Consider the following 144,179-nt stretch of genomic DNA (forward strand, 5'->3'; position numbering starts at 1 on the left):
CTTGCTCACTAAGCCACCTCGAACTCTCAGTCACAAACACTCTCCCCATTTGAACCGTCACGTCATTCATCGTCTTGTCGTCCCACATCACCTGCGTCCACCCGTGCCGATCGTAAGCATGCGCCGGCCCAAGCGTCAGACCTCTCTGCTCGGTTCGTGAGCGTCCTCCCCAGCTGCAAGGCAACTCAGTAGACCAAAAATATGATCGCTTACCGCAAACAAGGAAAGACGGAAGGGACAAGGGGAGCGCCAAATTTAGACTCTTTATTCCATGTTCTTTAACATCGAATATATACACGCAAGCGAATGCGCAACATACAGAACAGCTTCAATCGCGCAACACCCTAATCACAGCCGCTCTTAAAGAACCTTCTTACTGCATGTAAAAGTAAAACACATGTGTCGGCAATACAAGATGAACCTCGCCTTTTAATGTGCAATGCCTCTAACAATTTATGAGCCCCGGTGTCCCTGCTTTTTTTTACGAATCCGTATGTTGCGCAGTCGTGGCTTCCATGGCTGTGAATTGCAAGTGTTTAGGCAAATGTGCTCCTTCTTTACCTTTCAGAGACAGCTCATGTTCCCACGCACTCGCACTTACGCGTCGCCTAGTCTGGCCGACATATGTCTAGCCGGAAGACAGCGGACACTCATACACGACTCCGCAAACACATTTTGTGCATGGCTTGGCATGTATTTTACAAACACCACACTTCTCGCTCCCATCAAGTGGGATCGAATCCCGGCCATGCGGCCGCCTTTCGATGCGGGCGAAATGCGACAACACCCGTGTACTTAGATTTAGGTCCACGTTAATGAAACCCAGGTAGCCCAAATTTCCGGAGTCCCCCACTGCCTAATAATCAGAAAGTTGTTTTGGCACGTAATACCCCATAATTTTCTCCTCCAATCAGAAAGAATACGTGGACACAGCTGGGTGAGCTTGCGTGGCGCAGAAGATACGACTGGTACCTCATGTCTGTCTGCAACCTTCTTTAGGTTCTGGGTTACGCGGTGCACATAAGGCGAGACCTCCGGCCTCACCATTCTCTGCGCCTGCTAAGCCCTTCTGCTGGGTTCGCCGCCCTTGACTTTCCGGAGGAGCGACTCGGCAACGGCAGTAAAGGCGACGACTCTTCCCAGGGAATTCACTTGGCCAAACGTAGGCGCTTTCGGCTATTCTGCGACCCGCCGCTCTGCTTCCTTGGACGTGCCCTTAAGTTGTCCGCTTTCCGATCACGGGCACCTCACTCATCACCGATTATGGGGCCCTTCCACCGGCTCCACTAGACGCAAATTCCCCTCTCGCAGGCACGACGACGCCACAATCACAGCCTTCGTCGCGCCTTCATCTACCACCGCAACCCTGATGCTATGCGCATTCGAGATTTCACCACCGCCACCAGCAGGGGAGATGCTGCTGGTGGTGCGGATGCATGGATGCATGGATGCATTTCTCTGGATGCATGACCTAACGCAGTTTTAAAGCAGCAGCTCTGCCATCTGGTTTCTTCAGCTTGAAAATCACTTCTGTGTCTACATCGTGAGCAAGCAACACTGGCGCTATTTCCACGCAAATCCCTAACTGCCAGTTGCTCTACTCTTGGAGTTCCGACTTCTACAGCCCCGAGCATCTGCGAGAACCTGCAGAAGATCGCGATTTCCCACTACGGTGTCACTGTGGCTGCGCCTCGCTCACAATCTACGCTGCCGGTGCTGCGTGGTACATCTCTCTCACATTGCGTGAATCCGGCACTACCACCGAATATATCATCTGCACACCTAACCTGGACCTTACCATTGGACTTTATTTTAGTCACGCTTCGCACTAGGAAGGGTCCCCTGTAGCTGCGCGACTAGCGCCTCCAAAGCATGCGAATGGGTTCACGTGCAGGTAGCGCGCTCGACCTGCGTGGCCACGGCGTCGGCCATGCTAGAGATCTCGCTGCACCATACACTGGCTGGCCCGCCTAAATAAACTGTGACAACGGCGGCTATACAACTTCACGCTGCTTCTCGCAACATGATCTCAAGCAAAATGCTATATTTATGCTAGCATAACAACCTCACGTATGCAAAACCGGCTTCGCCGACCACCAATCCACATACTTCTTTGCTTTTGCAGTTCCAATGTGCCCATAGCTGACAAACAAAATATAATAACCTTGGCTTGTTCCTTTGGGTACCTCAATTCGTTCATAGCATCTCAAAGCATAAGAAGACAGCACTGCGCAAAAGCAAAATAATAGCTATCCAGACAGCATCTTGCTTTGTTGTTGGCAGTTTGCATATCTCTTCTTGCTTCTCAGAAGTCTCTTGCAATAACAATAATTTGAGCTGAAATGGGAGAGCCACTTCATTTGCCCTGCATTCTCCCAGGCGTGCCTGAAGCAAAAACACTGCAGCCAGATCTTGTGTGGTGCTTCTCACTACATTCGAGCATCATAACTGTTTTCTTTTGTTGTGTGTAACTTCGGAGCGTGGATGTGAAGTGCCCTAAATTTTAGTTTTGCAGAACGCTGTCTTGCTCACAGTACAATTCTTATAACGTTCTTTGCAGCAACCCCTTTTTTTCAATGTGACAGCTTTCCTTAGGCACTTCTCCCAGCTTATCAGTAGCATGGTTGGCGGGTAAGAAAAAATAGGACAATCATCAGCAACGAGAGTAGAGAACGTAGCACTACAGCCTCTGAAATAGCACATGTGTTAAGAGAGAGAGGTTAAGGTGCCTCAGTTGGCACACGCGCTGACGCTACACACAAAGGAGGTGGGCAGTGATGTGAGGGTAGACGCCAGCTGTGGGCACCTTGCCGGCAGAGCATCAGCACACGACAAAGAGAGCACAAGATATGTGCTCTTGCCATATCCTCTTACCAGATATGCACTCATCGGTGCCTCATGTATGCCTATTGCATTGCACTGGAAGTAGCATCCGAGCGCATCTTCACAGCAGAGGAGAAAACGATGGCATACTGGAGTGGAATATCTTCTCCAGGCTGCCTCACATATAGCAGCATGGGACAGTGTCTTGTTAAAAATTAAATTGTGGAGTTTAACACCCGAAAACTCCTTTGAGTTTCATTCATTTCTAACCAAAATACACTTAGGAAAGAAGCAAATGGAAGTATGCTTTGGCTATCTGCAGTTATTTAGTGTGCGCCCAAATCATGATAAGCGAACACTTTTGCATTTAGTCCCCCTGGCAATGCAGCTGCTGCGGCTGGGATTCGAGGCCCCGACCTTGTGTTCACAAGCTCAGGCCAATAGCCACTGAGCCAGAGTAGCAGGTATACAGAGTCTTGTAAAGCATGATCAAATCTCACTTTTATCATTTGTCTTTGATCGGGACGGCTAGTGCTTCGGCTCTCTTGAAACGTTCGTCGACATTTGGAAACATATATGCATAAAAACGCTTCTATAATTATTCTTCATTCGTAAACATCCACAAGACAATCGCAGGAGGAGAGGTGATATGTTGGACGGAACTTGGGGATGTATTCGCGGGCAGTCACTTTCGCGTGACGTAGTATACGTTGCATTTGTTCAACCAGCAAATCGGTGCGCTCCGAAAGTGATATCTACAAAAGCGACCATCCGGGAACACGTCCTCTTGGTATTGAGAAGAGAAACTAACCCAGTACGCAGCAGATTGAAATGGCTTATCATTAATTATTACCTGTAATAAACTCGGTTCACGCCAGTTGTCAATTGGAATTTATTCAAATACTCATTAGCGCTTGTGCAGCTGTAATTCAATTCACTTCAATGTACTTTATTTACCAGGAACTTCTTGCTGGCTATCTCAGCTACAACTTATACAATATTGACGGAGGGCCAGGCAGCCGCAACAGAACAAAGCAGACTACTTACACTGTAAAAGAAACTGGAGCATAAGAGCAATAGCCGTAGTAAAACAAGGTACCACAATTTTAGCGTAAATTTGGAACCAAACAGTGCCTCGCATAGCTTGACTCCCATAAGGAATGAGATTTGCATGTTGGGCACAATAGCTGTATCACAAGCTTAGACAGTCCTCTGTTTTTCCACAATTTTCCTTAGTTTGTGTTTTAATGTTGCTGCAGCTTACAGATGAACCATGAGGACGAGTCTCCAAGCTCACTTTATTCATCTAGTCATTCAGTCTGTTTCGCAATTTGCCAGCATCAATATGCTGTGCAGATTGTTTCTTCAGTGCTTTATTTTTTTTGTGTGTGTTTGTGTATTCGGCTTTCTCTCCTTTAGATGATTTGATTATGCTTCTCCTTATACCATGTGCGATACAAAATTCAGTCGCGAGTCAGTGCTCTGTACGAGTGCCTTTATTTTGTGTTGTCTTTCTGTGAGTTGTTTTTATAACGGACCACCTCCTCCCCCACGATTTCATTGCACATGTCGTTTCACCATAACTGGGTACCATTTAGATGATTTGATTATGCTTCTCCTTATACCATGTGCGATACAAAATTCAGTCGCGAGTCAGTGCTCTGTACGAGTGCCTTTATTTTGTGTTGTCTTTCTGTGAGTTGTTTTTATAACGGACCACCTCCTCCCCCACGATTTCATTGCACATGTCGTTTCACCATAACTGGGTACCATTCGCTGCAAAATTAAGAGCACAGTAAGAGAATTGCGAGGCGTTTCTAACTGTTCTGCATGTGTAGGAAGATTAGTTACTATTCCTCTACATAAACAAAGGTTCTGTGCTCAACTTTAGTACCTAATGGACAATGGACCTAATGGACAATTACACAGCCGTGCCCTGGTTTCACTAAGCTAGAAACAGCTGGAAGTGGAAGAAAAAGTTTGCATAAGAGGCATATGAACGTAGGCTTAATAAAACATTTACGAAAATCGGCCCCTACAGATTCCTAAAGTGCATAGCTGTGCCCTCAACAGTAACGAAGGCGAAAAAAGCGAATGCTTTTCTCGTGAAGCCCACATTATAGTTAATTTACTGTTTTTTCTCTTCTTTTTATTACTTCAATACACAGTGTTTTAATGCGATTAGCATTCCTTGGGACTAGGCGCAAGCTATTTGTTACAATATCTTCACGGCGAAACCGCGCTCGAGACATTCAAACGAGAAAAGAACACGAGGACAAGTGCTGCCCTTGTGTTGTTCTCCACTCTGTGTATCTTTAACACTGTTTCACCATTTTTGAAAACTATACGCATCTTACATTAGGTATGTGTTATTGTCTAACCATTTTACCGCCAGCTTCGGCCACTTGGTACTCCATTGTCTCTAGAACTCAATGACTCCCAACAACACGCCAATAAAGGCACACTCGTCACATTCCATGAAATTTGCGCACAATACAGACACCAACGCCTAATGTACCCACCTGTCTTTGTGCCTAGAACGTGCCAGAGAAAAATGCTGCGGCGCTAACTACAAACTCGCACTTTTCTTACCCAACGCACTTTGCACTTATTCTTTCCCGTCACATACCCGACAGCCAAGTGTCGCTTTTGCCCGGTTCCTATAGCAGACCTCTCCCATATATGGCAATGCCCCATCAATCACCCCCCCGCACGCTCAAACCATTAATTAGTAGCGAGGAGCTGTGGAAGACTGCCCTGCGCCGCTCCGATCCCACCCTATAGGACCGAATCCTGAGGTGGGCGGAAGAGGCAGCGGAAGCCTACCGTGGCTGATAGACGGACGTCTAGCCACATAATGTGGGGACGGCCGCCTGCTGAGACTGGAGTACTGAGACCTCCCTCTCTCCCCCCGCCCGACCCCTCCCCTCTCTTAAAAGGGGAATAAAGTTCATTCATTCATTCATTGTCAAACGGGTAGGGTAGCTGCGGTAAGAAAACCCGGTTAGAAACGACCCGCCGGACCAACTTGGGTCACTGGGTGTGCGCCGCTGGGTATCAAAATTGCATTAACACGGACATTCATCATGCAATGAATGTCGACGGAGATCTGCCGGAATAAAAAAAGTAACTGGAGCTGTTTTACGTGATTATTATTTCAAGCATGTTTCTAACTTCTTAAGTGTTCCACTAAATGTACTTCTCTTATTACTCTCCTGCAGAAGAATTGCTGTATATGTGCATTTGTGAGGCCTCTGACTGAATTTTCATGTAGGAATACCAACTTATTTAGTAACTGCATACTTGTTGCTACATACGAAGGGGCTTTCTGTATTGCAACAAGCTTGAATGTACAGCCACATTTTCACGACAGATTTGCTGAAGCTGTAATAGTGTCCCTGTGCATGAAGTACATAGGGCTAGTACAGTACATTCGACTGAAGATTCATCATACACATACACTGAAAAAAAGTAAAATCTCCTTAGCTGCAATTTCATGCAGCAAAGCAGCGGCTGAGTGGGACACACGCTTCCAGCTCTTGAGGTGCCTTTTCAAGGTTGACTTCACCATTGCAACGATGTCAATCGCCTTTTAGCAAGATGGTTCGTAGTGTCTGACTTCAGTGAAAGATACTTCTCGCGTTAAAATTGAGTGGCTGAAACTTACTTTTACCCAGGCACTTCTAGAACCTAGGGCTCAAAATCTGAAGCCATGATGGCTGTTCTGTGAACCCGCTAGCAAAACTGCTAAAATAGTAGTACTACTTGCTCGCTTGATCTCGCTTCGTCTAGCTCCACGATGACTATGGCAATTTAAACAGGCCTGTCGTTGGTGGCTGCAGACTCGCGAGATTGTATAACTTAGCGACCGTCTTAAAAGAAAATGCCTATAGATTGTATCCCGAAGGCTGTGTCCACGGCATAGTACCGATGCAGAGTTTGCTACATTTAATGTTCAAATGTCACCCCCGAACTACACTTTTCGAGGAATTGAAGGATTTGTTCTTAGTCTCTTAAGGGCCTCTGAATCTCTTTTTCCAAATTCAAGGGTTCGGGTTCTCAGGAAGGCGCCGAATACTGGTACTTGTGCTTGCAAATGCTGACTTGTACCGGCCCCTTCTTTTCTTTATGCCGAAACTGTATAAAGAGATGCAGTCTAGGTGCAGTGGCTTGCTTCGTGTTTCTTTCTCCTTGCAATAGAATGCCACCAGCTGTTTACATGCAGGCTTCTCATGACTATATTTTTATAAGGCTGACAAACAAGGTGCAGCCTCCTTTTGAAATTATGACGTACTACTTGAGCTGCTTCTGGAAACTAATAAACACAAAAAACGAACGTGTAGACAAAGTAACATCCAACTGCTTTGTAATGAACTATTGCCACGGCTCTGCGCAGGAAACTAAAAAAAACAATGTAAAACTACGAAGTATGGCCACAAAAGAAAAGTTGATGCTTTAAGCGCCACTGCAGTGAATATTACGCAGTTGAATAAGATTCGAAGTTCTCTTATAGAAAGTGGTAATTAGTGGGCTGACAGATGGCACTACGAAAAGCATGATGTCTGCTCCATGTTTCACGAACAGAAGCTAGTGTATGTCCTAGTAACGTTTGCGGCCGCACTGACATTCTCGGAAACATGCATTACATTTTTGAATTTTGCAACGCACCACATACTTACCGACTTGCGGGTCATCTCTAATGTTGCCGCTGCATTATCCAGCCGTCTTCTTTTTCGTTGTGGCCGTGTTGTCTTTCCCCGCGTCGTTCAAAACGAAGCAATGCTGCAGAGCGTAACGTTGATAAAGGCGTGCGCACAGCGTTCCTTCAAGCATTTCAAGTTTCTTCGCGTGCCCCGCATTCATCGCAGGGCCAGCGACACGCATTTCTATCACCAAATAGTCCCAGCGTTCGCTGCTTCACCGTGTTTGCAAAGCGCCGGAGCGTAAACAAACGCGCACCTGATAAGAACCCGACTAAAAGTGGCGGTAGGGGCGTTTCCAGGGCAGACATTGGGCTCTGTTATGAAATGAGCTAGATAAAAAATTCCGGAGAATGCACAGGAACGCAACCTTGTAGTAGTAGTGGGCGGCCTACATGACGTGATATTCAGGAAAGGGGGAGGACTAGCCCAGCGTTTGGCGAATCGTGCAGACGTCTTGCGCGAGGTGTTCCCCTCGGGTAAAAATTGTGTGCACGGTGCCGGAGATACGTTTACGTGACACTAACGTACAAAGAGTGGTTGCGGCGCCTAGTGAGGTTATAAGGAGAGTGAGGCGAGATAAAGGTTTTGAGGTTGTGGAAGTACATAGTGAGGTCAGAACGTATGGTGGTTTTCAACGAGATGGAAGCCAATTCAATCGCAGGCTTGTACGAGAACTGGGCTGGCGACTTTCTGGTCCCGAAATTGCTTTTTGGGGGGGCCGAGAGGTTCTTAGGAAGCACGGTAAGTAGTAATGAACAAGAAGCTCTCCTAGAGGAACCTCAGACTAGCATCACTGTCAATATTATAGAAAGGAGGAAGAGAAGAAAGAAGGGAGCTCACCGTGCAGGCTATATAAACATCCAGCACGGTAGAGAAAGGAAAAGTGGTTAGATATTGAGTAGCAGTTAAAAAAACAAATAGGTGTATATGCGGTTACAGGAACGCTCTATAGAGACTTAGAAGAGACACCAGTTATAGATAATGCTGTTCTGCAGTGGGGCAACAGAACTAAATTGATAAAAGAGGTAGGGGGAGTCGGAATGACCACACATAAGACAATCAAATGGGAAATATTAAATTCAAAGTGTGAAGAGAATGTTTAGTTATTAGGCATAATGAGTGGAAATGAAACTTGAGTGGTCGTAACGTATATTTAAGGATGGTAACAAATTGCAAAGAGAAGAATTACGAGTCAGCGGAGTGCCTAAGTGCTGATATTAAGAGCGTAGCGAATGATGATGCAGGAATTATCCTATTAGGTGGCATGAATGCCCACATGCATGATCTGGACGGTTATACCAACCACAACGGGAAGATATCCATGAACAACGTAGCGTCATTACAGAGAACACGGGACCTAAATGTGATGGCGAAATTGCACGGAAAATTGGAAAGAGACAATCGCCTGATGAAAGAAAAGAATCTGAAGTTAACAAAAATGGTCATTGATTCAGAAGATGGGAGTGACAATAAACGTATAATTTTGCAAATGGGATATGTAGTCGGGAAAGAGAGCATTGAACGAAGAGTGGCCAGTTCAAATTCGAACGCTGAACTAACAGCGAGTATAGTCACAAGAGTCGAGAAAGATCTTAGCAAACGGCCAAGGAAAGAGTGGAAATATAGTGAGCTTTTAAGTGTAATGACGACAGAAATTAGGAGAAACAACATGTGTATCGGAAAGGCAAGAAGAAACCGAAACATTGGTGGAAAAGGGAGATGCAGGAAGCGATCGATGAACGACAGAAAACAGGACGTGAGCATAGGCAGGCCAAAAAAGCGCAGTTGCCGCAGGATGAAGCAGACAAGAAAAATAGAAAATATACCAGCAAACTCGAAGTCGGGTTCAAATATTACTTCAAGCAATGATTAAAGGCGAAAGTGAGCGTAGGTTGTGAAATACGCTAGAAAAGTAACGCCGCAACTAGAATATTTTGGAACCATATAAAGTTATTAGGCAAGAAGTCTGGAACAATGCAACGTATACTAGACGTAGATGGAAACAAACTGAATGATGACGCGGCATTAAACTACATCCGAAAAATAACATTCGAATATTTCCAAAGCTGTGACGAGTTTGTGCTTGAGGCAGAAAGAAGCATGAAACAGAACCAGATGAAAAAGGGGCTCGTGGTGAAAAATTTCAACTGTAACAAAGTCGAAGAGAAATTTCCTCAGCACACGGCCACAGGGTTTTATGAGGCTCCTGTTGCGTTGATTAATGAAGTAGGACCAAGAAGTAGGGAAGCTCTGTTGAAAGCACTAAAAAAAGCTTTCACGATAGGCGAATACCCGACAGTTGGCGGCAATGTAGAATAAATTTAATTTATAAACTTTAGGGGAAAAGACAGAATTCACTCTTATTGACCGTTGAGGCTTACATCGGGTAAAATACAGGTTAGCAATGCAGGCGAGTGAGTTAAAACTTCAAGCATGGGCAGAACATAATGGCATATTGGGAGAGCACACTGACTTTAGAATCTGCAGGCGTGCAGCTGATAACTTCTTTGTTGTTGCTGTGTATTGAAATACCCAGACAAGAAAGGAGACCGAAGCATGTGGATTTTTTTAAACATTACCGGAGCGTATGACAACGTATACCACATAATTTTGTTGGATATTCTTAAAGCGAAAGGTTTAGGCAAATACTATATACAGCTTCTGAGGTAGATTTACCCAGAACATACCATTCGCGTCGAATGGGAGGGATGAGGAACTAGTTGATAATGTCACATAGTAGTGACGGTGACCAAAGCAGCAAAACTGCGAATGAGAAAATAGCGTTTTATTCGGCCACCCTGTGCCCTCAAACACAGGCTACGCTCAAAGAACAACGATAACGCCCAACACATATGGCGTTCGTCAAAAATCTGATCTGCCAGTCGAGCGCGTCCGCTTTTACACATGATTCATCGAAGTTTCCAGAATAATGGCTGGTACCGCATGTTCTGCAGAAAGTACTACACAATTCACGCCGCGCATGCAATCTGCTTTCATAAGATTCGGTGATGAGAGACAACGTATAGAAGCATCGATAAGATTCCAGTAAGTTCGAATTATGCAGGCGCGTCTTGTGCTGAAGGATGACTTTAGGCTGTTCAATGGGTGAAATGCAGTCCCCAAGAAAAGGATAAGTACGCGTGTCAATATCGACAACGTGCCCTTTATCCCCGCTGCGATTTATGATGTACATCGTAAAAATGTGAAGGGCGCTAGAACGATTCAATACCGGGTTTAATCTCATACAAACAGGCGGGCCCGATAGTATAGCAGCAGCTTCCAGATTTATACGATGCCGGCAACATTGTGTTGCTTGCTAACAAGCAGAGGGATGTGCGATATCTTGCTAATATTTGTGTGCAGGAATGTTAAAAGTTTGCATTGAAATTTCGCGGTAAAAGACCTCGTTTTCTGGTATTCAATGAAAACAGTGAGCAAACAGTGTCAATATCGTGCAAAGTAATACCTTGGGTAGAAGAATATAAATACCTTGGTATATGGATAAACGAAGGCAATACATATATGGAAACATAGGAAAAACAATAACAGTGAAGGGCAAGAGAAACGCAGCCATAATGAAGCACAGAGGGCTGTGGGGATACAATAGGTACGAGGTGCTCCGAGGTATGTTAAAAGGTACAATCATTCCAGGACTGACATTTCGAAATCCGGTGGTTTCCTCAATGTCAGGGGTACAATCAGGACTCGAGGTCAACCAAAGGTCAGGGGTACACCTCGCACTGGGCACTCACGTGAAGACTACAAATGAACCTGTGCAGGGTGATATGGGCTGCACAATTTGTCAAGTGAGGGAAGTTGAAAGTAAAATTTATTTAGAAGAATGACTCAGAAAAATGAACGAAAGTAAATGGATATCGTGAGTGTTCATTTATTTGTACAAGAAATACATTGGACTCACAGTGGAGGCGAAGAACTACGAAGCTTACCAGCAAGTATGAGACCCGTTTAGTAGCCAACGTGGCAACAAAGAACGTCAGACACAAAGTAAGAGACGCTGAGACAATCTCATGGGTGGCGGCTATGGAAGAGAAACCTAGTATGAGTAACTACCTAAGAGTAAAAAACGAAATCAGGAAAGACATTATATGATGCCTCAAAGTGTTGCTACTTAGTTTACGAAGTGAGATCCGGATGTATTGTAACACAATTATAAAGCGAGGTACGCCAAAGACGAACAAGCATGTGAATGCTGCGGTAAAGCTACCAAAAAGATAAAACATGTTTGATGAGTATATGAACATGTCTACCCAGCTGTCGGTTTAGGCTCCGCTGGTCTCCTTGAAGCCCTTGCGTTAAGGGACAGCATGGAGAAGGAAGACGTGTTCGCCAAGAGGCGATGGGAGGCTTGGTGGCAGAAAAGTAAGGAGACCACAAACAACGGAGGCTTACAAAACGAAGCTCCCTAAGTGGTTCAGAATGTTTGATGCTGGGAATTCTTTGTGGGTTTCTTCTTTTAAAGATAGGTAAGACATTAGGCAAAATAAGAAGAGCTTCATAGTGCAACCCACCGCCCCGTTTCAAAGGGGACGGTCATTAAATCCATCATTCCAATAGCAGGGCGACTTACACTCGCACAAGGAGGCTATAAAACATATCGCCTATGACCCATCAAGGGCTCAAGAGAGCGAAGTTACTGTTGAAGAGGTATAGCATATTTTAAAAGCCTCCAGTATGTGCAGAATAATCTGTGAAGCCATTCACTTGCTCGATGACGTAACTGAATGTGCACAAATAGTTCTATTACATGCTACTTTGTAGGATGAAAGTGCAGCATTGTCGTAAATTGTGGCTCATACTGCTGGTTGCAGGTCCTACTTTTCCATGCGTGTACAGTCCTCAGGATAGTATAAGCGCATAAAAATAACAGCCGTTTGCTGGCACCCACTCATTGCAATCACGTAAAAGAGAGACGAGGTGCGTTCCCATTTTGTTGGCGTTCTCTGTTCAACTATAGCACTTACAGTAGAGTATGCATTGGTGTGCGTATTATTGCATCAGAGTGTTGAGACCCATAACGGAATGTCATCTTTCAAAACATTCTGAAGTTATCAAAGATGCAAGTAACATTAAATCATTGTGCAGGTCATCATGGAGATGATAAACGGCAGCGAAAATGCTGTCGTTGACAATGAGAACAGGCTGCAATGGGAGGATAGTGCGCCCTTCAGACCTCTGGACAGCCCAGGACTGAACTCCCCGTCCACGTGCAGCCCGGCCTGCAGCAGCCCGGCCTCCAGCAGCCCGGCCTCCAGCAGCCCGGCCTCTCCCAGCCCGGCCTCCTGCAGCCCTGCCATCAGCAGTGCCACCCCTGCTAGTGTGGCTACTACAAGCCGGGGTCCAAAGAAGAGGAAGACGGGTGATGACTTCAAGCAGGAGATACTGGCTGAACACATACTGCTGAGGGAGCAGCTGGTGGCGAGCCGTCAGAGAGAGTACGAGCAAAGAGAGAGACACATGCAAATGCAAGAAAAGCTTTTTAATTCAATATCAAAATATTTAGAAAGAAGTTCCAAATAAAGTTGCTGTAAATAGGAAATAGAAAATGCAGCATCTACCCAATCGCAACAGATTGTTACAAAGAAAACCTGTTTGGTCAGGAGTGTACGGGTTTTCATTGTAGGAATTTGCTGCAATTGTATGAATGCCTCATTTTCCATTTCTTACTTCACCCATCATGTGGGTTTTGCACAGAATACTTTCTTCAATGTGTGCTAAATCGCACTTTTGAGTGCAGAAGAATACTTGTGCGCTTAGCCGAAATTAACTTCTGCTAGGTGCACAAGTATTTGATGATGACAGTGGACTCACTGACCTACCAAAGCAAGAACGTCTACAAAGCTTCAGCATAAAATTCTCAGCTCTGCTGGAAGTGCCTGACAAGAGCTGCTCTCATATCACCGCCTGTGCCTTCCTCGGCATCTGTGCTGTGGTCAGGCTGATGGAGGCCGCCATCATTGTTTTGAGCCTCGACCAACCAGTGTTGGAGTACAGTGTCACCAAAATGCTCGCACACATTGGTCAGAGCACAGCAGGCACGAATGATAAGGCGGGCATTGTCGATGTTGCACTCCATCCTTTTCAAGATAAAGCGAAATCTTGCCTTGAGCCTACCAAAGGCATTTTCTACAATCCGTCGGGCTTTGGAAAGGTTGTAGTTAAATAACCTTTGTTCTTCACTTAACTGTGCCCTGTGGCTGAATGGCTTGATGAGGTTTACAGTGAGCGGAAATGCTTGGTCGGCTAGTATTAAGGGTGGCACAGCTGTACTACTGATTGTTACTAGTGGTCGGCGGAACAGGGGGCCCTTGACTGCGTCTGCTAGTCTTGACCGGTGGTACACATATGCATCGTGGCAGCGGCCAGGAGAACCCACATTGATGTACCAGAACCTATATTTGTGGTCGACCAGTGCGAGGAGGATGATGCTGTACCTGCATAAAAAAAGACCTCATTAATTCGGATTGGTAGTATTTACCCATTCTCCGTACTCTAAAAATATGACGTAGCTTGGAAGCTGTAGGTGATGTAATGAAAGTGCACACCCTGCCAGAGGTACGACTCACCATCTTTTATAGTTCCTATAGTCGGTGGCGCTCTCCCTGGGCGGTGAAACGGGGAAATGGCACCCGTCTAGCGATCCCATGGCTTGCGGGAATTCCAACGTGGCCGTGAACTCGCGAATGTGCTCGGCCATGCTTGAGGCTGTGGGCATCTTGATCCACTCCGCCTCCATAGTGTGGGTAACAGCCTCGCACAACTCTCTGTAGGCCACGTTGACGGTTGAGCGTCCCACAGCAAATAATTCGGCGACACTACGGTCTTCGGCTGAAGAGCACAACCGGTACAAGCCAATCGCGACACGTTTATCGAGCGTGATGGCTTCACGCATGTTCGTGTCCTGACACTCGAGCAGCGGTCTCACGGCGTCCACGATGTAGCGAAATGTCGCCGGCGTTGCGCGGAATGCGCGTTTGAAAAATTTCTCACCAAGCAATGGCACAGTCTCCTCAAACCACCTCGTCCGGCGAGAGAACGACCATCTATCTCTGTTGACGCTTCGTTCGGTCACCGAGTCTATCGTCATCATCAAATTGTTGACGATCAGCAGCTCTTCCTCGATGGCGTCGGCTTCCGCTTTTGCCGCCTCAATCTCGGCATCAAGCTGCATGATCGCACCCATATAGGTTATCATAGCAGTCTTGTCATCTTGAGCCTCTGTCTCTCTGTCACCCATAGCGGTAAAGCAAGAATGCAGTCGAAGCGCAAGGCGCACAATTTCTTTCTCTATGAGCGCACTTTGGAGAGAAACATGTGCACACACACCAGAATGGCAGCCGCGTCTAGCCGAACGAACGTTGCCGCAGTTTCGTTACTCAACAACTTAAAAACTAAACATATATGTATAGCAATGTATAAACATTTTTTAAATGTATAAACAAAAATAAGAGAAATTATAGTGCTTTTAAGCGCTTTTAATGTTGTTTAACTTTTTGTGACATGAAAACGAAAATAAAGGTCCGCAGCGCCACAGAATTTTACGAGAAACGCCTGAACCACTCAACAGCCTTTCAAAAGTTCCGCGTAGCAGCGCGACAACTTCTTTGAGTCGATAGAGTTGTGGCGTTTCGAAGGGCGTCGACTGGAAGGCCTTCCAAATGTGCCCGTGTGACACATTTATTAGTTTAGTGTCATTAAAATACAGGAACAACGTTCATTAAGTACTCCTTTCTTCCGCGTGCAGTATTTGAAAGGAACAAATTTAACTAAAAAGTGGTAGAGCAAGAGAAATTGGGTATATTCCAGAATCTTCTTTTAGGTTTAATTCCTTTGAAAAACCATTTAACTTTATTTAGCCTTCATTGTTACACAAGTGTATAGCAACATGCTATTCATACTGTTCTGTTTTCATATATTCTGTAAAATATATTGTCATATAATCCGAACATAGACGAAAAGAAACATTGTTTGCGTTGCTATCGTCCTGTTTTCATATTCTCTGTTCTTCTCTTGTGATACATAGTACCACTGTGCTGTGACCCCTAGCGTAGGGGTGAGCAGTATTCCAAATAAACAATAGAAAACTTGCGCCAGTGCACATGTGCAACTTGAAATGTACCACACGGTATGCAAAGAATAGGCAACTTGGTTGTCTATTGGATATGGGAATATGGGCGTGTGCCACTGGGTACGTCACCGAATAGACGACTCTGACCAATGGATCTGCGTAACTTGGCATGCGCCACTGCGTACGGCAAAAATAGGCAAACTTGTACACTGGATATGTTCACCTGGGCAGGGGACTCAACAAGCAATATTGGACAATATATTTTTGCAGCCGGGCATGTGCCACTGCATATGAGACAGAAAGACAACTTGGGGTTCTCAATACGGGCGGCTGGCAATGTAGCATTGGGTTTCTAAAGAATAAACAACTTCGGTCACAGGATGTGTGCATATGGGTGGTGCCGCTGAATATGTGACCATAAGACGTATGTGAAAGTCATCTGACTTTCACCAATAGATTTGCGCAACTTGGCATGTGCCACTGGGTACGTGAATAATAGGCAAACTGTGCCACTGGATTTGCACAAGTGGGCATGTGACTCTACCGGCTGCTTTGGCCACTAGATATGTGCAACTCGGGCCACTGGATATGTGCAAATGGGTATGTGACTGAACAGACAACTTTGGCAACTAGACATGTTCGCTACGCATCTGCCACTGCGCTTGAGAAGAACCAGAAGAAAAGTTGCTAACCGAGGGGCCCGATTTTTATTAATCATATCCTAGGAAGCCAACAAGCAGCACACGCGTAATGAGAAGACGTGGGATCGCTCCCCACATGCGGCATCTTGTTTGTTCATCCCCCTTAACTGCTATTATTTCTAATTTATTTAATTCAATTAAGTACAAATAGTTTGTCTTAATAATGTCTTTGTTCGCTTCTTACGATATGCGTATGAGACAGAAAGCCAACTTGGGTCACTGATTACGTGCAGCTTGGCCTGTGCTACTGCGCACGTAAGAGAACAGACAACTTGGGTCAACGCACACAATTAGTAAGTACAAATAATTTTCCTTACGTTTTCCTTGGGGGATTCGCTTGTTGGCTTCTTACGATATGCGTATGAGAAAGAAAGACAGCTTGGATCCCTAATACGTGCAACTTGGCATGTGCTACTGCGCATGTACCTGAACAGACAACTTGGGCCAGTGCACTTGTGCACTGGGAATTTACCACTGGGTGTGTTAAATAGAAACTTGTCTCACAGCATGTGTGCATTAAGACATGTGCCACTAGGTATGTGACCGAATAGACGAGTTTCACCAATAGATATGGGCAGCTAGGCATGTGCCACTGGATACGTGTATATTAGCAAACTGGGTTCTCGGATATGCGAAATTGTGCATGTGACTCAACAGACAACTTTGGCCAGTAGATGTGTGCAGCTGGGTGTGTGACACTGTGTATGAGACAGAAAGACACCTTGGGTCACTGATTACGTGCAGCTTGGCATGTGCTACTGCGCATGTAACAGAACAGACAACTTGGGTCAACGCACACAATGAGTAAGTACAAATAATTTTCCTTATGTGGTCCTTGGTGTCTTCGTTTGTTGGCGTCTTACAATATGCGTATGAGACAGAAAGACAACTTGGGTCACTGAATACGTGCAACTTGGCATGTGCTACTGCGCATGTACCAGAACAGACAACTTGGCCCAGTTCACATGTGCACTGGGAATTTACCACTGGGTATGTTAAATAGAAACTTGTGTCACAGCATGTGCGCCTTAGGGCATGTGTCACTAGGTATGTGACCGAATGGACGACTTTGACCAATAGATATGGGCAGCTAGGCATGTGCCACTGGATACGTGTATATTAGCAAACTGGGCTCCTGGATATGCGAAATTGTGCATGTGACTCAACAGACAACTTTGGCCAGTAGAAATGTGCAGCTGGGTGTGTGCCACTGCACATGTAACAGAACAGACAACGTGGGCAACTGAACACGTGCACTGGGAATCTACCAATGGGTATGTGAAAATCGTGCGTAGCTTGCACTAGTGGTGTAAGGCTGGAGTCAACAGCGGAGGTTGTCATCACCCAGCTTTTACGTGGCTTGCCTAAGCTGTTTCTAGGTTTTGCGAGGTTATGCTAAGTTTTCCTAAGTTGCTGGTAGGCTTGGCTAAATCATTTATATGTTTTGCGAGGTAAGTTGTTTTGCGAGGTATGTTGTGCGAGGCTTGGGGGGCGAATTTGTTTGTACGTTTTGCGAGGTTATGGTAGGTTTTGCTAAGTTATGTCGGTGGGCTTGACGCTGGAAGTTTTCGAGCAATTGCAGGCAGGGATCGCTTTCTCGGTGACTTCGAGCGTTCAGGCGCCGACGCTAGCGTTCCCTGGACTGAAACTCAGAATCCTGAGACTCGGCGTCTCCTCTTCTCAGCCACAGCGTCGGCGCAGTATTCAGGATCAACGCGGTGGCGACGCATTGCTACTCCCTTGGCAGTAAGGCGCTCTTCATGGTAAACCGCTTTTTCTTCGGTCGTCCGGACTTTCTTCGGTGTTCCCATGACAGCAGAAAGTACGAACGGAGTAGAGGAGGCGAGAGGTGTGTAGCCGCGCCGGCTGTTCGGAGCTTTTACTCGGCTGTGGTGTCATGAATCCGCCCTACGTGCGTGTGGTGCGAGGAGTTTACGTTGCTTGATGCTCTCGCAGGTGGTTGCTAGGCAACGCGAGGGGCGCACAGCTAGGCTGAGCTTTCTGGTAACGCTTCACGGCGGATATATAAGCTTAAACAGTGCCCCTGTTAAAATAGACAATGTGTGTCGCACGATGAGTGCATCTGGATGTGTGCCATTGGGTGCGTGAACAAATAAACGAATTTGACCAATTTATATGTGCAACTTGGCATGTACCACTAAGGACGTGAATAATAGGCAAACTGTGCCACTGTATATGTGCAACTGTGGATGTGGCTCCACAGACACCTTTAGACATAAGATGTGTGCAAATGGATATGTGACTGAACAGACAACTTTGGTCACTAGATATGTGCAGCTGGGCGTCTGCCACTGTGTATGAGACATAAAGACAACTTGGGCCACTCAATATGTGAAGCTGGGCATGTTGTGCCACCACGTATGTAACAGAACAGACAATTTGGGCCCCTGCACATATGCTACTGTGAATGCAGGACTGGGTATGTAAAGAATAAGCAACTTGAGTCACAGGATAAGTACTTTGCGCGTGTGCCACTAGGTATGTGACCGAATAGCGACTTTGACCAATAGATATGTGCAACTTGGCATGCGCCATGGTTACGTGAATAATAACAATCTGGACGATTGCATATGACCAATTGGGCATGTGACTCAACAGACAACTTTGGCCAATAGATATGTGCAACTTTGGCAACGGGATATGTGACTGAACAGACAACTTTGGTCACTAGATATGTGCAGCTGGGCATCCGCCAATGCGTATGAGACATAACGACAACTTGAGCCACTCAATATGTGAAGCTGGGCATGTTGTGCCACTACGTATGTAACATAACAGGCAAGTTGGGCCGCTGCCCATCTGCTACTGGGAATGCACTACTGGGTAGGTAAAGAACAGACAACTTGGGTCACTGGATATGTGCATCTGGGCGTGCGCCAGTGGGTATATGAACGAATAGACTACTTTGACCATTCGATACGTACAACTTGGCATGTTCTACTGCTGACGGGAATATTAGGCAAACCAGACCACTAAATATGCGCAACTGGGCATATTCCGCTAGTATGTGAGGAGGAGGAGGAGGAGGAGGAAGTAAACTTTATAACTTTATTGCCCTAGAAAGAGTAATTCAGCGGTCGGGCCGGATGTCTTCACCTTCTATTGGTTGATGCCGATCTCCGGCCTGCATGGTTGGCGCCCCTATTCCAGGGCGCCACTGAGCGTGGCTGCTCGTCGGGCATGATCCACCAGCCTCCGTTGGAGGCTAGGGTCGCCGCTGAAGAGCACGCTCTCCCACTGCTCCGCACTCGGATTTTCTATTTTGTGGAATGCCTTATTCGTATTGCACTCCCATGTGATGTGATAAAGTGTGGGTATTGCGCCACACCACGGGCATGTGTCCCTGTATTGACCTGAGAACATTTTGTATAGTTTATGTAAATTTGGGAAAGTTCCTGTCTGCAGCTTTCGCCGGTAAACTGCCTGTTCTTGAGTGAGTGTATTGTGAGGCGGGGGATATCTGATCCTCGTCCCTCTATGGTAATTTAGTATGTCAGAGTACGTTGGGATCAGAGAGACAGATCAGGAACAGACAGCTTGGATCACTCGATAATATGTGGAAAAAACAGATGGCGCTGGGTACGGGGAAAATTTTTGCTCAATTCCCCAGAATGGGTACGTGCAACTAGTTAGTTGCCCGAAGAGACAAGCAGAACAAGACACAATAAGGGAAGTAATCGGTAACAGAAAACTGAAGCAAGCTAAAACAGCAGCCGACCGGGGGGGAACTATAGAGTGCGCAGAATGCGATATGAGTCATTAAAAGAGGGCAAGCAAGCCAATGGGATGCTGGCATGCGTTCAGCGATGAAGCCTGAGCTGCATATAAGTGAAGAAGCGAAGCAATTTTAGAAAACTTCGAAGAATATTTATACCTGATTCCCACATATGCACGGGATTCGCTGATAATAATCCAGTAGTGTATAGGCAGGGTTCACCCAGTTTATAGGTGGTACTTTCTGGACGAAATATGTAGTCCGCTCCGAAAGGCGTTGCAGCCTGAAACAGCGCCCCAAACCACTTTCACATGGAAAGCTTGCGAGAAACTTGCCATTGACGCACATGCCAGACGTTTCAAAGGTCGACTTTGTTGCGAGAGAAGCATGCGTGCAATCGTGGCTGGCTGGTTAGAGCAAAGCTCTGCTCTGTTGTGCTGTACCATCGGTCACGCATATCTCTACAGCAGTATAGGCATACTTCACCTTCTCTGGATGTAGCTACAATAAACCTTGCGCTTTGTTGAGCGAGCGCGAAATTCCAGGTTTGTACTACGTACGATGTGTAGGAACGTCACTTCAATTAATGAACACACAATTTATTAACCGGAGGCTTATCAGCTTATGCGGAGAAGAAGATGGCTGGACTAATAAGCAAGAAATTAGATTTTTTTTCTTTTAACTGCCTCATTCGTTCTATTTTTTTATGTAGACTCTTTATACTCACTTCGATAAATGTGTTTGTGTTAGCTCACCCGTGAAGCACGCGCGCACAATTGTCGAGGCCTCACGATATTTCAGACGTAAGCAGCGAATTATATTTACATAATTACTTCTAATCAATTACAATTAGGTAATTTCGTATTTTAAAGATTGCGTTATTTACTTGGTAACGCTCGCTGTTACTGAAATACTTCTTTCAGCAACCAATTGCAAGTAACCGGTTACTTCAATGACGGTACAAGCTGTAACAAATGACACAGCTTCGAAAACCAAATTTTGACGCGAACTACAGCAGCACGCCCGAAATCGTACCAGGCAGTCGCCTCGCAAATGACCACGTTGAGACAGGGAATCACAGGGGCTCCGTATGTGCTTCTTGACCTTAACGCTCCACTAGACGGTTGCCGAAGAATTTAACAGGTGTCTCGACAGGCAGTACCACCTAAAGCATTACAGACAACCAATCACATACGGACGATTAGCTCACCTTTTCATTTGCTCAAGCGAAAGACTCGTCTCCAAATCCAAGTAACAATGCCGCACTGCGTTTAATATAGCACCCGGATTCGGAGCAAGCACAATCTTTTACGGAAGATTTATATAAGTTGCGACACCGCCCTACCTCCTAGTGCCTACATCGAGCGAAAAGGCTAAGCTCCCTGTGGTTATTTCTTTGTTTTTAGGTTTCGAGGGCGTTTTCAGTGTCGTTGCTGATGCCTTCACACCGAAAAAAAGGGACGAAGACCGACCAATCTTTTTAGGAGTAACTGTTAGTACATATGAGCAATGTGTAAAAGGCTGTAGAGGACGAACTCAAAGTGTCAGGCCACCTTATTATATTTACTGCATCTGTGCAATGTTAACAAAGATTCGGAGGAAAGTTACGTAGATGTAATCAATTGCTGTCGTGTAATTCCTTAAACATTCTTGTGGACCAGTAATTAGTAACTGTACTCAATTGCACTTTAGAATTAAATCATTGTAATCAGTTAAACTTTTTTCTGTAGCGTTTACCAATCTGTAATAATCACATTATAAGCATGCCATTCCAGACAGAGAGTTACCGGTACTAAGTTCAGGCCTAGCGTTCTTAGCTAATCACTTCACTGCACCTATTGCAACTTACAAAATGTAGTCGATCAGTTTCCAAGGCATTTGCACTTGGAAGGAATTGTGAGGTTTGCAATGACGGCTTCATATCTTGGCAGTGTTGTCGATACACATTCTTTCTCCCTAAAAATTTGCTCTTGAACAGCCCGTAGGATAACCCGCATTCTACAATTCACCGTGTCAGCTGTTGTTGCTATGGGTGCCTGCTGTTGGTTTTTCCTTCTCAAGTACCTGCAAATACTCGACTCGCAAGCGATCAAACTAGAACTTCAGAAGGGTCGCTAGCAAGCTGGTGGGTACGAATACCTACTTCAGTAAACAATGCAAAAAATACGGGACATCGAAAACGGGCACAAGACACAGGCACCAGAATGGCACCTCAGGCATTACCCCGTCTGCCTTTGCGCCTGGCTCCGGTCCTCACTCTCACCGAAAAGGCAACTTTTTTCTTTATTTCTTTATGTTCCAATCTACGGACAACTTTACGTGGGTTCCGCTTACCCAAGTATCAAGATTCCTTAATTTCGTAAATCTTAGCTATGAACTTGGATATATTGTGCACCGCATATATACGGAAAGCCGCTTACCGTTATTTAGTGAAACAATAGTGCACAAGTAGCCATCGAAATCTGGGGGACATGGTGGGACAAGCACAAATGACGTGCTTTCGTTGTTCCTTCCAAAGATTACGAACTCGATAAGCCTCCGCCGATTTGACCAGAGGTGATTGCACGCGATTAAGAAGAGGTCCAATGCCATCGGACTACACACATCGAACGGAAAACAAATTATTACTTGGGGCACTTACTCAATCTGAATGCGCTATTTGGTTGGCGATATTTCGCAGCGGCCACAAACTTGTCTCGTCGTATTGGTGGATTCTTCGAGCACTGGCGTTACCATCCCCCTTTTCACAGGAGATAAACAGCTGAGAATAGCAGCGAACTGGGCGAGTTGGCACCGGTTCAACTGAGGAGAGTCACGTAAGACGAAGGAGAAGGCGAAGAAAGCGACAAGCATAAGTGTCCCTCCATCCTTTCTGGGATTGCCTTGCCCTGCAGTGTGCCTTTTCTAAAATAAAAAGCAATCAGGTAAGAGGGGTGCATCTAGCTCAAAAGTAACACATGGCAGACTGGTCAAGCTTTGTTCATTATTTATTTTTTTCTTTATAATCTCTTTTAGGATAAACGTTCGAACAGTTGCAACACTATACTATAAATAAAACGGCCTGCTATTCTTCCACAAACAGCCAGGAACACGAAGGCCGGTCTGGGTAACTCCCTCCGAATGATATTTCACCGGATGTTTGGTGCACTGTACACATACTATTTACAAAGCCGCCAGCAGCTTCAACCACGCCGCGTAAATCTTACAACATTTACCGCACACAAGACTGCGATCAAACAAAAATTGTTGTCCCTTAACACTGAGTTCACTCACAGCACACAAATGGAAAGTGAAGAATAGTTCATGAACAAGGGCAGCCTAGACAGCTAATGAACGTATCAACAAGGCACTTTTCTTCGTATTCGCGACTTCCAGTTGAAGGCTCCCCTTTTCCGCCTTCTGTTCTTTACATCATGTCACCATCTCCCGTGAATTCGTCTTTCATACGCGTAAGCTAGAATAAAAAAAAAGAGTTGAAATTTTCCCTCTAACCAGTATCCCTGACTAAGTCCCGCAGCGTGCAGTTTTTATCGAGAACATATAGGTGGCTGCGCCTCTCCTACCACCGCCTCAAAGATTTTCCAATTTGTTTCTATTCACTTTATACCATTAGCCCTACCCAATCAGTCCAAAATATTCGAATCATGCCCACATTGCTTGTCTGTCACGAGACGTCACAGAACCGCTAGAACTTGCCCCCTCATAATGGCATGTGCGCACTAAAGATTCATTATCATGCCAGACAAAACTGGAAGCTTTGCAGAATAACCGCAGGCTGCCCGGTTACGAAAAGAATAAAAGATGGCTGCCCGCGGATCGCTCTGGCACTGACTGCTTAGCGGATAATTTGCCTGGCAGTGTAGCACTGTCGAGCCCCTATCGTTCGCGCTTATGACATCGCTCTGCCAAATCTTCTTCGCTGAGGGCCCGTTTTACCAGCATATTTACCTTCCCGTTGCACGCGACCGCGAATTTCGATCGGCCACTGTGAGCTAAGCAAGGGCAAGTGCAACGAACGTGGATGCCGAAATCGTCTCCACTTTTTTGCACGCTCCTCGCCTCTTGTCAACCAAACCGAAAAAAAAAATATGGGAAGGTAGACACTGTTACTGACTCTCAAAGGAAAGTGACCTCCCTTAAACGAGAACAGCGTTTGGTTGAGCGGTTCAGGCAACGCTGCGGGTCACCGCCTGGCGCTTGCATCTGCGGTTACGTAAGCGTGACGTCAGGTTTGTGGAATAAAATCAGAATGGGATAGTTTTACGTCACACGACATTAGTAGGTGCTTCGAGATCTTAATGCTGTAATGCCTTATTTTTGTCTCGGCGAAGGATGAAGGTGAGTGCATAGCAGGGAATTTACACGACTTCCATTGCTCGAACAAATATTGCTCGGGCCAATGGAACGACAGACGTGTACGAGCTCTTCAAGACAAGGTCGTTATACCTTTCACCCCATTCACAGTTCACCACCAGTGGTGGCACCCTTCGCTCCTATGTCCTTCTTTTTACCACCTGCTAATTCAGAGGATGTGCACCAGTGCATGTATGTTTGGTAGGAGATGACAAATTCAAAGATATGATGTTTTGTTTGTTTGTTTGTTTTTTGAGGGGGAGGGGGAATCAAGATAACATCGAACGTCAACTATGCGCGACCACATTAATAGCGAATTATATCTTTGTCCAATGTACAGTGTCAATACAATAAAACAAGATAGTGAAATGTACAGTGCTCAATGCTAGTCATAAATTGAAAAGGAACACGAGTCACGGTAAACAGCCTAGAAACAAACTGACATGCAAAGAGTGCCTCTCGTCGAGACATCCTCTGCGATGTTGTAGACAGTGACTGTGAAATAAATATTCAGTTCTTCAACAGTTCGTTACCCTGTTTGCAAAAAAATATTATGTGCGTTGAAACTACGACTACAGTAGCTCCGCTTGTGACGTTCATCTCTGGGATGGTTTTCCAGCGGAGTCAGCACTCAGGATCTCCCGAATGTCGGCTGTAAGAAAAAAAACATTTTTTGTTAAGCCCAAATGTAGCAAGTTTATCACAAAACATTTACACTTGAGTACGCGCTCGGCTACAAAGAATTATCTCACCGGAAATGTTGCAACACAATAGCCATAATTGACATTAAACAAACCGCACAATCAAACAAATTCGCACTGGGTATATTTAGGTGGAACAGGGACAGCAAAATGACCGTCATGCTGGTACGGTTCAGTGCTGAGCAATGCAGTACTGTACAATGCAGTGCTGTACGGCGCAGCGCTGTGCAGAAATGTGATCGCAGTGCTTTACGAGTTGACGAATAGCCTGTGGCATATAGTTCGAAAACACATTTCGTTCATTCGACGCCAAACAGACCAGCCAAAACCTTCAACTTCTCCATTTCTTTCGTTTATTAGTATTGTGGGCGTTTCATAATTTCACCACCAAATCGCCTCCCAAAAAATATTTGCTTCAGAAAACTTGAATTCTACCCTTCAAAGCAAAACGTGAGAATCACGAAAAGAAATTGCAAAATGAGTGTTCTCCAACGAAAGCACACATCTCGTTTAATTGCTTAGAAACATTGTGCTTTACTATGAACTCTCCTTTATAGCCCTCAACTTTATTTTTGATAGACTCATAATGCAGAATAAACACTAAAATGATGCATTTCTGCAATTTTTGAAGAAATTTAATGTTATTACAGCTGTGTTGCTGACTTAAATATTGATACATACATATTGCATGTTTCTTGTGGCCGATGCACGTGAGCGTCCCGATGCAGACGACGAATGCTCTCGGGCTCTCGATGTTGGCTGAACCTACCAGCGCTGCATTTAGGCTTTGTAAATGTACTTTGTAAATAGTCTCCAGTCTTAATCGTGCGTGCGCACAACATTTTGGTGGAGGGTGCGTGGAATGGCATTCCACATCCTCGCCACTGAGCTCCGCAGCGGCCGCACCCTCCTGCTTTTCGCCATGGCTCCCGGTGCCGACACCTCGTCTCCTTATACTCCTGCGACCCCGACAACAACGGACGTTACGGTTACGAATCCCCGCGATCTTGGCATATTCTCCGGCCAAGATGATGTCGAAGTTGAGGACTGGCTCAGCCTGTATGAGCGTGTTAGCTGAAACAACCACTGGGACGCTACCATTATGCTAGCGAATGTCCTATTTTATTCGGGCGGAACTCCTCGTGTCTGGTTCCGCACACACGACGACGAGATCTCTAGCTGGGATGCTTTCAAGGAAAAGCTCTGCGACCTATTTTGAGATCCCACCGGTTGGCAGATGGCTGCTAAAAAACAGCTTGCTATCTGCATTCAGTCTTCTACTGAATCGTATGTCTCGTACATAAAGACGCGCTCACTCTTTGCGGGAAAGTCGACGAGAAAATCGCCGAGGTTGACAAAGTCGGCCGCTTAGTGAAAGGGGTCGCGGACGACGCGTTCGACTCGTTGGTCTTTAACAATGTGCTCGCCATCGACGTTACTGTCAAGTAATGCCGCTGCTTTGAGCTTGTGAAAAGCCGCCGCGTCATTACACAGTTCTCTCGGCTCCCTAACACGGCTGCGACGTCGTCTTACGTTGATCTTACCGCTTCACCACCCTTAAATGAGCACGTCACACGTATTCTTCGCCGCGCACTCGAGGCTAGAAATCCTGCGCCATTGCATCCACGCCCGCTTGACCCAACCATTGACCAACCAGCCCCAGCGATCTCTCTCATTCAGGCAGTTCCACGACAAGAATTTGCAAACCAAAGTTTTTCTGCTGCCTGCTCCGTCTCCCGACCTGACGCCCGACCTGTGCCGACTGCTTCGCCTCACGGTGATCTCTATTCCCCTTCCAGATACCGCAACCCTACCGAGTGGAGAACTCCGGGCGACAAGCCCATTTGCTTCCGTTGCCTCCGCATTGGCCGCGTCTCTTACCACTACCGCAGCTCCTGGACGTCGCCGTATTCGAGCTCCTTTTGCCCGTCTCCTCGCCCATATGCCGACCGGCACCTTTACTCGCCTCGCCGCATGCCTCCTACCTCCCACGTATCCGTCGAGGTCAGTCGTCCTGCTCGCTGAGTTGTAACCTCTGTCGTCGACTGAGGAAGGTTCTCATGCCTCCTACTACTTGAGCCGTAGGCATGGCCGATGGCAGCACTGTTGACGTCACTGAAATGTCTATTTCCCGTATTAGCATCGCCGACCGCCGCGTTCCTGTTCTTTTTACAGTGCTGACCAACTTTTCCCATGGCCTAATCCTCGGACTCGACTTTCTTACGGCGCATTCAGGTTTGATCGACTGTTCTGCCGGTACCCTTCGCCTTGAACTTCCTCTACTTGCCAATATTCGGGCCGAACGGCCGAACAACTTGAGTACGACCACTTTCGTCCGCCTGCAGCATAAAGCCTTGACTTTCGTCCATTTGCTGTCACCTTTTTCTGTACCCTATGGTGATTACGTCGCCATACATCTTCCTGATGTCGTTTTGATGTGCAATATCACTGTACCCCACTCCGTCGTCACCGTCGCCGATAGCCGCACATACCTCCCCGTCGTCAATTTTTTTCCTGACAAAGGAAGTTCTACTTCAAGGCATATCGGTTGCAATGCTGCCTGCTACAAGAGGTGACCACATCACGACGTTTTCAGTAGACTTCTGCTCAGATTCTTCACCATGTCCCCAGGATGCTATTTGCCCTCACGCAACGTTTCATCCCATGATTGCTGCGGACCCATTACCTGAACAAGCAGCAGATCTGTGTCGCATTTTCGTATTCTACCACGACATCTTCAACGTCAGCATTCGCCCATTGGGCCAGACTTCAATTATTAAGCATCACATAAATACTGGTGATGCCATTTCTATTCATCGCCAGCCATATCGAGTTTCTGCTTCAGAGTGTAAGGTTATTCAAGATGAAGCGAACAAGATGCTTCCTAAAGGCATTATTGAACCTTCGTAGAGCCCTTGGGCGTCGCCCGTAGTGCTTGTTAAAAAGAAAGATGGCACGTGGCGTTTCTGCGTAGATTATCGTCATCTAAACCGCATTACTAAGAAAGACGTCTACCCCTTGCCTGGCATTGACGACGCCCTCGATTGTCTCCACGGCACCAACTACTTTTCATCAATAGACCTGCAGTATGGTTATTAGCAGATTTGTGGATGAAAAAGACAAGACGTGATCGCGTTCGTCAGTCCTGATGGTCTTTATCAATTTAAAGTTACGCTTTTCGGTCTATGCAACGCCCCAGCATCGTTCGAACGTATGATCGAATCTTTGCTTCAAGGGTTCAAATGGTCAGCATCCCTCTGCTACCTAGATGACGTTCTCGTATTTTCGACTACATCTGAGACACAACTTCATCGCTAATAGCCTATTAATTCCCTTATTTTGGCATGCAACAGCCGCAATATGTTGATACAAAAATGATGACAAAGCTGTATAAATATATTTTTTTGACATTTTTAGCTGTAAGTTCCAATAGAGGTGGTCTACTTAAAATGTGAATGGTTGCACATTTTATAGAATGACTTCTATAAATTTCTTGCGTATATCTTAATTTGAGTCATTTTTTTCTCTTAGACGAGAAAAATATTTGGTCCGAACTCCATATAGCTCCTATGACTAGCAGATAATATTCACTGCAATACATGCCTTGCCGTGACGGAAGCATTATGTACTGCAATTTTTTTTTTCGGAAGAGCGCTGCAGAAGAGCTTTAGGCTGCTGTGTCCCCGTTTATTTAGCTACTTCAACCTCTTATATCGATTAACAGAAAGTCAGTCGTACGTTGAAAGTTGATAATTTTACTACCAAACAAGCAAAATAACCTCGCGTGTCAGAAGTTATCGTTATGAAAGGCGAGGCCATTGTCGTTTTCGATATTGAAGAAAATTATCACTTCATTGATCAGTATGCTCCCCATTTTGTTGATTAATATAAATGAAACAGCCACCGTTCATACAAGAGTCACTCACTTCTGATGAGATGAAAGAAGCGGTGACATCCGTAATAAATCATCTGTCCTCATTACAGACTACCTAGAACATGTCACATAATGCGTCTCAGGGTTCCAAGCTAAAAGTCTCAATATTTGCAAGCAGAATTTTCCCGGAATTAGAAAACTATGCCACTTTCTTGATGGAACTTGGTTCCCATACAAAAATACGAGACATTTTCGATAGCTCTGTTACGAAGAAGCCGACTAAAGTATCTCTGTAAAATACTATTTTTTGCCACTTTGCACAGTGCACTTGCTGTAGTATTGGCGGCACTCTCAAGGCCTTTCTTGACTAAGGCAAGATTCTCACTACATATTCCAACCAGCATTCTAGGTGAAATAGTAAAATTCGGTGGATCACGACCTAGTGCGCCATGAAACAACGTTGCAGAAAAAGATCGAACAAGTGCCACTATTCCAAGGATCTTTATCAGACACGGGCACATAACTCCACCCCGTTCCTCCACCGTCACTATCCGTGGTAAGTGCAGGTCATGGAAGGATTTGAAAACGCCCGTAGTTTTCAGACCCTATCTGCAACACAAAATTGAAAAAAGGACACGGCCTTCAGAAATTGTTCAGACTCCGCACTGATGCACTGTGATCGCACTATTATCCCACAACCAAGACAACGATGTTGTTCTTGCTAGCCTGCTTTTTCTTCAAATAATTGCGCTAACCAACTAGCGGAGAGTATCGGTTTTAAAACTGATGGTTTAGGACGCCGGGGGAAGGGGGGGGGGGGGGAGGCTGGAGACGTCAGCAGTTTTCCGCTCGCTTGGTGCGCTTGCATTGTATAGCAATGGATATTTTCGAATTGGAAATAAACAAAACCAGCTTATCTCTCTCAGACAACCGATGTCTCAGTAGACTGAACTTGTTAAATTTACAGCTTCATGGAACTTGGTGATCACAGCTATTTGGCCGAAGGCTTATGCTAACCTTGCTGCCACGGCTGTTTGGTGTTCGAAATATGGTTTGACTTGTCCGTCAGTCCCATCACACTGACGACACACAACCACAATTATTGTCGTTGTTAGGTCACCTCGTCGTCCCCAGCTTCGTCATTTCCACAGCGTGAAGACAGAAAACTATCCTCATTTTTTTTTATTTTAACTCATCCCAGTGAATCAATGTTCACTTAGAATCCGAGTGCGCGAACAATTAGTCTTTCGGAATTTTGTTGCACTCCTTGCAGTTTTTTTTTTTTTTCAAACTAGCAGTTCTGAGTAGCTAGTGCAAGGCGTTGGTTTCCACCAAACTGCGAGAGTGGTGGTGTCTGTGCAAGTATTTCGGAGACCTGAACGATCGATACTTTAACAAAACACGACTACATTATGTGGGCACCGCTGACACATGACGATCGACCCTATTTGCGGAGCAGTTTGCTCTTGTGAAACGAGACGGCGCTTTCGGCGTCGCGCCGCACGCTGCCTCAGCGAAAACGCACGAATACTGAGCCATTACCGCTTCTGCCCTGGTATTGTGCAATAAGCTTTCGGAAAAGCGACTGGGTGTTCGCCGGCACACTGCGCTCCATTCATGCTGCAAAATATGGAACGGTAGATGTAAGACGTGTCCAGCAGTTGCCTGCAAAAAGAATGGAATGAATCTGTGTGACTAATCCCACTGACCACTACTACACAAGAACTGCGTGTGTTCTCCGAGGCTTTCCCCGAGCATTAAAAATGACCTCATCCCCCAGCCTTCTATCGCTAACCTCCAAAATAAAGGACTCCGACCCCGTAATGTTGGCAAGAGCGAGCAGTACTCCTTAAATGGTGACAAAGCGAGTAGCGTCACGTCCTGTCATGGATGTGTACAGATAAAGTCCTCGCACGTTATCTGCACACATCCACCCCAACGCACACGCCAAAGACATGCCCCTTAAAATAAGTAGGCGTATCAAGTATCACTGTGCCGAAGAATAGGTGACGGTGACTTTGCTTATAACACACGAATGTTCCAAGCTGAACGCTTCGTGAAGGTCAACAGAGTAAGCGAGTGTCTAGCGATAATTAGCGTTTACTACAAGCAATCACAAAGCACAGTACGTCTACGTCCCAAGCCTTGTGCGCAGCAAGAGCAGCTCTACCTGAACTGAGACCGCCCGCGAGCAATTAAGCTGAAAATAAACTATCAAATAGAGACCGTACCAAGGAACGTTGCCGAGTGGGAAACATGACAACGCGCTGCTTCAAAGTGTTTGCCAAATAAACAACGAAAAGCAAGACACACTGATCGTGATTTAATTCACACGCGCAAAGATGGGACAGTTCGTAATAGATTTGTAACCGCGTATAGTACAGTCACTGTATACGCACCTCGCGCCGTTCGGACATGCCGTAACGAGCTCTGAGAACGCTTCCATGTCTTCTGAAGCTGGGGCCAAAGCATCGTGTCGTTCACCCAATCACCGTCTAAGATATCCGCTGAAATAGAAGCACGCTGAGGCACGCCGGCCGTCATGACATCCATTGTAATTACGGAAGCAGCTGATGCAAGCAATGGACGGGCCAGCACGTGATAATTTATGGCGGCGCTCACGGGATGGCTCTGAAAAGGGTCTATAATACTTGATTGCCTTCACTCACTACGGGGAACTGGACAGTAATCCGTGCACGGTGACCGGGACTGAGACGCAATAACTTAAAGCTATTCCAAACATTTCTATTCAAATTATGCAATCAGCCCTCATCGATTGGTCAAAAACTTCTGGGGGGCACCCCCAATTCATCTGTCTGTCACGCGAAGTCCCTAAAACCGCGATAGCTCCCCATATAATATGACGCGAACACACTGATTATGAATGATTTGACCTAACAAAAAAAATGTTATTTCTGATTCGACGCCTTTTCGCCATTAGCCCTCGGCTATTGGTCTTCTCCTGCCAGTCACTCGACGTCACAAAACCGCAAAAGCTCACCGCCTTAAAGTGACGTGTACGCCTTAAAGATGCATTATTATGCCGATCTAAATTGAATTTCTATCTCAAAAGCCGCAGGCTGCCCCGTTCCGAAAGGGAAAAAAAAGATATCTGCCGCCGATCGCTCAGCCACTGGCTACTCGCTTCTGCCAGAGAGCATGAGTTTATTTGCGTATAATAAAGCTTTTTGCATGGCCATGTGACGTTTTCGAGCACATTCGGCACGTTTGCGACCTCGTTCTGCGAACTCTTTGGGATGACCCGTTTTAGCGGCATTCTTAAGCTTCCGTTGCATGCCGCCGCGATTTTCGTCCAACCACCGCAAGCTAAGTAAAGCGGACCAATCGCAGACGCCAGCACCCCCTTCTTCATCCGGTTATCGGTTTTCAGGGCAGTGGCCCGGCCCCATCGAATCCCTCTCCACTTGAGCGTGCTCCTCGCCTCTTGTCAGAGAATTAGATAAGACAAGCCGCTCAGTGTAGGCAATGTTATTCGTTTTTCAAGCAAACAAAAGTGATCTCCTATAAACGAGGAAAGCGTTTGATTCGTCTGTCCAGACAACCCTGCAGGTGACCACCCAATGCTTGCGTCGGTAGCTACGCAAATTTGACGTCCGGAGACTGGAATAAGAACATATTCGAATAGTTTTACTTTATGGGGCCCTGCGGCCCTATAACGTTAACGATTTATAGGAGGTCACTTTGGTTTGCTGGATAACCGAATAAAATTTCCCACACTAAGCGGCTTGTCTTATTTAATTGGCTGAAATATATACGAAGAGCACGCGCAAGTACAGAGGGAATCGATAGGGCCGAGCCAGTGCACTGAAAATCGATAAACGGATGAAGAGGGTGATGCTAGCGTCTGCGATTGGTCTACTTTCCTTGACTTAGCTTGCGGTGGCTGTTCGAAAATCGCGGCGACATGCAGCGGAAACTTAAGAATGATGGTAAAACGGATCCTCAGCAAAGAAGAGTAGGAAGAACGAGATTGTAAACGTGCCGAAGGTGCTCTAAACCGTTACACTGCCGCGCAGAAAGTTTCGTAATACGCAAATAAACCCATGCTTGCCGGCTGGTGCGAGTAGCCAGTGCCTGAGCGATCGGCGGCAGCCATCTTGCATTTCTTTCGGAACGGGGCAGCCTGGGGCTATTCAGAAGAAAATTCAGTTTTCTTCGGCATATTAATGCATCTTGAACGCGTACACGTCACTTTGACGCGGTGAGTTTCTGCAGTTTTGTGACGTCGCGTGACAGGCAGGTGAAGTGGGTGCAGCCCGAAAACTCATGACCAATAGCCGAGGGCTAATGGCGAACAGACGTCGAATCAGAAATAACTATTTCTCTTTTGTTCGGTCAAATCATGCACAATCACTGTGTACAAATCATATCAGATGGGGTGCTTTGGCGGTTTTGGTGACGTCGCCTGACAGGCAGGTGAATTGGGGGTGGTCGAACAAAGTTTTTGACCAATAGCTTAAGGCTGATTGCAAAATTGGAATCGAAAATTTCGGAATAGTTTTACGTTATAGCGCCCCTGGTTACAGGGTGATTTCTTGGGGGAGGAGGGGTGCCGTCGTGTAAAGAATGTACCAACAAAATGTTAGAATTAAAAAAAGCCCATAGTGGACAATAATTACAGCATACTCATCGCATTGACATGGAACTTAACAATGCAGCAGCGTCTTTTCCTGTAGTTCTTCGCTGTCATGCTCGTGAAAACTACGGCGGCGGCGGCACAAAGGAGGCGTACATGAGAATGATGACAATAAACCTCGAATATGGCACGTACCCAAAACAGAGGCTACGCCGAGAATAAAACCCGCTCGCGAAAAACAACGACGAAAGCGTCGACAACGTCGCGTAATTTACACAGCAGCCAACAGTATTTATGGCCCGCCAGGTGCCCTGTATAGCAGCACTGCAAATGTACTACATAGGAAATGCTTCTACGAGCGCAAAATGCTACGGGGAAAGAATTCGTGGAAATCAGCGATCCGTCGGGGAACTGAAGCCCGAGGCAACTGGTGCGCTGTCGCTTCTGTAAGGAATTTGTAGAATGGTGACGGGACGCCCGCTGAAGACGGACATAACGTTCGCAATATATTTCGCGCGTTCCTGCGTCTGCGGCCGAATGGAAACATATCATTCCGTTTTACCAAGCGGGTTAGTGGTATGCAAAGTAGCGCATGCTCAAATAGTACGCGTGTTTCTGTGGTCATATGGGCAGAGAATCGGAATGTAGTACTCGACGAACCTATGGTTCAGACACACCTATCAATAATCAGAAACGCCTAAAGGATCGGTAATCAGACTCGCTTAAAGGGTCAATAAATGCGTTTCGTACTCGGGCTTAGGTTTATACCTTGCCTCGAACCATAAGCCCGATTCTTACCGTTGTTAGATGTCCCATGGGCACTTAGAGAGGCTAAAACAAAAAACGGGCTTCAAGAGCCATCGTGACGCTTCCCTCCTTGTTCCTCCATAAATTCGTGCGGCCCGCTTCCACCTGCTTTTGTGCGATTCGGACACAATTTTCTCGGGACTATTTTACCAATGCATGAGAATGACATTGCAGTTGAAAGAAATCTAAGAGTTGGAGTGCACCGGCGTTGTGACAACATCAACTTAAAATCAGTTAGTGACGTCATAGTACCATGTCGATGCTGATCTTTGGGCATGAAATGAAAGACAGGAATCCTTTTCATTCTTTCTCAGAGCTAATATACCAACCCTTTAATGCCAAATAAATAAATCTGAGATCTTCCCAACACAAAAATAAGCACTTATTTTTGCCTGCCAACGTTTAATTACACAAGTTAAAAAACGCTGTACACATTAAATGCGATGTCAGTCATCGTGCTCAGCATCGCAAAAACCAAAGATACAACGAGACACCATTCTGTACTACAGGCTTCTGGGTAATTAAATCAGCTTGGCACTGAATACTATCATCGATGACTGAAAATGCGTCGTTGATCTCCGCTGCGTTCATTCCGCAGTCGGGAAATGCTTATATTTTTTTAATTGTATCCTGTGTCACTATACGCGAGTGTGGTAGCATCACGATGTTTTCTTTCGGTGTATGTTGGTTAGAAACTCGTCAGTACCAGACTAGGAAATGTCGGGAGGTTCCATAAGCCGTTGTTTACCGCTATGATTTGATTTTTGTACAACCGTTCGGTTGGTTATTTCGAACCACAAACGATGCTTCACAGAAAACGTCTTTAAATGAAACAGTGAACTAACCTGAAAAGTTTCTTCAACGGCTTCAGCGTCTGCGGAAATTTCATGACGTTTACATTGCACATATCACCCGGAGATTTTTTTTAAATTCTGCTTGCTTGTCGGACAGATCACCATTCTGAAAAAAATGGAAAAAAAATTATCTGTCAGGGTTTCTCTACACTGAACCTATTTAGCGAAGTTATAGTTTCACCACGCTCTCATCGCTGCTAAGTACCTCGTGCCTCAACCAAACCATTCTTAGTCTTGCAGGCGAGGGTGACGCGGAGGCAGCACGCTGCAAATGCGGTCTTTAGACCACACTGGAAAACCGGATTGTTTATATATACGTAATCAAACTTGAGGCATGCCACAAGGTTAACAGAGCAAGTATTTAATTTCAAGAGTTTCTACCGGTGGACCGGTGTTCATCAGCGTTTACAAAAATTGGCACTTCGGCACTGATAGTGTAGAGCGGACAGTGTGCTTGGCCGTTCTTGAACGGGGGGAGAAATGCAAAAATGTCCGTGTACCGTGCATTGAATGCACGTTAAAGATCCCAGGGCTGGTCGCCGAAATGAACCTGGAGTCCCACGCTACGACGTGCCTCATATTTAAATTGTGGTTTTGGCACGTAAAACCCAAAAATTTATTTGGTTTCAAGTTGCTTTGACAGGAGGCAGAGAAGGAGAAAATGATCGCCGAGCAGCACCAGTGCGCGTGTCACCGCTGTAGTGGGAGAGAAGGCAAGTTGAGTAGGGCAGTGTCGGGCAGAATAAAGAAGGCATCCGGAAGGGACACGAAAAGGCAGCAACTTGTGGAAAGGATCACAGTGTCACAATACACATATAAGAGACACGGCACATTCCGGCGATCATTGTGGTCAAGCTGAGGTGGGTTCCAAAGTTAATACATCCCTGGCCTTACAGCGTTAGTGAGCCTAGTTCGGAAGCCTCCATGTAAGCGCTCTGTTCGAACGTTTACCGTACAACTGACACCACGTCAGCTCACGCGTACTCCTAGCAGAAGCAATGAGCCCTTTAGAACAACTGAGCCATACTTATTAGTTTCCCAGTGGCCCCCTGAGGCACACGTGGAGGCAACTGCAAGCGGTAGCCAGCGCCTCAATTTTTGAAGAGAGAGCAAGTATCCACGCTCGCCACTCTCACTGGATATCCCGGAGGCACGTCCGCCGCCCCGGACTCTCATCGATTTAGCACGCGTTCAAACTTACGGATGAAAAAAAAATTCTCTCTGCTCGCGTACACGGGTGTGTTGGAGACCAGATCGCAAGAGAACGACGCTCATGCGTTCAAAGGAGTAACCGGGCAGTCGAATGTGCCTGGAGATGGGTAAATTCTGGAGTCATTTCACACGCGCCGTGGTTGTTAAACCGCAGGCTAAAAGGAATCTCTGGTTGTCCGGTTTATTCCTGCTTACACACCTCGCATCGACTTCTGTATATGCCTTTACTGGGATAACAGTCAAGATTTTCGTTAATTTTATATACAAAGGCCGAATGCGAAGCCTTAGCTATGGCTGTTCTTATAAGAGGACAAAACTTGCGGTGATGGTTGCCAGACGGTTGACAACCCTTGGGCACGTTGGGCTTCTGTGCCCTCGCTCTGACTAACCAATCTCTCAAATATCTGTTTATTAAGGCGGATATCTCCAAGTTCCATTTCATATCGTGAAGGTCGTGAGTGGAACCCACAGCCTTTGGTGTTTATTAAGGAGAAGTTAATTAGGCACTCGAACCCACGACCCAACATGGAGATATTGGTTAACTGGCCTCCAACCTTAATCCAACTGGAATTGGAATCCAATTCCAGTTGGATTCCAATTGTCATTGTGGAGTTCGGGAGTCCAACCCACTACCTTCGGTGTTCATTAAGGCAAAGTGAATTAAGGCAACCTTAACTGAGATAGAGTTAAGGCACTCGAACCCATGGCGTTTAACGGAAGTCGCGCCCTCTACCTCTGGTCGGAGTCGGCCCCATTTAGAGATATGGGCGAACCGGTCCCATCTACAAGTTGTATTCCAATTGACATCGTGAAGGTCGATAGCCGAACCCGCGACTTTTGGTGGGAGTCGAAGCCAATATATTTGGTGTTAATTAAAGCGAAGTTAACTAGGGCGCTCGAACGCATGATCCAACAATGTCATATGGGGGAACTGGCCATACCTCCAAGCTAGATTCCGAATCGGGAATGTTGATAGACGAACCCACTACCTTTCGATAATTAAGGCAAGTTTAATTAAGCCTACGTTAATTAAGCTACAATTAATAAGGGGACTCGAACCCATGGCCTTGGTGGGAGTTGAACCCGCGACCTTTTGTGTTAATTAGGACGATGCTAATTAAGACATAGTTAAGTTAGACATAATTAAGGCGCACGAGCTCACGACTTTCAGTGAGAGAAAACAAGTGGTGAAAACGAGTACTTGTGGGCAATATTTCTGACGTTCAGGACTGGATTTTAGTTCCTCCGTGTGTCGCTCAAATTGTGCAGATTCGGAGCAGATTCTTCTGCAGCGGATCAGTGACGCGCCGTGGGAACTGAATGAGGCGTTCAGCCATGTCAAGGTCAAGGTTACCTTTTATCCCCATCTTCTGCTACTTCATATCTTGGTGCCAATGAATATTTGAATTACGTAGTGGAATACAATCAAACATAACGGAAATCAGGAAAAAATGAGACAGAAACGGACAAAGGAATAGGAAGAGTGCGTTGCTGGAAGGTGAATAGGAAAGCCAATCGCCACGATACTTCACTCATCCGCCTAGCCTAAAAGCTCACACTGACCTATGTTGATGCGGTAAAACAGGTTATAAAGCACAGGCGCAATCACACGTCTTGCCAGGTGTGTGGAGGCCAGTCAACCACCCTGCCCATGTCTCGCGCTAAATGCTCACCGTATTTTCTCAATCTCTCCCCTCGGCCGTCATACCTTGCCTACACATCGGTGAGCTCGACTAATTCCCTTAAGCACCTGCACCTCACGCTTGCGAGACAGTTTCAGCACGTTCAACACATCGAGAGAATTTCAAAACCTCAAACTGACACATAACTGCTATCGCCAACGACGGCTTGGATAATGACCCGTCCGCAAAAATAAAGCTATTCTATCTCTCTCTCTCAAACATACAAACCCGGTGAAACATTTTTACAGCTGCGCGCGCTTTCACGTACCGCGGTTATAATCCAGTCTCCCTTCGCAGACAAGCGTGACTTGAAATCTGACGCTTCGCTTGAGTCTACCGGTTTCTGGCCGGTGCAAGCGCCGCTGGCGGGCGGGGTTCGAGCGGCGTCGCAGCGACCACTGCGGGCGCGATTTCCGCGTCTTCCAGCCTCAGCGTCCAGACGAGCCGCGGGGGCCTCGGCTCGCTGCCGGCGACGGGGTCGCTCAGCACTTGCCACACCAGGCGGGCCACGCGCTGTGGCGAGGATGGTTGGCAATCCTCGGGTCGCACTCGGAGCTTGAGAGGCCGCCCGTCCAACAGTCGCGTCCGCAGGCCGCAGTACGAGACCCTGCGGGTAATCAACGTCTTTGATAGCGAAATTTTGTTGTAGCATACGTACATGCTGTCGGAAATCTGTTTTGCCCGACTTAATTTTATTACCCCACCCCCCGTGCACTTCTACTTTGAATACGTACATTTTTAACCCCGCGCACCCTCCACCTTCAAATACGCACATTTTTATTGCCCCTTAACGCAGCATTCCCTTCCTTGTCTTGTATTGCTTCCTAATGGCCTTTGCGTGAGCTACTTCAAACGAAGTGCAAGCCGGCTACTCCTGTGCATTATTAAACTGAGCCCTCTATGGCCGTAATCTACCTATCAGTGATACCTCCCTCCCAAGCCCGCAGTCCCCCTTAAAGGGGCCAGAAACGGTCGTGCGACCATTTTCCCTTTATTTTTATGAGAGCAGAGGACCTACCATGGTTATACATGAAAAGAAACTATGCTCTCGGCGCACATTTTAACTCTGAATTTCAATTTCAAAAGGTCCTCCTACCGGCAGGAAATGTCATTCTAGTATGGCCAGGACACACGGGGTCCCCACTACGTCGTTACTTCGAAACAGTTCGAGACCAAATCAGACGCTTCACTCCGCGCGCTCTAGCAGCCAATGGCGAAGCAGGGACATCGCCGTTGAACTATGCCCGCACTTCCTTCAATTGTGGAATAAAAAAAGCCCCGTTTTTATTGCTTCTTTGCTCGTTCACGCCTTTCTCGTGCAGGTTTTTGTTTAGATGGTGTAAAAAAGCAGCAGCATACCAACGAGGCGAATATGCGAAAACGAAACAACGCATAGCGGCCACGACGTATTTCACGCTCTTGCAGTCGCTTCCAGTGCTTGCAGCAAGCATAATAATGGCTTTTGGAGTGTGGTACCGTTTCTACAGGAGAGCCGTTTCTTGGAATTCGAGCTCACGGGAGTTCATGCGAGTTCAGTGTCGCCAGACGGTTCTACGGTTCCAAAGGCTGTACGTTTCAAATGAAACATAAAAACATTCAAATGCGAATTTTCTAACGCGCAAAATTCTCTCAAATTTTGCCAGCTAGCTGTCGCGCATGTACGGCTGAATCTGTAAAGCAGAATTTAAGCTGAGAACCTTGAAATGCCATGGCTGCTTAGTTTTCGTTTCTTTAATCTCCAGCTTCGCAGAGTTAAGAAGTATTTCGCTGCAAAGACGGTATTCGTCATTGTTCGAACAATATACAAGAAACTAACAATACAGCCTATGCCTCATTGTGCGTTATAGCAGTTCATAATAATAGAATTCGTAATTCATGGACGCGGATGCACCACAACAAACGAATGTCCACACTTAAGCTGTAGGCACAAATCACAAAATAAGCAAAAGAGCGTGGAATTTCTCACAAAAGCTGTGTTCGCTCAAGAAGTGCGGCGAAGCGCAGTAAATTTCTGAACGCTTGAAGGAATGAAAACAATAAGCCGCACTCACGTGTAGCCGAAGCTGTCGAGGATGGCGACTTTGTCGATGAACCATGAGTCCTTCCCTCCGTAAATCCATCCGCGGTATTTGGTGTATTTGATGACTATCCTCGTGATGTTGACGACAGCAGGGTGAGCGGCGACAAGCACCTTCTCACCTTGGCCACCTCGCAGCTCCTGCGAATCACTGGAACACAGAAGTTTGCCCCTTCAAGCGCCGCCAAAAGACAGGGACAATACGAGTGAACGCAAACAAGCCCTGACGTCAACGAGTGTCTCCATCTGAGATGGGGCGGCAAGCCATCAGGTGTTTTAGAAAAGACTAAGTGACAGAGAAAACCCAAAAAGCAAGAAATTGGGCTCGTTGCTGCTCGTTCATCTTGTAATTCGCTGAGTGCAACTGAGTATAAGTAATAGCCAGGGTAGGGCACACCACATACGGCGCTCTGTCGTCCTTGTCTTGTGCGTCCTATCGACTTCGAGTTCGACTGAATATAACTAATACAAACAATAGGACACACGAGGCAAGAATGACAGAGCGTCTTGTCTGTTGTGCCCTAACGTGGGTTTTAGTTATGGTTAGTCGAATTCAGCTTATAGTAACATGAAAAATAGCACTAAGGGTGAAGGCACAAGGTTTCAGGCAACACACTATGCTGTGGCTTATGCAGGGACTTGCGTCATAGTTGCTAATAAATGGAATAATGAAGTGTAATTCCCTAATAATCTATAAACAATAATTTTGGTGGCATGCTATACTTGCTAAATCTTAGCCAGTAAGAAAGCACAGCTTCCAAATTTACTAGACATCCTCTGGCTTTCACTAGATACAAGAAATCTCCCCTGAAAATGTACGGTGAAAAAAATAAATGTTCTCCCAGTCATTCTTTCCCAACAGCATTTTTACACGGCATGCCAAACGTCAACTGGAAGTCGACGCTGGAACATCAATGCTGAAGAAAGGCTTCTAGGAACTACTTACTGCTTGCCACCGAATTTCTATCAAGTGGACTTGCTTGCTCTACTCTCTGACTGGAATATCTTATTCACAACAAAATCTCCCCCACACACGGTAATTAGGAAGCTACTTATTGTATTTACACAATGATTCCATCTCGTAAGTACTGTATGTTAAATCGTGACGTTTGCTGCCACAAACGTTTTGCTACCACAAAAATTGGGTATTCATGCCTTTTACTCTGCGTGTCCAAATAATATTTACTTGAATCTGATCCTAAGCACATAGCACACAAAACAGGCGACACTCCTGAAGAACCAAGATGCTGTGCGCACTCTGAAACTTATACAGGAATAACAGTTTTTTTCTGTATACATAGAGGAACCCAGGACCCGATCTATCTATTACGGAAGTTCAGTTATGTTACATACCTTCACTGAAATGTACATGAGCGTTCGGGAAATCTTTTCGTTCAGGAAAGGCGGGTACAATGCATATGACTGCTTTTTTTCAGTGTGTAGCCTAAACAGAGACGTGTACCTTTAAAACTTTAGCATTACGACAGCTTCAATAATCACTTTTTGTGACTATTTTCGTGTCCCGACGCATGAACTATTTCATTTTATTCATTACTGTTTCAGAGCTGGGAGGTTGCTACATTTCATTACAAATTACATTACCCTTCCGAAATAGAGACTGGCATCCACACATGTAATGCAGAGACAACAAAACTATTATGGAATTTCTCGATATTGCTAAAGTGTTTCCTGTGTGGAATTTACGCAATGAATCATACGGCCTACATCATAGAGACGCGGCTTGCCAGTTTTTGTTACTGCGACATTTCCCAGCACGATGCGCCTACATGTGCACGTCCGGATAAACAGCATAAAGTTAAACTGTTATCTCGAATAACACCATACTTGTAGGCACTCCGGCGAAAGAAGGTAGCATGAGGAACCGAAAAAATATAGAACACCGAAAATATGGCATGATGCTGTCATACCTTGTCATGGAAAAAACAATCAGTGGACTTAAAGTGCAGATAGTCACTAAAATATGGAAAGTTAACACATAATAAGAATACGCTCAAGAGTCAATCTGTACGCTTAGCTTTTTAAGAAACCATACAAAGAAGCAGTGACCATGGTGCTGACAAAGACGAGGCCCTTTGTCGAAACGTTGGCTTCCGCGACATTTCTTGTTCAACCACTGCTCAGCGCTTCAAGTTTCTGTCTTTCTGTTAAACTCTCCCTTCTTTTAAACAAACACATAAGCCACGCTGACACATTTCTCCAGCACCTACACTGCATCATGTAGAAGTGTTGAAAAAAATTCACTTATTTATTCAAAGTTAAAACCTCGTACAGTCCATCGAACTCTGTCATTATGAAGACAGGTTGTCAGGTATAAGTTCACACATGAGTTTACACTAATACGCTTCGTATTTAGGATCTTATCCAACGCGAATGACAGAGCGAATTCGGAGGAGAGGAGCGAAGGTGAACTACTTTGTACATGATGCTTTCTTGTCCCGTTTCGTGCGATGTTTTCGTTCTTAGCCCCTACTTGTTCTCCAAGCCTTTCGTTGACTTATGCTGCTGTCATTTTTACATGTGCCACCTGCAGTAATCAATAAATTGAAAGAGACGCTGTAAATGCTGTAATGCTGTAAATGTACCCTACTGCAAATGTATCCAGGCAAATGCGCTTACGACCAGGTAGACAGTTTTGTGCTTCGACAAAGAAAACTAGTGCTAGAAACAGCAGTGCCCTCCCTAACACGTGTGTGGTTGGGGAACTCATATGGCGAGTGGCATGCTTACATTTAGGAGGCTAATTTCAAGGGAGTGAAATATCACATAACTTCTGGAAAAAAAGTTTGCAGCACCTGAAAGTTAGGTTATTTTTAGAAAACCCACGTTAACGCTTGATGTCACGCGCAATTTACACCAACTGTTAAAACCAGAATAAAGGGTGTTAACGAATTATAGCCACAATTTCAACGATTCTATAACTTACAGTCTAAGTTGCGTATTAAATAACAGTTTCTTAAAAACGATGCAGAAATTCTAAGGTTTTTGATCACAAGTGAATCACTAGTGAATGACTATGCAGTCGCCATGTTAGGAAAACCTACGCGTTCCTTGGTTACAGTAGCTCCTCAGGATGAAATAAAGTTCGTTGTCGATCCGTCTGTCTGTCAGCCTTGGTTACTATAAAGTAGGTCGTTAATCAGCTATACCTCTCGACTGAAGTAGTCACTGCGCTTGCGTGACGCTCGGTGGACATACCGGAGAAAATTTTTACAGACAGCTCTTCGTCGCCTGTGCACAAATGTACTGAAGGTGCGCTTCTCAAGGAATACCTAGTGGAAGGCTTAGTCTATGAGTGTATCTACAACTTCCGCCAATAGGCGACTTTGTGCTCCACTCGGTTGGCATGCAGCAAACGCTAGTTTCAAAGGAGGTGTTCATATCATCGTCATCATCATCAGCATCACGGAGTCGAGTTTCAGCGGTGAATGTGGGAGTGTTTCACAAGAATCGCAGTTGGGGAGTTCTTGTTTCGTGATTTACACCAATAGAGTAACGTTTATCAGGCACACGTATAGAGTTATAGAGTGAAACTTTCCCAGTGCTTATACCAGTGAAAGCATTTCGCATTCCGTATTGCATTCACGCAAACTGGTATTATTATACCACACAACTACTGATTACTCTTACACCGTACCATGCCGAAAAAATAAACACCAGCTGGACATGCTCTGTGTAGCCAATGGTACTATCATTCATCAGGAATGATCTAGACCAATGGCTAAAACATAATATAAACGCAAAATGGGAATCACTGGACTGCAAAAAGAAGCGAACTGGACAAGTATTCTATCGACCACAACCTTTGTCATAATTCTTCATGTTGTTCCAGGAAGAAGAGCAAAGGAATTGCTAAATATCGCGATACCTTCACTTCTAAGTTGTTGCTGAAGTAGGCCGGTATAAGCGAAGTAGATTTTTTTGCAAAAAAGGAGCTGCACATTAACCTTACAAATACCCCTCATCTCTTTGTACACCTTTTACTGCAAAGAACAAAAAAGTAATGACTAGGTAGTGCCTCAACAATTTAGGGACCTGTTTCTTGGAGACGTAGCGCTCGTATCGTGTAGCTACCATACCTGGACGATCATAGAGTGTTTAGGCAAAGAAATAAGTTATATTCTGGCAGGGCTGATGGCAGAAAAGATTTGCAATGTTGGCGGACAGGCCGCAGTTGACATCGCGAACCTGTGGTGCAAAACTAGCTGTCCTACTTTCGATGCTTTTTGCCAATAAATAATCCTCAAGAATAAAGCTTTTTTTGATACTTTATGAAGAAGTAAGTCCCTAAAAAAGAGTGTAAGCTCTCTGTCTCAAAAACGATCATTCTCAAAGGACCCGGAACTTTCATCGCGCCTGCACTTTCAGCGTGCCTGATTTATTGTCGTTGTGTTTGTACGTTTGTGCGATTCACAGAGACAATGGAAGCAGATAGTTGGTTGGTTGCATTTTGCTGCTTGCCCTATCTAGGACACTGCTACCAGGAACACGGGAACAGAAACATACAGACAAATGGATGATGCGCAAACTTACAACGCTGTTACAGGCCAGTTATATAAAAATAAAGGGTGCTGAACGAAATGTTCAGTACGAGAATTGGTTCAAAGAAAAACAAAAAGAACACATTGAAAGTCGATGGTGCTCCCAAAGGCCAGTCATAAAGATGACAAGCAACCACAACGCATTCTGCGTGATTGAACTTTCTGTCTGTGTTCACTGTACGGAATGCGTGCTGACTCACTATTATCTGCACATAATATTAAAGAACGCTTCTTTCAAGAGAACAAAATACAGTAAAGAAGGGCATTCTATTTCCCCTTGGCTGATATTCTCAACCAGCTTCTATTCCGGCGGCCGTGAAGGTATACATCGAAAGCAGTACTTACGTTGTCACGCTGAACGTCTCGTTGGCGCCTGATTCGGCGAAGAGTTCCAGTTCGATTTTGCCCCACGAAGGCTCTTGGCCATCAGAGCTGTTAACAACCAGTTTGTATTGACTTGCTGAAAAGAAGGAGAAACAACAAAACGTCGCAATACTACCTATTACGCTTTCGACTAGTATTGCTATCTCGCTGAGGAGTTACACTGTCGATCAGGCATTTCTTATGAATTGAGGCAGTTGTACGAATTTATAAGACGTTCGCTGACTTTCTACTTATGAAACAAAATTTGTTGTATTTCAGGCAATTATTGGCATTGGTGATCGGATCTTATCTAAACACGGAACTACTTGAGCGGCGTAACTTCCACTGAGAACGTGTTGAAAAGCAGTAGGAAACATCAAAACATTATTGTGCAATCAGTACAGCTGGGCATTCGTATGATTTATCAACTGTATCTCTTTCCTAAATGAACTGTAGCCTTTCCCTAAAAGTATGCGCTATGATTTCGAAATTCTGCTAAATTTTAAGTCTTTCGAATTCTTTCTCCATTGAACTTTTGTTGATAAATAAATTACTCAAAATATTACGATGTAGCCCACGTGAGATTACAGAAGCACTGTTATCGTGAAGGAAGATTCAATGTTGATTATGGTGTTGCAGAAACTTTCATTCTGTATTGTAGTTTCTGTATAGGCAGCCGTACATACATTTTGTTACAACTGTATTGTGTAAAACAGTTTCATGTATACTATGATTTGCTGTAAATTTTTTAAGTATTGCTGTTTAGCATTCAAATCTTGCGAAATTACTTTAATCTTCATGATGCTCGGCGAGCTTGCTCTCTATGTGCTTGTTGTTATTTTATGTATCATGGGGGCTCTAATTCTTCTTAAGTGACAGAGGTCACATTTGCAGCGAAGCTTACACTCTCATCCGCGAGATGAAAACAAATAAACTTCCATAAAAAAATAAGAACAGAAACATCATCTGACAGTGGCCAAAAACGGCATATAGTCCTGAGCTGCACAGCGGTACTTATTGCTGTTTCGAATTTACCTTAGCCTTGATTAACTTTTCGAACTGAGGAATTAGATCCGTATAAGCGTCTTTTTTCTCGAAAACTAACAGTCTCGAATTATAGGCACGCTTCTTTTTTTGCTCCAAATGATTCTTCTATGTGTGTTACGGTCTTCAATTTTGGAGAATGCCCCACCTTGTGCATTGTTGCGTCGACTGCGCACACGCTAAAATTACATTATTTTCTCAAATGAGTGACGTGCTTAGCGAAAACTGCCAGAATATCAATCAGGCTTTTCTTAATTAGATGAAGAAAGCAGTAAGTGGGCTGAGACATTGGAATGACTTTCAATGTACACGATCAGCAAGTTATGTCTCTGGCACTCCTTATGTATTTGCTTTGCCGACAAAAAACCCTTCTCACTCACCTAGAAAGCTTAAAAATAGTTTCTCCTTCTCATCTGAATTTCTCTTCCACCCGTAGTCGCCAATCGTGTGCTCAGACGTTTAAACGCAAACATAATACATAATCGGAGGTATTTTTTTCATTTGTTGCACCTGCTGACTTTCCTGTTTCCTTTTGTGAGCACTGTATGTACTGCACTTATTACCGTACATAACGGAATGCCAGACACTTAACGCAACATTTTCTGGTTGGGACAACAGACCCCTGTCGGAGCAGGAGTTCCTGGTGCCATGAAATAGCAGCCAAAGCACACTTCGAGCAAAAAATGTGCTCGTGACATCGTTAACGGAAAGCGGCCTGACTGCCATGCTCTAGAACTACATGAAAGACACCCGCGCGTTGTGACGCAGATGACTTCATACTGAATACTGAGGGGGGCAGCGCACAAAGACAGAACACAAACAACCATAAAGAGACAACACAACGCTGCTTCTCCTACTTCGTGTTCTGATTTTGTGTGCTCATTATTCAGTATGGACGCACACCAACACTTGCTCAACTACCTGCTTTAGCGACGCGTATGATGCGTGTGCGCAGAACACGTGCGCACATCGCAGGTGTACGTAGTTCACTGTGCACTGTCATCGTCAAGCGCACTCCCTTTCCCTCTCTAACTTCCCTCCCCTTATTTTCTCGCGTCTCCTTTCCGAGCACTGACCACAGAAGGGCGGCTCCTGGCGGGTCATCAGGAACATGCGCCCGCGGGCTCGAGACCGGTCCGCGAAGTACCCCATGTAGCTGCAGTCCGTCGGCCGCTCGCAGGGAAAGCACTCGCCGCGCTGGAAGTGCTCGTAGCTGGCGCACGTGAACGCCGGAAACGGACACTGCGGGTTCGCCGACTCGGTGAACAGCTGAAGCGCGCGACGGTGATGGCACAGGCTCTGCCAGTGGCCCCCTGCAGGTGGTAACGAGGAGGCAGTGGGAGGGTGGGGATTTCTTGGAACCCCACTTGATATCTTCACGACTACGTCGCTTAACATGGTGCCATCACTCTCAAGTAGGGGAAACACAGACATCGCTAATACCTGGAGACACCGTGCTTGCAAAAGACAATATTGATGGGATAAATGCTTACCACGCGAATTTTTTAAAACTCCATAATATATGGAGCGAAGTAGGTAATCACGCATCGCGCATGCGCTCTGTCTTCCCCAGAAGGTTGCATTCTCATGCATGAGTAAGCTACAGCTACTACTGACTTCAGCGCAAACTAGCAGCATTTAAGCGGCCAAGACTGTGTTCACAAAGTCGTGTTCTTCAGTTCCTTTGTAATGTTCAGCAAACATTCATATTAACCAGGGAGCTCCACAAGGACACGTTTCTGTCAGTATTGTCCCGAGTGACACTGCAAAACTCAAAACGACAGCTACCTTATTTCGAGAAAGTGCGAGGTCCATGTAAATTGTGGCTATATTTCAGCTAAGACAAAAGGAATACATGATAACTTTTGCGCCGATTCGTCAAAGCGAAAATAATGTCCTAAATACTCTCACATAAATAACCGGTCAGGATTTGCGTCGTAATACTTCTGCTGATGCCTGGCGGGCTAGACTATTTTAAAAGGAATCGTCTGTATAGAAAGAGCACAAATGAGATGTAAATAACGTCTCATAAAATCTTAATTGGACGTATATATGGATAAATTCGTTTACGTGTATAGCACACGTTGTCGCCCCTTAGCACCAGTCATTTTGTCCAAATCACATTAAAGAAATCTGCAGTGCAAGCTCTAGTCTCAGTTAATTAGGCACGCATTGCATCATAATTACATAGTTAGCCTTCTTTAAAATTTGTAACAGACGTCCGACGCACTCTATCTTGACGCGTTCCTACGGAAACTCCGACATTAGCGTTTTCGCGCACAGCCTCTCGATTCGTTTTCGAGGCACCTTAAGAATGGGCAAGAGGTCTGCTTTGTTCTTATTTGTTTTGTTAATATTTCTTATTGGATCCGTCACAGTACTTTCTTTCTGGACCCTACACTAGCAATAAACTAGCGGTCTAAACCGTTTCTGCACATCAGTAATATGACCTATCAATTCACATATATTCAAACTTCAACATTCAAATTGTCACTATTGTTATTGTTCTGCCTAAATTATACTTGCCAGTTCCGACAGCCCTTCCACAGACTCACATACTTCAAACTTCGCATGCTTCATAAGCTTATAACTTCGTATACCAAATGGAAGAGATATCCAGTCACAAAAGAAAAACAAAACATACCACTGATCAGTCTTGTGCCGGTCAAGGGCGTAAAATCTTTTCTGTGAGATTTCTCTGCCCGCAGTCCCACAGAAAACATAATTGTTTCAAGTCACGTTTATTTTTCGTGCAAACAAGGCTTCACCAAGTTGACGCTAGGCTGTAATTACCATTAAAGTGAATTATCAGCAGGGAGCCTCAGCTGTTTCGATTACCTCTTACATTACGGGTCAGCAAGCTTCACTGCAAAGTATGTTCCTTGAATTGACCTAAACTTTGAGCTCATCTTTTTGTACAGGAGGAACCGCAGTGGCTTCGAAGCATTTCATTGTTGTGATATTTTTTACGGAAATGCGAGGTTTTATCATTTATATTTATTTGAAAGCTGTCTTGCGATAGTATTGGGCCTAGGCAGATTTTGCGCTAAGCGCATGAGCTGATAGCGTGACAGGTTTACAGGCATTTAAGATCCCCAGCGCCCGAGGGTACTTACAGAAGATATCACTCAGGGCGCCCACAAACACGCTGTTGCAGCCCAGTTGTGCCTTGCCCCCATTAGGATAATAGTCAACGTGTCCCAGAGGTTCAAATGCACCCAGGCCTCCTCGCAGAAAGCTGTCGCCATTGGAGTGGATCACGTCTACCAATTTCGCGTCCGTAGGGTCCAGCCTGGAAGTGTGATCGTAGCCTTCGAACAATGGCGCCGCCGGGTCCAGCCCTGTAACAGGAGAAGAAAACACTCATTGGAAACTCCGGTATAAGCTGCATTTTATGTCTGGTTACAGCGATTAAGTGATCGATACTTCCAAATATGGCGCAGTTATTGTTATTATTGCTTGAAGTCATATAGCATTTCAGAGATGTCGAATACCCAATTCATTCATTCATTCATTCATTCATATATTTTATTTTACATGATGTTTGAGGAACAGTCTTTTTAAAAGCTAATGGGAGGTTTGTTCAGTACTCTACCTCCCATAGAAAGAGGAGTGATTGCTACAGGCTCAGTACAATAGGCCCGAAGGTACAATGACTTTTCGTTATTTTTTTGGTAATGATAACAGTCAAATGTGCTAACATTTACATGAAACTTACACTACTGATATTGCAACACTATATTAATATTACAGTAATACATTACGACGTCTATAAGTCGGCGATCACTGAAAGGTTGTTTATTAATGTACGACACACTCACTCACTTACTCACTAATTCACTAACTGTTTACGGTGAAAGTGATCAGAAAAATTACATACAAAGGAAAAGGAAACCTTAGATGCCTGGCGATTTGTAGAAGGACAATTTCGATACAGAACCACCGTCAGCAATGAAGTACAAACAAAACATACAGAAATTCTACGTACGAGCATTCTGGTCGTAATACTATACAATTGTTTGATCATTTAGAATAGCTAAAGCCTTTTACATTGGGTATTCAAATTGTTTCAAATTTGTACGCTAAGCGACAGGTCATTGAGCACGTAAAACAGTGAAATTCAACAACTTTCTTACCCCCTACCATAATCACATATGGGCAAATTGCGACATATTACATTGTCACATACAGAGCGCAATGCACGATTGCACCTAAAACACGTCAACATTTATTTCCATCCATTGGTGACTACTGCTACCTTCTGGTGTTTATTTCCTGCAGCGGCGATCGCAGTCTGATAGGATCGTTATTTAAAAAAGCGCTCTCGAATGCCGAGTACCGAGCTTGCGTCAAGCCTCTCATAGGCCCGAGTGCTGCCTTGGGACGTGCCAATCTGTGAACCACCAGTACCCACCGGTGATGCGCGAAAGGTTCCTCAGCTCGGCGCCCGCGAAGCCAGCCACGTGAGCACCAAGAGAGAATCCCACCAGGTGGAAGTCGCGCGGCTGCGCGCCCAGCCGGAGGAGGCGCCGCACCGCCTGCGCCACCTGGCGCCCAACGAGGCGTGCGTTGGCGGCAGCCTGGACGTAGTTGGGCAGTGTGGCGCCTTTCTCCCAGTCCACCACCAGGACGTTCACGTCGCCCTGCGCATGATTCGCGCTGCAGCGAGAAAGAATGGGTCCCGAAGGACAAAGCGGTCCTGGATACCCTAGCCAGCCACAAACACGACCAAACGATGCCAGGGAAAAACGCGACGGTGGAGAGGCGACGACGGCAACCTGAAGATGACGGTGACACAGCTAATAAGTGGAACATGGCGATAGCGGCATGATGACAACGATAAAACGGCTGTGACTACTGCGGCACGACGACTACGACGATGTGAACGAGAAGAAGACTCTCCGTTATACCGAAAATCGCCTAATACTGTTGCCGTATGTCTATGCCTGTCAGAGAGAATCAGGGCGATTTAACATACATTTAGCTACTGCTTTCAAAAGCGGTTGAAAAAGAGAAGCATAAGCCTGGAAACTACATTTCGTCAAGGGCTTTTGGTTTCCGTCAGGGCGAAGACGGAGACAAGTACCTTTGTCGGAGGTTTCACAAAAAAAGGAGTTTTCTTTCACCTGATTTAAGATCCAAACTTTCACTTTCCAAATCCTGTAAGAGTCATGCTGTGATACGAATATGACCCGTGAGGGAAACACTCTTAAACCATGATCGAATACTTGAGCTCGCTAAGACCAGATAAGATGCTGATTTGTCGAAGAGCTGTGGTTTTCTTTTTATTTCATGTAACAGCGCTTGTACGTCGTTCACCTTCGACGGTCACGTAAGCCCACAGTTCAGGTAGATCAAAGGGTATTGTAACATAGTTGGAGTTCTCTTAATTTGCCTTACCTGTAAATGTGAAATAATCGATCGTGTTGAAGTGTACTTACAGCGGCGAGCAACGCGTCCACCATGCGGTGCACCCAGGAGCGCTTGCCGCTGCTGCCAAAGCCGTGAATGATGAGCTTGACCGGCTTGGAGGCGTTGAAGGCCGAGTCACCCAGAAGCCGCGGCTCGCGGCTGCGACGCGAGCTCAGGTAGAAGCGAGTCCCGATGCTGCCGGGTTCCTCGGGCAAGGCGTTCGGCTGTCCCGAGGCGCTGTCCTCCCTGCACGCAAAGAGAGAGAAACAGAGAGATATGGAAAAAGGTGCGGTGGGAAACGACGTGCCCTTTCTTATCCGCATGCACAAAAGACAGAGAGAGCAGTGAATCTTGCAAGACGTGAAAGTGTAGAAATGCACAGTCGCATGGCAGCAATACGAGCTTACATGAAGTGCTAGGAAACAAGAAATAGGTGAATGTAGATATTTGAGAGTGCAATGTACCGCAGTTGGTAACAGCTGAAAGTGATAAGTGCCATCTACATCCATTCGCGGCACAGGAAGCTAGCCTAATACAAGGAAATTTAATTGCCTAATAATCCACCTTAGACACTACTCGTTAGAATATGCTTCATATGGAGGTCGCGATTTATTATTTCACTTGGCTTAGGTCGGCTACGCTTGGGGCACTATAACGTAAACCTATTCCAATCTGTTTCTGCTTCATTTCCTTCGTTAGCCATCCGTGATCGGTCAAACACTCTTGGGGCAAGGCCAACTTCGCCAGCCAGTCACGACACGTTACGGAAAAGCGCGAAGCTTTCCTATCTCAAGACGACGTCGACACACTGGTTATGCCTGATTATATTGAACTATATTAAAACGCTTCTTTCCGATCCTACTCGTTCCTCATCATTAGCGATCTGCGATTGGTGACAATGCTTTTCGGGCCACGTCTGGTTCCCTAGTCCGTCATGCGACGTCATAAAACTGCAGAAAGTCACCACGTCAAAGGGACGAGCACCCAGTGTAGATGTATTAATATGTCGAACACAATGACTTTCTTTTTGGAATAGCCGGAGACTGCCCCGTTCCCAAAGAAATAGGAAATTGCTGTCCACTGATCGCTCCGGTATTGTGTACTCTGATTTGCGGCAATTATTTTTTTTTTTTGCATATGACCAAGAGGTTCCGTGGCAGCGTAACGTTGTCGAGGCTTTTCGGCACGCCTATAACAATGCTATGCCTGATTTTGTCCCTCAGCATCCGTTTTGGCGACATGTCTTACGAACCATCGTACGCCACCCAGTACTAATCGGCGAGCTACCGCAAGCTGAGCAAGGCCAAGTGGGCCAGTCGGAGACGCCGGCAAACCTCTCTACGCCAGGTTATATACTTCACTGTGCGACATCAGCCCCACCGAGGCCCTCGTCTCTTCCAGGCTCTCCCCGCCTCTCCTCAGCCAAATAGATAAGAAAACTTGTAAAGGAAGGAAGTGCTATTTGCTTTCAAAGGAAACAAATGGGACCTCCTATAATTGAGGAGAGCGTTTGTTTAGGCTGTTGAAACAACTTTGCGGGTCACTGCCTGCGCTTGCGTCGGCGGTTACGTAAATTGGACCTCAGGCGAATGTTACTAAGTCCAAATGAAATAACTCTGCGTTATAATACTCTTGAAGTTCATAAACATGACGAGAAGACTAATAACTATAAAGTACGAAATTCTACTTTCAGTGAACAAGAATAGCTGCATTAGGTTTTTGCGTGCACATTACCGCGCTATTGACATAACCAATTAAACACAGCGCTTACATTAATTTAAAAAAATAAATCGTATGTAATGGCTGAAATTTCAGACTGAATGCTCAAACATAATTGTTGATTTCCTCGATGAAAATGCACCACGACTAATATCGCATCTTCAAAGCCTTATACTAACTAGAATTAACGAATCAGATGTTATTTATTCGCTTTATGTGCTTCAAATGTAAAACATCCGAAAATGAGTGTTTGCACGTAAACCAAGCTCTCGGCAATACTGCAATCACTAAGGCGTAGTGGCGCACGCATGGCTGCTAAAGCACCGCAATTCACGCGAAACGACAAAAATTACGTCAGAACTCCTCTCACGATACATGTGCGCGGTAAGGCCAATAGCAATCGAGCAATGTAGCGACAGACCGTATTCCTCAAGTCACGTTTATTTAACACGTGCAGTCGTAATTCTGAGACTCGGTGCTTCAGCTATATGCACATAATTCAATATCATCCAACTTTGCCACGGCACTCGCATGCCAAGGCGCCTATGAGCATGAAAGCAGGACGACGACTGTATGAAGCCGACGCAGCGATGATCAAATGAAGATAAAAGAATGATATCGATCGAACGTCAGTGGCATATAACCATGAAGGCATGACCACAAGCAGAAGTTCATTCCGAAATTATGACGATGGTATGACGACGATAAAGTGACGAAAACGAAATGAGGACGTTGGCATTACGGAACGACAATGGATGCATGAAGGTGTTTGTGTGAAGACGAAGCAATGACGACGATGACATGAAAACAGCTACATAATTACGATTGAGTGACCACAGCCTGATCACAATAGAAGGACAAACAAGGAATGACGTCGATTCATCGACGAAGGTGGTGTCGCGACGACTGCACGACCACAATGGAATGACGATACTGAAGCGATGAGGATAGTCAAGCGATAGCGTGACGACGATGGTGAGCAACGCTTTGACGACGACGCCATGACGAGAGCCGGATGTCGAAGTCACAATGATGACGATGGAACGATCACGACGACACCTCGACGACGGTATGACAATGAATGCATGATGGCGACTGCGTCACGATGATGCAGTAACGCTGCCATGACGGAGAGGCAATGATGTCGAGGAAAGAACCAAGGTGCATCATAGTGACGGCATGACGACAATGAGATGTTGATTCCTAAATTATCACGATGGTATAATGACGACACGGGACGACGAGGTCATGAGGACAATGAGATGGCGATGTCGCGACGACAAAGGTATGAAGAAAACCGGATGACAACGCGAGACTGACGAAAACACGACCAAGACGGCATGACGACGACGGAATGACATGAATGAAGCGCCTGTATGATGACGACGCAATGACAACGGTGGCACAATGAATATTGAATGACGATAACATGATTACGATAGAATGACGAAGAAGGACTGACTTCATTGAATCGACGAAGGTGGTATGACGGCACCGGCATAACGGCAATGCGATGACGATACTGAAGTGATAACGGTGGTGAAACAACAGCATGGTGACGACAGAATGCCGAAGGCAGTACGAATATAACGGTATGACAAGTCTGATATCTAAGTTACAACGATGACGATGAAACGTCTGCAATGGCATCCCGCTCGGGAATGCATAAGACGATGATGCAGTGATGACGATAGCATGACGACAGTGGGATAACGATCAGTGTATGGTGACAATACCATGACGATGACTGCATCACGTAACCTGCATGACGACGATGGCGTGACGACTGCGGAATGATGAAAATCAGATGACGAAGTTGTGACGATGATTGGTCGACCATAATGGCATTATTATGACGGTCTGAGAACGGAGGCATGACAGCGACTGTCTGATGTTGACGATATGACAATGGCAGTTTAATCACGCTTGCATGGCGACGGTATGTTTACAATACGGGGAAAACATCCAACGTCGAAGGAGCTACGACGAAGATGGCGTGGTTACAACGAGTAAAGCGGCAATGAAGTGATGACATTTATTAAAGGAGGGCATGACGGCGACTGTCTGACAACAATGGCATGTTACCGTGGCATGAGGAGAGTTGCATGACAAATCTGGAGTGACTACGATGCAGTATACCCGCCGCGGTGGTTTAGTGGCTATGGTGTTGCGCTGCTACTCACGAGGCCACGGAATCAAATCCTGGCCGCGGCGGCCGCATTTCGATGAAAGCTCAGTGCAAAAACGTTCGTCACCAGAGGATCGGGGTGATCACCTGGGGGTCAAAATTATTCCGGAGTCCCTCACTACGGCGTGTCTCATAATCAAGTCGTGGTTTTGGCACGTAAAATCTCAGAATTCAACGATGCAATGACCACGATTGCATCACGACTCCGAACACATACCTACTGGACCAAGCTGTTAAATAACCTGGACCACGGTGTCGCAGAAGAAGGCGTGGCGATGACAGGATTGAGTCAAATAATGATGTTTTAATGATGACAATGGAACTACCACGACGCCATCACGACCAGGAGCACATACCCAGTGGCCCAAGCAGGTACACAAGTTTATAACCCAGCATCTGCCTCGGACGTTCATGCCGCCCACAGCCGGCTATTTACAAAGTGGCAGCTCCCGTTGTATGGTGTGCTGCTATTTCTAACCGAAGTTCTTTTATTCCTGGGCGAAAAACACGTCAAACAAACGAGGTAGTGCAATGTACCTACAGAATGAGCACTTAGCAATTAAGTAAACAGCAGAACTTACTCAGAAATTCAGAAACATAATGGTACCCACACTGTTACGATGGTCGCGTATGTATCTTAACTACTCACCTCTGCTAAATGGCAGCATAGAATTATATACAGAATGTTGCAGTAAGGTCCCATCTGTGAAACGAATTTCTCTAAATCACAACTGGTCTTCGAGGCTCATTGTAGGCTCAAAAAAGCGTTCACCTATCACCCTGGCTGTTCTGTCTACCTCAATGCCCGCAGAAATTGCGGTCAAGCTGACCTAAGTCTCTTCAATACGTCTCACAGAACCATTTCCTACGTAGACGGGGGCGAAAACAACCACAAGAAACTGGTGCCAAGCGTACACCGGACGTACAACACAGAACACTCGCCCAAGCCAGCATACCGATTGCTCATACATCACACCACTGCCTACGCAGTGTGGCGGCGCATGAAAATCAAGAAGTTCTGAATTTGTGAGTTCACATAGACAAGTTATATCACTGGGTATGTACTAACTGCTGTCTGGCCCAGTAAACAACTTTTTTTTTCAGTTGTTCGGCACTTGGCGCGTATCTGAACTGAAAATTCTGCCACTAGGTGCTACGGGGTATATATCCATCATTGGCCAGACAAACCTACAATGGGTAGGACAATTTGGTGTAAGGGCTGCGAAGCCGTAAATATATTCATATACGTGCGCACACTTCCCCTCAACATTCTTCCCTCGATGAGCATCGTACGTCACCCTCGTCGTGGCGACGCAAACGGGTAGCAGCTACAGGCGACGACGCTGTGCTGGAGTCATCCGTTACTGCTGCTACCTCGCTAATACCCCCGTCACACTGGACATTCTCATGTCGTTAGATTCGAATGACATTAAAACGTCCAGTGTGACAGGGGTATAACTCAAACAACCTTCATGTCATTAGGATTCCGACAATGCGTTCGATACGCATGATCTTCCAGGAGGAATTTTGAGTGAACTCACGTTTCTCACGGATACTGTACGCATTGCTATACTAGCCGGACAAGTACCTGAAGCAGCCGAGTGATCCGTAGCACACGCCCCTGTCCGCTGTGGCCACGTCGGCGCTTCTGCGGTGGCGTCCACTGTGCGCGCGCTGCCATTGCGCGATGGAGGTCGCCACCGCGGACCAGATCTCTTGCGTACTCGGCTCATCGTCGAACAGCAACTGAGGTGGCTTGGAAGCTGCGTCGCTGCTGCCTGCGCAAACCAATACGCCCAGTTTCAGTAGGCACGAGGATAAGGAAAGTAGCGAAAAAGAAAGAGAATCTGACGTAGATATTGTGGCACAAGAAAACCTCTACTATTTCATAAGCTTGCTTTTCAATTGTTCTGAAGATTCAGTTGTCTCTCGCGTATACACTCGAAATGTCTCACTGAAGTCATCCCAGCGTTGCCGGATATCGCAACGAACATGCACACCACCCAATTGAAGATATAGTTCCCAATAGGTGCTACACGAAATCAAATACAAGGCGCATAATATCTACCCCAGTGTCGCAGCTGAAAGAATCACCGAAAGAAGTGCCACTTTACGGGTGACACATTATGTATACGTTAAGTCGCACTGTAAATTGCATGAAGTGAAGGGAACAGCTGCACAAAAAAAGAACGTTTTCCTGCCTCCCAAGAAATTCAGAGGCCGCGTTTTCCTTGGGCGTTAGGACGGTGCATAATGTTCCAGAGCTACTGCATCAATCTTTGCTTTCCCTTATTACATGCAAACACCACCGCCAAAGGTGAGCAAAATTTTGCACGTTACGAGCGGTCCCAAAAGAATGTACCCATGAAGCATCATTCTTGCACATCAGAACTCCTGCAAGCAAGCACAGAGTCAATGTTACAGCGGACAAAAGCCTTATATCTACGTTGTTGATGTCAAACTTCATCCGGAAAGAATAACATTGACAAGTACCGTAACTATCGATCATACGACGTCGGTCCGTTATAGATACTGGAGTCCCAGCAAACCGAATACATTAATCAAGGTGCAGATCATCGATGCAGTTTAACTTCCCAAAGTAAGACACTGGCTATGATGCTGACCATGGTAGGAGGTTTGGGATTAAGTTTAAACAGAGATTTCTGAATATGCTCATAAAACGCGGTACATAAAAGTTTTGCATTCCACTCTTGTTACCTCAAATGCCTCAACCCGGAGGATTAGGGTTCAGTTGCTGCTTAATGCGAAACAGTCTTTGCCTCTTTCTTTGCACATTGCAGTTGGTAGGTAGGTTATTGTCTAGCCTCGCTTTAATAAAAAGATAATAGGTGACTCAAGCGGAATAAAGCACCTGCCATAGGGCACATCATCGCGGTGTTCTGACCACTAGACCATGATGACTCCATACCTGACACCAGGCAACCAGGTCTTTGAAACACGCGGCGCTTGCGCCACGTGCTACTTTCTCGTCGTCTCTCCTTGTGAGGAGGAGGAGGAGAAACTTTATTATTGCAGAAACCGTTGCGCGGTTTATTCCTGGGTGGTTCCCTCTGACAGGGCTTCACTGGCGATCGCGGCTCGCCGGGCCTGGTCGAGGGTCGCCAGTTGGCTTCCCAGGTCCAGTTCGGAGAGTCTCGCCTCCCAAGACCACGTAGTGAGTGTGTGTTGTGACCCGTGGCGAAATTGCGTCGCCCGGACGGTCAGTGCATTCATGTGTTATGTGCGCGAGTGTCGCTGTGTGGTTGCTACACCAGGGACATGTTCGGGACGTATAACTGTCTGGGTAGATTGCGTGTAGACGAGACAAGTGTGGGTATGTGTTAGTTTGCAGGCGGCGCCAGTCCCTTGCCTGGAGTTTATTGAGAGCTTTGTGTGGGGGAGCGTATTGCGTTCTTCCGAGCCGTTGGTCCTGTAGTATTTGTTGACCTGTCGTTAATAACTCGTGGATCGCTCGTCGGTCTGTCGGGGGCTGAAGAACGGTGTGGTCTGGCGCTCGGCTAGTGAGACCTCGAGCTGCGCAGTCCGCCTCTTCGTTGCCCCGCAGGCCTTCGTGCCCGGGGCACCAGACGATACAATGGGTCCATTGTAGTGTGCGACCAAGGATTCGAATGGCTTGTATAGGGAGTGTTCCATTCAGGTATAAACGACAAGCCACTTGTGAGTCAGTAAGGACACGGGCGGACCTTCCCTTGCTCTCAGCGTCGCGAAGTGCGAGAGCGATTGCTGCTGCTTCTGCTGCTGCGCTGCATGTGGCGCGGATGGAGGCTGAGGCTACCAGGTTCCCCTGATTGACAACCGCGATTGTGTATTTGAGCCCGCAACGTGGCGACGAGGGATACGGGCTAGCATCCGTGTAATACGTATCCGGGTCTCTGAAACAACGTTTGTGCAACATGCGGGCACGCGCTGCTCTTCTTTCCTGATTGTGGGTGGGGTGCATGTTCTTGGGGATAGGGTCTACTACAATGTTCTCTCTAATGTGGTTAGGCAAGAGTTGTGTTTCTTCTTTGCAGTACTGAGGTGTCAGCGGGTACCCTAGCCGTTGAAGAAGGTGTCTTCCCTGTTGAGTCTTGTTGAGGCGCTCCCTCTGCGCTATGAGCGTGGCACTTGCTAGCTCCTCAAAGGTGTTGTATACGCCTAGCGCTAGTAATTTCTTTGTGCTTGTGCTTGACGGTAGCTGTAAGGCCGTTTTGTACGCGGTTCTTATAAGAGTGTCCATGCGTTCTGTCTCGCTTTTGCGCTTGACTTGATATGGTAGCGCGTACGTGACACGGCTGATGACGAGGGCTTGTACCAGTCGTAAGGTTTCGTCCTCTGTGAAACCATCTTTGCTGCGCGCTACTCTGGCGATGAGTGATGAGGTGCTTCTTATAACGTGATTTAATTTCTCTGAGGCTAGCTTTATGCCGTTGTTCTCCTGGATGTTCATACCTAGTATGCGTGCGGTCGGGACGCGCTTTATAGGTTGCCCGGCAATCTCGAGATGTATTGGCGGGGCTCGATGTTCCTTAGTTTGCTTAGGCCGGACTTGAAGGTACTCCGACTTGTGTGGGGCACACCTCATTCCTGCTGTGGTTAGGTATGACTCGATGTATCCGATAGCTGTGAGTAACGTGTTTTCTCTGTCGCCGTATGAACCCTTGGTTGCCCATAGAGTGATATCGTCGGCATAGAAGGCACATCCGAGTTTTGGGATGTTTTCCAGTTGTAAAGCAAGTTTTCTAAGTCCGATGTTGAAGAGGAAAGGAGATAATAGTGACCCTTGCGGAGTACCCTTCTGCGGTAGGTCATATATGTCCGATTGTACGCCTGCTATGCCGATGCGAGCTTTGCGGTGGCTGAGAAAAGCCACGACATAATGGTATACTCGATCTACGCATCCTATGGCGGCGAGGCCATCTAGGATGGTTTCGTGTGCTATATTATCAAATGCTTTTTCTACGTCGAGGGCTAGGAGTATGTTGTTGTTGCTGCCCGGTTTTGGGTTGAGGACCTCTTCCTTGAGGAGGAAGAAGACATCCTGTGATGACATGCCTTTCCGAAATCCGTACATGCAATTGGGGTGTAGTCCATGTTCTTCCATGTGTTGTTCCATTCGAGTGAGTACAATTCGTTCAAGAAGCTTGCCTAGGCAAGACGTAAGCGAGATCGGTGGTAATTGATCGAGCCTGCGCGGTTTTCCTGGTTTGGGTATAAGGACTATGTGAGCTGTAGTCCATTCCTCGGGTAATGTTCCGCCCGGTGCCCATATTTCTTCGTTCAGCTGCTTTGTAAAGGCTCGCAGGGTTTCATCGCTTAGGTTTCTCAAGATGGCGTTGGTGATCCCGTCGGGACCCGGTGCCGTGTTTTTCTTGAAGCTCTGTGCTGCCGCGTATACCTCCGCATACGTGATGGGTGCATCAAGTATCTCGTTCGGAGCTCCCGGATATTGAGGGTATGGTTTCGGATGCCCGGTCCGGATTCCCGTGTACGTTTGCTGGAGTTCCTGTATGAGTTCATCCTCGGTTCCCGGATATTCGCCAACGAGTTTTTGTAGGGTTGCGTTTGTTTCTGTTTTGGTGTTTGAATGATCGATGATGCTGCGGAGTATGTTCCATGTCTTTTTGCTGCTTAGCGTGCCTTTAAGCGAATCGCAGAACGTGCACCAATTGTCCCTGTGAACCTTCAGGGCATAATCGTTGGCCTGTTTAGTGACGTTTGAAATCCTAAGTCTAAGTTTGCGATTTAGCTTCTGTTTACGCCATCTTCTTGTGAGGTCTCTGCATGCTTCCCATTAGATGGTTGTCGATTGCCGGCGTGTCGGTATCGGTTTGGTACACTTTAGTGTTGGCGTCATATAGTTCTTTGATGCGTTTGGCCCACTCCTTGATCGTGGTTAAGCGGCCTTGATGTTCCGGGAAGGGCAGACTTGTATCTAAATCGAGCTGTTGCCTCTCCCTAAACTTAGGCCAATTTGTAATTTTGGCCTTCCCTAGGGGTCGGCGTAGTTTAGCCGAGGCGCTGGTGATTTCGATAATGTAGTGATCACTACCCAGTGAGTCGTCTAGGACCCTCCAGCTTGTTCCCACGGTATCGTTGGTGATGGTGAGATCAGGAGTCGTGTCCCTGCTGGCACTGTTTCCTATTCGAGTAGGCGTACCTGGTACTGTAATTAGTGTGTATTCGTGGCGCTCTATGGCTTCTAAGAGCTTGGCGCCCTTGGTGTCTGCTGTCGAGTAGCCCCACGTGTTGTGCTTTGCATTGAAATCTCCGGTTATAATTAGGCGATCGCGGTGCTCCAGCATTCCCTGTAGGTGCCGGAACAATGACGCGAAGTCAGCCTTTCTGTCGCGGGGGGGACTGTATACGTTGCATACGACTTGTTTAGGTCTTCCCTTCTTGACAGGCCATATCGTGGTGATGAGATGTGGGATTTCCTCACCGGGGAGCACTGTGAGGGTTGTTGCCAAATCTTTGCGGACGAGCGTGGCCACCCTACGGTAGCTGGGGTCGTACTGTATTTTGTACCCCATAATTGGCTTCGGTTGCTCTCCCGCCTCTTGCAAGCAGATAATATCCGGGGGTACTAGCGCCGCCTGTACGTATAGCGAGAGGGATGCGTGCTTGCTTTTAATGTACCTACAGTTCCAAGACCAGATCGTGATGCTTTCGGTTTCCATTTGAGGTTTACGGGCCATGATGAGACTTAGAGGGTATTGTGCTGTCTGTGTCGGAAGTTAGCATGCTACCGTCATCTGTCTGAGAGGGTATTTTGCTACTTTTTCGTTTACGCTTGGGTTCCTTGGTTAGGGATTCGTTAACGTATTTCTTTAATTCTTGGAATTCCTTAAAGAACTGTTGAAATTGTTGCTGTATTTGTTGTAATATTTGTTGTTGTGATTGTTGCAGTGCTTGTTGCATTTGGTCCTGGGTTACCAGGTTGCTCTCAGACGGTGAGTGCGCCTGAGGCTGCTTTGGCTGTGTTGTTTGGGGGGAGGGGAGCAGTTGTGTTTGTAGTGGAGGATGTCCGGTGAGAGTGCTTAGCTGTGGTAATTGAGATTGTGGCGATCGCTCACAGGTCGCAGCGTGTGCCGATTCAAGCATGGCTACTCTTTTCATTAAAGTTTCGATTTTGTGCTCGTAGTCGATTAGACGCTGTTTTTGCTGTCTATTTTCCTCAATGACTCTCTGGTATTCTGGATTTTGTGCGATCGGTGTGGATGTGTTTCGTGGCTTGGGAGAGACGACTTCCGCCCAGCTTACCTCGTGTGAAGGCTTCTGCTTCCTTGCCAGAGGCGACGGGTTCCTTTTGGGTGTCGGTGGTGCCCGATGCTCGCGGCTCGCTGACCGGGAACGGGAGCGTTCCTCGGTATTGACCGGCCGGCCGCGAGTGTCCGCCCTGTAGGTCTCTTCTTCGTCTTCCGAGGCGAACCATCGTGGGGCTTTCGACTTCATCGGGGCTGATGATGGTGTGGGTCGGGGTCGAACCGGTTTGAGTCGCTGCTTGCACGAATGGTCACCGGTTGGGTGGGCCTCCCCGCACGAGGCACAGTTTATCTCGCATTTGTGTCCGTCGGTTGGGTTAAGCAATCCGCACAATCTACAGATGGGTCTGTCTGGGTTTGGGCACATGTCGGTACGGTGGCCCTTTTCCCTGCAGATCTTGCAGACTTGGAGCGTCGGTCTAAATGGGTAGCAACGGAGTTCACCTCCGTAGTAGTACACAAATCGTGGTAGATGGGGACCAATAAAGGTAAGCGCTGCACTTTGAGTGGCACCGATCATCCTGGCTGTAAGGATTTCCACGCCTTGTGTTCTCACTCTGAGGTGGGCCATGAGGGTTTCAGTGGTTGTGTGTAACGGTATTCCATGTACCACTCCTCTGAGGGCGCCTTCTCCTTGAGCGGTGTATGCGCGCACTGCGTGATTTCTGCCACTAAGCGTTAAGGTGTGGATGTGTCTTGCTTTTTCGGCGACCTCTTCGTACTGGGTCGATAGGATGGCTATGTTGGATCCCGGGTTGATTCTCAGTATGAATTTGTCATCCGTGAACTCGTTGTGGCACGCGTCAATGATCGCTCGTGCAAGTGTATGAGTGAGCACGTTTCTTAATGGCAGACCTTGGTTTGGACGAATGATTATTTTGTAGTCATTTTTCGGAAGCGGCGGAGGTCTAGCGACTCTCCGCGTTGTTGATGTCTTAGTGGTAGTTTCGGGGTCTTGGGGCTTCACACTACCGCGTCGCCTCTCCAAGGCTTCTTGCTTGCGTTGCTTTTGTGTTCGTACGGATTGCCAATTGAGATCTTCTCTCACAGTGCTATGGTACAGAGTTTCTTGGCTCACCGGTTCGGTAGTCTGGTCCTTGCGTTCTTCTTCGTGTCCTCCGGAAGTTGTATGGAGGGGGTCAACGATCGTAGTCGCTTCGTTCACCATGGTTAGGCCAAGTGCCGTCGCGTGAATCCCCGTCGGCGAAGCGAGCGGCTGCCGCCGCCGGCTAGGGTTAGCGGCTCACCCGTGGTGACGAAACTTTCAAGAATCCTCCTGGGGCCCTCGGTGGTCGGATTTCCACGGGGGTGGCGTCGATGCGGTCCTTATAACGTTAGGAAGCTGGTGAAAGCGTTTCGTGTCGTTTTCTGTTGAAAAGACCATAAAAAACTCACGAAACTACGGAGCCCGACGCGAGCCGGTGTTGACACTGTGGTCTTCTTCTTCTTCTCCCTCTCTCCTTGTGAGAACTCGCGTTTGAGGCGAAGTATTAGACAACGCAATCTTCGAAACCGGCCCGCTTTCCCTAGAACTTTCCTCGTAACAGTTTATGCAAAGTAGAGACTGTGCGACATGAGCTGCTTGTTCAGTTTATGTAGACGACAAGCTCATATCGATCCCGCTGTCTAGGGGACATGCTGCAAGAAGGTTGCGCCTACTTGCACGCCGATGCACTACATCAAAATGGAATGAACCACATTCTATGCAGGCCTCATTATACACTCTGGATCCAACCTTAGTACTCCGACTTCCGCCAAAACTTCCCCGAAGAGACGCGACCCTTTTACCAATGCCTACACGTTGCGCAGGGATGGCATGTGGCGATTGCGGCGACGGGGAAACGATTCGTCGTGTTCTTTGCCAGTGCCCGCAGTACAGTGTGCAGAGACAATCGCTTTCAGTCATGCTGAACCAGTTGGACGACCAGGCTTTGCCCGAAAAAAGAATTTTGAAACATCGATGCGACTTAGCATCACGTCAGAAAGCCGTGCAAGCGCTACTGCGCTTCTTGAGATCAACCGGCCTGTGTGAACGCTTGTGAATGGAGCGCTTTTCTGTTACCTGTCTTTGTTTTTACAGCCAAGCTGCACACGGCTAGATTTCCAGTTTTTTCTGCGTGCGTAGAAGAGTTCCGCGTAGACCGATAAATTGATATAGCTAAGCCTAGCACTCCGACGAGCCCGGCGTCGAGCGACGCTCGTCTGAGCGCCGACAACGTCGGACTATAAATGGTAAAGGCGTGTTTAGAGCCCAACGTTATGTGTCCGCCTCTTTACTGTGACGTCAACATCACCTAGCGACGTTATCGGTAGTTGCGTTCTGGTCGTACTATGGGTAGGACGTGTATTGTACGAACCGAGAAAAAAATTCCATGCCCTATAATAGCGACGGCGCGAGCGGGAATGGGCGCGAAGGCACGCCGAGCGCGCGTCGGTCGACGGGCCCGAACCGTCGCCTAGCCGCCTTCCGTCCGACGAAGAACGGCAGCGTGCCCCTGAAGATCGCTTTCGCGAACAGAAATGGGACTGGGCACGGCAGCGGCGTGCTGCCGCTGCCGTGCTTAAGTAATGCTTAACAGTCTCGGAAGAGAACAGCAATTTCCAATAGGCAGCGAGGCACTGGAAGTCGTAAGGGAATACATCTACTTAGGGCAGGTAGTGACGGCGGATCCGGATCATGAGACGGAAATAATCAGAAGAGTAAGAATGGGCTGGGGTGCGTTTGGCAGGCATTCTCAGATCATGAACAGTAGGTTGCCATTATCCCTCAAGAGAAAAGTATATAATAGCTGTGTCTTACCAGTACTCACCTACGGCGCAGAAACCTGGAGGCTTACGAAAACGGTTCTAGTCAAATAGAGGACGACGCAACGAGCTATGGAAAGAAGAATGATAGGTGTAACGTTAAGGGATAAGAAAAGAGCAGATTGGGTGAGGGAACAAACGCGAGTTAATGACATCTTAGTTGAAATCAAGAAAAAGAAATGGGCATGGGCAGGACATGTAATGAGGAGGGAAGATAACCGATGGTCATTAAGGGTTACGGACTGGATCCCAAGGGAAGGGAAGCGTAACAGGGGGCGGCAGAAAGTTAGGTGGGCGAATGAGATTAAGAAGTTTGCAGGCACGGCATGGCCACAATTAGTACATGACCGGAGTTGTTGGATAAGTATGGGAGAGGCCTTTGCCCTGCAGTGGGCGTAACCAGGATGATGATGATGATGATGATGATGATGATGATGATGATGACGACGACGACGACGACGACGACGACGGCAGCGGCGGAAGGACGATGAGCGGGTCGCCAACGCCAAGCGTATGTGCGATGCCTGTCGGGACCCCGAGTACCGCGAGGAGGATAGGTTCGGTATTCAATGCTATATACTAGTCAATGTACCAATACGCGTCATCGGTCATGTGTAGACTTGACATTTGCTAAAAATCTTTCCAGCATCGTGGTTCAGCCCATGGCCTCTACCACAGTAACCATAAAGCGAAGATCACCATGGTAACGAAATAAAATAAAAGAGAGTAGCATGAAAAAGTCGCGCGTATGTGTCTTTATTCATTCAATACAGTAATCACCGTATAATAAATCAATGTAGTCATCACTATACAAGGCTTAGCTAGTCATGCACCTTAGAAACAAATTGGATTATGGTATTTAACGTGCCAAAACCATTTTCTGATTATAAGGCACGCCGTATTGGAGTACTCCAGAAATTTCGACCACCTGGGGTTTTTAACGCCCGCCTAAAACTAAGTACACGTGGGTTTTCACCCCCATCAAAATGCGGCTGCCGCGGCCAGGATTCGATCCCCCGACATCCTGCTCAGCAACCCAACACCATAGCCTCTGAGCAACCACGGCGGCTGGTCATCCACCTACAGAGAGTGGAATAGCACTGAATCTTTTTTTCTTCTTTCGTTCTTATTTTTGTCTTCTCACTATCTGTCGTCTTTAAAACCTCTATAGCCCTCACCCCAGTGCAGTGTAGCAAACCGGCAACTCACCTTTGGTTAACCTCCCTGCCTTTCCTCTCTCTCTCTCTCTCACTCTGTACGACGTTCTGCAAACTTCACGATCAACCAAGTTAATCATCTTTCAACATTTCTTCATCGGAGTGCAAATGTCATCAACGTTATCATGTACATCACGTGACATAGCCATATATGCCTACGATTGTATAACACGCAGTTGGTGATAACGACACAATCCATATTTCTCTCTCTTCTTCTCGAAACTACTCATGTAGAACCCAACATTCGTCATATAGTAGGCTCGCGTGAGACGGCCGCCATCGATATGCCTCGGCTTCCGAGGAGACTTCTCGGCAATGTCACTAGATGGCATAGCAAGTCCAGAAAGAAGCGTGAGAGGATCACGGTTGTCGCATGACGCATTTCTCAGGGTTCGCACGCACCAGCTCGCCATGCATTGCGGAGGACACGCGCGGGCTTCGCGCCGGCGGCACTAGATGGCCCCGAATGTTCTTAGGGAATAGTGTTCCTGTATATGCTCCCGCGGGGAGCAGAGTTGCGCATACCTTTTCCGGCGCCGCTCGCTCTGCTATTGGCCGAGCGCGAAAAATGACGTCAAATGATCCGCGCTGCTGCGAAGCCAACTTTACGGGCGCATCGCCAACTCATGCGAATTTGTCGTTTCCGTCAGTGCCATCGCCATTGCAATCAGCGGACCGTCGATCGTGCGTTGAGAGGAGCAGCTGCGGGTTTCAGGTACGGTATTCGACGATGTGAAGTCAAGGACCTTGGTGAAGTGATACGAAACACATCGTACTGGCACTTGTATTCCAGTATGACGGGGTGCGGTGCACCACACTGCACAAACCGCACGGAAGTCAGCCATAGGAGTAAATGCTTCAGCCAAGCAAACTAGCTGGAGACACACTGATACTATAGTGAAAGTGTTGTTGCTAACAAGTCTGGGCTTCTTGAGTTTGAATGCACCCTTCAGAGTTTAAAATTGAAATGAATAATATGTACCTCTCTCGTCAACCTAAATTTCTGAAGAGCTAGGACATCGTTGCAGAAAGCACACAAGGGAACAAGGATAAAACGGGTGCTAAGTTGGCATATGCATATTTAGCTCTCGAGCTGTGATAATTGTAATATATTCCTTCTCCGTGTGAAGTTTTGAGAACAGTAAAATTGATTCTAGTCAATTTATTGTCTTGAAGTGCATAGGCTTATTTATTTTGTTAACTAATTGCTGCCATAGAAGCTAAGCCACAGCTGTATGTGTGCTAGCTTGTGAGCATCATGTATCGGCCAGTGGAACAAAAACTTGTCGTTCATTTAAACACGCTAGAAATCTACGTTGTGCTTTGGTGAATGCTGTTTCCTGTGGGCGGGAGTGGAGTGAATGCACTGTTCAATGACGTAAAATTTCCTTGCCTCTGATGCGATAGGTCACAAAGCTTTGTAACCTGGCTTTTTGGCCAAAAGCTGCTTCAGTGATTTCATTGATTTGATACAGTGTCTTCAACTACTGGCTTTTTTCCGAGTGGTAAGAGATCAAGAAAAATGTGTTGTCAGATTACAGTCTGCACTATGTGAATAATTACTCTGCAAGTTTGCCATCTTGATGTGATTAGTGCAATAAAAATAACCTACTCTTAATAGCTTGTTGCCTTTCCAGTCTCTTTGAATTCTGCCCCCAAGGTTCCAAGAACCAGTACACTTGGCCTGCTGCCAGCAGCCGTTCATGCATTCCCTTGTATGAAATAAATTTGATCTAGAAGCTCTTGCATCTTGAATATTTTTCTACTTGCAGATTTGCTGCTACTATATAGCTGATTAGTCTGCGGTATGAATGAATCGTAAAAGCAAGCTTTGCTTAAAATGTGCGCATGTGAACATTTGAAATGCGCTTAAATCTGTGTCTGCACCGCATGTATCGAAAACGTGCAGCTGTTGTGAACGATGGTTAGTGATAAATGACACTCTGTTAACGGTCACTGACATAACTGCAGGCACGATAGCTCTCTTGGCGACGGTCATTAATCGGCTGGTTTCGGCAGCCAAAATGCGCTAAGTGTCCACCTTACGTGTGTGAAGTTTTAAACACTCTTTAAAACATTTCTTGCTTTCTGACAGTGATAAGACAACTTCATATGCATGCTGAAAATCATTGCACCGCGTTTTGTGGCAACGTACTGCGCGTTTGCGAGCGAACTCTGGAGCTGTTCGAGCCACGGGAGTATCTTATTTTGGGGAATGGAAGGCGGTCCTACCCCCTATTTGTACGTTCATGTGTGTGTTTGTATATGCGTGTTTACATAGGTACATACAAAGTTTCGGTTGGTTGGAAGCCCACCCCCTACGACTGCGCGAATGACTCGTTCGAGCGTAGCCTGTATTAAGAAGTGCCCTTTGCTAAGCGCCTGCGAACAATCGGCGCTTGTAGCTCGCGACCACTAGAGAAAAAGGCGAACACCGCGCGGCATTTGGCTCCTGCGCGCACGAGGAGTGGCTTCGCTGCAGAGCTGGATCACGACGGCGGACCTATGCGCAACTCTGCTCCCTGCGGGAGCATATACAGGAACACTATTATGGAAGCGAGGAAGAGCAGTCCCGCTGTAGTACACGGCTCATACGTAACTCGTTTGGACGGTGCCAATACAATGTGTGGCTATACTTATTCAATGCTAAACGTCTCCGTCGACAGTCATCGGAGATTGGTTCTGCCGCAGTTCTTCACAAACAATGGCGCATTGTGACAGGCATCAAAGATGTTTCTTTAAACAATCGACCCTCCTCTGCATCCGTGCCGATTGTCGTGTTACCGTCGATGAAGCCCCGCAACTTAGGTGCAGTGATCGGCTCATTCTGCTAGATGTTGGTTGTGCCCAGCTAGAAAAGCTGTGAGCCGTTAAATTTTAGCATGGTTCTGTACGGAGTGTGGCCGGATATATGTTCCTAGTTGAAAATAAAAGCTGAACAACTTTACTGATATCCATGGGCTTCATTTCTTGACAGCGGCATACATGTTCATATGGGTCGGCGCACTAATTAGATCATTAAATGTAGGAATTAGACCATCTTTTTGCCGAAAGAGCGGAAAACACTCGTTCCTAAGGCTGGACTGGAAGCCCGTTGTCTGAAGAGTTATGACCCCTTCCCGTCCTAAAAAAATGTGCCTCTTCTGTCCACAGTAATTAATTGCGGCTAATACCAAGCGCAAAAGTAAAGCTGAAAAGTCGCACAATACAACTGTAATTCCTGTATGAGACACTTATTGTCGACATCACTGTTTCTGCATAATCGTCGGGTGATCATTACTGAAAGTATTTTACGCTTGCCTAACAGTGACGCGGAAGTACTCGGATGACTTCGTGGGAGTATTTTGTCAAACATTTCTCAAAGCACGAACAAATACTAGGTGTATCTCCCACCGCCCAACGACAGCTAAAAAAATAAACTTCAGCTTGCTTGGATGCTTGGTTGCTCATTTGCTTCTCCGCATACTTACTCCGTATATCAATCAGTTGCTTGCTCGCAAAATAAAATATAAATAAACAGTCCCATTCTGTCGCTTATGCTCACGATGAAATAAAATGAAAATAATTGATAAAGACTAACCAAAGCGCTCAATTTTCATGCTTTTTAAATTTCATTTGCTGACAATGTTTTAGCCACCCGTTCATGCCATATTTTTGACATAACATTTGTTGCAGCTAAATATCTCTATTGTTAACCTGCGTGCGTAGAATGTAAATACCGCAGCGCATAGCACAAATATAAAAAAGGCACAAGAAGATTTTCGTAGTCTCTGTCTCTTCAGCTCCATGAACTCAGTCGCCACACGAATTGGTCAAGTCTCCTCCACTCCCACAATGCATAATACGCCTTCCAAACAGCGTACTCCACACTATGATGTGTGCAATTTGTCTCCTGCGAAAGCAAACTTCAAAGTTTATTCGAGTAACCTCTGCGTCGCAGGCGAACAAAAGGAGACGCCTTGCCTCGACAACCGGGTAAGCACAGCGGCAGTCCACGCGGTGGCCAACTCGCATTGAGAGCGCGGGCAAGGACGCGTGAAGACCGCTCGCTGTGGTGCTGCTTAGTAGGCATAAAAAGCGGCGTCGTAGCAGCATCTCTCAACCGAGGAAACGCTGCAGAATGAGGCAAAGCTCAAACTGTAGCCTTCTGCGGTGCTCTTTCTTTTTTTAGAAAATCATATAGATTGACGTAAGAATTACAACGTGCAGCCAGAGCGGGGTACGTTTTTTTTTTTTTTTTTTTTGCAGGCGTGCTCGGCAGCTTAGAGGTTCAGTTTTGTTACCTTCCGATTCAGTAGGGGGATGAAAAGCTCAGCTTGTCTGTTTTGTGTACTAGTGCGAAATGTTTTCTTTCGAGCAGCAGAATTGCCCACAAGTTGCAGACTTACTTTTCTTGGGCACGGGTCCAGCTCGTAATTTTTGTGACGTTATAGTTTCTTTTTTTTACACCATTTTTTTTCGCTACCCAACGCTGTCTGCTGTCTTCTTTCCTCGCCTCTTTGACCTCCTGTCCTGGATTTATACGAGAGCGTATTGCCGCGCATGTCAGCCAAGGCTTGCAACGTGCCAAAACAAGGACGGCTGCGCTTAAAGGGTGTAAAAATAGACTCTGGGAGCATCCGCAACAAGACAGTGGTCAGCAACGATACCGGATAGAGCTGTTTCAGGATGCGGCTTAGGTTTCGAGATGGGCGTAGATGAAGTTCGATAAACCAGCCCTCCGTGGAACTTGTGGTCAGCTCTCGAACGCGTTTCGATTGCCCTGTTTACCCTGTTTTTGCTGCGAATGCAATAGTACGCTGTCGATGCTGAGACATAGCCGTGCCAATCCTTGTTGCGGTTCTTAGTTTTCGCATTGCACTCAGAAGCAGAAAAGTGCCGCAACCCTTTAGTGCTCGCCATGGCTTACATGGGACATCAGATACTTTTTCTTAAGCCACCCTTTTCTCTCGTATTGTTGATAGAGTTGTTTCAAATAGGTGATCTCGTTTCGGTGTAAAGAGTCATCGCTTTAATATATCTCCTCAGAAGAAAAAAAGAAACCGAGCATTGAAAACTTTGATCCGGCTTCGCCATGCCATTTTCTTTCCCTACTGTCTGAAACCAGCATGAAGAATTTTTTGTTTTGTCTTAGGCGTGATTTGATGCGGACATTAGGAAATAAACATTGCATACACTCCTCAGCTAACGCGAACACATAAATATTTAAAGTTCTTAGCGTTTATATACGTATGCAACAGAACAGCGTTCCCTCGATATCATTCTACATGCATAATACAAGAAGCCGCCTTCAAAATTGTTCGCTCCGTTAAGAGGAAAGTTCAAAAACCTTGTGCTCCGCTGTGAACCGCAATTCTGAGGAAATACGAGTGATCCCCAATGTCTTCAGTAAAAACTTTACAGTGTGATATGAGGCTGCTGTTTTTTGGCTACATAGGATTGAAACACACCATAAAACTTAATCGAAAGACCTAGAACAAGCCATGAAAATATTTTTTTTTTCGGTGGCGGAGGGAATGAGGATAGAGACGGAATGAGACAGAAATCAGTTAACGAGGCGAGATCTTTCATGTGAAGTTATCGACTATGGTGCTCAGAAGTAAAATTGTGGGAATCCTAGAATGATGGGTTTCTTTGAAACGTTTGTAGTGCTTATTCAAGATGTAAAAATTCACACCGCGCAGATTGCGACAAATTGTTAAGTGTTCTGTAAGATACTGCAGGGGATATTAGAAAAGATTAACGAAGCAAATTATACCATGATGGAAAGAAACGTAGGTCACGCGACACATCTTCTGTAAACCCGATAAAAGGGCCAGTTGTACTGCTCCAATTGTATCATTTCACTTTTTTAGATAGCTTCCCCTCATTTTCAAAGCTATGCTTAAAGATTTTTCTCAGGTTGTTCGTGTTCTTTGCATGGATTAAGCTGGTTTTCTTCATAGCAGTTGAGGGCATATATCCTCTTGGGCGATTAGAGTAAAAGTTCAGCCAAAATTGCCTAAACAAGAAATTATGAAAATTTCTTCGTTTGAATGCCCGGAAATTAGGACAAACTTTCCTTTAATAAATATCAGCTTCATCCTAAGTCAAGGCGATGCCAACCCTACGGATATTTACAGTTTGTGTAAAGAGTATCGAAGACACTCATGAGTGAGGCCTGTACACTGCCTGTTTCCATAGTGTCCCAGGTCCATGTGCAGCGAAAAGCATTTCTCTCCAACCAATGCTGCATTCAAGGAAGGGAAATACTGCGGGTGCATCCGTACTTGACCCAACTAGAGATCTGGCCGAGCACGAGGGTATCGTCGTATTGTCGCAAAAACCGCACGTATCTTCTCTAATTGTAAGCGTAGGTGGATAGCCTGGCAACACCCCATTCCCAGGTACTTCCCTGCCTTAGCGTCAGCATAACGACTGAGGTACAATGAGGCCTGTCCACTCATACTCATAAGTACACCGCTATAATAGTACCTACTCACTTTGCCGTTTCCTTAACCGATCACTTCTGTTGGGTAGCGATCTGTTTAGGATGCACAATAAAATAGAAGTTTACCTAAACAACGAATACACAGTTTTCAAGGGGACTGACGAAAGGCGAACTAGTGCCCTTCAATTGGTCAAAAACCCTTCCCACCATGGCAAAAATTTGAATGACCTTGAATAGCTATATGTGACTTATCCAAAATATTCAGTGCGTGCCAAGTGGCTTTGGTTGAGCTACCAGTGTCTGTCCCTGGAGTATCAAACACTTCCGATGTATTACGAATGCCTTTTGAAAAACCACTAACAACGACGTGAATAAGCATTTTATCTTAGAACTGAGTTTGTCTCAGCCTATTGCATCCTGTTCTGTTTAAGCATGTCAGCAAATTAAATCACTGCCAGAAACTGCCTCGCGAAACGCTTCCGCCACGGATGAACGGCAGGGCTCAAAACAGTGAGTGCGTATAATCCACGTGGCCTCAAAGGATGGCGGAACGTCTCATTATCTATATTTTTCGGTCGTAGAAAAAAAGAGAGGTAGTACAGAGCAAGCGCTGCGGGAATGAAGCGAAGAAAAGCTTCCTTTCGCTAGCTGGGGGAAAACACTAGAAATGCAGCTCTGAGAACTCGTTCTGCACGCAAAGAGTCCTGGGGAAAGCGGCTCCGTATCCATAGGATTCAGGGGGCGAGCAAACGTTGACCTTGAGACAAAACTGCAAGGCAGCGTGAACATTCGCCACGGAACAGTCGGCACGGTCCGCTACGAAGCACGCACAATTCGAATCGGGCACTTTCCACGCGGGCACCGGTTTAGCCTAGACCGCCGACAAGAACGAGAGCGAGAAAACCGAGCTTACGATTCGTTTGTGCATGCCCGAATCGAAAGTATTTCGAAGGCTTTGTTACTAGCGTAATTTGTTAAAACAGCTCATTATCGCGAGCTGCTACAAAAGCCTATAATATTCGGTGCAATTCAAAGCCTGACTCGCTGATTGCCAGCATGGGAACAGTGCATAGCAGAGCAGAGCAATTGTACAGTAAGTCATGCGGTGTTATTCAATTACTTCTAGTCTAAATAAAGTGCTTTATAAAACACTGATTAGTTCTAAGCTCACACTGGAAGAAGCGTTTTCTTTAGAAAACAGGCACAATACACTATGCTCGGTTTCTGAACTTCACTTCAGTGCTACACACCAAATTTTACAGCCAACAAGTCAGTGTCATAACTGCACGCAGGCTCATCTGCCACCTGCCCTAACAAAACCTGGGTGCCCAGTTCTCCCGGAACACGTGCTCTCGCACAGGCAATACCTGCTTATTCCACGTTCTCAGCCTCTAGGTGCTAGAAACAAGAAGATCGTACTGTAAGTTGCCCAAATATTTTATTACAGAACATGATCGCTCCCTCTCTCTCTTATACCGAGAAAAGCAAATATGGTAGGAACGAAAGCAAATGGCAAGTTTAGTTACAAGAATAGGAAGCCAATGTTTATTTGGAAGCAAACGTCTTTCGTTCGATGGAATGCGAAAAGGGGAACCGACGAGATCAATTTTGGTTGGTCACAATCATATGAAGCCAACAGCCATGGCATTTGTTTTTACTGTTTGTTGGCTTCATGTTGTTTAAATGTTCAATTGTCGCAACTTCATTGACAATATCATATTTGTAAAATAAACGTGAACGTTCACAGGTAAGGCTACGTGTACTCTGTAACGTCTCTACCTGCCAGGCGCATTCCTCGCTCCGCTTGGCAAGGAAACATGCTTGGACATCCGACCGGTGCACGCAATCACTTGTCTCCGGTCTTATCATACGCGTTCACTCCGAACAGCTCTCACGGCAACCGCACATCAGGACGTCGGTGTTTCCAGTTAATCGGCGGCTGTGAGTGTATATTTAGTCTCACTGTTAGCTGCCAGAATTTTTCGAGCTTCATATGAAAGCCGGTCATGTGCATTAAAATCTTGTCGTGAACGTTATCTTCTAAGCACTTTAAATGGACGCTCTCGATTTGCGTCCGTTGGCACGATTATATACTATACATACGTCGCAGAAATCAACTACTAAATTTCAGTGATTGCGCAGCCAATGGAACCAAAGCTTAACTAAAACCAATCGTGGTCTGAAAGGAAAATTACAGTATGTTCAACGGAAAGCATTGTGAAGCGCAAGATGGAGAGTATACACGCAGTTAATGAGTGGCCCTCAGTAACGAACTTAAACATCTAGTTCTAGCACTGCCAAGTATTTGTAGTACTAGCACGAGTCGCATGGTTGAGTTTCGTCCAAACGTTTGTGCAAGTTTGATAATTTCTAGTTTTAAGGGAAGTTTCATTTCTACATTACCATGAACTTTAACATCAGTTCTCGTGTTAAACCAAAACTAAAGCTTTAAGATACGGATACGTCTCCTGAGGGAAAGAATTTAAAACAATATTAGGCGAGCTTCTATAAGTAGACTCCGAGGTGGGCAAAACTTCAATAAAATGTACATTGTTTGCAAAGCTTGTTTTGGCTCTCATTATATACTTAAGCTCTTTGCACAACGGCGTCTGCTCTAAGATCAGTGAGCATTATATTCTTGTTCTCTTTCGCATGTTAAAGTTCTCAAAGAAGAAAAAAGCACTGATTTGGGGCTGAAATACCTGACAATTAAAATTATTGTCCAGAATCTTTCTGCACTGTTCGACATGGCTTGATTCTATTATCATTCTGCTAAAACTACACACAAAGTTTAGTAGATTGTAACGGGTCCTTCGACAACAATTTATGGTCTACTTCTTCTTCGGGCCAGGACTGAGACACCAATCGGCTACGAGAATGGCGAAATCATCTATAGGCAAAAAATTATTGTCAGAGTTGGATTTAACGCAATCATCACTTGTGATGCTGTTGTTGATCCTATGTTAGATGAGTTGTACCTTATTCTTATAGTCACAAATCAAATCAGCAGTGCCAAATTTAGAAGCTCATTGAACAGTACTGTCAGAAATGCAGGCCACATAGAAATGCAGACCACGTGCCGACCACTTCAGCAGAACCCTCACCCAACATATGGTAGTTGCTAAGTTGAGTGCTTGGTAATGAAATGCACATGTGCCAGACGTTCTTTTTGGCGATTACTGCGCAACTAAGAGGTTAATATTGAGAAAGCAGTGCTCGTGGCTTTCGCCAACACAGGTTTAATGCATTATTCTGTGTCTGCAGTAGCTTCACTTTCGCACGGAATTTGACCGATTTGATAATTGACGGGTGAAACCACAGCGACATCCACAAGAAACACCAAATATCGAAACACTGGCCTCCTCGGCTGAGTAAAGAACGCATTCCAGCACTCACAAAGGCGTTCCAGCAAAGTGCTCGACAAGCTTCATGGTACAGGAGGCTTACGCATCTTCAGATCTCAACAACTAAGTTTACGGATGACCGCGTGGCCAGGACGTCTTCAGTTCAGTGAGCACGGGACTTTCCTACAGGCGATGTAGCGTGCATTCACCTTTCACACATCCGAAAAGCCCTTGCTTAGCCGCCACAATGGCTGAGTGGCTACGGCCTTCTGTCCGCTTATTCCGATGCCACGGCTGCAAATCAAGGCCTCAGCGACCATTTTTGGATAATGATGCAATTCAAAATACCCACGTTTAGCTGAATGGCAAAACACAACGTGTTACCCAAATCATTCTGCAGCATATAACTACGCCGTTCCTAATCGCCCATAGCACAGCTTTTGGAAGTAAACCCCATGAAGTTTTCTGAGCACTCACTGTCATTCTAGAGCTGCGTTCTTACTTGTAAGCTACGAAGCAACTTGCACCACTCCTCCTATAATCATCATCATCTATTCCACTACTTTCACTGCTCTTCCCTCTTCCCCAGTGCGCAACACAACACAACCCACACCAGCTCAGGTCGACCTCTCTGTCTTTGCTGTCAATAAAGTATTTCTATCTTGCTCAAGTCAAAATCTATTGTTTTTCTTTTAAGAGGGAACTTTAGCTCGGGTCGAACTCCAATGCCACCTATTCAAATACATGTAAAACACAGAAACGCTTTCACTGAATGATCACTAGGCCGATATTAATGAAATTTGTTGCATTTGAGAGATAAAGTTTAACTCTAGTGAGTGTTGAAAGCATAATTTCGATTTAGAGCTTGAATTTTTTAAGGAATTTATAAAAATGGGTAAGCTTGAAAATAATAGAAGCACAATATTTACAAATTCGTAGCTTTCCACAAAAAACAGGTGTCGCAGGTTTGTAAAGTACGTCCCTTAGAGCATCCAAAGCGAATAAATTTGATATGTCACTTTATATCTTAGGTGAATCTGTTATATGGTCTGTAAGGTATTTGCAAAAAGTCTACTAGCATATTAGTAGTTTAATTGAGAGCCATGTATCATATATCAATTTTGTCCACTTTAGAAGTATTTATTAGGTGAAATTTACAGAATTGCGATATTGTTTTTCATTGCCGAGTTCCAGGGTTGTAAACCTAATAGTGTTGTTTCCTAAAAAAGTTTATTTTTGTTAATTTTTATTTAAGAAATGGCATAGATCAAAAATTTGCTGCCAACAATCATTAGATTTTAACATTTGCTTTTAAATGCAACAAACTTCAACAAATTTGGTGCACTAGTTGCCGAGAAACACGATTTCTCCTTTTTTAATGTATTTGGATAGGAGTCCCCGAGCTAGAGCTTCCTTTTAAGAAGTTCCGAATGTTTGCGTGGCTTCATGACTGTCGTGCATCTGCTCAGACTTATGCCGAATATCTAAGCTCTCGGGCAGAAAACACACTCCTTAAAGGCCTCAGTTAACCTCTTATAGGCGACTCTGCTTCTAGTACAGCATAAAACAACGGCAGCGATGCGTGGTGATATTGCACCATTGTGGCGGTTCGAGAAGTGAAAGCAAATTAGGACAATTTTTGAAATGGGGAGAAAGCATTCGATGCCGGGCAACCGCATGCGGAGGCAATTCTGAGAAGGTTATTAGCTGCTGTAAGGATAAACAAAAATCGCTAAAACGACGAAAGCGCACCGCTCTCCATCCGCGGTTGCCATGAAGATACCGCAGTGGAGGCAGATATCACCTGTTAGACGCACGCAGCATCCGGGAAACCGGAACACATGCGTGAGGCAAACTCAAAGTTAAGAAAGCATATCAAAGACATACTTAGTTGATTCATCTTGAATAAGAAATATGCTGCGAAATGAAATGTCGTGGGCACTATGTCCTACTTCTTTTTCGGCCTTCTCGATACATTTCATGCAGTTATTCAGCGAAAGTCAAGTACCTGATCGACGTCCGCGTAGATTTAGTGCCTCGGACAAAGTGCGTTCTACAAGCTTCAAAGGTTTGGAACGCACTGTGTATGCTAAAACGCCAAGGATGCCAAGCGCGCGCACAAAATTCGCGAAGGCTTTGCTGTTGCAGGCTCATTCATCGCCCTTTAGTGCATGCAAGGAGGCGAAAGGAGAATAATTTCCCGTTCTCTTTAGTGTGTTACGAGCTTGTCGCGAATCAGATATTCAATTTGAAAGCAAACGAAGAGGTAAACAAAAGAAAGCAAGAAAGATCATTATGAAAGATGAACAACTTCATTCATTGTTGAACAACTGCTCCAGGAGTTGCGAAGTTGCAGGCAGTCCAATAGCACTAATTAACTGAAGCGGAAGTAGAAGCCATGAGAAGAAAAGTACAATATAACAAGCTTCAGCATAAGCAAGCTTGTCTTCTTTGATCACAAGCACGGAAGTAAACCGGCAGGTACGCAAGCTTTCGCCAACAAACGCTGAGAACCAATACAAAGTCCACCGGTCTCAACGACGACAAATTACCTGCGTGAATACGCCTTCGAACGCCTTAAAATCCGCCCCACGCCAAGAACCGCGCGCTAAACTCGGGAGCACCCATGCACTTATCGCGTCATCGCCTGCCTCCATGAAGACAAATGTTCCCTTCAGTCGCGGCGCGGCCACGTATGCCCGACCGCCCCGAGCAACGACCCCTCGGCCGATGTTATAACTAAGTGGGGGCAGCCGCACTGCGCGACCTTCGACCCCCGAAGTACCTACACTACCGCAGCGCAACCGGTTTCTAGTCACATACAAGGGCGAGGGGTCAAGAGGTGCGCGCATGCGTCCACCCCGCCTCCACCACCGACTCACCCGACGCTGCTGGCGCAGCCACCGCCGCCGACGAGACCGCGATCCACCAGCAGCAGGCCAGACCAGCAGCGGCCGCCAGCAGCAGCAGCAGCAACAAGGGCACGGACGGCCAGCCTCCCGAGCGGAAGGTGGACGAGGCGGCGACCATCGACGGGCGCTCATGGGGCGAGCGGAGGCCGACGGCGGCTCCGGGCCCTGGGCGCGCGCGCTGCTTCTCCGAGGGCCTCGGCGGCGCGTGCCAAGACAGCGCTGGTCGCCGGGCGTCGCGGCGCGAGACCGGACTCGTCTTCGGCCTGGTCGCGAGCGAGCGCGGCAGCCCCGGCAAGGGCAAGGCGAGCGGCGAGGGGAGGTTCTGCCAGAGCATCGACCGAACCGGGCCCCCTTGCTCGCTCTTTTCTCTCTGGGTATTTTCGGGTCAGGCCGCCTCGCTTCGGATGGCTGCCTGCCTGCTTGGCTGGCTGGCTGGCCGGACGGCTCCCGCTGCGAGGGACGTCGTCTTTGAGGAGTCCCTGTGTCCATATGAGAGAGAGAGAGGGGGGGCGGACGAGCGAAGCGTCGCGACACGACGCGTGGTTTGCCCAGTGCCCTGCGCGTGCGCGAGCAGTCGCCCCCGAGGCCAGACTCTCGTCATAACCATTAGTGCTGTCGACGGTCGCCGCGGCACCGGAGCAACAGGCGACGCCGGAAACGTGCGCCCGTTGGCCCCGAACGCTTTTCTTGAGTGTTCAATGAGGAAACCCCTTTACGGGGCCGCGCGGCGAGAGCGTAGCGGTGCATATCGCGCCCCGCGCTCGTTACGGAGGAAAATTCCGCGCCTCCTCATTCGCGAAATTTCGGTTAGTGTCATTCCCTCACCCTTTCATATCCTACCTCCCCCGCCCCCTTCGCGCGCGCAACGGTTCTAGAGGAACAGGTGATATTGCATAGACAGCACTGTTTCGAGACCGTTTATGTGAGGGTCACTAACAAAAACAGCAAAGGAATGTGGAAAGAATTTTTAAACAGCTGGGTCTGGTACTGGTGCCGTTGTTTCACGCAGAAGTCCGTGCTGAAGTACGCAGAATTCACGCAGAAGCCCGTGCTGAAAATGCAGGACTTCCACGCACATAGATCATCCTAAATCTGTAGATGTACTGGGTCTCCCAGATAGTAAGGACCAAAATATTTAAAGAATAAGGTAAGAGATACCAAACTTCGACTACACTCTGTCAGCACGCGCTTTCCGCAAGCGGGAAAATTTCCTCTTATATCCTTAGATGTCCGGTTAGCAGAAATTAGTCAGTCATATTAATAAATACTTATCGAACGGCGTACGTTCACGTGTCAAATAGTGCATTGCGTTTCAAAACACCATAATCACCAACGTCACTTTAAGGGCGGCACATTGTTTACCAATTTCTTTCTGGTTTTAATAGCTTGGACGCGAAATGCAAAAGAATTAAAAAGTGAGCCCACGACCTCGTGTCTCGCATGAGGCAACTGCACTGTGCTGAAGATAAGGGTTCTTATCTTTGTGCTGACGGTGACGTTTCTTGCCAAGTTAGGCTGTGCTTATTATTTTTCCTTGGACCTCCAACTAGCCTTCATTTACACGCTCTACAAGTATATGTTTACTCGTTTTGGGGGTACGTAAACAAAATAAACTACTTCTTCAAAACAACTAATCTACTAAAAGGCCGACCAAGGAGGTTCTAGCTTCTTTGTGGCCGACTCCAGCAAAGCAACAAGCCATTCACATAAATGTTGCTTACTGCTAAGAACAAGCAGCTATGTTACCAGAGTATTATCATATTTATAGTTCTCTGCTTGTCCGTTAAAACTATGACATCGTTATCTTTTTTGCATGCAACAGTTGCTAAGTGGCTTCCCTAAATGCCAACTAGTCCTAAAACCTGCCCTCAATGTTCAAATCCTGTCTTAGGAGAATCTTTGAGAACATCACTCTGAGGAACCTACTTTTGCCTTTGCAGATAATCGACAGCAAGAGACAAGTTTAAAGCAACTGGTATCAACGAATCAATAAAGATTCATTTATAGCATGCATAAAGTAAGCATACAGCTTGACGAGGCTAGGGGTCAACCACCAGGCAACAACAGCAGTGCACACATCCGAAGTAGAGTAAATACCCATTTGTACGAATGTCAATTGAACGAATACTTCAGAACAACGAACATTTAGAAAATCCCCGGCGGTTTTTTTCTTTTGTGCAGTCTATTCAAAAATCTTTCACTTGAACGATTTCTTAATACCGAATACTTCAGTTGACCGAAGTTAATCAGTGCACCCTGGCAACACTTCGCTTGAAGACTATGTGCACTGCGACAGCGGGCTCGTTGCCGGTGCTGAACTATCAGCTTTTGAAATCGTTTCCAGTGTACATCCCAAAGAAGCACAGTGCGAGGAGACAAAAGCAATGACAGAAGCGAATTGAAATCCTTTACTCTAGCCGACACTGTAGGATGCCTTGGAAAGTTCCGAGACTTCGCATCTAAGCATCAAGCTGCACCAGAGGAAGTACAAAAAACATAGAATCTCTGGATAGCCTTGCTGCTTCTTGCGCTTTAAGAGCACCGGTGAAAAAGAAAATTGCAATTCTTCCATCAAAAAGGAGACAGGCAGCAACGTAATTGTCATGCCTTCGTATATATTGATGTATATAACTCCATACATTGTATTTCACTCTTGTTACTTGATATATACTGTTTCCCCACGCTGTTCCATATCATAGGGAATATTCGGTTCAGTGAACTTTCAGTTAAGCGAAAGTTAAGTCATCCTTGGGTCCCTTGAAGTTCACTCAAGTGAGAGTTCACTGTACAGACACTAAGATTTTCGCAATGGTAGCTTTGTTAATACAACAAGTCGTATATATGCACTTCCGTGGGCATAAATACATCTACATACATATATATGCATTACGAGCGCATTGAAAGAACAGTAAATAACATAACGGCCAGGGAAATATATACTGTTACACAGTTAAAATGAACAGTAATAAGAGCAGTAATTAAAAGCAACATTAAAGAATGTGCACGTGCAAAATGCAAAAAATGAATATACATGTGATCAATACATTCTTAGCAGGTATGGACGCAAACGAAATTTGAAAGTTTCAGACAGACAGGTGAAATTTCTAGAAGACAAAGATATCACGCAAGTGCGAACGCGATAGAGCCGTATCTCTATTCACGTACTTCTGCAGTTGATTTAGAGGTTTGTATAAAGTGATTTGTTCGAATGCGCTTTATCATCCATCTTTTCGATCCTCGCGTTACACGGGGGCTGGAGCGTGCGATGAGGGCTCCCACATTTCTTAGGAGTTGTGCGGATTTTCATCTGCAAAATGTAATTGTTGTAGGAGACGGTAAGCGTGAAGAGGTTTGATGTTAATTATTCTTTTTGAATAACGGTTTTATAGGATGTAAATAGTGAACATTGTTACTACAACTAAGATTTCTTTTCTAGTAGCAACAGCCTGTTAATGTTACGTTGTGTAGTAGTAGCCCATACTAAGCTGCTATAGCTTATATGCCACCAAAATTGGGAATGGTAAAACTGGCACATTACACGAGGTGGGAACTAAAGGCATCTAAATAGCACAGAAAGCGCAGCAGACAATTTTTTCTACAACAAGGCCTATGTGTGAGTTCACCATCAAGTGACTAGCAAATACAATGCCCTAGTTTTTGTATTCCTGTACTACATCAAGCGACTGGGAACCTACGTTTAAATCGACGTTGACAAATTTGTTTTTTGCAGCAAAAACAACTGCGTTTGATCTTTTAGAATAACTTGCAGGCTGTTACATAATTATCACTCGAGCACTTTGTACACAACTTTATTGGCGTGTTAACAAGTCTGATTCTTTATCAGAAGGAACGAAGAGGCTAGTGTCGTCGGTATATAAAACAAAATTTGTACACTTGTCAATGAAAGGGAAGTCATTCACATATACTTTAAGTGAAAAGCGCTCAAAATGCTTCCCTGGGGCATTCCACTCAGTAATGAACGATAGGATAATGTAGAACGGTTTATAACTACGCAGTGCTCTTAATCGGAGTAATACGACTGCAAAAGTGAGGGAACGACACCTCTTATGCCGTATTGTTCTAGTTTTGTTAGAAGCGTGTCATGATAGAGTGACTCAAATGCTTTGCTGTAATCAGTGAAGTTTGGAAGTAATGGCAGAGGATGCGGGTGTCTCACTTAGAGGAAGTGTCCTAATGACTCCTACTCGCTTTCTACCACCCTGGGAATGGCAGGCCATCGAGTGGGACATCTCTTTTGTAGAAGTATCATAACATGCACCTGAAACGCATATACGTTCTCATTTGCTAGAACTTCAAGCGAAGTACTTCTGCGAAGAATTTTAGACAAGTGCTTTCAAGGCTCCCTTACCCTTAGGCTGTCTTATGCAGCTGTGACAGCGTCGTTTTCAACATCCGGAACTTTATTCCACACACCAGGATATTCACTGCAAAAGGATACGCGATACTCACGGCCGTCAAACATGTAAAGCAGACAAATGTCACGAGCGCTATTGCGTTCACGGACTCATTGAGCGTCGTTAGAGCCCTAATGAGCTTACAAAAATATAAGAACCCTATTTTTAACCAACTGCACTCATTAATATGCGCAGCGTACATGTCCAACTAAATCAGTGTTCTTTGCTGAGTACCAGGCCACAGAGGCATAGAAGGCAATGTAGGCATAGAAGGCAATGCTTATGGAAATGCTACGTCAGTAGCCTTCAGTGATGAAGATGTAAACATACCCATAGCAGCCGCAGAACTCAAACCCTTCATACGGCATCGGTTGAGGAAGTATTAGTAAAGCCAGTGGGATAGTGAAGTATCAAATAAGCGGCCCATCGTAAACCCAAAATTAGCGAACTGGATAACCGAAAAGACAGAACGACACAAGGAAGTGCTTCTTTACAGATTAAGTATAGGCCATACCTAGGACACTCACTCTCACCTGGTGACTGGAAATGATCCTCCAACATGTAGTAGATGTGGCGACAGCCTTACAGTTACCCACGTTCTTCTTCAGCGCTATGAATTAGAAGCAGAGGACAACTTACTTCCCCTACCTGTATCCTGAGCATGTACCGTTCCACCCAGGATTTTTTCTCAGCAATGAGCCACTTTACGATTTGAGCATGCTCTTAAACTTTTTATCAGAAAGTGACACCTTAGAAATCTTTTGCTCAGGTTATTTGCAGCACTGCCTCCCTTTGAAGGTTATAGCTGCAATGCAAGAATATCTGTCCAGCGTGTACATGCCTCCGGGCCTTTGCGTCCAAGACCTCTGCTGAGGCACTAGTGCTACTTTATCCCATACGCATCGCCTAATTCTACTTCGTTGCGAAGATTTCATCACCATAGCACACATCACTAATGATTGCCATTATTTCACTGTATGTATCGTTTAAGCAATTTACAGACTTATTTTTGGCCCCGTTACAGCCTTGTTACATTATTTGTCGCCGTTAATACATAATTACACCATGCGTTTGGCGCTCTTTCTCCAAAGTTGGCCCTCGTCCCGTTAACAGCGATTAATCAATCAAGATTAGAGGAGTTAACTTTCCCGCTTCAATGATTTTGAGAATGACTTCTTTTTGTACCAGGACTGCAGACTCAGTCGATCTGCCTTTTGTGAAACTGTGTTGGCACTCAGACATAATTTCGTACTTCAAAAAAAGATCTATGTAGTCAACATAAAATTATATTTTCAAGGCTCTTGAAAAATGTGGCAAAATAGATAATGGTATGTAGTTTTGAAGTTGTTTCTCTCTCCCCTCTCAATGAATATAAGCGACACTTTGGCTACTTTCATTTTAGTAGGAAACGTGCTTGAGAGAGAGAAAGAGGAACATTTATTTTAACCATCGAGGTCCTTGCTGTTGAGGTCGAGTGGGTGGTGCCCTCATTCCAGTACTCCACTCACTCCACTGCTCGACGAACTTGCTGGACGAGTACTTCTTGGCATGCCAGGGTATCGCCAATCATCTGTACCTCCCGCCGCTCAAATGACGTGCTATGCGTCTGAATGTTGAGGTTTGCTCCCGCACCCCTACAGCATGTGGAAGCCCGTAGAGCGTGTGTCGCCGCACCTAGGGCAAATGCCACGATATGTTAGTGGATTAATTTTGCTGTATCGGTGTAGGCTAGGGAATGTATTTGTATGAATAAGTTTGAGGAGCTACTGCCTCTTCAGTGCTGAGCTTTTTGTGAAGGGGAGGATAAATCTTGCCGTTGAGCCGCTGGATCTCGAGGCGTTCGTAGTAATGGGATGACAGGGGTAAGAAGGTAAAAGGCGGGCATTGATGAGACGATTTCTTTTGCACCGCTCCGTTAGTTGGCGCTCGAGCTAAGACGTTCGCCCTTTCGTTCCCCTCCAGTGCCGCGTGGCCCGGCGTCCACGTGATTCGATGTAATTCTTCCAGCCTAGGATCTGAGCCTCCTGCAGCGCTCTTCGTCCGTTGGTAAAGCTACGGCAGGCCTGTTGCGAGTCGGTAACGACGTGAACTTCCCTACCGACCCTGTCTTGTTGCTTTATTATTAGCACCGCGGCTATGGCCTCAACCGCAGCTGGGATCTCTTCGGTGAACGAGGCCAGGAGGGTCAAGGGGTTTTCTCTGCCATTCACGGCGAGTACCGCGGGGTGCGCCACCACGTCCACGTACATTACGTACGTGGCCCCTTGAATTGTCGGCACAGTCGGTCGATACGAGGCTTTCGTCATCCTTCATGGAGTTCATGACTCATGTGCTTCGGGATGGGGCTCGCGTTGATTCTGCATCTCACCTCGGGCGGGATTGATCGTTTCTCATCGAGCGCGCGTAGCTCCTTTGCCGTTCCGGTTCAGTGGAAGATGTCTCTGCCCGCCGCCGTGTTTTGTAGTCTGGCTTTTTGCGAAGCCAGAACCACGTCTCACAGCATAGGGAAGGCGTTGTAGATGCCGAGTGCCACTAACTTGTCATTCGAGATGGTGACCTGGAGACTCATAGCCGTTTTGTAGGCGTCTCTGATTATTGCATAGACTTGTTCTTGGTCTTGTTTATTAAGTGAGTGCTGGTGATACAACATGCTATACGCCACTCTGCTGATCATCAGGGCATGAACGAGGCGAAGCGTGTCCCCTCCTCGCATGCCTTGTGGCTTGTTGCTATTCTTTTGATAATCCGTGAGATCTCGTTCGTAGTGCACTTTAGGGTATGGATGGTGTGGGAGAATTTCGGGTTGATGGAGAGCCACAAGAGCAGAGTCCTGGTCTTATTGCTCTTCATGATTTTCTGGCCTTCTAGATAGGGGTCGATGGGGCCGGGAGACGTGTAGATTTCTCCTCCGTGCACTCGGATCTCCTAGGCCTTTCCGGACGCGCAACACATCCCGCTCGCAGCCGCAAATCCCTCCACAGCCGTCGGGGCCTCCTGAAGAGTCGCCGCTTTTTGCGAGAGGGAGCCCTCGGTTACCCAGAGCGTGATGTCGTCTGTGTGCCGGGCGTAACCCAGGTCCAGGATCTTCTGCACCTCTTGTGGACAGCGCTATCATCGCGATGTTGAAGAGAATAGCAGAGTATCACCCCTTGCGGCTTTCCTTTGTTCGGCAGGTCGATCTTATCTGATGGAGTCTGACCTACTCTGATGGTCGCTGTGCTGCCAGTCAGGAATGATTTGACGTAATTAAAGATCTGCTTCCTGCAGCTTATGTGGCTCGGTCCCTTGAGGATGGCCTCGTGAAAGATGTTACCGAAGGCCCCTTTCCGGTCGAGTGCGAGCAGGTGGTCTCCTCCCTTCTGGACGCTCTTAAGGACTTCTTTTCTTAGGGTTAGGAAGGTGTCTTCCACAGAGAGTCCCGGCCTGAAGCCCATCATGGTGTGCGGGAAGAGGTCGCAGTCCTCTATGTTGTGTTGGAGGCGCGCTTCGATGGCCCTCTCGTACAGCTTGCTGAGGTATGAAGTCACCGAGATGGGACACAGGGAGTCAATCGCGGGCTTCTTGCCGGGCTTGAGAATCGTCACGATTTCCGCGTCTGTCCACTCGTTCGGTACACGGCCCTTGCTCCAGAATTCTTCATTTAGGTATTCGTAGACTTTTCCAAAGCATTTCTTACAGTTGCACATTCTAAGCTTCTCCATAAACTAAATAGTATTTTAAATAATCCTAGCCTGGTTACCTGGATCTCAAGTTTTCTGTCAGATAGATCGCAATGAGTTTGTTTCGGTTATGTTTCGATTCTGCAGGCCGTTACCTCTGCTGTTCCGGAGGGTTCAGTTTTAGGCCTACTTCTCTTCCCCCTGTATATAAATGACCTACTTAAGGATGTGCTGCCAACTAAAATTCGTCTTTACGCCAATGACTGGGTTATCTATCACACAATTACCAATCATGAAGATCACGCCATTCTGAATAACGCGTTTTCCAACTTTTGTACTTGGCATAACGAGCGGCAGATTAATATCAATTTTCGCAAAACTGCCTCTATGTCCTTCTCGACACCTACTACGCAATTGTGTCTTCCTTATGTATTGCTTCAATGGTATTCCCCTAGAAAATGTTTGTCAGTATAAATTCCTTGGCAATGTGTTCACACACGATTTCTCCTGGTACAATCATATTGAAGCAACCCGTTCTAAATCTCTAGCACATCTAGATTACCTAAAGCATTATCTGCGCTCAGCCCCTAGAGAAACAAAATTGCTCACTTTATTATATAAAGCCCTAGTTCCCATCTTGGATTACGGATGAGCCATTTGGAATCCTTACGTGAAATTTGACATAAAAAACTCGAATCCTTCCAAAAAAGCTACTCGATTTATATGCCGGCGTTACGACAAGGACTTCTCCCCCTCTTCTAACGTTCCCTCCTTGAACCTGTTGTCGCTCATAGAGCGGCGTAGAAAAGTCTTAAACTGTTTTACACCACTGTTAAATCTGAACGTTACTGATCCTTTAAATACATTAAATTTGCTAAAGCGTCTAGCACACGGATTTTTCACCTTATAAATGTAACACCTCTGTACGCCCGCACTGACAAACTAAAATATAGTTTTATTTTTCCCGATCCATTGAATTGTGGAACCAACTTCCCCTAACATACCAAAATTGACATTTGATAATTTTGTTAAGGCAATCACTGGTTGATACCCGTGATTGCTAAAACCATGTATTATTCCCTGTGTTTATATTCATATATGTATGTACTGAGACCATTTTTTTTCTAAAAATATTCCTTATACTAGTGTTTTGCTTTGTACCTTTGATCGTGTACTACCTTTTGTTTGTGTGGCACCCTTGATGCTTTAATTAACCCACTCTGGCGATAACCCTCTTAGGGTTGCAAAATATTTAAATAAATAAATAAATAAATAAATAAATCGGTGAAGTCCATGATGTGCATCGGACTGAGGTTACTAATCATGGCGTTGGTAATTTTGTCGACCCCGGGATCGGGCAGCGGTGTACACTTCATCCTCCGCGATCGGAGCGTCAAGTTCTTGTCTTGGTTGCACTTGGCATGTTAGGAGGCCGGGTCGCGCGGGGTCGCTACCCAGGTATGTGGTTTTTAAGGAGTCAATCACCCTAGTCGCCCTGGTCGTTCTCGGAGAATTCGTGAGCGATTTCTTAAAGCGTCCGACTGGTTTACAGTTTGGCCTTGTCGGGCTTGATCAGGTGGTGCAGGATGGCCCACGTCTGCGCCGTATCAGGGTGCCCTCGAGCGAGGAGCAAAACTGAATTGCAAAATTAAACATATGGACCAAGCACGGGCAGCCAATATCGATCGCATATTTTGCGAGTGTTATCTGGACTATTTTTTTAATGAAGTGAACGTTTTATATACCTCGGAATAACCTCTTCGTTGAAAAAATGCCATTTGCCGACCATTGCGTTCAAGTATGTACGACATGTCTGTGGAGGTCTACGGCTGATTGCTGCTGACGCGTAATATTCGCTGAAATGTTCTGATAGAGCCGTCCCTGACAGTGATTTGTTATTGACAATTTCGCGTGTTTTGTTTGCTACTGAGCTTGTTCCCAATACGGAATTTTTTACTTTTCACATACGATCTGGCGAGCAATTCAATCATGTTTGGAAAAGGTTCTCGTAGTATTATATTTTTTTTGCTTTCTTTAGTAAAGCATTTAAACCGTTCCGTAGGTGTTTAAACGTCGCCAAAGTATTGACGTGAAGCGTCCTTGAAAAGTAATCATGAACTTTACGCTTTTCTGTGATCATACTTGTGAGTCAGAGATTAGTCCAAGGCTTCCGTCTGCGCTTTTCCGCCGTAAATTATTCCATGAGAAAGCAGCTGCTGTGATGGTCACTGAAGAATTTTATGAAACGTGGTATACGCCGCTTCTGCAGTCATTTTGCTGAAAACCGACTCTCAGATAGTATCTTCAATGTTGTATCAAAATATATCCAGTGATGACTGTGTTACAGCCTGGTAGACAAACGTTCGAGTGCAAGTTGCTGTCTTTGCTTTTGCACAACTTACGTAGGCCAGGAATATCGGGCAGTGATCACTTATATTGCAGCTGATTGTACCTGCAGAGGTGACGCGCGTATCTATGTTACTGATTAAGAGGGCCAAAATAGTTAACCTTGTTGGCGATACTCTGGCGGGCGTAGTAATTACAAAAGAAACCACACGAAGCTATTTTAATCGCGAGATCATCCCATGATTTGTTTTCTGGGGAAATTTTAATATTGAAATCGCCTTCAATAACAAAGGCGGTACCTGTTAAACGACGCATATTCCAAAAGTGCATCAATAAAACCTAAACGCTTATTGACATTTCCCGATGGAGAGCCACAAATTGTACAAAAAAGAACAGTACCACCTCCTTAATAGCTCAGAGCCACACAATCTAATGTGAGTATGGTGAACTCGTTTAATGTCGCGCAACTTTCTGTATTGCGAGCATATATGGCCACTGTTCGGCGGCCTAGATCTGTTCTGTTAAGTGAATGTTGTCTGCTGTCTTTTAACGTGGGTGCGCTGTTAAGTGCATAGCGCTACCTCTCAGTCACCATTATTACACTGAATCTAAAATGAAAACTTACAAGCAATGATGTGAATTCCTCGTGTTTCCTCTTCAGTGAACGCGCATTTCAGTGTAGCACCTTAACAGTGTTCTGAGTGCATGGGCTGTAGACCTTGACACATTCAGGCTTGACGAATTGCTGGCAAATCATGTTGTTTGGAAAGAAGAACTTTCTAATATACCTTAATAAAAATGTACAGTTCAAGCTATTTTAGGGAGGCCGTCGTCCGAAGATATTTGAACGGCGCCAGTACCGTAAGCCTTACGGGCAACATTCAACCATTCCGCGTCCAGATAAACCTCCACTTGGACTGATGTTTCCTAGATACGACAGCAAAAAGTAGTCGCTTCAAACTAGAACATAGATGCTCAGTGAAAAACATTAATTGTTTGCCTTGACTGTTAGAACTGCTGTCCGCAGCTTCAACATCCGTGCAGAGCATGGTTAGGCAACTATTGCTTATGCGTTTCTTCATCTCCTTTTCAAGGACATGGTCCCGCTTTTGACGATACTTGAAAAGAACAGTTATGTTGTTTTGGCTTTGATTCCGTGCATGCACACAATGGCACGCTTTAATATCTGAGGGGGATATAGGTTCTGGCAAAGCGTCACCAGACTTGGACATGAGTGCAACAGCATTCTCATTTTTATTTTGTACCACCCCTTTGCTTTCCAGGTTGAAGCGGTGAGAGTATTGGTCACACTGAGTCAGTCTGTTGTCAAGATTCTCGTTGTTGTTTTCGTGTTCCAGGCATCAGTATCGCAGAAATTTGTTTTCTTTCTTCAACTCTTTCCTATCTGCATGAACAGGCTCGAGGTCACGTTTCAATTGTTCAAATTACTGGTTTATAAACTTTATTCCACCTCTTAAATCCCGAATTTCTGTCCGGAAGTCACGATTTTCACTGTGGTCATGGCGTTGCATGCACCCAATGTTCCTCACATAGTGTACAAGCAGTCGACCTGAGTAAAGTATAAAAAGTGGTGGCAACGAAATCACGGAGCAAGTAAAACACTCAGGCACCAGCAACAGCGTTACGTGAAAAATGGCAGCGCACAATAGTATCTTCCGAAACTTACCTGCAGGACAGGATAACAGAAGATTGGGCGGATGCTTTCCAACGCTGCGGCTGCTGCTAAATGGAGGCCACTGCTAATTATTTGTGCAATTCTGTGTACAACGTACCAGACAATGGATTTCTTCGGCCCACATTCATAAAAAATAAGTATAAGGAACTAGCATGACTGAGGGCAGCAGTAACTGAATTATGCTAGGTAAGTGGGAAATTTGGAGTTATTTGGGCATGGTGCACTTGTAGACTGGCGATGCAGACATTTTGCTATAAGAGCAGATAATTGGGCTAGTTGGTCAAGATTTCTTTTGGGGAGACGGCGCAAGAGACAAAGGCGCGAAAAGTTAGACAAACACGGCGACGAACTCCAAAGTTAGGGACGACAATAGGCAAGATCGACAACATTTACGCAGACCAGGCACATGGTAATGACGATTGCAGGTTAAATAGGTACAACACCCGATTGAAACTAACTAAACACGTACGTGCCATCAAGCAAAATCTAACAAAGATACTTCACACTCAAGTATCGAGAGTGACGGCTGGCTGACACTAGTGGAACCCTTATTTCTGATATGGAAAACCTCCATGACGTTCCTCAATACCTTATCTTATGTTTGAACAACACCATGTCGACTTCGAATTGGACACACGCATCTAACACACAATTTTTTACTTCGAAACCAAAGTCCACCAACATGCGAGAAATGTCACGAAACACTCACAGTAACCCACATCATTATATCATGTCCACATACTGAAACACAGAGACGGAAACATTTCAAAAATTTGTATCACTTACATATACCTCTGCACCCTGCTTTAATATTAGGCGATGATCCACTAGTGCCATTCACCAACCTGTTCCAGTTTTTAGGTGAAACCAATTATCTACATCGACTTTAAGGTAACACAGCTATAACTACCTTAACATTAGATCTTATACTGTCCTGTGACTGGCGCAGCATGGCCTTAGTCGCTTTTGCGCCATTAAACCCGAATTAACTAACTAACAATACCATGGTGTCTTCTAAAAGCAGCCTACAGCGCCACTCACGCCTGGAAACCAATGGTTGGGAACTTGTAAATGCCTTCAGAGAACTCTTGGGATCCCTTGATCAACTATTGAGGGAATGGCTAGTCGGGCTAATAAATGGTGTTTTTTGTCTTCGTCTCTCCTGCGGCCTCCCAACAACGACCGTGCGAGTTCTTTTGCAAAAGCAGGCTGCTCATCTTTATATTGCGGAGGATCCACAAAGCTCGAAACTTTAGCCATTGTAAGGAATGGGAAATCCTCCGTTACATGATTCACTGCCATAAAGGCGACGTAAAATTTCAGAACCTAAAGAACCGTCATCTGTCCACACCAACACTTGTTAAATTGGCACTAAAGAAAAGAAACTTTCATAAAAACACATAAGGGTGTATAATGTGGCGTGTCGTGTAATGCATGTAAATGATGAAATCCGTAGAAGCCTTGGTGAGTTATGCCCGCGAAATTCTGGCATAGGGCCTCGACTACAATCTTCACAGTTCCTATTGCATTTTTTTTTGTCTGATGACATTACTCACTCTGATTGGTGGTCACCCACCCAAAAACTAGCAAGCAGTTCCTTCCGGTGCTATTCATCAAATATTTGGCAAAGTTATACCTTTATTTTGGAGTAATTGCGTAATTGGAAAAACATGCGATAAGATTCTGTGTGTTTCACATATATATACCTTCAAAGATATCGGAGGGCATATCGCTGTATCCCCGGTTGTGTCAAGACCTCTTGCGCAGCCACTGAGTACTGTTCCTCGTTGTATCCACTGTATCTCAATAAGTTCCAGCGCTAAAAAATTGTAATGAAATAATGCGGTTTTACGTGTCAAAGCCACAATCTGATTCTGAGTAGTGACATTGTCAGCAATTCCGAAATAATTTTGATTACCTAGGTGTCATTAATGCGAAAATAAAGAGAGTCAGTACATCTGTTAGGACTGGTAAAGTATTTTAGAACTGTATTGTCATTAATTTCGTGATAATACAGTGAATATCAGAACAGATCATCAGAGGTCAAGTTTCATTTTTTTTTAATTTTGCGCCACCTCAAAGCTAGTGCGTCATTGTGACGTTACGGATTTCAATATATTCTTTCGTATGTGGACTGTGTTGCCTCACTAAAGATTCCAGAACCTTGCCATGGTCAGTGCTTGGGTACTTTAGAAAGCAATGCACTTCATTTTTACCCGTAAAAAACTAGAACCTAGCAGACGTCCTCAAAATCGATGACCTCACGCCCATGTAGTGCGGTAGCTTCAAGGTGGCGTCGCCACCTGTCTTATGCGCTTTACGGCTTTCTCCTGGCTTACCAAGCGTGTTGTGTCGTAATAGTGGAGTTCTTGGTATCGTAGATAGGTAATTTACCAATACAAGTGTAATCAATCTCCCCTTAGCTGTCCCTTAACGTGCATATAAAGTATACAGGAACGCTTGTTGCGTTTTCATCCCATTGAAGTACTACCACCACGGCCGCAGTCGAACCCTCTACCTCGAGCTCCGCAAAGCAACGCAATAGCCACTGCGATACAGCGTTGAGTAAGACGGAGCACTTTCTTTCTCTTTGCGTTATCCGCATCAGCGGCTTAGTGGCTATGACGTTGCTTTGTAACTATGACCATCCTGACCGTAGCGGTCGCATTTCGTTGAGGCCAAATGCGAAAACGTTCGTGTGCACTTTTGGTGCCCGTTAAAAAATCCCAGGTGGTCAAAATTAATGCCGGATCCCCAACTACGCCGTGCCTCGTGACACAACCGTTGTTTTGGTCTACGCCCAACTACAGGTACTTTGGTATACCTTGGTACCTCGCTCGACACTATAACCGACACTCCAATGTGACTTACATGAAGACTTCATTATGACTATCACCCTTTGAATCCCGCAAGAAGATAGCCACTCTCTCTTTATTGCATAAAATGGTCTACAGCGCTCGCGCAAACACCTTCCCACTATCTAAACCACATCGCACATTTCGCAGGCGTCATAATCAACATAGTTTTACTCGTCTTTTCGGCAGCACCCAAACCTTTAGCGCATACATGCTTCCACGTGCAACTCCCTAATCATGTCGTCTGTATTCATGACCATGTGGCATTTAGAAATAAAATACTAACCATACATGACTATTCTTGCTAACCATGTGATCACATGAAATCATGTTTATAGATTTTATAAGGATATTATGTAGACCCACTGAATTTCGTTTAGTACTTACTAAGTATTTTATTATTACATCAAACCACGGGCCCTACAATGCAAAACTATTCCAATTTGTTTTTATTGTAATCTCTTGACGTCAAATTTGCCAACCGCCGACGCAAGCATCGGGCGGTGACCCGCAGGGTTTTCTGAACAGAGCAATCAGACGCTCTGCTGATTAATAGGAGGTCACTTTTGTTTGCTTAAAAAACGAATAGCATTGCCTACACTCAGTGGCTTGTCTTATCTAATCGGCTGACAAGAGGCGAAGAGCACGCTCAAGTGGAGAAGAGTTCGATGGTGCCGAGCCAGTGCACTGAAAATCGATAACCGGATGAACAGGGTGGTGCTGGCGTCTGCGATTGGTCCCCTTTCCCTTCTTAGCTTGCGGTGGCTAGTCGAAAATCGCAGCGGCGGGCAACGGAAGCTTAAGCATGACGCTAAAACGGATCCTAAACAAAGAATAGCTGGCAGAACGAAGTCATAAATGTGCCTAACGTGCTCGAAAACGTTACACGGCCGCGCAAAAAGTTTTATTATACGGAAATAAACCCATGCGTTCCGGCAGGTGCGAGCAGCCAAGGTCTGAGCGATCGACGGCAGCCATCTTTTATTCCTTTTGGAACGGGGTAGCTTGCGGTTACTCAGAAGAGAAGTCGGTTTTGTTCGCCATATTAAAGCATTTTTAACGCGTACACGTCACTTTGACGCAATGAGTTTTCGCGGTTTTGTGACGTCGCGTGACAGGCAGATGAAGTAGATGCGACCCGAAAACTTTTGACCAACAGCCGAGGGCTGATAGTGAAAATTCGTCTAATCGGAAATAACTTTTTCTGTTGTTCGGTCCAATCATGCATAACCAGAATGTGCACGTCATATCAGATGGGGAGCTATTGCGGTTTGCGTGCGTGACGTAGCGTGACTGACAGGCGAAGTGGGAGTGGCCCAAATAGTTTTTGACCAATCGCAGAGGGCTAATCGCAGAATTGGAATAAAAAAGTTTGGGATAGTGTTACGTTTAGCGTCCCATATCTACCACATTTTACCATTGTATAATACCTGGTTCCTGAATTTCTTTTGTTTGTTTTTTTGTATGTGCTATCTTGTTAACAAATTCGTGTCGAATCCCCCTCACATACTACTCCTGCATGGAGCCTGTGAGCTATATGTAAACAAATAAATAAATACATAAATACAAAATGCAAATCTTTTCACTTCTTTTTCTTTACGTCGGTGACACGAAGGCACCTAAATACGCCTCCCGTGCCTATAGTCCTACCCTCGTATTCCGAAATACACCTTAACTTGAAGCCCATGCTTGACTATGTCAAAAAACATTTGACAGAACCTATCTCAAGACGAACGTCGACGTTAAAGGGACACTAAAGTGAAAAATGATTTCTTCTGCACCAGTATATTACCATTCTACAACACCAAAAACACCACTCTTACAACGATACGACGTTTGGTATGCCAGAAAGAGCGCAAGAACGAAATACGGTTGGCGACGCCTACTTATGTTCCCGCACCTGGGGGCTGTGACGTCGTAGATTTTGATGGCATCTTCTAGGGCTTACTTATTATTACAGATTGACTACATTGTGTTCTAAAGGAACCAAATATTAAACATGGCGAGTTTCGGGAACCATTATTAAGCCAACGCGGCCCAAATGCGAAAACATACATTGGAATCCCTGACGTCACGCTCACGTACTGGCGCTGGGGTTTAAGCGCGAAATTCAAATACTTATACTTGAACCTTTATTTTCTCCTCTAATAATCAAACTATTTTTTTTAAATGACTGCCTGCAGGGTTCTCAAACAATTATTCATTAGTTCAAACAGATTTATTGTTTCGCTTTAGTGTCCCTTTAATGTGATAAGCACTGAACAGTGTGTTTATGCACCGTACTGTCACCGCCAAAATGTATAAGAAGTGTATGCAGCTGGGCTGCTCTCGCGCTTCTCGATGGACACGCTGAGCCATATAGCGCCGCCGCAGCGAGGAAACCCGCGTGGTGCGTGTGTTCAGACGAGACTGCCAGAAAATATATGAAGCAGGTTTTACTCCACCCGGAAACGGAGAAATTCATTTTATTTTTATTTTTTGTTATTGAAAAGCGGCACGGTACCAAGTGACCCCAGTCGGCGTCAAAGAGGATCATTGAGGAGCGGCAGATGTCGAGTTACACATAGCTAGTGACCTACGTTGGCGTGAAAGATGTTTATTTAGAGATTGGCACCACGCCCAGTCACACATACCCAGGGACCCAAACTGAGACCAAAGATATTTACTAAAACTTGACAAATTACAACTTTCACATACCCAATCATCCAAGTTCAGGTGAAAAAGTTTTATGAAGAGCGACACAGAAAGAGTACCACATACCCAATAACACAGGTTGGCGGGGAACGGGTTAGCTGATCAGCGGTACATATGTAATGTAACATACAATAGCTATGACCCAAGTTCTATTTACGACTGGTTTGGAATCAGGTCATTTCATCGCAGCAGCACGATGCTCTAACGATTGAGCCATGAACTGTCCAGTGACCCATGTTGGTGAAAAACGGTTAGACACAGATAGCCGGAATGATATAGAGACAGAAAGGGAGCCCCGGAAAAGTGTGTGAAATACTCCGAGAATGCTAAGCGCATTAATAATGCCTGACGTGACCGCCACACCAAATGAGAGTGCTCACGCCAGACGTCATCTACATCAAGTCAAGCATCGGCTTGGAGTTAACACGCATTTATCAACGCGGGGGTTAATCTCTGTCCATTTCAGTTCCAGCTATAAGATGCAACATTTCGTAAATATTTTCCGATAACCTAAATGTAATGGCTCACCAAATAAAATTGCGAAATACGTGGAACCGTGATTCAGTGAAATAGACACTTTTATCCGGGACAGCGTTTCACATGTGGTGTACTGTTTCGCATAATAGTGACTATTTCCCTCGAACGTTCTTCCACAGATATATTATAATTTTTAAAAAAAGCAAAGAAAAACATCCGACTTGCGGAAAGCAGTTTAATCCAGATAAGGGGTAAATATTCGCTAGGATGTTCCACTTACAACGGTAATGAAGTGAAATGACATGAACAGTCTATACCTTAAGCACTCCGAGTAGGCATCTGCCTTCCCTGTTAGCTGTTCTCTTTTACTCGCCAATATTCATGGCCTATTCGTTTTTTTACCTCCACCAATACAAGAGACCGGTTGCCGCATGACGTGTTTCTCAGCCTTCGCACGCACCGGCACGCCATAGATTTCGTAAGCCACGCGCACGCTTCCTTGCGGCGGCGCTAGATGGCACCGAGTGCTCTTAGGGAATCGCGAAAGGGGAGTCCCAGTGCAGTACACGCCTCATACATAACTCGTTTGGATGGTGGCATAGCGTTGTTTCAATATTTTGTTTGAATGCTAACGCACTGCTGCCTAGAGTCGTCATAGGATGGGTTGCGCTGCAATTTTTAATTGAGAAAGTTGGCTAAGCCTAACGGCGCGACAGCCAGGGGCTTCCCATGTCATCTAGGCATCAGGATGGACGCTGATGAAAGTGGCGATCACCAAGGACTTCCTGAAACACAATTTTCTCTAGTGAAACCAGTTGTTGGATACTTGCAAGAGGCTCGAAAGTAACACTGACTTCGCAACTAAATAGACCTTGGTGCCATGTCAGCTTTTGTAATCACGAACATCCCTGCGGCTGCAGAGCTAAGGCAGGCTGAAGAATAAGAATTCAGCGTATGCGCACATCGAGATCTTAAGTCGACATACGTCGAATGACAGCATTTTGTCAAAGCCGACAGGGAGGGAGTAAGAACTTTATCAATCGAAGCGGTGAGGAGTACACTGTAACATAATTTACACCCTAAAAGGCGAGAAAGGGTGTAAATGTGTCTATAACTCACACCCTTAGGGTGTTATCTATATAACAGACATCCTAAGTGTGTGAGTTATAGACACATTTACACCCTCTTGCACTTTTTAGGGTGTAAATTATTTTACGGTGTATAGCAGGCACGTGAACGAACGCTACACAAGATTCTGCGGCTCCAGTCTCTCGAACAGAGACACACAACAAAGACGGCTACGGCACACAACGCCACAGAACCTGAAAACCCTCGTGGCGTGTTCAGCGGTTTGCCGGTGCTGAAATCAGAGGCTCACATTATGAAGCATGTGGTCGTGCACAGTGTGCAGCATTTAGCAGCCCGAAGGCTCGAAAGGAGTGAATGCTTTACAATTACGGTTAAAAGCTCGACGCTACCAAAGAAGGCGCTCGTGGGAAGAATGCTAATGATGATGATTCCATATAGACCAAGAGATGTGCACTGCGCTCTGCGCCATCTCAGCGGTCACCGGACGGATGTTTGTCCAACAGCGCATGGGCACACTGTGCGTGAGAATCGCGGAAGAACATATCCCGTTGGAGCGGGCCCACCAGAAAAGCCACACGAGTCTGAACTTTGCTACCTGAACTGTGGAGGGGACCACAGAGCAAAATATTAAACATGCCCAAAAAGAAGGAAGCAAGCATATCGGACTGCAGTACAGGAGCCATATAACGTAAAGTTATTTCATCGTGAGTTTATTCAAATCTCCTGACGTCAAATTGATGTAGCCCTAACGCTAGCACGTGCGGTAACTTGCAAGGTTGTTTTAACAGTCAACTTAAATCTTCTCCTTGTTTATAGGCGCTGATCTTTGTTTGAGTTGAAAACGAATGTAATTCCTTAGCTTGACAGGTTTTACTTATCTAATTGGCTGACAAGAAGTTAGAAGCGTGCTACCAACACCGCATAGGCAAGGTCTCGACACTCTGTTATATGAAGTCATGCTACTGATTCATGCGTCGCTACTTTCGTCACTCTGAGTCAAAACTTTGGGCCAACTAGCAAGACGTCACGAAACATAACGGGAAGGCCTGCTATCTAGATGGTGTTGTTCGTGTCCTGCTGTCAGAGTAGTGTTCATACATCGCAAGCAGTGTGTGCAATGCGCATCGTTTACACAAGTTGCTGCTCAGAGTACGTAACCTACATTGTCACTTGCACAAGAAACGAAAAAAAGTGGCTGAAAACGTTTTGCAATATTGTGTTACAATGTAATTCTGAAAATTTGGGAGGCCACAGGTCCCATAAACAACACTTTTTTTTTAAATCCTATGTACGCACCTCGCTATCAGCGACAAATAGGGGGGAGGGGGGGGGGGACAAGGACCCCAGAGGTCCTCATCAGCACATCTAGGAGGCGCCCGTCAACGCCCCCCTCCGTCCTTTCCGCCTCCCGTTGTCCTGCAAACACCACCACAACAACAGGAACAACAACGTGAAACAGCGTTTCTGTCAGCATCATTAGATAGCTCACCTCTTCTCGCTCGCAACCTTGGCCGCTTCTTTTTTCGTGTTATGGGCCATCTTGGGGGGGGGGGGGGGGGGATGGTTGCGCCAACCGCTGGTGGTCTTCACGGCTGGCCCCTGTGCATTCAGGACCGCCGCCACCTCCTCCCAGAGCTCGTTTTTTCAAGCGGCAGTCATACGTGATGAGAACTCTGTAGAAGCTCTCGCCAGGTTGGGTACTGCTCGATGAACTGCCCGTGAAAAGTCGCCTGATCTTTTGAGACCCGTGGCGCTTTTGCCGCCATGTTCTCTTCTGAAACTTGGGAATTTCGGCCGGCCCTCAACACAGTAAGAAATTTAGAGGCAACCATTCTGTCTTAGCTAATCGCCTGCATAAAGTGATCACTACGAATTAATTATTTTTCCCTTTTTATACCACTAATGTAAAAAAGGTGAAGTCGCTACTCAAGTTTATCGTTGTAGCAGCTTCTTTCTCGGAGCGTAACCGTCAGTACAGGGGCGCCTGGCCCCGGAAGTATTACCGTTGCTGCGACCACTTTGACGAAGCTATTGTTCTGTCGTGGCAGTGCCCTATTGACAGATGTTGAGTGCCTTGACAGTTCTATATTCATTGTGTTGCAAAGTTTGTCCTCGGGTGTTACGGAAGATTCTTGTTGGCCCTTCCTAAAGAAGAAATTATCACGTGTCAGTACATGCACCAAAAACCACACGACAATGCAAGCACTACACGAGCAATATTTACTCACCTCACTCCTGTATCTCACGGCTACTGCAAGTAGCACAGATTCCTTTCAGACGCAAGTATACCGTTGTGGGCCGCAATTAGTTGCGCTGCCTTACGGACACGCTAGGGGCTGTCAGCTGTCGGGTAAACAAGGGCCGCCATTTTGCGTGCGCTCAACGGCATGGATTGGACGCACATCCGACTAATATGTGGCTGCGGCTTCGAAAATAGGTGTACTTGCGTTTGCATTTCTTTAGGCTGCGGCAGCTTTTGCGTTGTAAGGCAACGAAATGAATTTGCTTTACGCAGCACGGAAGTCCGCTTTTATTAAGTGTCGTTTTACGAAAAAATTTGCTATACAGCCCCGGAAAAAAATGAAGAGAACGCGAAAGAAATATCTGACCAATGAACGGAGCTGCTGATTGGACTATCCGAAAAACGTCGTGCGTACGCAACCAACATTTCGAAAATCGCTGATGTCGCGCGAAAAGGCATTGGCATAAGAAAGAGGCATTTCTACAAAATCGTACGCCAACAAGCCCTGCGAACCCAAGGAACCGAAAATACTCAAATAATCATATGGCAGTGTATCAGTACGAGCAACAAGAGAAAGAAAAATAACTTATGGCAGTATATAGGGTGGTTTCTTTCTTAAGCTGCACCAATTTTTTTAACGATTGCCTATAGCAGATAGCACAATTCTAACCCTTTATCTAAATTACTCAATAAGGCTGCCTTTACTTAAATGAGGAATCAAAATTTCAAATAAAATATTTACATAATTATGTTAATTAGCTTCTTAATTAATTAGTTTAAGCCACTTACTTCAATCTACCAATTATAGTCGCTGAGTTCGCATGGCGTGTCCACTTGGACAGCAGATAAGAATTTTCAAAGTGTCCATCGCAATGCATTGTTGTTCCAGTTTTGTGCTTCCGCGCATGAAACAGCGACTTCTTAAAAAAGTAGCCGGAAGGCAAATACATTTCGTCAGGCACTTAAAAATTAATATCTTGGAACGGGTTCTGTCAAGAAAACGCATTCCAAGCGGATAGGCCGTGCGAACTCAGCGGTTATAATTGGTAGATTGAAATATGCAGCGCACAGTAAATAATTTAGAAGTGAATTAGCGCAATTACGTTAATTATTCAGTTGAGCATGTTAATTTCTCGTAGAAGTAATGGCCGCCTCATCGAGTAATTTAGATCAAGGGTTAGAATTGTGTCATCTGTCATAGGCAATATTTAAAAAATTTGGTGACCTGGGAAGCGATCATTGTAGTATAATAGAGCTCTGAATATTAGCGCCACCAACGAAAATAAACAGGAGGACTTTACGACTTGCACAAGACCTATAACAGACTGGGGAACTCTTGAGAAAGAAATTGCAAGGCTTGGAGACAGCGTTTCCAGCAAAATGAGTCCACGAAATGATAAAAGCACAAGTACGAAGTGCAAAATTAATCAAAGGAACGTAATATAATCCCAATGTAGACAAACACTTGATACCGCTAAAATCGCTTAAAAATCGAATCGACCACCTAATGGAGGAAGCACACGAATACGTGAATCGACTAGCAAACAGCAACTAGATAAGAACATGTGAGGAAACAGTAAACTCGCTACACAATAAATATAATAAGTTCTACAGAAACTCCACTGGAGTTGTCTAAGTATGTGAAAGCATTGTGCCACTCGCTCATCTCCTCGCAATCCGTGTAATTATCAGTCTTATCAAACTTGATCTGACCTGTATAAACCCTTATCAACCTATATCGGTCGTTATCAATTTTATCGCGATAGATCCGACCCTTATCAACTTTTATCGGTTCTTATCAACCTTATCGAACTCGACGCAAACCTTTATCAACCCTTTTTTTATTGACATTCTTAACCCCCCGAAGGGTCATTACAGTAATGGAGGTATACAGTCAATATTTACAATACAATGAAGAATGATAGACGCAACAATGAAGACAATGACAAGAATACTAATAAAGGCACTGCTTTTTCACATATATTCATAGTAGTTATAAACCGAGCACAATTGCACACGTCACGACTGCAGCGTGGTGTTTATTGATCTAGCGTATTAGAACACTTCTTGACCCCAACAAACAAGAATCAGCAGCTCGTCTAGAAATGTACTTATACAAGAGAAAACCGGTGAAAAAGGCAGCATGTTCCATTCCTTAATTACTCTAGGAAAATAGCTATATTTAAAGCTGTCATTTCACGCTAATGGTAGTTCGATATACATGCTATGTCTATGTCGGAAGCATGCGTTGCGCGACAATTTGAGGAAATCGGACGTTATCGGTCGTGTTCAACCTTTTAACAATCGATCGTATCCTTATCAACCCCCAATAACCTGTTTTTGTCAACTCTTATCGGCTCTTATAAACCATATTACTCTTGATCCGACCCCTGTCAAGCCCTATCGATCCCCATCAACCTCATTAGAATTGTACCGACCATTGTAAGCCCTTATCGCTCTTTAGCAACTTATCCATCAGCATCAAACCATTAACAACCGTCATGAGACTCATATAACGCCTCATGACTCCTTATAATCCCTATAAAGTCATTGACTGCTTTGCTGTCTGTGTTGCATGACACGAAGGGCATGAGCCCTCAGAGATTGGTGGCATTATGGTCGGTGAATGAACGCCCCATGGAAAGCACACCCCGCGACCATCGAAACGCATTGGGAATGTGGCGTGTTTGGCATTAAACTTTCGCAAAATTGGATCTTTCTGATATCTACAATGCTCCAAGTCGGCTTTACAAGAAGTTCTAGAGATGGCTTTTATTCCACCGTCACCAACTCTTTCAAGATAGCCTTCTTAAGAGCTGTTCTCCTTTGGCATTTGTTTTGTACCGCCGGCACACCACATTCATGTGGTTCCGATATGTTCACCTTCTGCAAGCGTAGGTCTAACTCTATGCGTAAGACCCTCGGTTTCTGGACGTGGGATCGTAGGTTGGAGACTCCCCAGCGCTAACCTGTTTCCTTGCCAATTTATTTCGTTTTATACATTGATTTCTTTATAGCGATTCTTCTTATGTGGCAGGCAGACGAACGATCCACTCGTTCGGTAGGCACGGAATTGCTTGCGCATTTAAAACTCCGCGGATATTATTCAGTATGTTTCTGAATCAGCACACCAAAAAATATTATTTAGTAGAAGTACAACTGACCGAAGGACAAACGAAATGGGATACACAGCTAACCATTTCTTTTCCGCAGCAACCAAAATACCACGAAGAGAGCTAGAAAAAGAAAATAGAACACAAAGCAACGCGTCGAATAAGTAATGATAATGAAGAGCTAACGAAAGGTCATAATTGCGTTTACATGGACACGGTAGAAGCGTGCCCTATTTCTTTTCCGTATCGCATTTACTCATAAGCCGCCATTTACGTGAATGCGACTTTCCCTGTCCGGTCCGCTAACGCCATCTTGTGTCATATTTGAAGGTTAGTGTCCTCATTGCCGACAAGCGAGCTTTTGCCATCGCGTTGTGAAATGCAGAGAAAGTGCCTGCAGGTTGCAGTTCGTAAGGTTCTTCCCTTGTTTGCTTATACGAATTTACGCGACATTTATTTTGTGGAAATGTACCGTATTGTGTCAGGATATTAAAATTTCACAGCCTGTCCGCAATGATTTTTATGTCCAATGGTAGCCGAGCGTGGCTGTCACGGCTTTCATCTCCTCAAAGTGGACTTGACCACGTTAACGCCGTGAATCAAGTAACTCACCGATGTTAACCTCCTTTATTATTGACAAAGGAGACACTTTTCAATACAAGTAATGTACTAAAGCTTGAAAAAGTTTGAAAAGAAATTGCGTGCTGCCTGCTTCGTAAGCTGCCGTTCTTGTTTGCAGACCCACGTGCTGCAGCGGCAGCCTCCGGTTGGTTGGGCAGTCACCTCGCAGCAAATGTGGTCCCATACTTTCTCATACGATACGCTTCTGTTTACGTGGCCCAACTGAAATGCGCACACTCTGTGTGCAATTATCTCTGCTTGAAACATTTGATGCTATACGCCTTCCTTGCGAATTATTTCGTTTACATCAGGTGCAATAGGCTTGAAAGTTAATACGATATGCTTCTCTCGTGTTCGTGTAAACGCGCCTATACGGAAGGCATGCGTAAGAACTTGGCACCAGGGGCAGACGAAATTACTAATAGAGAGGTCATACAATATACACAACTGAAAAAATAGTAAACTACGCAACGACATATGAAAGAAAAAGGTATTACCAGCCAGCTGTAAACATGCAGCGATCATACCCCAACTAAAACTTGGAATAGACCCAAGTCCCCAATACGCACCAATTTATCTTCTTGTGCTGGAAAAGTAATGTAAACATTGGTTCTTTGAAAGACTTGGCTACAGGGACAGGAGAAAAACTTCGACCCTAGAGCCACAGGGTTCAAACCATGCACGCGCACAAAAGACGCCACGGTAATGACATACAACGAAATCTACAAAGATAGCATACCCAGTTTAGATCATTAGTGGGTCTTGACGTTAAGAGTGCGTTTTATAACATCGAAAACAATTCAGTAATGAAATGGCTGCTGTGGTCAAACCCGGGCAACAGGACAACACAATGTATAATGACTATTCTATACAATGCAACAGTACGCATCAATATATATCAGCGCAGAAGAATCTGAAAAGCAATATCTTACACGGGCGGTGCCCCGAGGGTCTATACTCTACCCAACGTTCTTCTCTTTGGCTTTGGAAAAAGTCACAGACGCATTTCAACGCATAACCCAACAAGGGTATATAATATTGACACTTGTACTTATCTTTATCGGGCGACCACGTTTCGCCGCCTAACAAATGTAATCGCACAGCGTGGGACGCGCCTGCATGTATCCAAAGTTTCTGGAAAGTTATCCATGCTTCTACCCGGCTGTCTGTTGTCGCCGAACCTTGTGTTATCTGATTCCATCGCGTGACGCGAATGGTGTAGAACTTTGTGGAAGGCACGTGGGTCCGAACGATTAGTCTGGAACATTCGACGACTGCTGTATTAAATCCGACGCGCTTGACCCGCTGATCAGATTTTCGACAATCGCCGACTGTGTTCGCCGCTCTCGTTGTGCTTTAAGTGTGGCCTGTTTTGTGGGCACAGGTTCGCCCAATAAAAGCTAGTTTTGCCTTTCACAGTATTGCTACTGTGTTCTTTGACGTCACGACCACGTGACATCATGTGAGGGCGTTGTAAAACTACAGTTACAAAGGGGGTCACCATCAGAAGTGGAAGAAACCCTACAAAAGATGATAGACGAAATACAAAGATGTACAAAGGAAATGGTACTCTCACTGTCCGTAGGGAAATCGCAATACATCGTAGTAAGGAATAAAATAGACTAAAAAAGTGAAGCGGGCAGGGAACCCGTCAAATTTAATACATATAGCACCACTAGACCAATAAGGAAAGCAAATAAAATCCTTGATTTCTAAATTAAAGATGATGGTAAAGCTCACACGTGGGGTCAAAAAACGATTCACAGAATATGCCTGATAAAGAGACCGTCACAGAGTAAAATTAGAAGAAATAAAAGTGCAATGGAGAACCAAATAAAGAAACTAGTGGAAGCATTCGCAGTGCTCACTATAACCTACCAAATTCATCATGTGAGACTGACGAGAACCCAAACGGCATATTGGCGACTCGTGAAGATAACAATCGGCGCAGCCCAGTATGCACCATCCGCTAGGATAAAAACAGGCCATCTTACCCAGCTTTGACAGGCTGGTCGCCATACACCCAGAGTCCAAAGGCCAAAGTCTCAATAGGTCAAGAGAAGGGCGAAAGCTGTTAATGCAAATGGGCCCTTAAAGCAAGAGCATGCCAGAGGTACTTATTTATTTATTTATTTATTTATTTATTTATTTATTTATTTATTTATTTATTTATTTATTTATTTATTTACATATTTATTTATTTATTTATTAGTACTCTCAAAGTAAAACGTACATCACAGTGGGAAGTACTTCTAACAATTCAGCGAATGTTATACAACATAAGAGCAACAAAAAGACGAATCGTATTACGGCATTTAAAGCATAAAAGAACGGAAAACACAAAATAACGCTAGTTCGTTAGTCAAATAAATTACGACTGGTAGAGTGAAACAAGGAAAAACCGCTACTTGTGGCAAAGGTGGAGGGAAGGTCATCAAGTCATAGCACGTGTGAAGAATGAATGAACCAGAATAGGCTTTGCAGTCGCCTTGCCTGGCCAGACAACGCGGCATGGCTGGTTGCAGCGGGGTAGCTTCGAGATGGCGCAAAGGCATAGGGCAACTACGAAGGCCACAAGCACCGGTCCTGGGCAGGATGGAGCGCAGTTTGATGGCTGTTATCCACGCGCTCGCGTATGCCTGCGACGAGCCCTACCAGCAGCGATCCGCGACCGGAGATCTTGAGGCACACCACCTTGACGCAGCAGTCGTGACGTCCGCAGGCTGCCCCGCCGCAGACGCCGGCTCACTGGGCGTCGCCGTCGGCTTCACCTAATACGGTGGGAAGCGCATGACGACACCCGCTCCCGCGTGTTGGTCATCACAAACCAACACCATCGACTCCACCACTACCCCTGAACAAGCAGCAGACCACCGCTGCTGCATTCGTATGGCAGCATATGTACTCGAGCTGAGTTGCTGCGACGAAAACCCCTCAGAGCTGAGGAGCAGTACCATCTCGCCGCTGTAGCTGCACCCGGCAAGGTTTTGGCAGATTGCTTCCCCAACCTGCCCCGATGTAGATCCCCAATGCGACCCTTCTTTTTTTCTGCGACGGGTCTCGGACAGCCGTACCATCACTTCCAGAGGCCGAGATTACTTTCACAACAGTCAACGAAGCGACTTCCAAACTAATCAACACCGATGCGCATAGAGGGCCCGACGGTACGACTCCAAGAACCCGACCTGTCTGCTCATCACAACAGGGATATGCTTCCTGATCCGTCATGGTCACATCCTTGGATGTCGAGGCACATCGCAAGATGCGCGAGACACCTCAAGATGCGGAAGATACCATCTAAACAGAACGTCACAAGAGACCGCGAGAGACGCACAAAAGACCGCACGCCCAAGGCACGCGATATTTTATCCAGCTCGGCTGGTTCGAGCGCATCGGCGAGCCTCTATCAGTCAGTGGCAGCTTTGCGAAGAAGCACACGACGGCTGAGCAGAGCGGCTGTTCATTTTATTACTCTCTATTTAATTATTGATAACGCGATACGATGTTCAAAATAATGAGTTTGCGAAGACACAAAGCTCTTTAGAGCCAAAAGGAGGTTAAGGGAAATCCATGTACTGAACATCGTTCCCGTGCTGTATGAGTCACCCTGCTTGCAACTCCCGTAGATAGTTTTTCACACAATTACTGGACGGAACTCTGGCGCTAGTCTCTACGGGAGCTACAAGCAGGACAGTTCAGCCGGCATGGGAATTGTGGGCATAATGCATGGATTTGTCGAAAGTTAGTCCTTCTGGCGTTAAGTTACCTCGTGTCTTTGCAAAGTGATCAATTTTAAGGAAGTACTGCATTCTAAATAATTAAAGTAACGTCAGAAAAATTGCCCGGTGGCACGATTGGAATCGAGGAAAACTAGCACAGAAGTCCGATATAGAAACCATTATGACACGAACACATGACAAGCGGAAGCACTGCACTTACCATAGACTATGCGTCTATGCAAAGTCTTATTACCCTCTGCTCCGAAAAAGTGTAAATTTATTTGACATTGAGGCCTATTTAGGCCCGCATAAAACGTAATAAACGAAGCCACAAAAATCATGAGCCATTCCACTCTGTGAAGGTGGATGAGCAGCGAAGCTATGCGCTGCAAGACTCGTGGATGCAAACCAGTATTGCATCATCACAGAACGCATGTCGCAATCCACTGATGCGCGAGATCATGAGGCAGATGCCATTTTAAAACGCGTTATACTGTGCGCGAGCATACCCTCCTTATCGTTATAAGGCAAGGAACTTGGCTTTATTAGACGGCCGGCACGTGTTCTGTAAAATGCAGTCGTGTGCGTATTGTAAGGCTGTTGATTCCATTGTTTTCTCACGTGTGCTATGAGCGCCGTATATAATGCGCAACAGGGTCGTGGAATAAAACCCTTTGGAAGTTAGCGATTATCCTGTCACCTGTCTGTCCTTTTTCCTTCATACCCAAGCTTTGCTACCCTAAAGGCAACCCAAGAATGCCCTGAATATGTTCGGTGTAATGCTAATTATTGTGCTGCAAACATGAACATATTGTTACGTGAAGCGGAAGTCGAATACTATTTATAATTTATTTACAGGTAAGCTCACGGAGGCCAAAATGGCGACGCTATATCAAACCGGCACACACGTCGTCTTCGTCCTCCTCAGTGCAGCCACACTGTGGCGGCTGTTACGTAGCATCACCCCCGGCTGTAGAAGCACCGTCCCGGTGCTTAATCTACACATCCGCGGTGAAAGCTGTGTGGTAGGGTTTTAGTCTTGCCACGTGAACGATGTCATTTGCAGCTGATGATGACGATAAGAGATCGGCGGGGATGATTTCATACGTGACATCGGTCACTTGTCTTACCACACGGTAAGGGCCAGTGTAGCGCGACAGCAGCTTTTCGGAAAGGCCCACACGGCGAACGGGTGACCAGAGAAGCACCAGAGAACCCGGAGAAAAGTGCACGTCACGATGATGGCAATCATAGAGGCATCTCTGATGCTCCTGTGAGGCCTCGAGACGGGAGCGCGCGAGCTGGCGTGCGTGGTCGGCGTGTGCGATCGCGTCGCGGGCATATTCCGTGGCGGAACGTGTGGCCGAGGGCAGCAAAATGTCCAAGGGCAACACGGGTTCTCGGCCATATAGGAGATAGAACGGTGAATAGCCGGCGGTGTCGTGACGCGATGAATTATACGCGAACGTCATATACGGTAAGTGAAGATCCCAGTCGTGGTGGTCGGTCGCAACGTACTTGGAAAGCACGCCGGTGATGGTCCGGTTGAGGCGCTCCGTAAGGCCGTTGGTCTGGGTGTGGTCGGACGTGCTGAACTTGTACTTCGTCGAGCAGGAGCGGAGGATGTCCTCGACGACTGCCGACAGAAAACTGCGGCCATGGTCAGTGAGTAATGGGCGCGGAGCACCGTGCACTAAAATGATGTCATAGAGCAGAAAGTCAGCAACGTCAGCAGCGCAACTTGTCGGGAGGGCTCTGGTGATTGCGTACCGCGTAGCCTAATCGGTGGCGACCCATTTATTTCCGGAGTCCGAGAGAGGAAATGGTCCAAGAAGGTCTAGACCAACACGGAAAAAGGGTTTTGGTGGGATGTCGATCGGCTGGAGACATCCAGCTGGAGGTGTGGAGGGCTTCTTCCGGCGCTGACAGGGCTCACAAGCGGCAACGTAGCGCAGCACGGAGCGGGCGAGACCCGGCCAAAAGAATAGACGGCGTACACGGTAGTATGTGCGCGAGATGCCCAAGTGTCCAGCCAAGGGAGCACCATGAAGTTGCTGGAGGACAGTCGAACGCAGGTGCGATGGAATTACGAGCAGAAGGTCAATGCCGTGTGGATCGAGATTGCGGCGGTATAATGTCCCCTCCTTAAGCAGAAACATCCGGAGAGAGGCGTCGCCAGGAGTTGACTCCAGACGGTCGATAAGGGCGCGCAATGAAGGATCGCGCCGTTGCTCGTTGGCGATTTGAAGCAACTGGGACACAGAGAGAACGCAAGCGATGGCGTCCGCATCAGCCCGTTTGTCGAAGGGCTAGCGGGACAAGCAATCGGCATCCTGGTGCAAGCGTGCCGTCTTATATACCACAGAGAAGGTATATTCTTGCAGGCGTAACGCCCAGCGAGCGAGTCGTCCCGTGGGGTCCTTGAGCGAGGATAGCCAGCAGAGAGCGTGGTGATCAGTGATGACACAGAAGGGGCGTCCGTACAAGTATGGACGAAATTTCGCAACAGCCCACACAAGAGCGAGGCACTCGCGCTCTGTGATTGAATAGTTGCGCTCGGCGGGTGATAGAAGTCGGCTGGCGTAGGCTATAACGCGTTCATGTCCACGCTGGCGCTGTGCTAACACTGCTCCTATGCCGTGACCACTGGCATCAGTTCGAACTTCCGTTGAGGCAGACGGGTAAAAGTGGGCCAAAATTGGAGGCGTGGTAAGAAGAGTAGTCAGCTGCGAGAAAGATGCGGCATGGTCAGGATTCCAAGAAAAAGGGGCGTCTTTCTTCAAGAGGTCGGTAAGGGGACGTGCGATGGTCGCAAAATCCTTCACAAAGCGTCGGAAATAAGAGCACAGCCCCACGAAACTACGAACGTCCTTGGTAGACTTCGGAACAGGAAAATTCGTAACGGCGCGAATTTTGTCCGGATCGGGTCGCATGCCTCTGGCGTCTACGAGGTGTCCAAGGACGGCGATTTGGCGGCGAGCGAAATGACATTTTGACGAGTTCAACTGGAGACCGGCGCGGCGGAACAAGTCAAGAATCGCTGAAAGACGGTCTAGATGCGTGTCGAATGTGGGCGAATAAACGATGACGTCGTCCAGATAGTACAGACAGGTGGACCAGTTGAACCCCTGAAGCAAAGAGTCCATCATTCGTTCGAAGGTGGCGGGCGCGTTACAGAGACCGAAAGGCATCACCTTGAACTGATAAAGGCCGTCAGCGGTAACAAATGCAGTCTTCTCTTGGTCCATGTCCTCGACGGATATCTGCCAGTAGCCGGACCGTAAGTCGATAGAAGAAAAATAGGTGGCACCGTACAGGCAGTCTAGAGCATCATCAATACGTGGCAAAGGGTACACGTCCTTTTTTGTGATTTTGTTCAGGTGGCTATAATCTACACAAAAGCGCCACGTTCCATCCTTCTTTTTGACAAGTACGACTGGAGATGCCCAGGGACTACAGTAAGGCTCGATAAGATCCTTTGCAAGCATCTTTGTGACTTCCTGTTGGATACAGCTCGTTCCGACGCAGAAACACGGTATGGACGTCGGTGAATAGGGTTCGCATCGCCAGTATTTACGCTATGGGTCACGATGGACGTTTGACCTAAGGGTCTATTGTCAAAGTCAAAGATGTCGCGATAGAACGCGGCAAAGAGCTTTAGCTTGAGCAGGTGTAAGGTCAGAGGAGACCATCTTCTTAATGTCGACGTCAGTACCTCGCGATGACGTCACGGTATAGGCTGAGCTGTAACGATCTTTCACTGTGAATGGCTCGACCTCATCATCCTGCAAAGCGCGAATTATAGCCAAGGAGATTCCCTGAGGCAGAACTTGCGCGGTTAGCGCGAAATTGACAAGTGGAAGGCAGGTGTGGTTGCCAGTAATTTTCAGTACAGTGTGCGGCACGGTAACACCATGTGTAAGCATAACGGCCGGAATTGGTGCGGCCACGTAATTGCCGTCAGGTACAGCTGGAGAGGACAACAAGTCGACGTGTGTCATAGAGTGAGGTGGTAGGCGAATAAAATCTATGCAGCTCAGATGGCTTGGAGGCGGGTCCACAGGGTCGGTAAGGAGAGGCAAGTCAAGGCGAAGTGAGCCGGCCGAACAGTCAATGAGGGCAGAATGGTGGGCAAGAAAATCCAGACCGAGAATGAGTTCGTGAGGGCAATGCTCGATGACGGTGAAGAGAACGACGGTGTGTCTCTCAGCAATGGTGAGTCGGGCGGAACACATGCCAACAATAGCGACAGTCCCTCCGTCGGCGACTTGTAAAACTTGGTTCGGGGCAGGCGTCAGAACTTTCTTGAGCCGCCGGCGAAGAGCAGCACACATAATGGACACACGCGCCCCGGTGACAATCAACACGCACACAGGAACATTGTCGACGAGAACGTCCAAAAGACTCTTGTTCGTGGGTAAGGTGAAGCGAGGATTTCGTGCCAATGTCGTCAATGCAGCTTCACCTCCAGAAGCTGCACTGTCTACTTTTCCGGTCGGGGGTGCGGCGAGTAGGTCGGAGAAGGAGCACGGCGTGACATGGGCGAGCGAGATTGGCGGCGGGAGGAAGAAGGCGAGCGGGAGTAGCGGGGTCGTGTCAAAGGTGTCGCAGGGTCAGATGATGGAGCGGGCATAGAAGGGGCGAAGAAAAAGGATGCGCTAGAGTGGCGAGGTGGGTAATCAGGATAATAGCGCGTCGGAGAAGTCCAGCGGCTGCGGCAGTGGCGAGCGACATATCCAATGCGTCGGCAGTTAAAACAAATCGGCTTGTCGTCCACGGTTCGCCATTCGGAGGGGGGTTGCGCTGTCCATAAGAGGAGTAAGAAGAGCACGGTGGGGACGTGCGTGGAGAAAAAGGTTCCGAGCGTACGGAACGAATGCATTGCACGCCGACGTTGGACAACTCTAGACGGACGACGGCCTAGATCAAGGAGAGTGTCACCGGAGAATGATCAGGTAACGGGAATGAAGGGGCCGTCGGTTGTGCCACTTCGACCTCACGACGAATGATACGGGTCAAGTTGTCACTTCGCGACGGCTGGTGGAAGAGGTCGTTACAGTATGACGTAGCAGCTGTGTTGGGAAGTCGCGTGATGGGCTGCGATACCCGGCGGCTTTTAGCATGCTCGAGATGGCGGCACTCCTCGAGGATGGTATCGATGCTGGTGACGTTCGTAAACACCAGTAAATTGAAGGCGTCGTCAGCAATGTCTTTGAGGACGTGATTAACCTTATCTTCCTCAGTCTTGTTCGGGTCAGCCTTGGCACAAAGGGCCAACACGTCGAGAATGTACGACACGTAGGACTCGGTCGACGTCTGTACACGTGTGGCAAGGGGTTTCTTGACGTTGACTTGTCGACCAAACGGATTGCCAAAAAGGTCGCGTAGCTTGTCTTTGAAGAGATCCCAGCTCGAGATCTCCTCTTCGTGAGTCTGGAACCACGGCAATGGAGCTCCGTCGAGGTAGAAAAGTACCTTGGCAAGCATAATAGTCGGATCCCACCTGTGACTGGTGCTGACACGTTCGTATAAGCGGAGCCAGTCGTCAACATCACGGCTGCCGACTCCGTTGAAAACACCAGGATCCCGAGGTGGGGAAATGGCGACGTAGGCCGGGGCTGCAGGTGGAGACGCTTGCGTAGATAAGTGCCGCCAGCAGGAGCCGAAGTTGCATTGTCGCCGTTACGACCGCTGCGAAGCTCCATGACGGGTACGGGGAACGTCCACCTCCACCAAATTAATGTTACGTGAAGCTGAAGCCGAATACTATTTACAATTTATTTACAGGTAAGCTCACGGAGGCCAAAATGGCGACGCTATATCAAACCGGCACACACGTCGTCCTCGTCCTTCTTAGTGCAGCCACACTGTGGCGGTTGTTCCGTAGCTATATCTCTTTCTCGAATTATTATTTCTACGGAAAGCTCAGCTTTCGGATCTGTGAATCGCCAGAGAAGGCAAAATATTTGTACTCCAAAATTTCTTTTGGAAATAGGCATTTTTGTGTGCCTTAACCACAATATTTCGGTCCTTGGCCTCTCCATTGCAGTGGGTTTGTGTCATATTTAAGATATTGCTGTCGTCGTCATCATTAAAGTTATCCTTCCATGGAAGAAGAGGGTGTAATCGCTGTCACGATTGAAGTTATGAGGGCGCCTCCGAACCCCAGCAGGGCGAACAGCGTACCTGCCGCTTTTATCGCGCGCGCCACGCCATTCGCTGCACTGGCAGCTACTGTAGGCGCCTTCTGCGTGCTGCTCTACTTCGTCCTGGCCGACAACCGCCAGAAGAGGTCGTTGTGCTGCTCGGACGCCGCAAGGACGCTGCTGTCCTTCTGCAACCGAAGCGTCGACCCGTGCTCAGACTTCGCAGCCTTCGCTTGCTACCACCGCACAACACTCGACGAACTGCCGCTGGGCAGGAACGCGGTCAAGCTCTCGGTCATCTACCCGACAATGCAGGGCCGTCTCCGCAATCCCGCTGCCGATTCCTTGCGCAGTCACCACAGGTATGACGCCTCGAGGCATCGCAGTGCTTTTGTTTCAGTAGTGATATCGATTGATCAGCAGGAGGACGCGGAGCTTTATCTTAGAGCGCTGCGCGAGCCGTGGCTTACCCGAAAACTTAGGCCAAAGCAATTTCTGGTGGGCCTCAGCCGGGCTCAGATTTGCAGCTGCGGGCACGATCCCGTTCACGGAAGGCCCGGAAGGCACGGAAGGCCGGGCTTTAGAGCACAGGCGGGCACTCTGCATAGCTGCAAGCCACTATGTGTGAAGCTCAAATGGCACGTTCTAAACACTGACTCCTACTTATCTTAGCAAACAAAATAAAAAACTGTTCTAATTATATTTTGCTTCAATCTTCAAAAATAAAGTAATAATTCTTTTTGTTTCAAGAAAAACAAACTTGTTACCACCAAAAAAATATACTAAAAACTGCTTTGATACGCTCTGATTGTGACCGCTTTCGCGACTTCACTATTTCAGCATCCTGGATACAATAATTGCTTTGAAATTACGTCCTTTTACGGGTCTTTAGTTATTGCCCAAATTAGAAATCGCAATATGGTTGCTACAGCACACGAATGACTTCCGCCTTAACCGCATTCGTAGCGTTGTTCGTAGCTCTAAAGTTCATACATGAGCAGTGATTCGACCTGCACTCAGCAGAGTTGGTGGGGCAGTGCATTTTTCACACTTGTTTATCTCTCTCAAGTCTTTAGCAAATTTTGCAAATTTTGCCTCGTTTTACGCATTTGCTAGTGCTGCGTTAATTTTGTTTTTTTTTAACTAAGTCTTATTCAGTAAAGCAATGAAGGGGGCTAGTTGGTGAACGTTCATGGTTATATTGCGCTCAGTTTTACAAACACGATACTAATATATACTACGGGGGGGGGGGGGGCTACATATCTTTTTATATGTAGCCCCCCCCCCCCCGCACCATATCTCCTTGTATATAAGCGCGTTCTTTAACAGTATCAAACAGTTGGTAGTTTGCGCTTCGTCCGTCCACGTCCTGTCCTTCCTTAGTATCGTGTTTGTAAAACTGAGCGCAATATAACCATGTAAGTCTTATTCGTTTTAAAGCTCTCTCCTGATGCACTGGCTCCCAAAAAGGCCCAGTGCGCAGCAAAAGACGAGACTTTAAGAAGAGGATCACACATGCACACAAAACACAGGCGGCCGTGTAGAGCGCTTTCTCATTTTTTGTCACCTCCTCCTTGTCTCGATGTATCTGCGCTCTAGGATGTTGCCGAAAATGCAATACCAGCTGGCTCGACTATACGTCCTTCTGCGATAGGGCGTCGCAAGATTGCTAAAAAAACATGCAAGAAAATGGCAGTTTCGCTCAAATAGCGAAGCACTGAGAGTGATAGCAAGCTTTTTTCGTTGCGCTTGAACTCCTCACAATTTGTTCTTGCTGTGTGTAGGTGCGCCTAAAAAAAGTCACGGGCTTGCGCGGCTCTCGCGGCACACTCACAGCGTAAGCGGGAGGAGCGGCTCCATGAGCGCTCCATATTCAGCACTGCACACTGCAGTGTTTCCGCGACGAAGTCTCCTAACGTTGTTTTCACTAGAACGATCTGAACTGTCCCCCCGGCGTCGACCGCTAGTTGCGGCTTATGCTGTTCTCTGCACCGCGGTCTGCTGAGCCCGACGTTGCCTGGCTGCAAGAACAATGAATGTCAGTACCTTGAGTTCCTTTCTTTTTTTTTTTTTTTGTCTAGTAACCTTACCTTATACAACGCTCGAGCATGCAGCCCACCTAAATGTGTGGAGCTCCTGCGCTCGCGCATCCTACAGAGACGGAGACATCCCACCATGATCAAATGTGTAAGCTATTCGTCCGTCTTGCAACTAAGGTCCTCTCACGCCATTTTTGGACAGCACGTGTCGAACGCAGGGGTCATAACCGAGCAAGCCTGGAATTTCTGACAAAAACCATACTTGTAGGGCTCATAACTCCTAATTAGGACTAGTTTGAGTTTGATGGATTACGTCTACTGTGAGTGAGCGAGCTCTCTCTACCTGACCACTCCCCCTCCTATCCACAAATGTACTGCCGAGCTATGCCTATGTTAACGCCGAGCTAGAGGGTAAATTTAGCGCCCATTGCGTCATGCGTGGTGTGATAACGGCGTCATCTGTACGCGAGACACGTTCTGTTCGTGCAATGACTTTTCTCCTCTATACAACGATACCCAGGGGAGTATCCAGGTGCCTACTTTGGGGGAGGGGGGAAGATGGAGGAGGGAGGAGGCGGTTGCGCAACTAACCACACGTCTGTAACCATGTTGTCATAATTTGTACTCAGTTGCATCCCTTATTTCCTTTTTCATCGACACCTTGCAGACGACCATGTCACCAGTTCGAAAACAAGTTATTCACACCGGTTGGCATGGTCAAACCTTGTAACAAACAGCACTTGAAAGTAAAAAGCATAGGTAGACAGATAAGAGAGGTACAACTCGCACTTAGCCTCTTCATTACTGTAGGAATGTAGGCAAGAAAACAAACATTTTCAACATTTCATTTGAAATGGTTTCAGAAGTACGGAGAAAAAAATGTGAGAAATGCTTTTTTTTTAAGCGATACGAATGAATGTCCACAAACATGGACATTAGTAGGCAGCATGGCAAAAATAAAATCAACAATTTTACCCGCGCAGTCACAATAAAACATTGCATTTCATGGCCAAAACTGTGAACTTTGCTTTGCCATCATTGTTCCTGCATCGCAATACATTTTCAAATTTGCAAAATGCTGGGAAGCGTTCGAAACCATTTTCTTGTGTCGCCGTCAGACAGCTAGGTTGACCTGGTCTCTGGAGCTGCTGGTCTAATTTAGTGTCGTTATTCCCTGCAACCATTGCGATTTCGGTTAGATCCGGTTAATGTTTTGGCTACGCGTCCTGCTTGAAAGACAGGAGAAAACACGCCTGTTTTTGTTCTAAGTGTAAATCTGTTGACGGTGTTCGACCGACGCATTGCAAGCAGCAATGTCGAGAAAATGTGTGAGCATCCTCACGGCCCCTTTTCTAGAGTTGGCTTTCATACTAGCATATGAAATATACATGTCGATGAGTTTCACTCCCGTCATCAATTGGTTGTATTGCAATACACTTCCCATGTGTCATGCACATTTTTTTCCGTTTCATCCTTCGACCATGCACTTGCATGAAGACATACGCTCTATTCAGACAGCATTCGAAAAGGAATTTACTCTTTTGTTAGCTTTGCATTTGACCAGACACACATTTCTGTTCTCACAGACGAGGGAGGTCGATTCCCCGCGGCTTACTTTGCTGTTCATGGCGAATTAAGGTTTACAGCAGCGCCCTAAGTGCGGTTTGGATTTACTCTCCCAGGCATGAACTTTTTTTATTGAAGTAAGCAATCAAAAAATATTTAATGCGTTAAAAGATAACTTTGTGAAAATATGCGACTACCGCGCAGTTGTCTCCGCAAACTATTCACACTGCCCCGCCTAGGCCACTGGTCATCAGAGAGGACTGTGCCGTTCGCAGTGTATATAAAAAAGATCAAGCACTAACCCACCTGAGGAGGTTGAAACAAAATCTGTGGGATAGCGTGCTGCGAAACATGGAAAACGACATGCCAAATCCACACACACCCACAACTTATGTCTACAAACGGGGCACCGAGTGCTCTATGTTCACAACTTCTGTCCGCAAACGTGGACGCGATTTGAACACGTGATGAATGTGAGTTTTGGCTTTCAATGCGTTGGAACTTTGTTAAATCAGTCATGAAGGACAGTGCTATAAATTTCATCCGCTGTATTCCATGTAGAACAAGTAATAATTGCGAAAATTTTCGAAAATTGGAAAGGCTTACGCGTTGGTCGCCGCGCGCTTTGAGTTTTTCGCCGCCAACCTGTTTGTTTTATAGCCGCTGGAGGTGACTTTTGCTGCCCTCTTTTGGAGCAGGAGTAAAGCACACTGTGTGCGACGAAAGGCGGGAGTTTGAATGAAAGGTGGTACTGAAAGGTGGCTCGTACCAGTACGGACTCTTACCGTAGCAGTGCGGAGTAAGGAAGCACGTGTCTCGAAGTAAAGGAGAGAGAGAAGGGAAAGCTCCCTCCTAGCTGCCGCGCTGATGGCCCGCTTATTTAAACAATCTTCTAGTTTATAAAGTGGCAAAACTGGAGTTGGGAAGGAAGCGATTGGCTTGTTTCCACAAAGGCGGTGGTTGCGTTAGCCAGTTTCGCGCCTCACAAAAGGTAGAAGTGCTCGCCGCGGACAATGATAGTCACCTCTTACGGCTTATAAAATTCCACATGGCGGAAAATCGCTTTCGAGGGTGGTGGACGGGAGGAAAGGGGGGAGAATAACGTAGTGGGTATGAGAGCGGGGCGATCAGCCCAACCCCCCCCCCCCTTGCATCCGCCACTGACGATACCAAAGAAATGCGTGTGGATTGTACGGCTTCAAATCTATGAGCAATAATGCTATAACATCTTTTCGTTACAGGCTGTTTAAGCAAGATGCCTCATATGAACGACTTAAAACAGGTTTCGAGTTTTAAAAATGAATACCCTGCCGTTCTCGAACATCGGCCACCCAGCACAATAACCTGATGCTTCCAACAGCAGGCTACGCTCACACGCATACTTAAATCATGCCAACGCCAGCCAGCTATTTCACATGGTCACCACGTGTTATGATGATTTTCGTACTATGGCACATACCCACAGCGGGAGATGGGCCAAGTAGCGGATGATTCATTTGAAACAAATAGCAAATACACGCCAGTATAAGAGTTGTCCCACTGCGTGCACGAGAGCCCATGCGAAAGCGCCAGTTTCCTTTACCCCAGGGAGGCAGCATCGAAGTGGACAAATTATTACCGTTTAATAAACCGCATCACCAAGGCTAGGCCTCGCATATATCCTCCATCCATGCCATCATGGCTTCAGGACTGGTCTGTCTACCTTTACCCAACTCGTTGAGATACTACACGATTTCGCCAAAGCAATTAACGACCAGAAACAAATAGATGTAATTTACCTACACTTCTCAATGGCCTTTGATCGTGTCTGCCATGCTAAACTGCTTCGATAGCTTAAACATATACTAGGAGATGGGCCAATTTTTCCTTGGATTAGCAATTACTTATCGGACCGCCGCCAGTTTGTTCAGTTAGGCTCCCACGCTTCTGAAACTGTGCCAGTACTTTCTAGTATACCCCAGGGTTCCGTTTTGGCCCGTACCCTGTTTCTTTTGTTCATAAATGACATAACTAATCAGAGTGAATCCAAGATTAGGTTATTTGCAGACGACTACGTCCTGTATAGAGAAGTACTAAACCGGCAAAATGAAATTAGTCTTAAGGATTTTTCTTTAATAGTCCAATGGTGCGAAAACTGGCAAATGGCCATCAACGTCGATAAAACAGTTTCAATGTCAGTAACAAAAAGAAATCCAAGCTTACTTTTTGATACGGCTGTGATAATACTATACTTAACACTGTCACTCAGTACAAGTGCTTGGGCGTTATCATATCATCAGACTTAGGATGGTCGGCTCATGTAGAACACGTAGCAAGCAAAGCGATCTCCTGTACTATCGACTTACGGACTTACGACATCTGCAACACAATTGATTGGCAGCGCGCCTCGTCATCCCAACGTGGTGAGACGCCTGGTAGATCTAGGGGCGCTGTTTCTTCTGCCAAGGGAGAGGTATACCGTGCGTGCTGATTCACGCCATTATGGCACATCAAGTGCGGTTAAAACACCGTCCGGTGAGTACAAGCGTCGCGAAAAGCCATGTCATTGCTATCAAAGTTTCGCCATTCGTGCGAAAGAAAAGATGAAGTGAGCGCAAAACAGCATACGCACGCGTGTACGCACGGCCGTCCTATAGTGTAGTTCCCTGCTTCAACAAATTATTCACTCTTTTCGTAAGTCACTATGCACAATGCAAATATTTCTGGAACGCCAAATAACGTCAGCTTTAAGAAGAGTTTATCGTGGGGGACGGTGTCGAACACCTAGATGAAGTCGAGGAATACTGGATCATCTCGTCAGTTAGTCCGAAGAAACAAAAGAATCACAGCAATTACTCTTGCAATGCATGCAACGCTATTCCATGTATCCTATGATTTTATACATTTTGAGTAAAACGCGTTACATTTAGGTGAGTGATAAAATACCTGTGAAAAATTCACACAAACTCAAAGGGAATGCCATTAAGAATCATCTGTGCCTGGGTCTCGTTGTTTAGCCATATAATGACTCTATTGACTCTAGCACCATATAATGACTCTAATGTGGTAGTTGAAGTGTCGCAAAAAAATTGTCATCTTGAGTGAAGCGAATGCAGCGTATCCCCTTCTAGTGGGCAGAAGAGCCCGTACCTCCACCAAAACGTTACGTGGAGTAAACAGGAATAAAATATATTTACTGGGTACTATTTACAACGGGTTCTGTGCATGCAAGTAGGGGGGTAGGGAGACCACACAATTCAGTAGGCGTCTTTGCTTCCCAGCAACGCACTGTCACAGCGCCTCAGATTTTACTGTGCGTATAAATGATTGTTCTTCGTAGGAGCTGCCTGGTAGCCTTCATGGAACACGAGCTGACTCCCGAGAAGGCTGCGATCGGCGTGCTTTCCGTGTTTCAAGGGTGGGCACCTGGCAGCCGCCAGCTGGACTTGCTCAAGGTCGGTCTAACGCAGCAACAGATATATATGCTCAGCTTGCTCCCAGTGCGGCACAATATGTGCAATGTAAATATACAGAGCGGAAGCCCCCCCCCCCCCCCATAAACGAGCACTTTCAAAATTCCCGCACAAGCTCTGCACAACGCATCCCGTCCTTGTCGCGTCTATTTCGCGGACGATGCGCGGTGAGCGCATTGTCGAACCGGTCAGTTTGGACCTGTGATAACGGCTACATCTCATTACGCATATAGTTGAAAACATCGCCATTATCGCACCACGTGAAATGAACGTTGGTGTCGCCACGCCAAAAATATACCTGAAATGCTCTCGGTATGGCTCCAGCCCTGTGAGAAGTAAAAAAAAATCTGGACAGCCAAAGCATGTCATCTGGTCTGGAAGTCAAACGAAGGAGAACTATTTTACCGCTTCAGTCCTTACACCCGATGAGCAAAGCCGGAAGCCCACAATGGGATAATCTTCAAATATTTTTTAGCGAATGACTACCGTAGAAACATCACCGTTAACAAACGAACAGCAGGTTATAGATCTCCTCTGTCTGTCGACACTGTGTACATGGGGCAAACTGGCCGTTAGCTAAATAAGCGGTGGAAAGGGTATGGGTATTTGCTGAACGTTTCAGGAAGTCTACACTTGCCCGCGCGTTTACGTGAGTGCACCTTCAGTCCTATCACGAATTAGAAGCAAACTGATGGAACCTATCTCACGATGACTGTAGACGGTAATGCGTTTAGCATTGAATCAGTGCAGCGACACGACTCACGACCACCGTCTAAACGAGTTATGTATCAGGCGAGTACTGCAGCGCCTACTCCTGTTTATCGCTTTTCTAATGACACTCAGCGCCATCCAGCGGTGCCACCGGAAAGCCTGTGCGTTGCCTCCGAAAAGCATGGCGCGCCGATGTGTGCGAACGCTGAGAAACGCGTCACGTGGCAACCGGGCTCACCTCTGGCTCTTTGTGCACCCGCTGCACCATCTAGTGGCGCTCCCGAGAAGTCCTCGCGTGGGCTCCGAGACGAGAAGCATAATGCGCCGGTGCCTGAGCACGCAGAAAATTGTTCCCTCGCTTGCCCACCATGGGGCCAACCTGAATCACTGAGTCTGTGGCAATGTGCACATACGCGCCGCTCTTCAGCGAACGTATTTCACGCCGGGTCACCGTAGATGCGGGTGTAAGTAGGTACCGCTATTCAAAGAAACTTTTTGACGCCGATTTGGAGCGCTGGGCAAGCGCCACCCTCTGTGCTGGTCTTCACTGAACTTTTTTGATGTCGACACGGGTCACTGGGCATGTGCCAGTAGGTTTGTCCCGTTCTTCAATGAACGTATTTGATGCCAACTGGAGTAACTAGGTCTATTAGTTATTTGGAATGTGCCGCTCTGCTATGACCAAAAGATCCCTTAAGTTTATCCGATGCTGAGCGAAAGTGAATCCACGTCACAAGTGTTCCTCAAGAACAGAAACCAGACGCAATATCAGGCTGCGCTACAAATGCAGTGGGCTTGCGCCACCATTCAATGAACTTCTCACCCGCTTGAGTCACTGAGTACGCGTCACTGAGTGTGCGGCAAGCGAAGGAACAATTCTCAGCATGCGCAGCCACCGGCGCGCCACGCTTCTCGTCTCGGAGGCCACGCGCGGACTTCTCGGCGGTGCCACTAGATGGCGCAGCGTGTCCACACAGAGCAAAAGAGGAGCCCGGTTGCCGCATGACGCGTTTCTCGGTGAACCGGTGTGCCATGTCTTTCGGAGGCGACGCGCAGGCTTTGCGGCGGCGGGGTTAGACGACGCCGAGTGTCGTTAAGGAAGTGCGAAATGGAGTGCCACTGCAGTACGCGCATCACACATAACCCGCTTCGACTGTGGCAATACCTTGCGTCATTATATTGATGGAGGGCCAAAGGCATTGCCGTCAAGTCATTGTAAGAAGGGTTCTGCCTGATTTTTGCCAACCAATGCTTCCTCTTTACTTCTTCTCCTGCACTTTTGTGAATATGAAGTGCATACATGTCTCCTCCTCCACCCACTTCCTATTTTTGACCTGTCGCTTTCTTTGCAAGTAAGATGGACTCACACAAGAGACAGCATAATAATAAAGCTGGCCGATCACGGAGTTGGCGTAAACAAAAGTAGGCATATTCTGGAAATAATGTAGACGAAACCAGATTCAAATTACTTCCGCAGATGGTGAAATGATAAATGGAGACTTGCAGAAGTGTACTTCGTGTGCCCTGGCTTGTAATTCAGTTTGTAATGCGAGCCGCTCTTGCAGACACTGCACTCATGATAATACTTATAATGCTATCGCGTTCAGGCGCTCAGGAATATAGAATGGGGGCCAAGCTTCTTTCTTTCTTCCTCATGGCCAAAACTCGCTCAGTCCGCCCGTCCGTTCCGCCCGCGTTTTGCCCGCGCAAGCTAATGGGAGTGCGGACGGCCACAAGGTGATCGTGTTGCAAAATTTGGTGCACGCTCAATCTGCACGAGTGGATCGCACGCGCATTCCAATAGAACGACGCGAAGTCTACTGACAGTTGCCACCTAATGCCAACAGCAGATGACATTGGCATATTTTTTGTCGATGTGAGTTCGTATCTGCGTCACGGTGATAACGCGGCTTATGCGCTGGCATTCGGTTCTGTGGTCGCATGTGTTACACTGCGCAGTCATCTTTTCAGCACCACCTTTTAAAAACATGATGCAATTGCATTATGTCGCAACCTGGGACGTTACTCGGACTATCACTTTTATCATCATCAGCAGCACCAGCCTTTTTTTTTGTCCACTGCAGGACGAAGGCCTGCAATCTCGAATTACCTTTGTCCTGCACCAACTGATTCCAAATAGCGCCTGTGAATTCCTTAATTCCATCACCCCACCTAGTTATCGGCCATCCTCGTCTGCGCTTCCTTTCTCTTTGCGCCCATTCTGTAACCCGAATAGTCCACCGGTTATCTAACATACGCATTACATGACCTGCCCAGCTCCATTTTTTCCTCCTAATGTCAATTAGAATATCGGCTATCCCCGTTTGCCCTCTGATCAAAACAACCCTGTCTCTTAACGTTACGCCTAAGGTTCTTCGTTCCATCGCTCTTTGCGCGGTCCTGAACTTCTTCTCATGCTACTTTGTCAATCTCCATGTTTCTGCCCCATATTCTCAATTGGCTGGATTAGCAAAACCTCTCGAATCATCCAACGTGCAGCGTACTACGTCACGCGAATGGCATAGTACAGCCGAAAGTGATTAGTCCGAGAATGCCCATATATCGCTATTTGTAGTCGGCTGTGTTCGGCGATTTCGCATGCTCTGTAGTCATGCTATTGACAGCGTGAAGAACACGCTCATGCACGCGCAACTGTTGCGGAATACAGCTGCGTAGGTCGAAGTGTCACGCTTCTTTACCACTCAGCACGCATGTGAAGATATTAAAATACAGCTTGCTGATTTGCTTGCTTTTGCTAGTTCATGTTCTTGTTTATTCTGCCAATTTTCAGTTTCTTAAGATACTAACGAACGAAATGCACCTTCCCTTTAATATACATATAACAGCACCAACGAAGTGCGGCATAAAACAGGCCTTAGAATTTTGATGTTGGCCGCGTGTAAAATTTCCAAACAAAATAAAACCTTAACTAAAGCAGAAAAATTAAAGATGCGTTCAGCCATGGATGAAGGTCTTACTATGTGTCAAAATGTATTGCATAAGTGGTTAACTTCGAGCAGCAAGGAAATGAACCTAACGCAGGGTGAGCGTACAATTTATTATGACTGGCATAAAAGCAATGTTCACGTTTAATGGTAACCGTATGCAAGGCCACTCATCAAGTTATTTCAAGAATACTTATATGAAAGCAAATAATAATTTATATTGCTTACACGACAACTTATTATGACAGGCATGCTCCTTCTCTCAGCCACAGTGACAAACAAGGATGGTAGACTTCTGACTGTTTGATGTTGTCAGCATCGTCCATGTGCATTCTCTCTTGATTACATTACCCAATATAAAAATGAGCGTACGTAGTATGCACATAATTAGTGACTTATTGTAGGCTGTGCTCAAGTTATATGACTGAGCTAGGCATGGCCTAAGTGTTTTTTACGCATGAACAACCTATCTACCTAATACAGAGACCGATTTAAAAAGAAACAATAGTATGCATAGCATAACATAAACACACGGCAAGTATCTGTATTTTACCTGAAAGCAACCGAAGATTGTTAAGGGACTAACCTTCGCAGTGAGCTCAGTGATCTCATGTCGTGTGAAAACATTGATGTAGCCATTGGGATTGTGTTTGGTTTTCTTTACAAGTAGCTGCTTTAACAGGACATGACAACAAAATAAAGTGCAGGCTCATTGGCGCAAGGGAAGGTAGCCCAAGAAAGTGAAGGAATGCTTGTCGCCAATTTTTCTTCATTTTCATAGCAAACCAACAGATATTTCCTTGGGTGCAGCTTTGTGAGTAATGGGCAATATGTTCTGCGTAAATCTGCAAGATTGATGTGTTCTATTATCATCTAATCACTACTCGAGTTACCAAATAAATGACATCCCCATGAGCCCTGTGAAAGAGAGCACAGAAATTTGCAGTCGAGGCTACAGTGGCTCAGCCTCTGTGCGAAGGGTAAAATTGTTCCACAAGAAAGCATGCATAGTGGCAAATTGGGTATGCATTCACATATATGTGTTATTCAAATACACACATGACAACTAATCTTTCACTCTTTCCTGCATTGCTCACCATTGTAATTTATATGGCAGCGCTAAGTGTGCGCGGAGTAAAATAACCTGACAATATAACTGTGGTAATTCAGTACATTGAAAGCAACTTTCCATGTGACTTAGATAATATAATGCTCCTACAAATGGTTCACCCTAATATCAGCCGCTTTCTTTACTACTTGTTCACTCTCCTACACCTGAACTATACGCCACCAGGCACTTCTGTATTTCTGCAGGCACGCTTGAAAAGCATGGCTATTCAAAAGTAACCCTTTCCATCGCTCTGAAATGAAGTTGGTGCACATTCGTTGTCAAAAGATACTTAAAAGCATCACGGCCTAGCATTCTTACAGCCTCTGAAAGGTAAGGGTTCACACTCAGCTTTGCCGGTGTGACGTTTAACATCTATAGAGCAAGAATACATATATATATATATATATATATATATATATATATATATATATATATATATATATATATATATATATATATACATATATATATGGACAGAAAGGACAACACAAGCATTGTAACCTCCAAATCGTAACACAGGTAATTTTCTGTGGTTTCCTCTGTATAAATTCTCAGCTATGAACATGAAAAGAAATTCGTTGAGTTCGAACTGTTATAAGTACACTGAGATACCATGAAAAGCTACAAATACTCAGGTGTACACTTTTTTTGTCACATCAGCTCTTTCTGAGGCAGTTCAAATAGATACATGCCCTATTTGTAGCTGCAAACAGTATCCATTTATCATTTAGAGCTCGAAATGAACAATGCAAAACATTTCTAATGTGTCAGACATTCAAAATAGCGGAAATTTGGGTTTGTTTGAAAGTAACTATGTGAATGTGTGCGCTATAGAACCAGATGTCATACATTCATGTGTTTACTGGTCCAATGCTTCGCAGACTTATGGCCATGTTTGGTACAAGTTGAGTAGCACATCCATAATGAACTACTACATACAAAACCCTTTTTTCACGTCTGCTTTGATATTCTACCCTCCGACACAGAAGACAAACGTCCACACTGGGATATTTGTTTACGTCGATATTCAAAACGCAAGCAGGTTTCCGGCTTCACACGACTCCATTTTCCACACATGGTGTTCATTGTATTTTCTGAATGTGCATTTATTGCCGTTCGTATATCTTTTTTTATGTGAAAATACTTTTTACCGCGTATTTTTACTTTACGTCTTTTTAACTTGTTCATAAATTCTATCTGCTCTACATGTACAGATACCTCCTTCAGTGAAGTCATGTGTGCTGTGCCTTCATTAGTGCAGTAAATGTTACGAAAGCTGTGAATTCATAAAATAGAAGGCCTATTAAATATGAACAAGAAACCTACAGATAAGAGCATCATGACAAATAGGCTGAGATGGTGACCGTACTCCAAAGTTCATTTTCCATTTCTGCTGCCGCATGGTTATGACCGATATACTCACGAAGGTTTGGGTCATTAACATTTGAAGTGATGAGTGATCGTTGCATACGGACATCTTCGTCGGCCTCTCTCAGCCACTTAACTACATGTAGCGTGCTGAGCTGTGTGATTATTGGTTTAGCTGAAGCAATGTATGGTACACAGCTTCCACAGACAATCTGATTGGCCAACACCATGCAGGAATTAGTCTTGAGCTATCGGCTCAGTGGTGGCTTTCCACTAAATTCACTGTTGAAGAGGGAGGTTCCGCTCCATCGAAAGGCCGAAGTGAAAATGAGGTTAGAACTCATGACACGAAATGCAGTCGCCATGTATGACGGCAAAACAACACGTAAGTGAATGATGAGCAGTGTAATTCGTATCAGCAGCGTACAAAGTAGTCTAGCTGCATTCTCTATTTCAATGCTGGTATACTAAACACAAATCCTTTAGTTGTTAATATGACATAATCAACACGACCCCTCTAGTAAGCTATTGCAAAGGCTAAATAAAAGCTACTGCCTCAGGTAATGTCATTGGTCTAAAGTATGCATTTTCACATGCAGCGGATACAGTCCATAAATTGGTTACATATAGGTAGAAAACGTAACTACACCAAGTAATAAAATTTAAGTAGGACCAGCTGAATACTGTAGAGAGCATCTTTGATGGAGGCTAGTTCATAGGACATGTCTTGAAGACATGTCTTGATAACTTGTGCTGTTTTACTTACGCACGCTTTCACATAAACGCAATTACTGCATGCATTTTGTGTTTACTTGTTACTGTGTGTGTCAAATTAACCGCACAATGTATACAATCAAAACGTAATTAGATATATAATTTGTACAGAACTAATTCCTATTAGTTACCGAATAATTTATTTTCCTCACGTGCAGTAAGGCAACTGGGTCCATAAGTCAAGCTAACGTTGTTAATCTAGCCTGGCTTGGATGTCATTTCCAGAATACGACAAAATAAAGAAGTGTCCGTGTTTAAGGCTCTAAAACTGATGGCTTGACAATACATCAATTGATGACATGACAATATGACTATATGTCAAAGTTATGTCTAAAGAAAAATGTAGCACACTGACCAAAACAGCCTGGCTAATATAATACATGGAGCAAATATTCTGCCAGCAGCGTCACTTGAATATTTTACCAGTAGTTCGTTCTCAATCAATGGCTTCGATCACAAAACTAATAGTGACATATTTATGAGGACTTGTGTTCGCACTACATTCATGGCAGTCAATAGTCGCCCTTTATATTGTGATAGCAGCTGAATTCTCAGGCGCAACGCACCGTGACCATGAACACCGTGACTATGAAAAGAGGCGAGGAGCCTCTTTCCATAATCAGGCAGCACAGCTGATTACGGTTCGGATAATGAGTAGAACCTGTGCAAAATAAAGATCGACGGGATGGCCCCTTAAAGCGTACAGTATTCTGCACCCACAAATGACCACAAAAGCTCGATGAATAGCACTGGAAAAGCACTTTATGGGCATACTTTGCAGACACAAGTCAGTTTAAGGCACTATTCGGCGCTGACGGTCGCCAGACTCAGTGAAGACAGAACGTAAAGCATTTCCTAGGTGGATTATGCTGGCACTAGGAATAAAATGTGTTATACCAAGTGCCAAGTGCCAAGTGCCATGTGCAATGTGTTGTGCCAAGTTCCAAGACAGGTGAGATGAATCATAGAATGAACTGGAGTTAGAGTAGGTCTACAAAGTGTCGGCGAACTTTTCTTTAGCTTGCTCTACCTGCATCAGTAACGTGACCATGACTAACCAGTGAGGAAGAACTGCGGGCGAAGCTTCTTTCATGCTATACTCCTGGCTGCTAGCAGAATAAGATATACCAATATAGCTTTGTCCGAAACGTAAAGTTGTACAGAATCAAAATGCCCTTACATAGATAATGTATTCATTTACCATGCCACTGTGCCTGGTCAGCAGCAAAAACCAAGTAGTTAGGATTCTTGTGTATGCAAGCCACTTGTATTGCAAGATATAGAGCTATTTACTTAGTACAATCTAGAAATTACTGCTCTTCCCACGAACGTCCACATGATAAAGATCAAAGCTGCCCGAGCTTTGCACTCATGACAGTTCTCTCGGACATGTCCACATTTCACGACCGCGCTATATGTCTTGATGTATGTAGCATTTAAGATGTTCCCTAAATTCTCCTCACTGATAGAAGCACGTTGTAAAGTGCAATAGCAACTTCTGGAACACATAATACCTCTACGAAACAGAAAAGGCTGGTGTGTAGGGCTTCCCTATCGGGGTACATAAGAAAACGTGATCGGAAACACTTATGCAGTGTTCCCTTCTGAGCACACAGACATCACACAAAACAAGTACTTTTACGCCAAGCAGCACTGCGACACATCGCACACATGCAACAACTTGTATCTTGCGAACACACTTCGTGAAACCAAGAACCCAGCTCGAACGTCGCCGATAACACGGCACTCGCAGCCGGCAAAATGGCTCAGACGTAGTATATCACATGATTATTGACGGCGGTAATGAGCCAATAAACCTCATCACTACTCATCGTGTCATCCCTTCTGAAAGCTGTAAAGGACTGGCGTTCGCGGCAATGGACTCAATACACAACACATTCAAGTCGCGTACGCTGGGTGCGCCAATCGGACACTTGTCATTTTGCCACGCCCTGAACACCTGTCGTACTTAGACTGCACGTGTATGTGATGGATTTCTAGTTTGCAATTCACATGCGAAGCACGCGCAGTGAATCAAGACGTCGACGGCTCCAAACATTTCTTCCGACATCCGCGTAAACGTCCTGCGTGTTCCTTCTGTTTCTGTCGGTAATCGCACGTGCCGATGAGGTCTGGAAGAGTACACCGGCTTGCTGCCTTCAATGACTGTCTCCGTGGGTGTTCGATAACTCTAGTAGATATCACAAGAACGAGAAAAATATACTTCTTTTAATCAGCTGTAGCTTAGGTCTAGCGTGACCGCTTCGCTTTGAGCAAACCGAACTTTGATCAAAACAGCCGGACAGGATCAAGACAGTCGCAAGGCAAAGTGGAGCATCAAGAAGTAGTGCGGAACGGAGGGCTGATTGCGCGAGTTTGAGTCATCAGGTCATGGCTTACATTGTCTCGTGAAGTTTTGGGATACACACCCCACAGCTGTGGCCTGCAGAGAACATTTATGAAGGCCTTTCCGAAAAGATAGCGTCTCGCCGGATATCGACTCAGCTGAAGGTCTCCGCTGCCATGCGGTGTTGTTTATTGATCACGTATTCGTCAGATGTGTTGAACTTTTAAACACGCATCGCTATGTTTCATATCTTTCTGCGCGCACTCGTCTCCTTGCAATGCTTCCTTTACCACACGAAAATTTGCCTGCCAGTCATCGCTGCACTACGTCTCATACCTTTAATGACATGTGGACTACGGTTAGCATTTCGGTAGAAGGTGGGAAGAACAATTAGATATGAGATGGAAATAAAATACAATTGCACGCGTCGTGTGCTATTCCACAGCATTTATTTGCAACCATTCAGGAAGAGTTGGCTTAACTTAGATTCCAACTAGTTAACATTGTGTATCACAAGCAGTAGAGATGGCGCTTGAGATTACAATTGCTCCAGGCGCCTTCATCGCCGCTATTGATTAGCTTTAGAAGGAGAAGCGATAGAGGTAGGAGAAAGTAGGAGGGTCCAGTAGGTGAAAGCAGACAGCCCAAATGTGATGGCGGCTTCGTTGTGCGAGTTGCTGGACCTTAGAGGAGCTCTGGTTTATGGCTGAAGGAGCTGCCATTTTTTTAAACGAGTCTGGCCAGGTTTGTGGAGTCGATAAACTGCACAAGTCGGTGTAGGGATGGGAGGTTGCCCGGAGAAGAGATCTTGTAGTGCGCAGCAAGGCCGATGTTGGTGGTGGTGCTGCAGTAGCGTTGTGGGTTGCGCGGTGAATGCAGTGCAAGAGACAAGGGTGTGGCCCAAGGTTTCGTGATCTCCACAGGAGTCGCAGGCTTCTGTGGATGCTCGGCCTTCTCTGCAGAGGCGAGGAGCGGTTCTGACGAAAGCTACGAAGAACCCGATGATCAGGGATCTGTCGCGGCTTTTAAGACCTTTCCCCAGTAGGGGCTTCGAGGCTCTTCTAGCCGCGACCCTGAGGTCAAGGTGTACGCGGCTGGCCAATGACAAGTATCACTTGAGAAGAAAAATATTCCTGGTTTCATCCCCGCGATCGGTTGAAATTTTCTCCAATGAACAATTGTACGATAAGAGCTTCTTGTGAATACGACCCAGATTCTTATACAACTGTATATACTAGTACTATTTTGCCTCTTATTATATTTCTGTTGCTGCGCTCTTTTGTGAAGGTACTCGGGCTACTATTCCTGCGGTACGACGTGGCCGTGGTACTGTCGGCGCGTTTCTCGTTCGAAAACACCACGCAAGGAGGCGCCACCGGTCGCTACAGCCTCAGGATCTCTCCCACCGTCGCGCCACGGGTGCTGGCTTCCTCCAACTCCGACCACGTGGAAACCAGAATGCTCGCGTCCATCCAATCACACTTGCTGCAACAAACACCGACTGCAGGCAAACCAACCGTAGCAGTGGACCTCCGCGGCGACGTCCTAAAGGCGAGCATTCGGCTTCGGCACTCGGTACAGAGCTCAGACGACGCTGTACTCGAGGAAGACGCGAGCCTCATTCAACAGCGGTTTCCGCACTTCGACTTGAGCTCGTGGCGTGAGATAATCCTTGAGTGCTGCAGTTCGTGCAAACTGAAAATCCAAAGCCTCTCCTCTATGCGGAATGTGCTAAATGTCCTAACAGATGGCGCGACGAGGCATGAGGCACTCGTTGCCTATTTTGTGGTATCGACGGCTATTTCTACGTTCTCCGAGGAGATTGCGCGGGCCGACACCGCCAGAGGGTTGACTTGGCGCGCCGCCTTCTGCGACGAGGTGGTGCTAAAAGCTGCGCCCCTGTGGCTCGTTTCTTCAACGAGCGTCCTCACTTCCGACGAAAAGGACACGGTGGTGCGAACGACATACGCCGCCACATTGGATGCCGTTGCCTCCGACGCAGATGCTCTGTTCGGCGACGCTTCGGACGCAAGAAAGGCGCGCCAAGTACTCGCCGAACATAAACTGCTACTGCCGCACGACATCGCCCGAGAGTACGCTCCGTTTGCGCCGAACCTAAGCGGTCGCTATGTCGAGAACAAGTTCGCGCTCCGTGGATTCCTGCGCAGGGTGAGCATTGCATTCTCATGCAAATTCTAAATCCAACGATAAGTGTGGCCGGTTTTTTTTTTCTGTCCTTTCGACATTGTCTACTCGCTCCCCTCTGTTTTGCTCCAGCCCCGAGTGTAAATAAGTAAATCAGATATTCGGCACTTCGAGCTTTCTACGGGTTTAAAACCGCTATCACTTTGCCTGCATGTAACTCAAAAGATTATATAATCACTCTTCAATGCAACTGTTGGAAAGTTACATACGCTTAACCTATCTTCACATGCCATTCTTTGTTGACCTAAGGAAGTTATTTCATAACTACAATGCCAATTCCACGTTCCAGGCGAGAGAAAGCAACAGTTACCGTCTTCTATAGCCCAGCTGCTCACTTTATAGCTGTATGTGCTAAAAGATGCTAAGAGCTGTCGATAGAAATTAAGCATTTCTTAAAATTCTCCTCAGCAACCATCATCAGGAATTTTGGCTATAAGGTCCAACTCGTAAAGCGCCGTCCAGGCAGTCTTCCACCTCACGAGCTTAGAATTACGTTTAGTAGCCGAAATAGAAGCAAATGAAATCTGACGAGGCTATGGTGCGAGAAGGCGAGCTGCCCTCACTTGAGCACAGATTCTCCCCAATCTTTCCCCACCAGCCCCGGCAATTGACCTGTCTCCAACCTACTCCCACATCAGTGCCAATGCCCCATATGTTGGCATACGTGACATTTGTGTTGCGATCTATGCCTCTTCGTTTTCTGTTCTTCAGGATTTTTTTTCTTGTTGTGTGGTGCCTCTTCAGATGATGTTTTGTAAGCTGTGTGGTTTCACTAAAATCCCCAAGTTCGATATGCTAACTGTGCACAGCAGGCTCCAAATACCATCGGTCCAACTGAAGTGCCAGCTGCAATATTATCCGGACGGCCCATTCCGATAGTGGCATTTGTCGAACAGGGCGTACGGAGAGCACATTTTTGCGGCTAAGGTGGCGTTCAGGGCATGGAATCAACCAAGCCCATCGACTATTACATCAAGTTGTAGAAAATGAAGGAGAGGGGGTTTATTTATCTTACTTACACGGCTCCAGTTACGGAAGCCCACTCCATGCAGGAGCAAGTTCAACGTCTCAGTTCACATCAGGACCCACTGTCTTCACTCTCGAAAGTGTCTGCATTTAAGGCCGTCGTCTTCCCTAGGCGAGTCGACTACGGAATTTCAAGACTGCCCAGCAGCAAATCATCATCGTCGACTTTGTTGCGGTACGACGCCCATGCTCGAAATAACCTGCAGTCACTCTGGCTCCAAAGAGACCGGTTTGGAATATATGGCAAGGAAGCAACCTGCGACTCTTAAGTCGTCGGCGTTGTTCCCCCTTTTTTTTTTCCTTCGTTCGGGCTGCCAGTTAAAGGCCGGGGTAAGGGCCTCTCGTGGAACCCTTTCAGTCGGTGTCCACGCTGTGTTGACGTCTGGATTGTAGGGGTGGTGGTTGTACTTGTCGAAACGCCTAATTAACCACGCCTCTCAGTTCGTTGTCGTGTTTCCCTCCTTTTCATTCTTCGCTCACGTTTTTAGGTAATGTTTGGGTGAGTGCATTTCGTAGGACCTTTCAACGGTCGGTGTCCCCACTACGTTGACGTCTGGATAGGGGGGGGTGGGGTAGTGGTTTTGACACGTGGCAATTGTCCAATTAATGCCTTTTGTAGTGTTGAGACGTAACAAACACCTGCGCCACCAAGAGATCCGACCTGAGGGTGACAACATGCCAGGTTTCCCGAATCGTCGACGTTCGGTCGCGGCCTCGGGGATCATTCTAGTTGTGATGGCCAAAGTCACACGGCAGCTCGAGGGCCCAGCCCTAGCTTCGTAGTGTCCACCTCACTGGGAATACAGAGGCACACACACGCGAACTTGTTGGCGTGCCCGAGCGAATCGCGTACCGGACGCTATGATCCCTATATTGTTTACAATGTTTTACACCTCTCTCAGTCTCTCTCGTTTTTAGTCATGGTCAGCTCTCGACAAGACAGAAATAGGCGGCTAACTTCATAACTTCACTAGCAATAGGTACAATATACGTTACTAAAAAAAAGTTGAGCTCGTGGCCCCGGCACAGCTTGTTTATGATTCCGGCTAAATTTCATTTGATGTCATTCGTATCCCGTTTCTTTCTGACATTTGCTTCAGCCATGCAAGAGACCATGGTCGCTCTCGACCGTGAATTTGGCGCCTTGGATATCGCAACCTAGCTTTTGGACTGCCCATTCCATGCAAAAACATTCTTTCTCCGAGGTGCTAAACGCCTCTTCTCGTGGAGTCAGTTTCCCCCTGAGGTACCGCACAGGATGCGCTTCACCACTTATGTTAATTCTGGCAAGGTGGAAACCTTGATCACGGTTGCTGGCGCCACACCAGAGAATGCATTATCTGCAGAAGTCTGGCGAGACAAGTGCAGGTCATGAAGACAAAGCTTCCTTCTCGAGCAATCCCCTTTTTCGAATAAGCTCCGCTAATCTTCAACTTTCGTGCGACTCACGCACTAACATTTTCTTTCTCTTGTCCACTAAGGACCCGCACTAATGAAAGAACCAAAATTTGTTCCGTAACTTACGCACTTCAGTTTACACGAAGATTTCAGCTTGCTTCTCCTTACTACCTACGCAAACTCCAAGCGATTCTAAAACGCTGCTGTCTGATGAATACACATGCGAGACACGCACCAACACTTTGCTTCTTTGTGTCCGAGCATCACACGCCTCAAAGGGACAGTGCTAACACTATATAAATTATGTGGTTAAACAACGTCTCCTCTAGAATACCCATCTTTCTCGCAAAGGAAAAGTTCGCGACCACTTCCAAAAAGCGAACTGAGACACAAGCGAACCGTTACAGGTTTAAACAACTACCCAAGACTTGGCGGTGCAAGCGTATAAAAAAGATAAATCCTATCTGCTAAACAAAAAACGACATATCAAAAAAACTAAAACAATGTTTCCAAACTTTACGATCGTCAAAACTGTCGTCTTAAATCGTACTCTAGGTGGGCGCTGTGTGAAAGCTCCTGTCAAACTTGTCATCCTGGGAATACAAATGGCCCCGATGCCTTTCGTACTGTCCACCTGCCTTTCTGGCATTGCCCTCGAAATGCACTGCCTAGTATGACTACGTCGCGTCGCCTGACTGCCGCGTTCTCCCCTGTCAGACAGGCTACTCCTCGAAAAGAACTAAACGAGGGGAACGTAAATGTCCCCTGGCTTTTGTCCTCCTCCGCGTCGAACATTGCTTTTTCAACCCGGTCTGGTAACTCGTAGGCGCTCTGACTCGAGACTTTTCAAACGACAAACGCGCCTTTTTTTAATCTTTCTCTGCGCTCCCCACCGGTTTTAGTGGCTTTTGATTTATTCGACGCGTTGCACTCTTTGCCGCTTTTCTGCATTTGCGATGCCTCTTTCTCTTAGAACTAATGGTGCTCATTTCCGAGTGACTTTTCTTTATTCCAGTTGGTGGTCCCTCAGCCTGGCCAAGTTCCTGAATTTCTGTCGGGGAAATCGGAAAGGTTTCCTGCTCCGGCTTAACTGTACATCCCGAGCTAGCCGTCTCCTCCTCTTTCTTCGAACTGAGTTGTTCATCGTAATTCAGCGCCTGACTCTCTTCCCGAATTTCGGGGGGGAAATCGCCAAGTTTTGTGCTCCGACTGAATTACGTCTTCCGAGCTCCAAAATCAAGAAAGGGCTGACAGATGGAATAGCACACTGTGGTATAAAGTTTGTAAACAGGGATAAGGTGCCTCGGAAAGGCTGGCCAACGTTTCGATAGGAGGACCTATCTTCGTCAAAGGCGCCCTCGTCATCCTCGGCATGTTAGCTAGTTACTTTAGCTTCCTTCTCTGCACTGTGTTCCGCGTCGCAAAACAGCGCCTGCTCCTCTTTCTGAATTTTTGTCGAGGAAACCGGAAGGATTTGCCTCCGGCGACTTAACTATGCCTCCCCAGCTCACGGGTTGACCCTCTTTCTTTGCAGTGTGTTCCGCGTCGCAACACAGCGCCAAACCTTCTTCCTAAATTTCAATCGAGGAAATTTCTTTCTCTCGACACTCCTCTGCGGAGAGCTTGAATTTAGCGAGCAAACCCACCTTCAATAAACTGTACCTGCCTGCCTCGTCTGTGCTCAGTCGGACTACGATCTGCGCGAACGCTCCTAGCATTAACTCAAACAACCACTACGGCCATGTGTCCTGGTAAAATGGTCGCTTCTCACCAATCCATTTAAAATTAATCAGCTAAAGACCGTAGTCATCGCCTGATTCGTACGGCTGAAGCAAACGCGTCATTTTCACGGTTTCTGTCTGTGACTGCGCCCTACGCCTTAATCTCGCGATGTCTAGTCGTGAGCTAAATTTCATGCTGCCTCTTCTCTTCCTGCCACTCCTTCTCTTCTGCTATTTCTTTCCTGTCGCGCTCTTTCTTTTTCGATCTTTATGTTCCCTCACACGCATTCTCTACTCTCTCGCGTTCCTTCCTTTCCGCTCTATCTTTCTTCTCGCGTCCCTTCTCTCTCGCGACATATCTTTTCCCAGGCATCAGTGAGTATGTCCTCATCGAAACCCACTCCGTCAATCGCAGTAAGAATAACTGGCTTCCTCAAGCCATGGATAATATCCATACCGAGCTCTACTGCCAAGGGTCACAGCTAATCTTTCTTTAACACTGTAATATCCATGCTTTTTGACAGCTGACTACAACTTCCCCTGTATTTCCCGCACACCCGGAGGCGATCAATCACTGCGAATTTCGCGATAGAACCCTGTCCTTATTATCCGGCAAGACGTAGTCCCTCAAGCACTCACCCAAACTCGAACTTGCGAAGGTCGTGTCTCCAGGAGCCACGTTCCCAGGTCTGCCGATCGCAGATGGTGGAATTGCCTTCTGCTGCTCTTCCTTCCAGATTCCTCGAGTCATCCAAGACTCCACGCCAGTTGCTTACTGCGACGCTTGTGCCTCCCTGAGCCACGAAGAGGAGGTTTGCTGATCCGGGATACGCAGAAGTCGCTCTTCCCTCCGTAGTTTCCCTCGATGTTGCAAAGTTCATGTCTCCCGGAGCCACGTACACAGGTCCGCCAAACCCAGGTCGTGAAGACTGCCTTTTTGATCTCACCGCTGCCAACTAGTTGTTGCACCTATGGTGGCGTTTGGGGCATGGAATCCACCAAGCCAATCGACTACTACGCCAGGTTGTAGCAAATGAAGAAAAAGGGGTTTATTTAGCTTAGCTACACGGCTTCAGTTACGGAAGTCCACTCCATGAAGGAGCAAATTAAACGTCTGAGTTCGCACAGGAACCTCCGTGCTCACTCTCGAAAAGTTCCTGCTTTTAATACCATCGACTTCCCTAGGCGAGTCCACTAGGGAATCTCAAGACTGTCCAGCAACAAATCAACATTGTCTACTTCGTTGCGATACCACGCCCATGCTCGAAATAACCTGCAGTCACTCTGGCTCCAGAGAGACTGGTTTGGAATATGTGCCAAGGAAGCAACCTGCGCCTCTCAGGTCATCGACGTTGTTCCCCTTTTTTTTCCTCCGTTCAGCTGCCAGTTAAAGGGAGGGGTGAATGCCTTTCATGGAACCCTTTCAATCGGTGTCTACGCTGCGTTGACGTCTGGTTGAGAGGGGTGGTGGTTGGACTCGTCGTAAACGTCTACTTAACTACGCCTCTCAATTCGTTGTCGTGGTTCCCTTCTTTTCATCCTTTGCTCAGGTTTCGAGGTAATGGTGGGGTGAACGCCCTTCGCCGGACTCCAACGGTTGGGTGTTGACGCTGCGTTGACGTGTGGATAGGAAGGGTGGTGTTTTTGACACGCGGCAATCATCGAATTAACATCTTTGTGGTGTCGAGACGTAACAACCCTCCTCAACGAACGTAACGCATGTAACTGAACCACAGCACATAGGACATACCGTGAAGTTCAGTGTAAAGTCTGTTTCGCCTGCTGCAATTCTGCATTGCGAAGTATTCCGACAAAGCGAGTTCTCGACGCTGCCGACACCCAACGCGAAGATGTTTGTTCTAATTTTTTGTGTTTCGAGCGCCTGCAGACGCAGGGAACACGTGCTCCAGCGTGCTGGTCGAAACGTGAGCTACGCCCGCGTAACGTGGACAAATTTAGTGTCATTTTGAGCGAGTGCGCTTCGCCGCTGTTGTCATTCGAAGGCTGTCACAAGGGAACGCTTAGTAAAATTCGCTGCAGAAGGCACTCGGCAGCGAGTGTAATGCTCTTACTAACTGTGCTACCGCGTTGCCGTTTTCTCAGGCACTTTATGGGATATTTATGTGTTACTACTAGAAATAACCCAGGGAGTGTTGACCGATGCCGCCACTCACAAGCCTTGGTGCCTGTTGTGGAACTTTTTTTTTGTCGCCACTTGTGCGTGATCGTTTTGGGTGAAGGCAACTGGTCAATTGCAAACAACTAGAAAACTTGTGAAACGGGTTTTAGGCGGCCTCTTCACTCACCGCCACGGAACGAGACCCAGCTAGTGCTGGTAGCCACCGCGCTCAGCCGCAGCAAATTTCGCGGAAAAGCCATATTTAGCGCGCAATTCATAGAGAAGTAAAGATGATAGAAGGAAGTGGAGCTCCTCCGAGACGGTCACGGTGCTGTACCTTCGTTTTTCCTTGGTTTTTTACCTATTTTCTTAGCGCACATCTGCGCACCACGCTTGTCGGTTTGCTATGTCCAAGCCTAGGCCTCCATTCACAAAGCCCTCCATACGCTTGTGGGCTTCGTAAGAACAGGTGCCGGGCAATCGCAAAGTTCTTGCGAAGGAAAAGCGTGTCCTCTCGGCCCCTGGTGAAAGACTCTTCAAAGTTGTTATGGATTTCTTGCGTATCTTGTTTTTCCAGGAAGAAAACTGACATTTCGCTTTAATAACTTAACAGATCAGCCTTATGAATCGAAGCCTAGTAAATCTGAGCGTATGCTGCAACGTTACGCAAGCAAATATCGGGGTTCATATCACCAAACTTCTCTTACCTAATTGGATATACGTTATGTACAGTGTACTAGCATATACAGCAATGGCGTTACTCTGGTGAAGGGGAGTTGGGGTGGGTTGCCCCGGGCGGGTGCAGAGGTCAGAGGGCTGCAGCTGGGCCCTGTAAGGGGGGGGGGGGGGGTTAAGTGGAAAAGAACTTATTGAAAAGTGGTACTACGCACTGGTTACAGGAAGGAAAAAAAATAATCAAAATTTGCAGGAGGGTGCTCTTAGAAAAACATAACGACTGAGGGTCCTGTAGAACATGGAGATAACATGTAATATAACTTAGAGGCGTCGCCTTTGAGAGGTACGTACACTATTGTTTCGCAGGTGCACCCGTGTAATGCTCATCGCAACTGCTGTAGAAATACTTTCTCACTGGGGCCGACTGCGTTAACGGATAGTGCTAGATTACAATAAATGTGTGCTTTGATTTTCCTACGAAGTCTCCTCTAAAATACCACATCTTCTACTGAGACTGTATTCTTCGCCTGTTACTGGGTCATCTTCCTTTTTCTCTGGTTTAAATTTTCTCCTTCCGAGAAGCTTCTTTCAACTTCACCTAAAAAAAGGGGGACAATGTATTAGTGTATGTTCCTGTGCGGCTACATATGCAATTTGCACCATGTGGAGTATTGTATACACTGTGAATACACTGTGCTTTCCACATGCATGCACATATCACTGTAGGTCTTTTTACACGGCAAAGTTTGCGTGCCTAAGATGAACCCGAAGTGTCTCCTGCGAAGACAGTACGTGAAGAGGCAGGCATCCAGCTTCTGCTATTGTTGCTGAGCGGGACGACCCCTCCCGAAGCCTAAGACATACTTGAAGACAGTTCTTTCTTAGTGTCTGAAGTTTTGCGTTGTTTGTGGGAGACAATTTGTGAAATATTTTTTAGAAGCAGTGATATGTCTAGCTTTGGGCAGGTCCGTCGGAAGCATATCTTTCTCGATTCCTGCTTCAAGTGTCACCGATTATGCAACAAAACATACCACCCTGGACGCGTCAGCACTGGAAATAGTGCCAAATATCCCTGGAACCAGTGCAAAAAAGAAAATACCTAATGCAGCGACCCATCATACTGATCTGGAATATACAGGGTGATGCAACTATCATGCAGGAGAGTTTTAAAATATGCAAATGCCAGGTATCTCGACAGAACCAAGGCAGTTTTGTTTGCATGGCTTAGAGATACTCAGATTAGTTCTTCCAAACGGCCTAATAGAATATTTAGTAATAAATAATTAATCAGCTTCTCAAATATTGTAGTTACATTAAAGGTCTCAGTGATAAAATTGTAGAGCAACATGAAAAACTCCCGATACAGCTTTCCGTTGCTTATTACACATAAATCTGTTTTTTTTTTTTCGGAACCTGAAAGAAGCCCGCGAATACACGCAAAGTGCCTCGAGCAACCAGTCGCGCGGCATTTTTGCGTTGTTTCGCGGGCTGCTTTCACGATCGGAAAAACGCTTTTATGTAGCACGTATTGAGCCACAGAAAGCAGTATCGGAAGTTTTTCACGCCACCGCAAGCCGCCTACTACATCTCTGAAGGCTCCTTAACCTTTTGACCCCCCCCCCCCAAATACCCCACCCTCCTATGTAATTCTCTTATTTCTTTTCTTTTTCTTCCGGCTTCCCACTCTCCAGCTCTTGACCCCTCGTCTTGGTATTAGTAACGACATATAAAGATGTCAAACGACAGCGCTCATTTTTATTTTCAGTCTCTCCTTTCACAGTCAGCCGACACCGACAACGACCGCACGTGACGTCACTCTATTAACCCGTTAAAACTGACCCGTCGAAGATGACGAGGCCGCCTTTGACGAAAATAGGTCCTCCTATCGAAACGTTTGCCAGCCTTTCTGACGCACCTTACTGCTCTTTATAACCTTCTTTTGAAGTAGTGATTAACAGGACACAGAGGCTCCTTATAACATTTCTGATGAAGTTAGAAGAGCCTTGCAAGACGTGTCCCAGGAAAAATTGGCAGGAGAGGATGGAATAACACTAGAATTAATCAAAAATCGAGGGGATGTTATGCGTTAAAAGCTCGCGAACCTGTAAACGCAGTGGCTCACCACTTCAAGTGTACCAGAGAGCTGGAAGAATGCCAACATTACACTGATTCATACGAAGGAAGATGTTAAAGAATTGAAGAATTATAGGCCCATTAGCTTGCTTTCAGAACGGTGTTGCCACAGACAAAGCCACAAAAGACTTTGGTCGACGCAATAGATCTTTTATCTAGCTGTCCTGGCACCTTCGTCGTCGTTCTTTACTGGGAGCCACCCAACATGCCTAGCATGTGGCACCGAGTTGCACCGAGTGGCTGTCAATTGTGTCAAGGTTGTGGCATTACTCCCCTCCCTAGAAGCATCGTCTCGATGCGCAACATTGATGCACTGGAGATTGCACGGTGATACTGTTAAGGAAGACGTAGGTGGTGAGAGAGGTGTAGAGCTTTGCGGTCAGCGGGAGTGGTATAGCTTCAACCTAGAGACGTGCACGACATCGCACAGACGTGGGCGTCGAGGACGGCGAGTGGTGCCTTCTCCTTAAGGAATCACTTCGTATGTGACGTTGCCGAGTCGTTGAACAATCCTATAAAGTCCAAAGTAGCGGTGCAAAAGTTTCTCCGACCGACCACGCTGGAAGATAGGTGTCCACACCCATGGTTTGTCACCGGGTTGATAAGTGACGTCACGGTGACGAAGGTTGTATTGGTCGGCGTCGTTGTGTTGTTGGTAGCGGATACGCATTCGTGCAAGCTGGCGCGCCTCTTCGGCGCATCGAGCGAATTCGGCAGCATCAGTGACAACATTAGAACAGTGGGTGGTTAAAAGCATTGTGTCCAACGTTGTTGCAGCTTCCCGGCCATGCACAAAGTGAAAAGGGGTGAAGCCGGTAGTTTCTTGAACAGTAGTATTACACGGAAACGTAAGATATGGGAGAACATTTTCCCAGTTTTTGTGGTCGACGTTAACATACATGGAAATCATATCAGCGATCGTTTTGTTTAGCCTTTCTGTGAGCCCATTCGTCTGCGGATGGTAAGCAGTGGCTTTGCGGTGAACAGTACCACTGAGAAGCACGATATCTTCTGTGAGCTGCGCTGTAAATGATCTGCCCCGGTCGGTTATAACCACTGTTGGAGCATTGTGGCGGGGTACGATACCATGTACAAAGAAGGTCGCAATATCATTAGCAGTGCCTCGTGGGAGAGCTCGGGTTTCAATGCAACGTGTAAGGTAGTCTGTGGCAACAGCAATCCAACGGTTATCAGCCCTCGACGTGGGGAATGGTCCAAGCAAATTGATGCCAACCTGCTGAAAAGGGATCCACGGAGGATCCACGGGATGGAGAAATCCAGCGGGACGCACGGGTGGTGTCTTGCGTCTCTGGCAGTCGCGGCATGTCTTCATGTATTGGTTTACGTCACGGTGAAGGTTAGACGAGAAGTACTTTTGGCGTATGCGTGAAAACATCCGTGCGAATCCCAAGTGGCCCGGCGATGGCTCGTCGTGAGAGGCCCGCAGGATGTCGTCACGTAGTGAAGACGGCACTACAAGGAGGCAGGCGGTTGCGGTCAAGTAAAAACCGATTTGTAGAGAACGTTATCGCGGAGAAAAAACGAGGATAACTTGCGGAGGAACATACCAGGCAGCTCTGGTAGACGGTTCTCAAGGTAGTCGATGAGAGGCCGGAATTCTGAATCATCGCGCTGTTGCTTGATGTCTGATACTGTGATACTGGAAATAAATGCGTCCTCTTCATCGACGTCGAATAGCGACGGTTGAAGTGGAGCACGTGACAGGGAGTCGGCGTCGGTGTGTTTACGCCCGGACATGAACACTGTCGTCATATCGTATTCTTTCAAGCGAAGACTCCAGCATGCAAGACGGCCAGAAGGATCCTTCAGATTGGCGAGCCAGCATAATGAATGGTGATCTATCACAACTCGAAACGATCGGCCGTGCAAATTATGGCTGGAACTTATCAATTGTCCTCACAACGGCCAAGCATTTCTTGTCCGTAGTAGAATAGTTCCTTTCAGCTGGAGACAAAGTGCGGCTTGCGCGCGCAATAACGTGCTCGGCTCCATCTTGCCACCGTACGAGGACGGCACCAAGGCCGACGTTGCT

The 144,179-nt window shown here is 46.2% G+C and overlaps 2 protein-coding genes across 2 annotated transcripts; both read right to left on the bottom strand.

The window, feature by feature from the left end:
* Positions 1-13,401: 13,401 nt before the first annotated feature.
* LOC142586146 (uncharacterized) lies at positions 13,402-14,781 on the bottom strand. Its single transcript, XM_075697399.1, has 2 exons — positions 14,111-14,781; positions 13,402-13,978 (listed from the first exon to the last, which is right to left on the bottom strand). Exons 1-2 carry the CDS (start codon positions 14,779-14,781, stop codon positions 13,402-13,404), a joined length of 1,248 nt encoding a protein of 415 aa, XP_075553514.1.
* An 8,237-nt stretch (positions 14,782-23,018) lies between these two features.
* On the bottom strand, positions 23,019-84,465 carry LOC142584801 (pancreatic triacylglycerol lipase-like). Its single transcript, XM_075695076.1, has 12 exons — positions 84,413-84,465; positions 79,435-79,914; positions 57,080-57,269; positions 51,614-51,830; positions 50,587-50,815; positions 49,289-49,513; positions 47,249-47,485; positions 45,111-45,225; positions 40,181-40,357; positions 38,398-38,736; positions 35,227-35,341; positions 23,019-25,054 (listed from the first exon to the last, which is right to left on the bottom strand). The coding sequence occupies exons 2-10, from the start codon at positions 79,796-79,798 to the stop codon at positions 38,463-38,465; spliced, it is 2,028 nt and encodes a 675-aa protein (XP_075551191.1). The 5' UTR covers positions 79,799-79,914; positions 84,413-84,465; the 3' UTR covers positions 23,019-25,054; positions 35,227-35,341; positions 38,398-38,462.
* Between the last annotated feature and the right edge of the window lie 59,714 nt (positions 84,466-144,179).

The sequence above is a fragment of the Dermacentor variabilis genome, chromosome 6, assembly GCF_050947875.1.
Source record: "Dermacentor variabilis isolate Ectoservices chromosome 6, ASM5094787v1, whole genome shotgun sequence".
NCBI lineage: Eukaryota > Metazoa > Arthropoda > Arachnida > Ixodida > Ixodidae > Dermacentor > Dermacentor variabilis.

What these genes read in the sequence shown, in the direction of transcription:
- LOC142586146 (XM_075697399.1), bottom strand. Translation starts at nt 14,781, where the DNA reads ATGGGTGACAGAGAGACAGAGGCTCAAGATGACAAGACTGCTATGATA. An exon ending in TATAGGAACTATAAAAGATG is followed by an intron (nt 13,979 to 14,110) that starts GTGAGTCGTACC and finishes TTTTTTATGCAG; the next exon opens with GTACAGCATCATCCTCCTCG.
- LOC142584801 (XM_075695076.1), bottom strand. Translation starts at nt 79,798, where the DNA reads ATGCTCTGGCAGAACCTCCCCTCGCCGCTCGCCTTGCCCTTGCCGGGG. An exon ending in GGCTGCGCCAGCAGCGTCGG is followed by an intron (nt 57,270 to 79,434) that starts GTGAGTCGGTGG and finishes TGGTTTGCGCAG; the next exon opens with GCAGCAGCGACGCAGCTTCC. An exon ending in TGGACGCGTTGCTCGCCGCT is followed by an intron (nt 50,816 to 51,613) that starts GTAAGTACACTT and finishes AATCATGCGCAG; the next exon opens with GGCGACGTGAACGTCCTGGT.